At 44.8% G+C, this 124,628-nt stretch overlaps 3 protein-coding genes across 6 annotated transcripts in view; 2 read left to right on the top strand and 1 right to left on the bottom strand.

Annotated features, from left to right (window-relative positions):
- Nucleotides 1–3,199: 3,199 nt before the first annotated feature.
- On the top strand, nucleotides 3,200–6,256 carry LOC120929266. Its single transcript, XM_040340583.1, has 2 exons — nucleotides 3,200–6,000; nucleotides 6,217–6,256. The coding sequence occupies exon 1, from the start codon at nucleotides 3,455–3,457 to the stop codon at nucleotides 5,162–5,164; it is 1,710 nt and encodes a 569-aa protein (XP_040196517.1). The 5' UTR covers nucleotides 3,200–3,454; the 3' UTR covers nucleotides 5,165–6,000; nucleotides 6,217–6,256.
- An 8,034-nt stretch (nucleotides 6,257–14,290) lies between these two features.
- Nucleotides 14,291–84,337, bottom strand: LOC120929265 (protein NPAT). Of its 3 annotated transcripts, none has more exons than XM_040340581.1 (19): nucleotides 84,148–84,337; nucleotides 74,528–74,646; nucleotides 70,810–70,870; nucleotides 65,139–65,211; nucleotides 62,097–62,137; nucleotides 59,764–59,997; nucleotides 54,501–54,591; nucleotides 52,207–52,315; nucleotides 52,004–52,095; nucleotides 50,220–50,304; nucleotides 46,858–46,957; nucleotides 43,328–43,435; nucleotides 39,884–41,275; nucleotides 30,960–31,075; nucleotides 27,333–27,426; nucleotides 21,456–21,497; nucleotides 16,737–16,797; nucleotides 15,579–16,641; nucleotides 14,291–14,582 (listed from the first exon to the last, which is right to left on the bottom strand). In XM_040340581.1, the coding sequence occupies exons 1-19, from the start codon at nucleotides 84,182–84,184 to the stop codon at nucleotides 14,502–14,504; spliced, it is 3,999 nt and encodes a 1,332-aa protein (XP_040196515.1). In that variant the 5' UTR covers nucleotides 84,185–84,337; the 3' UTR covers nucleotides 14,291–14,501. The 3 variants fall into 3 exon arrangements, with proteins under 3 accessions (XP_040196515.1, XP_040196513.1, XP_040196516.1); XM_040340579.1 differs by having other exon boundaries at nucleotides 14,291–14,585; nucleotides 84,148–84,336; XM_040340582.1 differs by lacking the exon at nucleotides 21,456–21,497 and having other exon boundaries at nucleotides 14,291–14,585; nucleotides 84,148–84,336.
- A 5,393-nt stretch (nucleotides 84,338–89,730) lies between these two features.
- The window catches only part of ATM (ATM serine/threonine kinase), a 213,738-nt gene continuing 178,840 nt past the window's right edge, over nucleotides 89,731–124,628 (top strand). For both annotated transcript variants that reach the window (XM_040340578.1, XM_040340577.1), the window contains exons 1-7: nucleotides 89,731–89,833; nucleotides 98,953–99,118; nucleotides 102,444–102,556; nucleotides 105,063–105,208; nucleotides 108,433–108,597; nucleotides 109,437–109,602; nucleotides 111,144–111,382. In XM_040340578.1, the coding sequence (XP_040196512.1) occupies nucleotides 99,047–99,118; nucleotides 102,444–102,556; nucleotides 105,063–105,208; nucleotides 108,433–108,597; nucleotides 109,437–109,602; nucleotides 111,144–111,382 (901 nt within the window). In that variant the 5' untranslated portion in view covers nucleotides 89,731–89,833; nucleotides 98,953–99,046. The remainder of the gene's footprint in view (nucleotides 89,834–98,952; nucleotides 99,119–102,443; nucleotides 102,557–105,062; nucleotides 105,209–108,432; nucleotides 108,598–109,436; nucleotides 109,603–111,143; nucleotides 111,383–124,628) is intronic.

Here is a 124,628-nt window from a genome sequence, read left to right as displayed (position 1 = left end):
CAGGGAAGGAGTTAACACTAGGGGAGAGGAAGGGGTTAAATGTATTCCCTGGGAGTGACCGATCTGTGTCCCTATGTACAGGGGACACGGCATTGGTCTCCTCTCCCTGACAGCACGTAGAGCTCTGTGTTTACACACACAGAGCTCCACATCCTGCCTCTGTAATTGCCAATCGCGAGTACCTGGCTGACATCGCAGCCGCCAGGCATCACGTGACACGGCGGGCACAGTTTCTCCCTGCTGCGTGGCCTCGGCGGCGCGGGGGGAATGTAAACAGCAGGACGTCCACCCGGCAGTTGAGAGCCGCGCTGTGGACGTCTTTCGTCTAAAGCGCAGTTCTCAAGTGGTTAAATCTTTGCAAAAAAATATATAAAAAATGTGCATAAGAATTCACAGCCTTTGCCATGACACTCAAAATTGAGTTTAGGTGTATCTGTTTCCACTGATCAAGTTGTAGAAACACATCAAGGATGAAGTCCACCTGTGGTAAATTCAGTAGATTGGACATGGTGTGAATAACTTCTGGATGCACTGTATTGAGTTTTTCACTGTAAGGGCCCTTTTCACATGGGGCTATCCATGTGTGGGCTCTGCTTTGCTCAGTTGGGGATCGCTCTGCGTTAAGGTCTGCCTGTCAGTTTTTTAGGCAGACCTGAACGGTCCGCCCGTGTGAAAGGGCCCTTAGGCAGGCCATACATTGGTCGAATTTTGAAAATCTTATCAAGAATTTTTATTGAATTTTGCAACATTGGGGGGCCACAGCAACAGCCCAGTGTAAGGTCACCTTACGGATGTTCAGTAAAGGTGACCAAAAGCCTCATACACACGATCGGACATCAAAAAAACTTTTCTGTGTACTTTTGTTCGCAGGGCGTTGGCCGTGAACTTGGTATGCATACAAACGGCACAACTTTCCCTATCCGTCTTTCAGGACAGCCACAACTTGAGAGATAGGCTCCTCTTCCTTAGGAAACACTGCACAGCCTTTAAAATCTCTCCTCCCCCTGCTAGACCTCAGTTCTTAGTGTTTCCTCCGGTGGGGAGACACTGCTAAGGAACCAGGCAGTGCAGTCAGGGGACTGTGGCCATTATTTTTCCTATGTGGGAGGCAAGGGCTTCCTAAAGGAGATTGGGCGAAAAACTTACCGCCAAAAAACGCACCCCAACCAGGTCGAGCGCGACAGACGGTTTGTGGGGGGGTCCCTATCGTGTCCACAGGACCGCGGCGGGGGAACTCAGCTCCGGGCACCCTGATTACAGGCCGCACATTGTTTTTTTCAAAAAGTGCGGGCCGAGTGGCGGGCGACGTCACTTCCGGTGCGCCTCGGAAAGGATTCCCTGTGACCCGCGACTTCCGGTTCCGGGTCGCGGCGCTGATAAGAGACCCACGTGTCCTGCTGGAGGTGTCGGATACTCGTTGGGACGAGTTAGACACAGCGCAACCACCCCACTATGTCGGTGACCTCTCCGGAACGGGACCCGACTAGGGACGCTACCTCCAGCCAGTCCAAGGTAAGGGTTCCTGGGGAGGGTTTCCCAAAACCTTAGACTGTGTCTTTTTTCCTTCCTCTACTTTCCCTTGGTGGTTGGGGGAGAGGAGGGATAGGCAGCAAGGGCACCTAGCAGTAGTGTCTGTCTAGTGCTTCCCAGAGGGTTGTAACCATGTTGTTGTTTTTAAAAAAAAAAAAAAAAAACTTTTTTTGTATCTTTGCTTTTTTAAATGTGGGTCCTTATGTCTTCTATTTTTCAGAAGAGCCTAGAAAAAAGCCAAGAAAAAACAGGAAGGACACATAGTTCTAAGAAGAAATGTGCTTCCTGTAGGGACTCCCTTCCTGATTCTTGGGCAAAAGTTTTGTGCAGAGACTGCATAAACTCTCTAGTTAGGGAAAGGGATGCAGAACAGGAGGATAGTCTAGCTGCTTCAGTTAAGGAACTGGCCTCTACCTTTTCCTCTTTCAAAACCTTGTTTGAAAGGGTGCAACCCCCCCTGGTACCCACACAGGTTACAGCCCACCCTGATGTTCAGGGTCCTGCACCTGCCTCTCCTGATCCTTCAGCGGAAGCAGTTGATTTTGCAGGCCCTTCTCAGGGGCAGCACTCCTTAATGGAGAATGTTGCTTCCGACTCGCAGGCAGAGTCAGGTGAAGAAGACCAGGACAGTGAGTCCAAGAAGTCTTCCAGATACAAGCTATCTCTTGATGAGGTTGAGGAACTGCTAGGTGCCATTTACACGACCCTAGGCATTCACACGGATATTAAACCTCTTAGTCTCCATGACCAGATGTACAAAGGTCTAGGGGAACACAAGGGCAGGGTCTTCCCAGTGCACGAACTTCTGGTTGATACTGTTAAGAAGGAGTGGCAGGACCCTGAAAGAAAGCCTTTCTTTTCTCAATCCCTTAAGAGAAGGTTTCCCTTTGCGGAAGATTCCACGTCCGTTTGGAATAAGAACCCTAAATTAGATGCGGCCTTTTCACAAGTCTCTAAAAAGACTGATTTAGCATTTGAGGATATGGGCAACCTGACGGATGCTATGGATAAGAGAATGGACTCGTTGTTGAAAAAAGCATGGGAGTCCATAATTGGCAATTTAAAACCAGAATTAGCAGTTACAGTAGTGGCCCGTAATTTAGAACACTGGCTCTCAAAGATCCAAGAACATATTGAGGCAGATACGGACAAGGACACTATTTTGGCTTCCTTCCCCACAATTTTAAAAGGGGTAGCCTACATTGCGGATGCCTCAGCAGAATCCGTCCGCATGTCAGCCAGGTCAGCAGCCCTGGCTAATTCTGCCAGAAGAGCTCTCTGGCTCAAGACTTGGTCAGGAGACATTGCGTCCAAGTCTAAGTTATGTGGGATTCCCTTTACAGGAGATCTCCTATTTGGTCCTGACCTGGAGTCAGTCTTAGACCGCACGGCGGATAAGAAAAAATCTTTTCCGTTTAAACGTAAAACTCCACAAAAAGGGAGAGGGTTTCGTCCCCAGAGACAAACAGGGGTCCCGAAACCAGAGACTCAAAAAAGGATCTGGACACCTAGGGGTAGGGGAAGAGGAGCGATTTTTCGCCCACCTGACCAGCCCCCCAAAAAACAATGACTCCCAGATCAGAGTGGGGGAAGGTTGGGGGCCTTCCTCCCACAATGGGAGTCTTTTTCCCCAAACAGGTACGTATTGGCGATAGTGAGAAGGGGGTATTCCCTAGAGTTCTCATTCCTTCCGCCACAGAGGTACCTGGTCACTCAGCTTCCCAGAGCCAAGGAAAAAGCAGAAGCTCTAGTGGGGGCCTTGAGGGATCTGGAGGTCCAAAATGTTGTTTGCAGAGTCCCAAAAGGAGAGAAGAAAAGAGGGTTTTACTCCCACGTTTTCGTGGTAAAGAAACCCTCTGGCAAGTACAGGTTAATCCTAAACCTGAAACCGCTGAACAAGTCAGTAACATACAAAAGATTCCGTATGGAGTCAATTTTCACGGTAAGGGCCCTCCTACCACAGAATTGCTTTATGGTCTCCCTGGACCTCAGGGACGCGTACCTGCACGTACCCATTGCAGAGGGGTCTCAGGAGTTTCTACGGCTAGCGATAGACTTGGGAACTTCGGTGGTGCACCTACAGTTCCAGGCCTTGCCATTCGGTCTATCCTCCTCACCCCGCGTGTTCACAAAGGTCCTGGCGGAACCAATAGCTTTTCTGCGTCTTCAGGGAGTGGGTATAATAGCGTACCTGGACGACCTGCTTCTTTTTGCAGCCTCTCCGGAACAAGTCTCCAGGGACCTGGAACTAACCAAAAAGACCCTTATGGACCTAGGTTGGCTGTTAAACCTGGAAAAATCCAGTCTAATACCATCGCAGCGCATTCCTTATTTAGGGTACACCCTGGACTCCACCCTGCTAAGGGTCTTCCTTCCATTAGAGAAGGCTCTAAAGTTAGAAAAGTCGGTATCTGCCCTCCAGGGCAGCCATCAGGTTTCAATCAGATTCCTGATGTCAACACTAGGACTGTTAACTTCCACTCTACCGGCAGTCCAGTGGGCAGGGATTCACTTTCGGGCCCTGCAGGCCTTTGTACTCAGAATCTGGGACCACAGCTCAGAACACCTAGACGTCCTGGTACAGGTCCCGAGTCAGGTAAAGAGATCCCTCTGGTGGTGGAGAAAGATCACCAATCTGTCGCAGGGTCGTCTATGGCATATCCGGTCTCCACTGATTGTCACCACAGACGCCAGCGGCAGAGGTTGGGGGGCTCACCTGGGGGTACTTCCAGCACAGGGTGTTTGGGAAGTGGCAGAGCTGAAACATTCCTCCAACTGGAAGGAGCTGAGGGCGATCGGTTTAGCTCTCATCTTCTTTCAGGAGAGACTTCGAGGACACCACGTCCAGGTGAGGTCAGACAATGCGTCGGCCGTGGCCTATGTAAACAAACAGGGTGGCACCAGGTGTGTAGCCCTGTCGGCCATAACAACAAGAATCTTTCGCTGGGCCGAAACAAACACCCTGTCCTTATCAGCAGTTTTTCTAAGGGGGATAGAAAACAGTACAGCGGATTTCCTCAGTCGAAGTCAACTGAGGGAAGACGAGTGGTCCCTCAATCAGGAGGTCTTCCATCTTTTGGTCAAGAGATGGGGGTCTCCGGAGATAGATCTCTTCGCATCCAGGGAGAACGCAAAAACACATTGGTTTTTTCTCTCGGGGCAGGGGAGAGGGAGCAAGAGGGATAGATGCCCTATCCCAGAGCTGGCGATTCGGGATTTGTTACGCCTTCCCACCCCCAGCTCTTCTACCACTGGTCCTGAGAAAATTTCAGCTGGAGAACACCTCACTTATCCTTGTGGCACCCCACTGGCCCAAGAGGGCTTGGTTTTCGGTTCTCAAGCAACTGACCACAGAACCCCCTCTTTTTCTTCCTCTTCGAGAGGATCTCCTCTCGCAGGGTCCAGTTCTATGCCCACAGGTACACAGGTGGAACCTTGCGGCGTGGTTACTGAGGAGTCCTTGCTGAGGTCCAGAGGTTTTTCGGACAAACTGACTGCCACCCTTCTTAACAGTAGGAAGAAGGAGACACGTTCTATTTATAGAAAAGTTTGGCTTCGTTTTAATACTTGGTGCCAGGAATTTTCCTTTCCAACACAAAGCCACAAGTCCGTTTCTCCAGTGCGGAGCGGATAAAGGCTTGTCAGTGAGTACCCTTAAAGGCCAGGTCTCAGCCCTCAGTGTGTTTCTAGAGAGCCCTCTAGCATCCAATCCTTGGGTCATCAGGTTCTTTAGGGCTTTGTCCAGACAGAAACCTTCCCAGGGACCTCCCTTCCCCAAGTGGGATCTATCACTAGTTTTACAGGTGCTAACAGGGTTGCCCTTTGAACCCTTAGACAAGTGTTCGTTAAAGGATTTAACGTTTAAAACAGTCTTTTTAGTTGCAGTGACTACTGCCAGGAGGGTCAGTGAATTGGAAGCCCTGTCCATTCGTCCTCCTTTTTGTGTAATTTTTCCGGATCGAGTTGTTTTTAAAACCGATCCGGCCTTCCTTCCGAAAGTGGCTTCCAAGTTTCATAGAAGCCAGGAGGTTGTGTTACCTTCATTTTGTTCCAATCCCTCTGGTGAAAGGGAATTTAAGTTTAGTACACTAGATGTTAGGAGATGCATCCTACAGTACTTGGAGCTGACTCGGGCTTTTAGGAAGTCAGACTCTTTGTTCGTTTTGTTTTCTGGGACCAGAAAGGGACAGAAAGCGTCTCGGCGCACAATTGCTAGGTGGCTTAGACTAGTTATTGGGCAGGCTTACTCCTTGACTGGTAGGGAAGTCCCTACAGGAATAAAGGCACTCTACTCGAGCGGTGGCTACTTCTCAGGCTGAAAGGGCTGGAGCGACGCCAGATCAAATATGCAAAGCCGCAACTTGGTCCAGCTACGCCACTTTCATCAAGCATTATAGAGTAGACTTGGTGTCAGCAGGTGAACAAGCCTTTGGGAGAAAAGTCTTGCAAGCCGTGGTCCCACCCTAAATTGTAAGTACTCGATTATCCTCTCAAGTTGTGGCTGTCCTGAAAGACGGATAGGGAAAAATGGAGTTACACTTACCGGTAACGTCCTTTCCAGTAGTCTTTCAGGACAGCCCTAGTTACCCTCCCGAAAAGTAGGAAGAAGGGGTTTCTAATCCAGGAACATAGTATGATATTGATGTGTTAACTATGGATTACCAACATGTTCTTGTGTCTCCCCAGCGGACCGGAGTGCTCGTATAAAAACTGAGGTCTAGCAGGGGGAGGAGAGATTTTAAAGGCTGTGCAGTGTTTCCTAAGGAAGAGGAGGAGCCTATCTCTCAAGTTGTGGCTGTCCTGAAAGACTACTGGAAAGGACGTTACCGGTAAGTGTAACTCCATTTTTTCTGCAAACTTTCTCAATTTTTTTTTTCAGCTCTTTACCGCCACCCTTTGGTCAACTATTGTTGATCTTTTGCATTGGTTCTGAGCATGCATGTTGTACTTTGGTTCAATGGACTTCTGTACACATGATCTGACTTTGCACCATAGGACTTTTGCCGAAAAGTTTGTCTGTTTGCAGAGCGAACGTTTGTCCAATTGAAAATCGAAAGTTTAGCCGATAAGGTGTACACACACGGTCAGATTTTTTGAAAAACCTGGTAATTTTGAAGTTTGTCAAAGTCCTATCATGTGTATGGGCCTTTACACTTTAAGCAGGAAGGAAGTTTTTGCCCTCCACATCAACTTGTCCTTTTGTAAGACCAGGAAGGGTTCTTTACAAGATAAGGCTGCCAGCTCAGAAACTTATTGCACAGGTGATGACAACAAATATTGAGTGTGGACAGGGGATTGGTTTAAAGAAAGGAATACACAGGAGCCACATGGGCAATATCACGTATAACAAACTTGATATTAAAAAAAAAAAAAGGAAGAGAGCGGTCTCCTAACCACTTCAATACTGGGCACTTTCACCCCCTTCCTGCCCCAGTGCAATGTTCCGCTTTCAGTGCTGCCACCTATTGAATGGGTGAATTGTTGCATGACAGCGCAATTGTCAAACAACATTTTTAGAATCCTCCCCCCACAAATAGTTTTTGTGGCATCACTACTGGCGTTTTTTATTTTTTGCACTCCAAATAAAAAAAAAATTCTGAAAACTTTTTTTCTTTATACTTATTTACAAAGTTTTGTAACATTTTCTCCTTCACTGATGAGGCTGCACTGATAGGCAAAGTGCCATCTTATTGGGCACTGATTGCCTTACCTGGTGGTCTGTCAGTGCGAGTAGAGGAAAAGCCAATAAACGTCTCTTCCTGTGATCAGCTGTGTCTGAGCCTACATCAGAGACTCTACCAGGATTAGAGATGTGGTGTGTCAGATTGACACACCACAGCGCCGGGCACACGCTAGAGGCTTATCCTGCTGGATGTCATGACCATCCAGTCAGGATAATACAACCACTTTGTGCCCATCATTTTGCTATATGGTGGGTGGGAAATGGTTAAACAAAATCTTATTTCCTTGATAGTATGAAGGGCCAACTGCCAGTGCAGGCTCATTTGCAAAAAGACCAGAACTTACCCAACTAAAATTTTACTAGCACTAATGGCTCTTGCCTTGCAAAAAAAGCAGATTTAGCCTTTTAAAGGGTCACTAAAGGAAAAAAAATTTTTTGCTGAAATGACTGTTTACAGGGTATAGAGACATAAAAGTTAACTGATTCCTTTTAAAAATGATTAAAAATAGATTAAATTCAATCATATAATGTGCCTCTAGTTTCACTTTCGGTTTTAAACTGGCTTCATGTTTCTGTGAAGTAGAGAGACCAACAAAACAAACAAATCCAGGGCAGTGTTTTTGTTTTTCAAATGAATCTGATTGGTTCTGGGAAGTTTTAGACACACAGTAATGACAGCTTAGACCAGTGGTCATCAACCTTGTCCTGCAGGGCCCACTAACAGGCCAGGTTTGCAAGATAACTGAAATACATCACAGCTGATATCATTTGCTCCTCAGTTATTGCAATATTCTAGACTGCATCTCCCCAATACATAAAACCTGGCCTGTTAGTGGGCCCTGCAGGACAGGGTTGATGACCACTGGCTTAGACCACCGTGAGAAAGCTCCCAGTACTGTGGTTATAAGGAGCCAGACGAGCAGGAAGTGTGGAGATCACAGCAGAATTACAGCTACTTCAAAGCAAAAATGAACAATAAGGACATGAAACCAGTACTGCAGTAAGGTAAAGGAAGCTATTTAGCTAAAAAAAAAAAAAATCCTTTAGTGATCCTTTAAGTCCAATAGTAGACCTTTTGGGAAGTAGATTTCTTAGTATTTAACATTGCCCGTCTACCTGGGCCAGTTGGGAGCTATGACAATCACCCGTATGCCCTTCATCTTGATTGAAGCAGGTGAGAAAGGAGTTTCAGAAGAGGAAAAAAAAGGCATAAAACAGGATGAACTAAGCTCAGAGTCACCAGAACAACCACTGCTTTCACTACAGAATACCTGTACCTGGAGTCAAACCTGTCCAGTTTGTTGCTGAACCTGGAGGTCAGAATGGTTTGCATGCCCCTGCTGTGACAAATGCCCTGAAACATCTCTGGTTGAAGGCCCCCCTTTCCCTGACTCCAAAATGTTGCCATCTGAGGGAATTATGTCTGGGATATAAATAGTGGACAAGGTAGACCATAGGATTTTATATTGCCACCTACAGCAGTAGGACACAAGACATAAAAGAACAAAACACCACCTATGGGAAAGTCCCCTATGGTATAACATTTCCTATTCACATTTTGCAAAAGGTTCAGCTTTGCACAGCCTTAAGTTAGTCACCTGTTGGTAGATGCCCACAGCCTCCACATTACACACTGCTCAAAAAAATTAAAGGAACACTTTTGAATCAGAACTCCTGGGATATTGATCTGGTCAGTTAATTAGCAGAGGGGGAGGGGTGTATACAGAGGGGGTTGTTAATCAGTTTCAGCTGCTTTGCTGTAAATTGAAATTAGCAACAGGTGCACTAGATGGGCAACAATGAGACGACCTCCAAAACAGAAATGTTTTTTCAGGTAGAGGTGTCTGACATTTATTTTCCCTACTCATCTTTTCGGACTGTTTTTCATTTGGCTAGGGTCAGTGTCACTACTGGTAGCACAAGGCGATACTTGGACCCTATATAGTTTGCACAGGCAGTCCAACTCCTCCAGGATGGCACATCAATACGTGTCATTGCCAGAAGGTTTGCCGTGTCTCCCAGCACAGTCTCAAGAGCATGGAGGAGATTCCAGGAGACAGGCAGTTGCTCTAGGAGAGCTGGACAGAGCCATAGAAGGTCCTTAACCCATCAGCAGGACTGGTATCTGCTCCTTTGTGCAAGGAGGAACAGGATGAGCACTGCCAGAGCCCTACAAAATGACCTCCAGCAGGCCACTGTTGTGTGAATGTCTCTGACCAAACAATCAGAATTCATGGGGGTGGCCTGAGGGCCCGACGTCCTCTAGTGTGCTCTGTGCTAGCTGTGGAGCTCGATTGGCATTTTCCATTGAACACCAGAATTAGCAGGTCTGCCACTGGTGCCATATGCTTTTCACAGATGAGAGCAGGTTCACCCTGAGCATATGTGAAAGGGTCTGGAGAAGCGGCGGAGAACTTTATGCTGCCTGTAACATCGTTCAGCATGACCGGTTTGGTGGTGGGTCAGTGATGGTCTGGGGAGGCATATCCCCCTAGGGCTGCACGATTCTGGCAAAAATGAGAATCATGATTCTTTTGCTTAAAATGAAGATCACGATTCTTAAAAACGTCTTTCATGCTATTAAAGGGGGGCATGTGAGGAGTGGACTTAAAATACCGGCAACCACTATCCATTATAATATATTATGAATTTTACCACCACCTGTGTTCCTGGTTTCTTCCCCTGGATGACAGGAGCAGCTCTGCAGTGCATGCTGGGGCTTGTAGTCCCAGCCCAGATGCCCAGGATCCCATGGTGTTAATGGAGGTGCAGGGCATGTTGGGACTTCTATCACAGGCTGTAATGAACATGCAGCACATGCTGGGAATTACAGTACTATCACAGGCTGTAATGAACATGCAGCACATGCTGGGAATTACAGTTCTATCACAGGCTGTAATGTAGGTGCAGCATATGCTGGGACATATAGTGCCAGTCCAGCTACTCAGGACTCCGGGCTGTAATGGACATTCAAAGCAGTTCTATCACAGGCTATGGTGAAGCTACACGGCATGCTGGGACTTGTAGTTCCAGCCAAACCACTCAGGACTCCAGGCTGCAATAGAAATGAAAAGCATGCTGGGACTTTTAGTTCTATCACAGGCTGCAAGAGAGGAGCAAGGCATGCCAGAGCTTTTAATTCTATCACAGGCTGCAATGATTCTGCAGAGTACAATGGGACTTGTAGTTCTATTAGAGACTGCAAGAGAGTTGCAGAGCCAGCTGGGACTTGTAGTTCTATCACAGGCTGCAAGAGAGGTGCAGAGCATGCTGGGACTTGTAGTTCTAGCCGAGCCACCCAGTAACCTAGGCTACAAAGATAAAGTGCTTGTAGTTCTATCACAGGCTGCAATAGAAGAGCAAGGCACGCTGGAGCTTCTGGTCCCATCTCAGGCTGCTAGAGAGGTGCTTGCTAGGACCTGTAGTCCTCCAGTGTAAACACATGCAGGAGGTCTCCCTGTGCCATTGGCAGCACACAGGTGTGTATGTCCCCGTCACAGTCTCAGATGATACAAGCCACTCTCCAGCCCAGTGTCCGGGAGATAGGAGCCGATGTGGGGAGGCTCGACCTTGTTCCTCCTCTATGGACACCACACACATAGTGCACCCTCCCCACCCCCACTGATAAGAAGCGGGAACTCAGCTCAGTACCGACCTGTTGATTTCAGGGAGAATCCAAAAGCAGTGGGTGGGACATAGCCCGTGTCAGCGTGAAGAGAGCTGTAGTCCCGAGCGGAAGGGGAGCGCCTCAGCTTGAAACTACAACTCCCAAGGTGCACTGCGCTCCCCCAGCTCCTTATACAGCATTCTGATTTTACCTTCAGACACAGAAGAATCGCGGGTCATCCCGCGGGGAGAATCAAGATTGCGATTCTCTCCGCGATTAATCGTGCAGCTCTAATGGAGGGGCGCACAGACCTACAGGCTACACAATGGCACCGACTGCCATTAGGTATCGGGATGAAATCCTTGGACCCATCGTCAGACCCTACGCTGGTACAGTGGGTCCTGGGTTCCTCCTGGCGCACGACAATGCCCGGCCTCATGTGGCGAGAGCATGCAGCCAGTCCCTGGAGGATGGAAAAAATGTATACCATTGAATGGCCCCCACGCTCACCTGACCTAAATCCAAAAGAACACCTCTGGGACATTATGTTTCGGTCCATCCGGTGCTGCCAGGAGCTCACTGATGCTCTGGTCCAGATCTGGGAGGAAATATCCCAGGACACCATCTGTCGTCTCATTAGGAGAATGCCCTCATGTTGTCAGGCAAGCATACAAGCACTTGGGAGCCATTTTGAGTTGTTGCAATGAAATTTTAGCAAAATGGACTAGCTTGCTGCAATATTTTTTCACTTTGATTTTCGGGATGTCTTTGAATTCAGCCCTCTAGGTGGAAAATTTTAATTTCCATCAAATGATGTGCCATCCTTTCATTCCTAACACATTACCCAGTCCATATCAGTATAGATATCTAGCATGAGATTTTTGCCGGTTTGAGATATGATGTTTTCAAAGTGTTCCTTTAATTTTTTTTGAGCAATGTAGCTTCTGAATTGTCAATTGTTTCACGACTTGCTTATGCTATCCGCATTATATAGATACTACGTTTACAGTTAATACTAGTTAACTTTCAAGGAGTTACATATGTTTCTCAGCTAAAAGTGTAATTTTACCCCCCCCCCCCCCTCCCCATGGTACATTTATTTTTCCTGTTGGTTCCCTATTTTTCATTCAGAGGCCAGTGGGGTCTGGGTATGGCACTCCAAAATCAAGCAGAGGAAAAAACTGAAGCATGCTGGGAGTAGAAGGGGCCATACTAAACTGTTTGTTTTTCCCGTGTCCAAAAGCCTTCTGTGGTTAGCAGTATAACTCAACAGTTTTCTAAATTCCTGTGTCGCTTACTGATAGATACAGAAATTGGACTTATGGAAGAACTGCACTTTGATACTGGAATCATTACACAAAAAGACAGAGCAAGGCTATACAGTTTACACATATAAGAAGCAAGTATTGTCAGAAAAAAAAAAAAAAAAACTCAGATAAAAAACTAAAAGATTTTTCTTTTAATACAAAGTCATTAACAAAACAGAACTGCTGGGCCAAAGGTAGCCAGGAATTTGTTACAGAAATACTTATTAAATGTGGGTTGCTGAACTGGGGAGGATTAAGTAGTTAATGTGCATTAATCAGTGCATAACTTGTAACTCAGAGTCGTATGACTTCTAGAACGTAGAAACCCCCCTAACGATTATAGGGAGAACAATTAAGGAACACATGAAAAACATAAGCAGAATTAAAGTCATAGGGGTTCATTTACTTAAACTGTAGTGTGCGCAAAATCTGGTGCAGCTCTGCATAGAAACCAATCAGCTTATTAAAGCTTAATTGAACAAGATGACGTTAGAAGCTGATTGGCTACCATACACAACTGCACCAGATTCTGCGTACACCAGGCTTTAGTAAATCTCCCCGTGTATCAGCCCATTTTGCTGAAAAACTTTCCAGCAATCCAAACCATCTGATGTTTATGTGCATTGAACAGGTAATGAAGGAATGGAGAGTTTGTGACACTGTATAATCCCTTTCCATTATATATATAAATAAAATAAAAAAATTAAAAAGAGGGGGGGGTTGGGGAATACACAAAAATAAATACATACCACAAGGTCCTAATATAGAATTTGACCTGAACTGCTACCTGTGAGAAGGATGGGGTTTATGAATGTAAAAGAGGAGAGGCCTTCGCTTTATAGATCAGCTTTCTGAAAAGAGTGCAGGTTGGGTTTGAAAACACAGAAAATGTGGTGCTTTTGATTGAATGTGAATTGAGCGTGGTTGCCAGTGATGACGGGGTGTGCTTGCAGAACTGAGGGGGAAAGGAAACCTAGTAGAGATGATTGCTGATTTTTTTTTTTTTATGTAATATACCAAGTATCAATCAATTACCTTGTAGATATATTTTCTAATAAGTTTATTTTATAGACCAAACTACTACATGGAAGTACCATTTCAGTTATTCTTATTCCTTTGAACAGTTGGAGAATGAAGAGACAGCCCAGAAGTAGTAGTTTGGTCCTTACAGTAACAGACATAGCTAGGTAAACACGAGGAGGAAGTGTTTTGGAGAGATTTGTGTAGAGTTTGGGACATTAGAGTGTTTCTGAATCAGGAAGTAGTTGTTTCTGCAACATGCAATGTAAGGCTAAAGCTACTTTCACACTGAGGTACTTTTGCGCTAAAAATAGCACCTAAAAAAGTGCATCTCATGCCTCCCAAGTGCTTTCACACTGGGGCTGTGAGCTCGCAGGAGGAAAAAAAAATGCCTGCAAGCAGCATCATTGGGGCGGTGTGCCCTGCCCATTGAAATGAATGGGCAGCGATGCCGAAGCACCTGCAAAGTGTTTTGCCAATGCTGCAACACAGGCTCTTTTAACCCTTTCTTCGGCTGCTAGCGGGGCTATAACAGCGGTAAAGTGCCGTTAAAACTAGCAGCACTTTACCGCCAACGCCGGGCACTAGGCAGTGTAAAAGTATCCTACCTGTGGATGTTACATTGAAAGATGTCTTGAAGTTATGTGGGAGGAGGAGGAGGAGGAGGAGACACATTTTAAATACGATGGGTAGAGGGTATTATAAGGATTGCTATAGTTGTATAATTTCAGCTAAGAAGGCGCCACAAAGTGCTTTATCATATCCTTTTTCTGTGTTATATTTTCTGTGTATGTAAAGGCAAAACTTTATTTTTTGTTTTGGATAGAGCAGACAAAAGGTTAGATCCTCTGCCAAGTTATCGTAATCTGTGCCCTAGCCGGGGAAACTCACCCTCACTATTTGTAAAGTGAGAGTTAATGAAAAGTCTTCTAAGAGGGGAATTCCTTGTATTTTGGGGAAGATTCTATTTTTTTCTGCTTTCTTGTTGAATCTCCAGGCACGGAAATTATAGTAAATTTCCCCAGCACAACAGACAGAAGAAAAAAATCCCCAACAAGTTTTAATCCTATCCAAAACTGAAAAAATGTGGATATGGATATATATATTTACACACACACATACACAAACACACACACTCTCTAAGTACTTCTGCGTTTTTTTTCCAACTGCTTGTCACAAGTATACAATATATACAGCTCAAACAAACATGGCAGCAACAAAGCAAGTGCCTTCATATTACAAAACCTGTGACCCTCTAGAAGTCACAGTTTTATTTACATACATATCTACACATAATGTTTACAACGTCTGCTGCTATAAGGTACTTCGTGCAGGTTGATGTCAGAGTCCAAAATTACTCGTCATAATGAAGGGTCATTAAGAATTTTTCCACATCCATTCCAGTTGGGAAATTGTCTGCGCTCTTCTTCCGCTGCTTCTGTGCAAACAAGGAAAGGACAGTATTATTAACCATTCCTCCAGCAGTGCCATGCACTACCACCTTTATAAGGGCTGATGTATAAACCTGCTCCCACCCCCTTTCTACAACCTATTCTAATTATCCTCTAAAAAGAAGCTGCTAATACTTACCTATTGTAAGGGTACTTTGGTCCTGTCACATGATCGGCTTCCGGGGAGTGGCGAGGCAGCCAACAATGGATGCCCCTGAGTGACATCAATGCACAGTCATTGTCACCGTCACCAGTGATGCAACCTTGTTGGCTGCACTTAAGTTTTTAGTTATACAGTGGAGACACTTTGAAGTTAAAGACATGGCCACTATGCCCATTTAGGAGAAAGAAAGAAATGAGACTCATACCCACTCCCATCATCCTATTCCTCTGTCTTATACTTGTGTGAGCAAGATAATATCCAAGCTTTAACCAGACTACATTTCTTCCTCCACCTTGGCAACTGACCACTCAATACCAGACACTTTGTCATGAAATGGAATACCACTTTACTACTCATTCAGGGAAGAGCTGTGCAGGCACTAAATGGTTCCAACTATAAATTTTAACTCAATACAAAAAATCACACCCCAATCCTGCAAAGCCCTCAAACAGGATGACCACGTTCTAACCTTTACCCATGATCACACCAGAATCGCTTTCCCACACATACAAGTCTATGGGAATGCAAGAGCAGTGTGAAACAGGTCCATGCAGCTTATAAGAAAGTCAAATGGAGGTCAACTGCAGTCAAATGTCCCCTATTGGTGAACTGTGACTGAAGCACCTCAAAAGGCATTTCAAACACAGGCTAAATGTACCCGAAATGATGCTGCATTGTACCAACGTGCATTACCACAATACAGTGATGTGAATGGGTTCTCATACTTACAGGAGATTTCACAAAACAGTGAAAGCAGAGCCGATAATGTATAGCACTTTGCAAAGAAAATACAGTATGTAGCCAAATAATTACCCACCTTCATTTTTTTCTTTTTCTGAGAGCTTGAAGGGCTTAGAAGCTCTTTTCTATGTGATCGCCGTTCATGTTCATCAGAATCCTCAAGCCTTCTTTTCTTTGCAGTACTTTTGGATGGTTTTGATTGATGGGTGTTGTCCTTCAGTGGTGTGCTACTGCTAGTCTTTGCAATAGAGGCCCTAGACAGTATCATTAGCGTGTGGGCAGCCATATTGACACTGTTCTCACTACCAGCTTCACTGGCAGGACTGCATGTAGGCATGTCTGGCGTTGCAGGAGGCATCATGGGTTTGGGTGTCCCTCCATCCTCATTGTAACGCCGACATGTTGGAGTCCGTGTGTGGTCAGAATTATCTGTGACCTTGTCCTCATATCCTCTTCCTGGTGTTCGTGGTGGTACATCTTCAGCAGACAGTGAATTTGGACTATGAAACTGCATGTCCTGCAAGAGCTGACTAGCTTGTTTTGCTAGAGGGCTTGTAGAACAGACCCTTTCCGAGGACACTTTTTGTGGTGTCTTCCTCAGAATATTAGGTAATGAAGTATGTTTTCTTACAGGATCCTGAGGTGGTTTTAAATTTTTCTCTGTGCGTAAATTATCTTGACTTGACGTAGTTTTTTTGTCTATTTGGCCTGCTGGGTGAATTTGTGTTCCTACCTTCAACACATTCTCCTTGTTGACGCCATATGCACCACCTAAACTTGTGGCCCTTTTTTCCCCAGGTTGATCTTTTGCTTGTGCAATCGTCTGATCCACCCTGAAACTCTTCCCCAACGAAGGAGCTGATCTTTCATTTTTTTTTGTTTCTTTGGACACGCTAATTTTAGAAGATACAGCTTCTGTGGAGGCCAAATCATTTTGTATTGTGTCATTCTTGTCCTTTCGGCTTTTTTCATTTGACGAAGATGAAGAATTAGCAATAAACAGTGTTGAAGACCCGTCAAAGCAAAGCACTCTCCTATGGGCTTCCACTGACTTGGACACGGTATTTAACGCCTCTGGTACGGAGCTTTCCTTGGCTTTCTGCTGAATCTCGGAGGTGGAATTCTTTTCCTCATTTTCTCTGTAAAAAAATTAAAAAGAACATTATATTTTAAAGAAAGGCGGCTTTCTGCTAAGAATTAAGGGGAATCTACAAAGAATTTCAAGATCACTGACCTCTGCACCAAGCTGGAGGGTCGGCTTATGGAATCAGCTGCTGGGTTGGACGATGATTTACCTAAAATAGGGGAAACGTTACATAAATTAAATCTTTAAAACAGATTATTTTTTTTCAATGCTCAGCAGATAGAAAGAGGTTGACACAGAGGATGGATACAATTTTTCTTAGCAGTGTCTGTTAATCTACTTATGAACTATAAACCCAATTACCCAGAATTTAATAAGTTTATGTACGTTTATGTAATTTCAAAAGTTTTCAATCACTTAAAAAAAACAAAAAGTGTATTTTTTCTATGCAGAGCAATGCAAGAGGTTCACATTAACCACTTAACGCCCGCTGCACGACTATTTACGTCCGCAAAATGGCACGGACAGGCAGAAGGGCATATATATAAGTCCTTGCCTTCTAGCGGGTGGGGGGTCCGATAGGGAACCCCCCCGCTGCGTGCGGATTCCCGCGGGGAGCGATCCGGGACGACGGCGCGGCTATTCGATTATAGCCGCTCCGTCGCGATCGCTCCCCGGAGCTGAAGAACGGGGAGAGCCGTGTGTAAAAACGGCTTCCCCGTGCTTCACTGTGGCGGCGTATCGATCGCGTGATCCTTTTTATCCACTTAAGGACCGCCTCATGTAAATATACGTCAGCAGAATGGCACGGACAGGCACATGCACGTACCTATACGTCCTCTGCTTGACGTCGGTCGGGGGTCCGATCGGGACCCCCCCCGGTACATGCGGCGGTCCACAAGCCTCGGAGAGCGATCCGGGATGACGGCACGGCTTATAGCCGCCCCATCGCGATCGCTCCCCGGAGCTGAAGAACGGGGAGAGCCGTATGTTAACACGCCTTCCCCGTGCTTCACTATGGCGGCGCATCGATCGAGTGATCCCTTTTATTAGGGAGACTCGATCGATGACGTCAGACCTACAGCCACACCCCCCTACAGTTGTAAACACACACAAAGTGAACACTAAATGTTACAGCGCCCCCTGTGTTTAACTCCCAAACTGCAACTGTCATTTTCACAATAAAGAATGCAATTTAAATGCATTTTTTGCTGTGAAAATGACAATGGTCCCAAAAATGTGTCAAAATTGTCCGAAGTGTCCGCCATAATGTCGCAGTCATGGAAAAAAATCGCTGATCGCCGCCATTAGTAGTAAAAAAAATAAAAATGCAATAAAACTATCCCCTATTTTGTAAACGCTATACATTTTGCGCAAACCAACCGATAAACGATTGCGATTTTTTTTACCAAAAATAGGTAGAAGAATACGTATCGGCCTAAACTGAGGAAAAAAAAATGTATATATGTTTTTGGGGGATATTTATTATAGCAAAAAGTAAAAAATATTGCATTTTTTTCAAAATTGTCGCTCTATTTTTGTTTATAGCGCAAAAAATAAAAACCGCAGAGGTGATCAAATACCACCAAAGGAAAGCTCTATTTGTGGGGAAAAAAGGACGTCAATTTTGTTTGGGAGCCACGTCGCACAACCCTTGCAATTGTCTGTTAAAGCGACGCAGTGCCGAATTGTAAAAACGCCTTTGGGCATTTAGCAGCATATTGGTCCGGGGCTTAAGTGGTTAATGCTGCCCATCCCAGTAACACAAATCCCGTTTGTACTTGCCACAAAATCAGTTTATTGGGAGTTCATTAAAGAATAAATCCAGGTTGTTATACATAGTTACACTGGTCCAGCTTGGTATATGACATGCCTAGCAGATACTAGAGCTGCACAATTAATCGTTAAAAAATTGTGATCTCGATTCACCCCCCCCTGACGATCTCCAATGCAGTGTTTGCCGATTCTTTCATATAACAAGTGGAGAGACTTTATCTGCTCACTCAGCTGTCAAAAGAAAATATCTGGGCAGTCTGCCAAATTTAGATCAAAGGGATAAACTTCTGTGGGTGTAAAGAAAAAATCTGGGCAGTCTGCCATGTTTTTAACATGAAACATTGTAACCAACTTCCTTCTTGGATCAAACTTCTGTGTGTAAATGCAGGAAGTTTAACCACTTAAATACCAAATCTTTTTCTGACACTTGTTTAAGTTACAATCAATATTTTTTACTAGAAAATTACTAGAGAATAAAATGGCAATTGCTGCAATATTTTATGTCACACTGTATTTGCCCAGTGGTCTTTCAAATGCATTTTTTTGGGAAAAAATACACTTCGATGAATAAAAAAAAAAAAAAAAAAAAGACGAAACGGTAAAGTTACCCCAATTTTTTTTGTTTTAATGTGAAAGATGTTACACCGCGAGAATTGTGATCTATCTTCTAAGCAAAAAAATTGTGATTCTCAGTTTAGCCAGAATCGTGCAGCTCTAGCAGATACTGCTGGAAATCACTGAGGCAGACACTGTTTTCATCAGTGATTTCCACTTCCGAGTCATGTGACAAACAGTTGGCCCAATGTCTTGTGAACACAGGAGGTTCACCACTCAGCATGGATGCCATTCAGAGAATTCTTTGCATCTTCTGATTGGACAAGGTGGAGAATATGACATCTCTGCCCTGTCTCTCCACCTCGTCCAATCAGAGAAAGTTTTAGAGTACCCTGAGCCTAACTGCACCTCGTTCTACAACTGTACAAAAGGGCAAGTGCCGATGCAAGGGCCAGAGGCAACTTGACAGGCTGGCCCCACATCTTCAAATGGTGGTGTCAGTGTACGGTCCCCAAGGCTGCTGCTGAGGGGTACCGATCCGAAAGCATCATGCTGTAGATACTGCTGGATTCAGAAAGTAATTTCTCAGTGCAAAGATTAGCAATGAGTCTTAGTCTTCCAAGTAAAATTAGTTTAGTTAGAAACCAGAAACCTGCTCTCGGTAGACAGAAGTTATCCATCACCTAAGCACACTAGCAAAACAACTGATTGTGGGAGTATCGGAGATTTATGGGCTGCCCTAACAGCTTTGTCAGCGTCATTACCTGAAGGTGACAACATATAACCAATAGTCTTGATTAATGAAAGCCTGTGTTCTGTAACGGTACGATTAGGCAAGAACAGTTTCTGTAACTGCTTAAAGAATAACTACACTTTTGTTTAGAAAAAAAAAAAAAAAACATAAATCATAAGGATTTTAACAAACTTTGTTGCAGATTCCTACCTTTTTTTATTCGGAAGAAATCACTGTGGTTTTGTGTGTGCCAATGTGGGAAAGTGAATTTAATGAAAGTGGTTTCTTAAAGCGATATTAAAAAGTCTTGTATTTCATTTAACCACTTAAAGTGGATGTAAACCCAATTCATGAAATTTGAGCTGGGCACATATAAATCGGCAGTATTTTGTTATCTCTCTTCAAAGAGCCAAGTCCTGTATCTGTCTCCTGACCTGTTCCTCTGTTATCAGCCTGACAAATTCTCTCACACTAGATAAAAGCAGCCTGAAATTTCTGTCAGGGGAGGTTGCTAAAATAGATTAACAGGGAGCTGGCCCTATTACAAAACACCTCCGAGAGTCTCTTCCTATGATGAGAGGAGGTGTGTGCCTTTCCTCCAATCAGCAGTTTTAGCTGTATGCCCAGACAACACATGCAGTGTTAAACAGGAAGAGAAAATCTTCTAACAAGATCTGAACTTTCTAAGCAGTATATAAATGTGAAGACAGCAGATATACATGTAAAACGTATGTAGGGAGAGTTGTTTAATCTATGTGTATATCTGAGGCTGTTCACTTTACTGGGTGTACGGAGGGTTTACATCCACTTTAACCACTTGCCGACTGCTTCACGCATTTATATGTCAGCAGAATGGCTTGGCTAGGCAAAGCAACTTTCCTGTATGTTGCTTTGAAAAGCACGCCTTGCGAGCATGCGCACACGCCCGCCTAGAGCTCTGTGACCGTGCCGGCGGGACACGATGTCCGCCGGTGTCTAGCTATCATGTCACAGATGTGCAGAACGGGGGGATGCCTGTGTAAACAAGGCATCTCCCTGTTCTGCCTAGTGACCGCACACTGATCTTCTGCTCCTTGTCATCGGGAGCAGTGATCTGTGTCGTGTCACATGTAGCCCAGCCCCCACACAGTTAGAATCACTCAACCCCTTCCCCGCCCCCTACTGGTTAACCCCTTCACTGTCATTTACACAGAAATCTGTGCATTTCTATAGCACCGATTGCTATATAAGTGACAATGGTCCCAAAATAGCATCAAAAGTATCCGATATGTCTGCCATAATGTCACAGTCACGATAAAAATCAAATATCGCTGCCATTTCTAATATAAAAAAAAAATATTAAAAAAAGCCATAAAACGATCCCCTATTTTGTAGACGCTATAAATTTTACGCAAACTAATCAATATACGCTTATTGTGATTTTTTCAACCAAAAATATGAAGAAAAAAATATCGGCCTAAACTGAGGAAAAAATAGTTTTTGTATATATTTTTGGGGGATATTTGTTATAGCAAAAAGTATTGCTTTTTCCCCCCCAAAACGGTCGCTTTTGTTTATATTGCGAAAGATAATGTTACGCCGAGTAAATTGATACCGAACTTCAAAATTTCGCCCGTTCCTGGAATGGCGACAAACTTTTACCCTTAAAAATAGCCATAGGCGATGTTTACAAATTTCTAGAGGGGTAACCAGTTTTGAGTTACAGAGGGGGTCTAGGGCTAGAATTATTGCTTTTACGCCAACGATTGTGGTGATACCTCACATGTGTGGTTTAAACACAGTTTTCATATGCAAGCGCTACTCACGTATGCGTTCACTTCTGCGTGCGAGCTCGTCGGGACGGGACGCTTAAAAAAGAAAAAAAAGAAAAAGATATCTTATTTATATTACTTTATTTTTTATTTTGACAATGTCCTTTTTAAAAAAAAAAAATTTCAGTCACTTGTAAACATCCCTTGTAATAGAAAAACAAGCATAACAGGACTTCTTAACCACTTAAGGACCGCCTCCTGCACATATATACGTCGGCAGAATGGCACGGCTGGGCACAAGCACGTACAGGTACGTCCTCTTTAAGTGCCCAGCCGTGGGTCGCAGGCGCGCGCCCGCGGCGCGCACCCGCGAACCGGTCCGAAGCTCCGTGACCCGATCGCCGCTGGAGTCCCGCGATCAGTCCCCGGAGCTGAAGAACGGGGAGAGCCGTGTGTAAACACAGCTTCCCCGTTCTTCACTGTGGCGCTGTCATTGATAGTGTGTTCCCTTATATAGGGAACCACAATCAATGATGTCACACCTACAGACACCCCCCCCTACAGTTAGAAACACAGATGAGGTGATACATAACCCCTTCAGCGCCCCCTTGTGGTTAACTCCCAAACTGCAATTGTAATTTTCACAGTAAACAATGCATTTTAAATGCATTTTTTGCTGTGAAAATGACAATGGTGCCAAAAATGTGTCAAAATTGTCCGCCATAATGTCGCAGTCACGAAAAAAAATCGCTGATCGCCGCCATTAGTAGTAAAAAATTTTTTTAATAAAAATGCAATAAAACTATCCCCTATAAATTTTGCGCAAACCAACCAATAAACGCTTATTGCGATTTTTTTTTTACCAAAAATAGGTAGAATACGTATCGGCCTAAACTGAGGACATTTTTTTTTTATATATATATTTTTGGGGGATATTTATTATAGCAAAAAGTAAAAAATATTGCATTTTTTTCAAAATTGTCGCTCTATTTTTGTTTATAGCGCAAAAAATAAAAACCGCAGAGGTGATCAAATACCACCAAAAGAAAGCTCTATTTGTGGGAAAAAAAGGACGCCAATTTTGTTTGGGAGCTACTTTGCATGACCGCGCAATTGTCAGTTAAAGCGACGCAGTGCCGAATCGCAAAAACTGTCCGGGTCCTTTAGCTGCCTAAAGGTCCGGGTCTTAAGTGGTTAAATGTGAGATCTGGGGTAAAAAAAAAAAAAAAAAAAAAAAAAAGACCCCAGATTACAGGTTTACACTAAAATGCAATAATAATAATAAAAAAAATTCTCCTTATAGGTGGTTTAAAAGGTTTTTTTTTTTTTTAAACAAACATGTCATACTTACCTCCACTGTGCAGTTCGTTTTGCACAGAGTGGCCCCCGATCCTGCTCTTCTGGGGTCCCACGGCAGCTCTCTCAGCTCCTCCCCGCAATAGCCAACCCCCTCTGGGAAGCTCTCGCTCACGAGGGGGTTACCTTGCGGGCACGCTCCCGCGTCATACAGTCGGCGTCCATGGCTGCCGAGTGTATGACTCGTCCCCGCACCCCGGCGGCCACGTCATTCTATTTGATTGAGAGCAGCGGGAGCCAATGGCTGCACTGCTATCAATCTATCCAATCAACGCCAAGACTTTGTGGAGAAGAGGATACCGTGGACACGTAGAGAGCAGGTGAACGGGCTCAGGTAAGTAAAACCGTGACAGACAGGTGTTTTTTCACCTTAATGCATAGGATGCAGTAAGGTGAAAAAACACGAACCTTTACAACCCCTTTAAGAGCATTGGACGGAAGAGATGTTTGATGCCGCTTCCGCCAGTCAATGCTATGAAGCCGAGTGGGGGCCACCATCTTCTCACTCAGCAGCCAGCCAGAGAGGACGCAATTGTCTCCACCGCTACCAGCGACTCCGGTAAGTGGTGGAGACCACCGTAGCATGGTGGGAGGGGGGGTACCCTCTCCTGCCACCGATAAAAGTGATCTGACTTTTATCTGAAAGTGGACCACCGCTGAAGAGTATACAGGAGTTATGGCAGCTATCTGCTGCCCTAACAATGGTATTCCTCTTCAAATAGCCGACGTATATCCACGGTGGGCAGTCCGCAAGTAGTTAAAGCGGAGGTTCACCCATAGAGAACACATTTTCCCCTTAGATGAATGCTCGTTTTGTCTAGGGGAATCGGCTAGTTGTTTTAAAATATGATCCGTACCTACCGTTTACGAGATGCATCTTCTCCGTCGCTTCCGGGTATGGGCTGCGGGACTGGGTGTTCCTTCTTGATTGACAGTCTTCCGACGGTCGCATCCATCACGATTTTCCGAAAGAAGCCGAACGTCGGTGCGCAGGCGCAGTATAGAGCCGCACCGACGTTCGGCTTCTTTCGGCTACTAGTGACGCGATGGATGCGACCGTCGGAAGCCTCTCGGAAGACTGTCAATCAAGAAGGAACGCCCGCTCCCGAAGACCCATACCCGGAAGCGACGGAGAAGATGCATCTCGAAAACGGTAAGTAATGCTCATATTTTAAAACAACTAGCCGATTCCCCTAGACAAAACGAGCAGGAATCTAAGGGGAAAAGGGCAAAAAATAAATAAATGGGTGAACTCCCGCTTTAAAGCGGATGTCCGCTGAAAAAAAAATTATTAAAAGCCAGCAGCTACAAATACTGCAGCTGCTGACTTAATACTAGGACACTTACCTGTCCTGGAGTCCAGCTCAGTCCGCAGCAGAGGAAGAGCGATCGCTCGTCACTCTGCTGCCCCCCCCCCCCGCCTTCCTCGGTGAGGGGACCAGGAAGTGAAGCGCTCCGGCTTCACTGCCCGGTTCCCTACGGCGCAAATACGCGAGTCGTGCTACGCCTGCCGATTGGCTCCCGCTGTGTTCTGGAACCCGATCAACAGGGGGCTACTGCACACAGAAGATCTTTTTTACCTTCATGTATAGAATGCATGAGGGTAAATAATACTTGTGTCTTTACAACCACTTTAATTATCAACCAGCTGCTTCACCTGCAGGGCTCTAAAATGAGGAAAATTGCAGGGCCTGCATCCCTTTGGAGACATTTCCTATTGGAAATATCTCACCAAAAAATAAATTGTTGTTGCAATGGATGCCTGATCTCTGACTTGTATCTTAGTGCACACTTCTGGGAAAATCAGTAAGCCAATCACACAAGCAGAGAAATTATGTTTCTGGGGGGCGTTCGGTACACAATCTGTGTACAGAACACCTCCAGGTAGCCCATTGCATTTTACACAAAATTACAGAGCTGCAGATTGAAAAGGAAAGATTTTTTTTTAGTAGTATTCAATTACAATATGACTTGTGTCACAATTGTAGATGCTATACAGTATCTCACAAAAGTGAGTACACCCATCACAGTGCTGCCCCCCCCCCCAATCCTTTCAACCTCTGCAGCAATGCTGGCAGCACTCATATGTCTATATACCAAAGACAACCTCTGGATATGACGCTGAGCATGTGCACTCAACTTTTTTGGTCGACCATGGGGGGCCTGTTCTGAATGGAACCTGTCCTGTTAAACTACTGTATGGTCTTGGCCACGGTGCTGCAGCTCAGTTTCAGGGTCTTGGCAAACTTCTTACAGCCTAGGCCATCTTTATGTAGAGCAACAATTCTTTTTTCAGATCCTCAGAGTTCTTTGCCATGAGGTGCCATGTTGAACTTCCAGTGACCAGTATAATAACCCCCAAATTTAACACACCTGCTCCCCCTTCACACCTGAGACCTTATAACACTAATAAGTCACATGACTCAAAATGGCTAATTGTTCCCAATTTGGACATTTTCACTTAGGGGTGTACTCACTTTTGTTGCCTGTGGTTTAGGCATTAATGGCTGTGGGTTGTGTTATTTTGAGGGACAGCAAATTTACACTGTTATACAAGCTGTACACTCACTACTTTACAGTGTAGGAAAGTGTCATTTCTTCAGTGTTGTCACATGAAAAGATATACAAAAATGTGAGGGGTGTACACACTTTTGTGAGATACTATATCTTTTTTTATTATTTGCCATATATATAAGTCCTTAGTCTGTAAACGATAATGGTGGTCTCTGCGGCGGATTCGCCCATCTCCCGCACCTTCGGCAGCGGCGATCGGTCCTTTCTTGTGCTGGGCATGGATACGAGTAAGGGCAAGATGGCCCCCACCCGTATCCGTAACATATCAGTAAAAAAAAAAAAAAAAAAAAAAAAAATTATGTTTGGGGGTTCCAAGTAATTTTCTAGCAAAAACCGTAGCTATACGTCATCTCGCCGAGCAGCCAATAGGGGCGCGCGTGCCGCCCCTCCCTCCTGACGCACGTGCCCGGCGGTCGCGAACACCACCGGGCACCCGTGATCGCTCGTTACAGAGCGAGAACCAGGAGCTGTGTGTGTAAACACACAGCTCCCGGTCCTGTCAGGGGGAGAAATGCCTGACCGTCTGTTCATACAATGTATGAACAGCGAGCTTACATTTCCCCAAGTCAGTCTCAACCCCCCCTTCAGTTAGAACACACCTAGGGAACATACTTAACCCCTTCCTCGCCCCCTAGTGTTAACCCCTTCCCTGCCAGTGGCATTTTTATAGTAATCAATGCATTTTTATAGCACTGATCGCTATAAAAATGACAATGGTCCCAAAAATGTGTCAAAAGTGTCCGCCATAATGTCGCAGTACCGATAAAAATCGCTGATCGCCGCCATTACTAGTAAAAAAAAAATATTAATAAAAATGCAATAAAACTATCTCCTATTTTGTAAAGGCTAGAACTTTTGCGCAAACCAATCAAACACTTATTGCGATTTTTTTTTTACGAAAAATATGTAGAAGAATACTTATCGGTCTAAACTGAAGAAAAAAAATGTTATATATATTTTTGGGGGATATTTATTATAGCAAAAAGTTAAAAATATATATTTTTTTTTCAAAATTGTCGCTCTATTTTTGTTTATAGCGCAAAAACTAAAAACCGCAAATGTGATCAAATACCACAAAAAGAAAGCTCCATTTGTGGGAAAAAAAGGACGCCAATTTTGTTTGGGAGCCACGTCAAATGAACGCGCAATTGTCAGTTAAAGCAACGCAGTGCCGAATCGCAAAAAGTGGCCTGGTGTTTGACCAGCAATATGGTCCGGGGCTGAAGTGGTTAAAAAGTGTTAGCTGGAGTTAGGCTTTATTTTGTTAGTCACTTATATAGTCGATTTAAATCCATCTAAAGGCCCATACACACGATCAGACTTTTTGACAACGGTCTGACTGACGTGTTTTATCAGACAATCTGACCGTCTGTATGCTCCATCAGACAACTGTTTTCGTTCTTTCAACGAACAAATGTTCACTGTGCCGCTCAAACTTTCCGGTAACAAATGTTCGATGGAGGATAATCCGATCGTGTGTACACAAGTCCATCGGACTAAAGTCCATAGTACAAACACGCATGCTCAGAACCAATGCTAAAGATCAGACAACAATAGCAGAAGTTGCCCAAAGGTGGCGGTAAAGAGCTGAAAACCCACGTGATTTGGTGAACGTTGGCTGAAAATGTCCTGCCGTGTGTATGCAGAACAAGTTCACGGCCAAAGCCTCTTCGGACCAAAATCCATGGAAAAGTCAGATGCAAGTCCGATCGAGTGTATAAGGCTTTATAATACTCTTTTCACAATGTTGCTGTCCAAGGGTGGCTAGGCTGTTCCTCTTTAGATACAGTGGAGGAGTGAGAGTAGCCACAGGAACTGTTATGCTAGTACGATCTCCAGGTAAAAATACAGGGAAAAAGCCTAAACAAATAAAACAGCCAACACATCTAAGGATTGGTAAGATGCTATATATAACATTTCTGAGTTTAGATACATATGACGAATCAATACACTGTCATTTTCATAAACAAATATATTCTGGCAAATTGATCTTGTTTGTACCTGTGTTTGCTGACGGTTTGGGTAGAGACTTCTGAAACTTCGGAGGCAGAGGAAGTTTAGGAACCACAGGTTTAGAAACCGGAACATGCAAAATCTAGAAGGCCAAGAAATATAGATTTTTTACAGGTGCTATGACCGATATTTAGACATAGAAAAATAAAAAATAAAAAAACAGTACAAAGTTGCCAATTCTTGCGGCGTTAATTTAATAACCATTCCATAAAGAGAAACTTCTCGCCAACACTCTCCCACACGGCTGTAAATTTGCCAAAGGTATTCGGGAGCAGTCAACCACATTTTTCTAATTATAATCCAGTGTTTACTAAACTATTGCAAAAACAAATAAATGACAGTCTGTCAAAATCATTATCCTGTCTAAAAGCAGATGACACAAGAATCATGCCATTATCTTTATTAAAAAGGTTTTTCTCCTCAAATACATTCTATGCAATAAGGTGAAAAGCCTTTTGTGCTGCAGCACCCCCCAGACCCCACCCCCTTTTTCTTACCTGAACCCGATCGTTCCAGTGACAAGAACAAGCCCAGCAGCTCCAGCCGCTGTCTCGGGTCCTCACTGAAAAGATTTATAGCAGCAGGAGCCATTGGCTCCCGTTGCGGTCAATCAAAGCATGTGACACAGGAGCCGAGGGCAGGGCTGAGTCCTGCTGTTTGTGTCAATGGACAGAGCAGCAGGACTTGAGAGCGCACCCGCACTCTAGAAGAGGAGCCAGGAGCGCTGCCGGGGGTCCCCAGAAAAGGAGGAGAGGGGACGATCTGTGCAAAACCTAACATGTTTTTTTTTGTTTTGTTTTTTTTAAACAAAGCTTTACAATCACATTGAACAGAGCAGCCTCTAAAAGTCAGCTTCTGTCAAATAGTCTTGTTGAAAAACTAACATTCAATCAACCTTGAGGCGATTAAGTTCGCATTTGCTGCGCTATACAAGTTACTCACTCACTCACTCACTCACTCACTCAACGCTGATCAGTGTATTCTGGCTGGAAGGAGGGCGGGAGTGAGAGGCGTCTCCCTGACACAGTACAATAACACAATGGGAGAGATCCCTGCATCACACATTGTTGTGTCATTGCAGGGTTGTCAATTTTTTTTGGTTAAAAAAAAAAAAAAAAACACAACGTGTATACCCAGCTGAAGTATGCCTCTTCAATTTCACTTAAAATGGTTCTAAAAGTTTTTTTCCCCCCTTTTAAAACCATAAACACATCATACTTATCTGCTCTGTGCAGTGGTTTTGCACAGAGCCGACTCGATCTTCCTCTTCTTGGGTCCCCTGCTGGTGCTTCTGGACCCTCCCCCTTTCCAAGTGCCCCCACAGGCAGCTGCTGCTATGTCTCAGCCAATAAGGAGGGAGAAACCCAGGAGAGCAGCTGCTCTTGTGTGCAGTGCTGGATTGAGATCGGGCTCATGTAAAGTATTAGGGGGGCTGGGGGAAAAAGCTGCGCACTGAAGATTTTTTCACCTTCATGCATAGAATGCATGCAAGCCACTCTATTGGTCAGTGAGGTCATCTATTACAGGACCAATAGAAAGGTCAAGACAGAAAAAAGTAGGGCCATGCTCACATTTACCTTATAAAAAGAAATGTGCAATTGACTTCAGCCGCCCATATCATTGGATCTAATGTTCCGTTTGACGTAGTTTCCAGTGAAGGTTTACTCTGCCTAAATAGACACAGTCACCTTGCCCATTTACAGCAAAAGTACAGTTTGTACACAACAGCCCACCCAACTACATTTGTATTCTTCCCTCTCCATTGTTCACCCACAGCTCCTTCTACTGTGGCCACCACTGCTAAATAACCAATTCTTCGGGGTAAAGCCTAGTACGCACCATGAGGTTTTTTCTTGGTTCAACCCGCTAAGGAAAAAAAAAATAAACTGACAGCTCCAGTCAGTGGCGGTGTACTAACAATCCAACAGCGATCTCCCCGCTGAGCTATTATGTTCTCACAGGGGGACACCCCCTAATCCTGCCCCCGCCAGAACACTCAGGTCAGCACTCTCAACCATTGGCTGCTGGTTCTCCAGCAGGCATGTCCGATAGCTGCCATACACACAGGCCGAAAGTCAGACGGTTTTTATTGAACCGGCCGATGTCGCCTGCAATACGGCCTATGTGTATTTGGCTTTAGAGGGAGCCGTGACCTCCTCTCATATTGCAGTTCTTGGGCCCAACAGCCATCCGCATAGCTCTAGCATGGTCACTGCTACCTCTGAACTTTAACTCCATCCGACACGTGCTATTTTGATGGACACTTCAACAAAGGAAGGAGCAGCTGGGGAGATCTGAAGAGGCGGGTATAAATTAGTTAGGTAGTAGGCTTTACAAAGATACGGTCACTTTGCCTTGAATGTGTAACGTAGACTGTCTTAAATCACTTCCCGACCGCCGCATGTAAATGTACGTCCACAGAATGGCATGTACAGGCACATGGGCGTACATGTACGTCCTTGCCTTCTAGCGGGTGGGGGGTCCGATCGGGACCCCCTCTGCTACATGCGGCGGTCGGGTTCCCTCGGGGAGCGATCCGGGACGACGGCGCTGCTATTTGTTTATAGCCGTTCCGTCGCGATCGCTCCCCGGAGCTGAAGAACGGGGAGAGCCGTGTGTAAACACGGCTTCCCCGTGCTTCACTGTGGCGGCGTATCGATCGAGTGATCCCTTATATAAGGGAGACTCGATCGATGATGTCAGTCCTACAGCCACACCCCCCTACAGTTGTAAACACACACTAGGTGAACCCTAACTCCTACAGCGCCCCCTGTGGTTAACTCCCAAACTGCAACTGTCATTTTCACAATAAACAATGCAATTTAAATGCATTTTTTGCTGTGAAAATGACAATGGTCCCAAAAATGTGTCAAAATTGTCCGAAGTGTCCGCCATAATGTCGCAGTAACGAAAAAAAATCGCTGATCGCCGCCATTAGTAGTAAAAAAAAAAATAAAAAAAAAAAATGCAATAAAACTATCCCCTATTTTGTAAACGCTATAAATTTTGCGCAAACCAATCGATAAACGCTTATTGCGATTTTTTTTTACCAAAAATAGGTCGAAGAATATGTATTAGCCTAAACTGAGGGAATTTTTTTTTTTTAGATATGTTTTTGGGCGATATTTATTATAACAAAAAGTAAAAAAATATTGAATTTTTTTCAAAATTGTCGCTCTATTTTTGTTTATAGCGCAAAAAATAAAAACCGCAGAGGTGATCAAATACCACCAAAAGAAAGCTCTATTTGTGGGGAAAAAAGGATGCCAATTTTGTTTGGGAGCCACGTCGCACGACCGCGCAATTGTCTGTTAAAGCGACGCAGTGCCGAATTGCAAAACCTGGCCTGGGCATTTAGCTGCCTAAAGGTCCGGGGCTTAAGTGGTTAAACATTTCTCTCATGAGTTCAGTTTTAAATGCAAAATTTGGCGACAGGTTTACATCACATGAAATTCTAAACTGAAATTCGGTCTACAAACAGCGCACACACCAAAAAAAATACATAACTTAACCACATTACACTACAACATGTCCTTGCAGCCGACAAAGACCAACACACTAATGCGGCCTTTTACAATCAAGGGTTTAAAATGGCAGCTGTTAGGCTTATATTACCTGATGTGGCTGTGTGGTAAAATTGCTGCCACTCTGACCAACCAATGAGACCGGGAACATGCTCATAACCCCCTGTAACACTGGCTGAACAGGGGAAGCGAGGATGATTGTGGAGCCTAGGAAAAAAGGAAACATATGAACATCTATGTCAGAAACTGAAAAACAACATTAAGGACTTAACTCTTATGTTTCTTTAAATGTCATTTTACCTTTTTTTAAATCTATTCAAATCTATGCATTGACCTAATCAAATATAGAAGCAGCCAAGAGCAATTTCTTTTGAAGGTGCAGGCCTCAGAGCCATCCTACTGACCCCAGCAGACCTATTCAAAGAGCTTGATCTTGACTTCAAGCAGCCGAGCCCTTTCACTTAAAGAGCAACTGCAGACTGCTCACATAATTTGTAATAAAAACATCTTTGTCATTCTGAAGCTTCCCTCCAACCACTTTGCATATTATTTTATATATACTGTGATTCTGTACTTGCCAAATATGCTGCAGAAATCTCCCTCCACTAAGCCTGGCTGCAATCATTTTTAACTGTGGGCAAGCTGAAGCTGCTGCCTGTTAATTTCCTGGATTTACACAGAGGCACACCTCCAGCTCTGCAGCTCTCATTTGCCCTCTTATGACTCACCCCATGCCCCCCCCTAACTTGCAAACTCTCACACCAGTGAGAGAGCAGTGCATGATGTCATAAGCCTAGGCGTTTTACCAGACAAGAAACAGGAAGTGGGCTGTATAAGGTATTTACTGTCAGAATTTTTTTTTTACTATTCAAAGTTAAAACAAAAAGGGCAGAAGATTTAATAGATTGTCAATATGGACTCAGCCCAACTCCCCCTTATTCTGCGCATGTGCGTGGTTTCCTCTTGCAATCAAGCTTGTTCGATAACAATGATCAAGAAGCAGGCTAGTATATTGGTACTTGAGAAAGCAAATCCTGACAATCTGGTTGAGCCCACAAAGTATCCACCAGGAGTCTTACCAGGTCAGCTTACCACATCCGCATGCGCCAGTCTGGAGCAATACAGATAACAGGATTGTTCTTCAACTCAATCCTGTGAAGCAGAGGTAGTAGTAGTTTAAGGGAAGGACCGGCACAAATCAGGGTATACTGATCTCACTGGGCCACCATAGCAAACATCCGCAAAAGCCGGAATCTCCAAACCATGACCCTCCAGCTGTTGTGGAACTACACATCCCATGAGGCATTGTAAAACTCTGATATCCACAGACACGACTAGGGATGATGGGAATGGTAGCTACTGGACTGAAGGGCCATAGTTTGGAGGCCCCTGAGCCAGAGGATACCTGTACCTGGAGACAAATATGTCTAGTTTGTTGTTGAACCTGGAAGCCAAGGGGTCCATATCTGGTGTTCCCCACCTGGGACAGATACCCTGGAACACATCCTAGTGTAAAGTCAACTCTCCCGGCTCAATGCTTCTGGCTAAGGAAGTTTGCCTAGCAAGTGTCTATATTTAGGATGTACATTGGGACAAGGCGTGAGATGAGAGAAGAAGCGTGAAGTTCTGCCCAGGACAAGATCTGATCTCTCTCTGCAGTAAAACGTCAGTTCCCTACCTAGTTGATGTACTCCACCACTGTGACTTTGTCCGACTAAATATGGATGGCATGATTTGACCCAAGATGGGGTAGGATTAACGCTTTGGGTATGGTGGACAGTTTGGGATAAAACTGTTCTGCCAAAGGAAATGGGACAAAAACAACATGGACCTGAGAGGGCTCAGTGGTTATCTGACAATCTGTGTGTTGACACAAAAAGGTTGGGGGTGATAAACTTAGTAGAGGGCAGGGAGCAAAAAAAGGGATTTTTAATACAGCTTACCTGTAAAATCCTTTTCTTGGAGTACATCACGGGACACAGAGCGGCATATTCATTACTATATGGGTTATATGGAGTACCTTCAGGTGTTGACACTGGCAATCTCAAACAGGAAATGCCCCTCCCTATATAACCCCCTCCCATAGGAGGAGTACCTCAGTTTTGTAGCAAGCAGTATGCCTCCCAAAATGGTCCCCAAAAAGAGGGGTGGGAGCTCTGTGTCCCGTGATGTACTCCAAGAAAAGGATTTTACAGGTAAGCTGTATTAAAAATCCCTTTTTCTTTATCGTACATCACGGGACACAGAGCGGCATATTCATTACTATATGGGATGTCCCAAAGCAATGCTCACAATGAGGGGAGGGAGAACATCTCCAAGACAAAAGGATTTAATTTAGAGAAATACTCAAATCATAATAAATCCAACTTAGTTGAGAAAAATAATCTTAAATTTTAAATTTAACTCAAAAAAGAGGAGCCCCCGGAATCCGAGGGTCTCAAACTGCAGCCTGCAGCACTGCCTGCCCAAAGGCTGTATCAGACTTCCTTCTTACGTCCAACTGGTAGAATTTTGTAAACGTGTGGACAGAAGACCAGGTTGCCGCCTTGCAAACTTGAGCCATAGAGATCTGGTGGTGTGCTGCCCAGGAGGCGCCCATGGCCCTAGTAGAATGAGCCTTTAATGATACTGGAGGAGGCAACCCTTTCAAGCCGTAGGCCTGAGTGATTAATTGCTTAATCCACCTAGAAATGGTGGACTTTGCAGCTGCCTGCCCCTTCTTGGGCCCATCCGGTACAATGAACAACACATCCGTTTTCCGGATCTTCTCTGTAGCTTTAAGATAGGCCTTCATGGCCCTGACGATATCCAAGGTATGCAGCAACCCTTCCTTTCTGGAAGTAGGTTTAGGGAAGAAGGATGGTAATACCAAATCCTGGTTCAAATGAAAACTGGATACAACCTTCGGTAGGAAGGAAGGATGAGGGCGGAGAACGACCCTGTCCTTATGAAAAATAAGATATGGTTCCTTACAGGATAAGGCCGCCAGTTCCGATACTCTTCTTGCGGAAACTATGGCGACCAAAAATACTAACTTCCTTGTCAGTAAAACCAAAGGAATTTCAGCCAACAGCTCAAACGGTTGTTTCTGTAAACTTGACAGAACAAGGTTTAAATCCCACGGGCAAAGCGGGGATTTAACTGGAGGTTTAATACGTAAGACCCCTTGAAGGAAGGTCTTAACCAGCGAGTGGGTGGCCAGCGGCCGCTGAAACCACACTGACAGAGCAGAAATCTGTCCTTTGATTGTGCTTAATGCCAATCCTTTATCCACTCCTAGCTGGAGAAAACTTAATACTCTATCGATGGTAAATTTGCGAGAAAGCCATCGCTTGGACTCACACCAGCCTACATAGGCCTTCCAGACCCTGTAATAAATCACCCTAGAGACCGGTTTCCTGGCTCTGATTAGGGTAGAGATTACTTTCTGAGACAGACCTCTACCCCTGAGAATCAGGGATTCAGCTTCCAGGCCGTCAAATTTAGATGCCGTAAGGCAGGGTGGAGGATCGGACCTTGCGATAGCAGGTCTGGCCGTAGAGGAAGAGTCCAAGGGTCTCCCACTACCATCCTTAAGATTAGTGAGTACCATGCCCTTCTGGGCCATGCTGGAGCTACCAGGATGACTGGTATGTGCTCCACCCGGATCCTGCGCAGCAGGCGGGGTAGTAACTGGAGCGGGGGAAACGCATAAAGAAGTTTGAACTGATGCCAAGGGCAAACCAACGCATCGGTTCCGCAGGCCATCGGATCCCTTGAGCGGGACATGAACCTGTCTAGCTTCTTGTTGAGTCTCGATGCCATGATATCCACGTCCGGCACTCCCCATCTTTGGCAGAGTGCTTGAAAGATTTGTGGATGCAGAGACCATTCCCCCGGCAAAAGAGTCTGGCGGCTTAAGAAGTCCGCCTGAAAGTTGTCCACTCCTGGAATGAATATTGCCGATATGCAGGGCACATGAGCCTCTGCCCATAGGAGAATCAAGCTCACCTCTCTCTGAGCGGCTTGACTCCTGGTTCCCCCTTGGTGATTTATGTATGCCACGGCCGTGGCATTGTCTGATTGAATTCTCACCGGGAACCCCTGCAATTTTGACGTCCAAGCCCTGAGGGCTAGTCGAGCAGCTCTGAGCTCCAAGATGTTGATGGGCAACTGCTTCTCTGGCGTTGCCCAAGTACCTTGGCGAGTGCAACCATCCAAAATTGCTCCCCAGCCCGTCAGGCTGGCGTCTGTGGTCACTATCTTCCAAGCCACTGGGCTGAAAGACTTCCCCTTCAGTAGATTCTGAGGGTCTAACCACCAACACAGACTTTGTCGGACTCTTGATGAGATGAGCTGTTTGGAACGAAAAAGGAAGGGCCGCCCCTTCCTTAAGCCACTGACCCGCCCTTCCCCCCTCAGCTAAACGGCGCGAATTGCGCCTATAACACGTGAACGCGCGCGCACCGATAGGGGGGGGGGGGAGGGAGCCTCTCTGCTCCAGCTGGAACCACGAGGAGGTCAGCGTTTTGCCTGCTCGATTTAGGACCCAGCCGAACTTCTCGTGGTATTGGACCGTGAGGGCCACTGCTCGCTCCAAGCCGGGAGACGAGTGATCTATGACTAGGAGGTCGTCCAGGTATGCTAGGATCGTGACCCCTTGGATCCTTAGTTTGGCTAGGATTGGAGCTAGGACCTTCGTGAACACCCGGGGGGCCGTAGCCAACCCGAAGGGAAGCGCCACGAATTGGAAGTGACGCGAAGCCACCAGGAAGCGTAGATATTTTTGATGTGGCTGATAAATTGGAAGATGAAGGTAGGCATCCTTTATGTCTATGGACGCCATGAAGTCGTCCTTTTGGAGTGTGGTAGCTGCTGACCGCACGGATTCCATCCGAAATGAGCGGATCTTTAGGTATGTATTTACCATCTTTAGGTCCAAAATTGGCCTGACATCTCCATTGGACTTCGGGATGATGAATAGGTTGGAGTAGAAACCTAGCCCCTGTTCCAGGACTGGTACCTCTACTATTACTTCCTGGGAAAGTAGATGATTTAATGCCGACATTAATGCGGCTCCTTTCTCCGGATCGTTTGGAATCCTCGACTCCTGGAAATGAAGAGGAGGAAACCTTAGGAAATCTAATTTGTAGCCCGTGGCCACGGAAGACCGTACCCACTCGTCGGGAATGCTGGCTTCCCAAACCTCTGAAAAGAGTCGCAGCCTTCCCCCCACCTTCGTGGGTGGGGGCGCCCCTTCATAAGGTCGGCTTGGGGGCTGGGTTTGCTGGTTTGCGAACCCACTGCTTTCTGCCTCTAGCAGCCTGTCCTTGTGATTTGCTGTTGAAGCCGAAGTTTGCTTTCGCAGGAGGCCGTCGATACTGTTTGGCATTAGAGGGCCCCTGCCCAGGGGAGTACTGTCGTTTAAACGCAGGCCCCTGAAACTTCCTCTTAGTTGGCAAGAGAGTACTTTTGCCATTTGAAATGGTTTGAATGTATTTATCTAGGTCTTCTCCGAAGAGTCGTCCTCCATGGAAGGGGAACCCTACCAGGAGCTTCTTGCATGGGAGCTCGGCCTCCCAGCTTTTTAACCATAAGAGTCTTCTCATATGGATAAGGGATAACGATAAACGTGACGCTTGCTGGATAGAATCCTTAATTGCGTCTACTGTAAAACATATGGCCCTAGGGACATCCGAAAATTCTTCTGCCTGCTGGGCAGGAATAAGTTTAAGCATCTGCTTAACTTGATCCGATAATGCTTGAGCAACCCCAATCGCAGCCACAGCTGGCTGTACTACTGCCCCTGCAGTAGTGAAGGAGTTCTTAAGTAGTGCTTCCAAGCGTTTATCAACTGGATCCTTGAATACCTGTATGTTTTCTACAGGGCATGTTAATGATTTGTTAATACATGAGATGGCTGCGTCCACTGCAGGAGTAGCCCATTTCTTGGAAAATTTATCTTCCATAGGATATAGGGCAGAGAATCTTTTAGGTGGTAAGAAGATTTTATCTGGCTTGTTCCAATCTTGGAACAAAACTCCCTCTAGTAGAGGGTAGATCGGAAATACTGCATTGCTTTGAGGCGCCCTCAGTGAGCCCAAAGCTGAAACCGTAGATACCTGGAGATCTGGTACTGGCAAGTTGAATGCATTATGGACCAAGTCCGTTAAGGCTTGAATCCACCAGCTCTCCCCTTGGGAGACTGCTCCAGACTCCTCTGTATCCGGATCTTCGATCCCTGAACCTACTTGGTCCTTGTCTAAGAGGTCGTCCAATTCCCCTGAGGAAAGGACCTCCTCTTCTGAGGGTCCGCGCTCGGGCGACGGAGATCTAATCCGTTTACTGCCCCGCATAGCTGTGGCTATCATTTTTCCCATTCTTTTCTCCATCTCTCTTAAAGAGGTGAGTAATACCTCGTCCGTGACCATCTTAGGGTTGGACTGACCCGCGCCAGCTCCAGCCCCAGATCCCGATGGCCCCAAGGCTCCCTGTGGGGAAAGCAGCGGCCATGGTACAATACCGAGGTACACCTGCTACCTATTGGTATTTGGAACTATAAAAGTTAATTGCCCAAACACCTGTTTGGGGGATAAAAAATGCTTCCTCTCCCCTAGATGACTTTTCTTTTTTTTTTTTCGTTTTTGTTTCAAATCCAGGAAAGAAAAAACATTCTGTCCCCCTGAGTAGTATTGCAAAGAAAAACTATGAGATGGAAAAGAAACAGCCTATTTCTAGGCTTGAAAAACAGTCTTCTGAAGACTGCAATATCCTTTCTGGCCACTGTGTGTCCTCGGCGCCCCGTGCTGCCGCTCTGGTCTTTCCTCCCCAGTTCCAAAGTATTGAATGAGCTGTGGAACAAACAAGGAAGGGCCGCCCCTTCCTTAAGCCACTGACCCGCCCTTCCCCCCCCAGCAATCTCAAACAGGAAATGCCCCTCCCGACGGGGGGGGGGGGGGGTTTGGGAGGAAGGGACCTCTCTGCTCCAGCAAACTGCAGCCTGCAGCCTGGAACCACGAGGAGGTCAGCGTTTTGCCTGCTTTGCAGGCTCTGAGGAGGAAGACTGAATGGAGCATCGCCTGGAGGCTTGCAGGTAAGCACAGCTCTCTGACACACACATATACTTTTATATCACACAGGCCCCACTCAATGCTTTTCCAACACTACAAGGGAGGTCACATCTTATGGGGAATAATACATATAGAGCCATCCTATCTTTATGATATGTGACTAGTTTGCCAGATGCAGCGCATAACTTTAGGCATGTCCCCTGTGACCCCCCAGAAAAAACCTGCTAAGAACCAAGTTCCGCAAGTTTTCCCCTCACTTACCTGCTCCATGCCGCAGGACTTTGCCAAGCAAGAGGCCCAATCTTCCCCCATCTCCGTGGGGATGTCTAGACCTTCAGGCCCTGGGTTCCTATGAAGGATCCACTGTCCTGGGCCCATATAGCACTCTGGCAACAGAAACATTAGGCACCCAAAGGTTTCTAAGTTCTGGGCCCAGGGTCCAGCTCTCTAAAAAGAAAAGCATTATGGGCTATACCCCAAGGGTTTGGGGTCCGGTTACTGACCACTTTAGCGCTGAGGCTTTTTTGGACAGAACCGGTAGCTCACCTAATCCCAAGGATGCGGAGGCAAGCTAAACCATGACTAACACCTAAGACACTGGCGTAAAAACTGAGGTACTCCTCCTATGGGAGGGGGTTATATAGGGAGGGGCATTTCCTGTTTGAGATTGCCAGTGTCAACACCTGAAGGTACTCCATATAACCCATATAGTAATGAATATGCCGCTCTGTGTCCCGTGATGTACGATAAAGAAATCCAGTTTGTCCCTGGAATACAATCTTCCGAACCCAAGGGTAGGGAGATGCAGGCTGAGAAAGTCACTGCAAAAGGCTAAAAGCAATAGTAAACTTTTGCAGAGAGAGAAAAAAAAAAAAAAATTGCCCTGCTAGGTAATGGTATAATGTGCTAGGATGCATCGCATATGCGGCCTAACTGAAATGGGCCTTTTTCTGTGGGGGCCACATATATGCATACCTGTCTTTGTGCTGGGAGTGAGCCGCACAGCGTGCTCCCAGCACAGAACCCTGTACTAACTTGTCATGCGACCTTGAACTCTGAAGTCTTTGTGAACCAAGTCTTAGGCCCCTTTCACATGTGCGGACCGTATGTCCGCATTTTCATCCATCCTTTGAGGATGAAAACGGGACATACATTGGTCCCTATGTGATTGCGGGTGTCAGCGAATGACACCCGTAATCGTCCGCCTCCGCAAAGATCCGATTTTTCGGACGGAAGAAAATCCTATTTTTCTTCTGTCTGGCGGATTGGATGAACACGGACATACGGTCCGTGTTCATCCGATCCCCCCATAGGGGAGAGCGGAGGAAAGACAGGGCGGTCCATGCACAGTGTGCGGGGACCGCCCTGTCAGCCAGCGGCTCAGCTGGGATTTTACAGAGGATCCCGGCTGAGCAAAGCGGACACACGGAGGTGGATCATTACTGATCCGCCCGTGTGAAAGGGCCCTTAGTGTGTTTTAGGTAGGATAAAAAAACAAAAACAAAGCAAAGTGCGCACCATTGTTTCTGGGCCCTACTACGGGTACATACCACAAAAAACACACACACATAAGTGGTATTACTGCAATCATTAGGAGCAGGAGGATTTATTAGGGGTTTTTCATTGTTGGTAAATTATGGTAAAGGCAAGAAATATACAGCTAAATTAAAATTATATTTTTGGGCGCATCAAGTCCCACCCGTGTGTGTGATTGCAAGTGAAAGTAGTTGCAATGATATGTACAGTTTTACGAACTTATGTTAAAGTTGCAAAATTGTATTCAGAAATCAAGATTTGTTTTACCCTCAGTTACTAAGTGGTTAATCTCAAAAATGAAGGCCCCCAGAGCCGAACTTTAAATTCCCATCATACAAAAATGTTTTTATTTTATAATACTGCCCCTGGGTTTTGGAGTCCCACCACTTGTCCAGCTCTGCAAAAAGAATTGTGCAGTGAAGAAACTCACCTTGAGAAAGCTTTGGCGATATGGCTTGTCCAATGGTGTACATGCTGCCAGGTCGAGGAGGAGTTTGGAAAAGACCTGCTTGTGTCTGGCTGCTATTTGGAGCTGAACTATTTGAAACCCTTATGATGTTGGGCTGTTTGGATGGAACATTACTTGCAACACATGAACTTATAAAAAGACTATTGGAGGGTGCGAACGTTGAACTGGAGGTCGTCACCAGCTGTATGACACTCCCATCTGTGGTAGTAGAAGTCCCAGAGACGGCATAAACAGTACCATCTCCATTTGGAATATTAATGGTGTTAATTGAACCATCACTAGATGTAGCCAGCAGCGGACATTGTTCTCCCACAACAGAAGACTCCATTAAATCTCCAGAACCATTTTGTGACGGGCCAATCCTTCTAATTTCTTGACTTTTCACTAAAGGTGACAATATAATAGTTGGATAATTTTCTTCATGAATGCTTCTGACAGCATTATTTAATTCTGCCTCTTCTGGATAGTCCTCGGCAATTAGGTTAAGTGTAACAATAGTGGAGGGATCTACAGCTGCCTGGCTGCTACTAGGTACAGTAATTTCAGCAATGGAAGGTTCCATCTCAGGACCCAAGCTGTTCTGTTCATGGCATGGTGAAGGGGCAACATTCACAGAGGGCTTTTGCAATTCTGTGTCCTTTTCAATAGATTTTCCAGAGTCATTTTCTTTCTCTTGCTTATCTTTTGCATCAATAGCAAGTTTATTCAAAGGACTTATTTTGGAGGCCTCGACTGGTTGATGATCCCTCTCGTCCTGTGCACCAGAACAATTGAGCGCTGGAGCTGGAACTAACAAGGTGTTGCCCTGGGGAGCAATTGTAGATGGTTGTGAAGCTGCTATGCTCTTATTACCCTCTTGTTCTTCTTGTGACTTATCCAACAGCTTCTCATTGGTGGCCCCTTCTGATGGTTCCTCATTTTCTGAGTCCTTTGAACACATATTTGTCGGTTCAGATTTCTCTGGACTCATTGGGGCCTGTGGTAAGATGTCCTCTACAATGAAGCAGCAATCCTCCGTACCTTCATTTGTTAGAGAAATATTCTCCATTTCAACATCCTGGGGTTGTGTGTAGGAGGTCTCCAATTCAGTCTGATGCAAGTCCTCGCTGCTCTCAATTACTACCTCACTAACAGAACTCTCCATGCAGATGACCAACTCAGAAGACTGTGTGTGAACCTTGGGACTCCCTGAAGCGGTGGACTCATTCACACATGTTTGTTGCATAGTGCTGCTTCTATCTGCTTCGTCTTTTAAAGGTGTCCCTGCATCAGAATTGTTTAACAAGGAGTTATCCGTCTCGCTCTCCCTTAGGCAATCATCCATCTTATTTCCGGCTCGCTCTCTGGAATTTGCTGTAAAAGATTTCAGATAAGGAATGATACCTTCATGAAATATATGCAAGTATAAATATATGTATATTTTCTTGGGCCACACATAAAATACATTAATAATAGCTGATGAGCAAAACAGTCGGGTAAACCACAAGTTAACAATCACAGACACAGACAATGTACCTGAGTAATTAAGCTTCATTTATTTTGTAATGTTTTTTTTTTATTATAAAAGCAAGAGGTCAACATAAAACTAGTGCAATATTTGACACCGTTTTTGATAAACTAACACATCATTATCTTGTTTGATGGATGTAGTAGCAATTCTCAGTGAATTTTCAAGGTGCTCATCAGATATTTTGATTCTAATTTTGTCCTTTGCGTGCTTTCAAACTGAGCTCCACCCAAAAGGGGAAGCTTCGCTTGCCCCCCCCCCCCCCCATCCGCTGCCACATATGAGACCTTTTTGGGGGGTAGAGGGTACTCGTTATTGACAGGTACCTGCTCCCACTTGCAGCTGAGTTCCTGCAGCCTGCCCATTCACAGAGTGCAGCGAGCTTCATGCATGTGCGGTAGGGAACCGGCTGTGAAGCCACAAGGCTTCACTGCCATTGGCGGCACCCAAAAGATTGAAAAATCGGCTTGGGTGAGGAGCGCTGGCTTCCTGGAAAAGTACCGTATTTGCCGGCGTATAAGGCGACTGGGCGTATAAGACGACCCCCTAATTTTCAAGCTAAAATTTTGGTTTTGGGATATACTCGCCGTACAAGATGACCCCCTTCCCCCCCCCCCCTCACTGTGCCATTGCATGCCTCACTGTGCCATTGCATGCCTCACTTCGGCGATCTCCATACCTTATCCCTGGCAGAGTCAGTCTGACTGATTCTGCATCCGGCGTATAAGACGACCCCTGATTTTTGAGGCATATTTTTAAGTATAAAAGGTCGTCTTAAACGTCGGAAAATACGGTAAGTGTCCCAATATTAAAAAAGACTTATTTTTTTATGAAGGAGCCTGGAGCTCCTCTTTCATCTTTGAAAATAGTTGCTCACAAATATAGGTGCTGCCGAAAACTGATGACATAGATAAGGCCCAAACATAAAGAGTGTGCCATTTTGAAGTGTGAAATTTTAGGTATCCATTTACGCGGCGCAACATCATCTTACATATTATGCAAAAAAATTGGGATAACTTAAATTTTTTAAAAGCATGAAACGAAAGATTGCTGCGCAAATACCGTGCGAGATAAAAAGTTGCAACAGCCACCATTGTATTCTAGGGTCTCTGCTAAAAAACACACATACTTTTACCCTTAAAAATCTCCACAGGCAAAGTTTAGAAATTTCTACAGGTTACCAGTTTTGAGTTACAGAGGAGGTCTAGGGCTAGAATTATTGCTCTTGCTCCAACGATCGCATCGATACCTGACATGTCTGGTTTGAACACCGTTTTTATATGCGGCACTTCTGCACGTAAACTTGTCGGGACAGGGCGGCTTTAAAAAATACTAAATTTCTTATTTAACTTTTAATTATTTATTTTGACAGTTTTTTTTTTTTTTTTGGATCACTTTTATTCCTATTACAAGGAATGTAAACATCCCTTGTAATAGAAAAAAAAGCAAAAACAGGTCCTCTTGAATAGAAGATCTGGGGTCAAAAAGACCTCAGATCCCATATTTACACAAAGATGCAATAATAAAAAAAAAAAAAATTGCGGAAAAAAAAAAAGGGACATAGAAAAAAAAAATATAGCAAAACCCAGCATTTTATTTTCTAGCGCCTCTGCTAAAAAATATACATGTAGGAGAGAAATGTCGAAATTGGCCTGGGTGTGATGTAGTTGACACAAAGCTACAGTCAATCACAAAATTGTATTTTGGAACAAGACACAGACGAGAACCTGCAGAAGTACACAAATTATGGTACAAAGGTGAGCTATGTATCCATTCCAAAACTCTTCATAGAACAGAAGAGGATTTTTTTTTTTTTTACTTCATCAGGAAGAAAAAAAACAAACAAGGTTTCTCTTGAAATGACGATGTGGAAAAAAAAAAAAAAAAAAAGGACTCACCATCTTCCACAACATTCTGTTTTCTTTTCTCACTGCCACTTGTCTTAGTTTCTACATTTAGGGATGATGGAGGGTCACGAGGAGTACCTTTTGGTGCTTTGGATGAAACTGGAAAGAAATGAAGGATTAGCAGCAAAACCATTGCAAAGTATGCTTGTAAAAAGTAAACTTCTTAATTTTTCAGTCAGCCCGATAGTCGAATATATCACATATACAGGTGAAAGTCGAAAAATTTGAATATCGGGCAAAAGTTCATTTATTTCACTAATGCAACTTAAAAGGTGAAACTAATATACAAGATAGTTCAAGCTGCGATTTGTCATAATTGTGATGATTATGGCTTACAGCTCATGAAAACCCCAAATCCACAATCTCAGAAAATTAGAATATTGTGAAAAGGTGCAATATTCTAGGCTCAAAGTATCCCAGTCTAATCAGCGAATTAAGCCATAATACCTGCAAAGGGTTCCTGGGCCTTTAAATGGTCTCTCAGTCTGGTTCAGTAGGAATCACAATCATGGGAAAGACTGCTGACCTGACAGTTGTGCAGAAAACCATCATTGACACCCTTCATAAGGAGGGAAAGCCTCAAAAAGGTAATTGCAAAAGAAGTTAAATGTTCCCAAAGTGCTGTATCAAAGCTCATTAACAGAAAGTTATGTAAGGGAGCTGCGGTGGCTCAACACGATTGGCACTGCGCTGACAAGCCATTCACCTATGCAGCTAGGGGTTCGGATCCCGGTCTCGGCTACACGTGAATTGAGTTTGGTGGTCTCAGCCCGGCTCCCGGTGGGTGTGCTATGCGAGGTAAGCCTGCGCTTAGTACGCCCACCCCCCTCCCACAAAAAAAAACCACCACACTTACACGCACTCGAAATTGGGTTAACATGCACGCACTTTGACCATGTGGTCTCTAAAAAAGAGAGGCGAAGGACTAACGGGGCTGGTTGAGCGGGCTAGATCCTCTCACTCCCTTATAGGGAGTCCCTCTGCCCCGTTGGGCTTCAAAGCGGAGCAGGTAGGACGGGCTGTGTGGGAGAACCCCCTCACACACCCGCCATTGCCACCCGGGGCATGGAGAAAGGTGGCAGATTGCCTCTGGGGGAGGCCTGCCTACTCCCAACTCCTGCAGTCCGGCTCCTCTCTCGAGTACACGCACAAAAATACACTAAAAAAACAAAACAAAAAAAAAACAAAACAGAAAGTTATGTAGAAGGGAAAAGTGTGGAAGAAAAAGGTGCACAAGCAGCAGGGATGACCGCAGCCTGGAGAGGATTGTCAGGAAAAGGCCATTCAAAAGTGTTGGGGATTTCACAGGGAGTGGACTGAGGCTGGAGTCAGTGCATCAAGAGCCACCACACACAGACGGATCCTGGACATGGGCTTCCCAAATGTCATATTCCTCTTGTCAAGCCACTTCTGAACAACAAAAAAAATGTCAGAAGCGTCTTACCTGGGTCTCCTGGTAGACGCAGCCGTCTACCAGGAGATTTTGGAGCACTTCATGCTTCCTTACACAGACAAACTCTATGAGGAAACTGACTTCATTTTCCAGCAGGACTTGGCACCTGCCCACACTGCCAAAAGCACCAAAACCTGGTTCAATGACCGTGGGATTACTGTGCTCGATTGGCCAGCAAACTCGCCTGACATGAACCCCATATAGAATCTATGGGGCATTGCCAAGAGAAAGATGAGAGACATGAGACCGAACAATGCAGAAGAGCTGAAGGCCGCTATTGAAGCATCCTGGTCTTCCATAACACCTCAGCAGTGCCACAGGCTGATCGCTTCCATGCCATGCCGCATTGAGGCAGTAATTGTTGCAAAAGGGGCCCAAACCAAGTACTGAGTACATATGGATGCTTATGCTTTTCAGAGGTCTGTGTACAATCCTTGTTTTATTATTGCATGTAATATTCAAATTTTCTGAGATTGTGGATTTGGGGTTCTCATGAGCTGTAAGCCATAATCATCACAATTATGACAAATCACGGTTTGAACTATCTTGCGTTGCATGTAATGAGTATTTCCTATATTTAGTTTCACCTTTTAAGTTGCATTAGTGAAATAAAATTAACTTTTGCACAATATTCAAATTTTTCGCGTTTCACCTGTATATTACCCGTTTTTTGGGTATATACAAAAGAGGAGGGTGCTCCAAGTAAATAGATACAGTACTAAACATGTCAAGCTTTAGAATTGTGTGCACATATGAAATGACAATGAACTTCACTACCCACACTTTCCATAGTGGATACTTAAAACCCTCAGGTTTTCTCACCTTAATGCATTCTAACCTTTTGTGATGCAGCTGCCCCCCAGAGCTTCCCTTTTTACTTACCTGTACCCAATCGCTCCAACGACGGGGACGAGCACAGCAGCTCCCGCCGCCATCTCGGGTCCTCATTGGATAGATTGATAACAGCAGGAGCCATTGGCTCCCACTGCTGTCAATCAAATTCAGGGACACGGGAGCAAAGGGGCAGGGCCGAGTCCAGCTGTCTGTCAATGGATTTGAGAGCCCGCCTGAACAAGTCCCTCCAGACAGAGCGGCTCTCTGTGGGAGCACTAGAGAAGAGGAGAAGCCAGGAGCACCGCGGGGGGATCCCAGAAGAATATAAATACATATTTGTCTGCTAATCTATTCCATCTATACTCATGTTTTTTCTTCTAGAATACAAAAGGCAGTCACCCCAATGTATTTTTTCTTGTGGGGCGACCTGCGTCTGTTATCAAGTGACTCCATATACGTTTTCAGCATTGCTTTAGTTTTGTGCTTTATCCATCCTCCCTTAGTCAGATGTGACAAATTATGTATATATTCATACATATGCATATATATTATCTCTTTGCTTTTTAGCACACCTTGAGATATATTTTTTGGATGGTTTTCTGTTGCTATATTTAGAGGGTTTTCCCCTTCATTTGGGGATTTCCACTCTCCCCACGTCTCCTTCCCTTGTTGATGCCCCATGTGTGTCATTCCTCCTTTCTGGTAGATACTGTCCTCTCCTCTGCATCCAAAGTCATTCACCAAGCTTAATTTTTATATATGACCACACATACTGCGATAGGTGTATATAATATTCCTAGATACAATGTAACAAGCAATATGTTACATGTGTAAATTGGATCAAGGTGTAATGTGTGCATTTTCAACTTTGTAAATAGCTACCCAATCAGTCCAGAAGCAAGTTTATCTTGCGAAACGCGTTGACGTTTGCGTATGGAGCAACACACCAGCAGCATACTTATGTATCCGATTGAATGTTGCCCTTACTGGTGGATACCTATGCACTCTGCAATATACCGTGATTTTTCATACCATAGGATTGGGTATCTGTTGACTTTGTAGATGGAGGGTGCTCTTGTTTATCATGCCCCCTGTTTTATGACTGTTGTATTTTAATGTATATCCAATAAAATGTATTATTTTATATAAATACTGTCTCATGCTGTGCCTATAAAATATGCATCTAAATTCCGATGTTCAAGCTCCAGAATCAACATATCTGCCCAATACTTACCACAAGCAAACAGATCATAGAGCCCCTGGAAGTCTGGGTCAAGTTCAGTCTGAACCAAGATATCATTTATAGCCTCCTCACTCATGTGAATCTCTCCTCCCTGTTGGAAGATGACATAAGAAATTAAGAGATAACCTCTACCCTCATCAAAAAGGCACCTTATAACTTATCACATACAAAAGCAATGCCAATAATTCAAAGACTGGTTTAAATGTTCAGTTCAACTAAAGGAGATGCTTCATTTACAGTGGTGTCTGCTGGGACAACCTGATCTTCTGCAGCCTCTTTGCAGCCACTTTGTCTTTATACAGACTACAGTGATGATTGCTTGGACTTTAAAACAAAGTGTGTCTGAACAAGCACCTTCAGGGCAAGATCACTAGTCCAATGAAAGCTGCAGATCTAAAAATTTGCTTTTTAACATTTGGGTTTACATACAATTTGAGTCAAAATATGCCTTCTTATAGATTTTCCCCACCACAGTGTGCAGCGCTTTTCTGCCTTCTTAAAGTATCAAAACGTTCCCTGAACCAAAACCATTTCCACGGCTGCTGTTAAATTCTCCAGAAAATAGGTTTAAAAAAATTGTTAAAATTCCAACAGGGAGAATGGGGGAGCTTCCTATCACTGCCATTTTATTTCAAAAGTGGAAAGTGTACACCTTTGAAGGGAAACTCCACTTTCGTTGGAAAAAAACATAGCATAATAAATAATAATGCATATACAATTGCCACACAAATCATATTGTAATTGAAAATGATAAAAACAAAAACAAAAACACACCTTTTCAATCTGCAGTGCTGTAATTTTATAAAAAATACAATGCAATATGGCTACCTGGGAGGTATTGTGTACAGAACACCCCCCAGATATGTCATTTCCTGCTTGTGTGATTGGCTCACTGATTTTCCCAAAAGTCTGTACTAAGATACAAGTCATATTTTGGGCATCCCCTGCAATAAAAATCTTAATTTTGGTGAGCTACTCCTAAAGTGAAATCACGTCTAAAGGGATGCAGACCTTGCCACGTTCCTCAGAGCTTTGCAAGTGCAGCAGCTGATTGATAAATATGAAATCACTCCCATGGACACAGACAGACAAACCACTATTTCCTCAGAATAACAAAAAGTAGGAATCTACAGCAAAGTTAGTTAAAATTCCTGCAATGTACAGAGATAACCCAAAGGTTGACAATTTGCCTTAGACAAAAATGAAGTTGCCCCGTAGTAACACACTGCTGCTCCTTTTGGCAAGCAGGGGTTAAACAATATCAGCCGTAATAAATTATAGTTTGCATACAGTGTGGGATGTGTCCCCTTCTGCAAGATGACTACTCTGATTTGCGGTGTTCTGACGAAAAGTGCCCGTGCATGCGTTCTGCGCATGAGCGGGCACTTTTCAGAGGGCACATATCGATAGAACACTGGGATAAGCGTGGAGCGCAAGTTGCCGGCAGGGACATCACGCTGCCTCTGTTCGTAAGTACTAGTCATTCGCAAGTCGGATGTTTGTAACTCGGAGACTGCCTGTATAGAATAAATGATATATATATATATATATATATATATATATATATATATATATATATATATATATATTATATTATATTATCTCACAAAAGTACACCCCTCACATTTTTGTAAATATTTTATTATATCTTTTCATGTGACAACACTGAAGAAATTACACTTTGCTACAATGTAAAGTAGTGAGTGTGTGTACAGCTTGTTCAAACGGTGTAAAAAGTCCTCTTCCACTCATCCATGACGACATAACAGAGCTGGTGGATGATAGAGACTTTGCGCTCCTACACCTTCCGTTTTGAGGATGCCCCACAGATGCGCAATAGGGTTTAGGTCTGGAGACATGCTTGGCCAAGTCCATCGCCTTTACCGTCAGCTTCTTTAGCAAGGCAGTTGTCGTCTTGGAGATGCGTTTGGGGTTGTAATGTTGAAACACCGCCCTGCAGCCCAGTCTCCATAGGGAGGGCTCATGCTCTGCTTCAGTATGTCACAGTACGTGTTGGCATTCATGGTTCCCTCAATGAACTGTAGCTCCCCAGTGCTGGCAGCACTCATGCAGCCCCAGACAATGACACTCCCACCACCATGCTTGACTGTAGGCAAGACACACTTGTCTTTGTACTCCTCACATGGTTGCTGCCACACCCACTTGACACCATCTTAACCAAATAAGTTTATCTTGGTCTCATCAGACCACAGGACATGGTTCCAGTAATCCATGTACTTAGTCTGCTTGTCTTCAGCAAACTGCAGGCTTTCTTGAGAATCATCTTTAGAAGAGGCTTTCCTCTGGGACGACAGCAATGCAGATCAATTTGATACAGTGTGCGGCATATGGTCTGAGCACTGACAGTCTGATCCCTTCAACCTCTGCAGCAATGCTGGCAGCACTCATACGTCTATACGTCTAAATGATGCCTCGCTGTTGGGTGTCAGTTGGACGAAAAGTGCCTCACTACAGTAAGAGGAATAGTGCCCCAAGGGCTGGATAAAGGCAGGCAGGCAAAGGGCCACATCTGGCCCTAGGGCTGCAGTTGGAACCCACTGGCCTAGGCCATCTTTATGTTGAGCAAAAACTATTTTTTTCAGATCCTCAGAGAGTTCATTTCCATGAGGTGCCATGTTGAACTTCCAGTGACCAGTATGAGAGAGTGAGAGCAATAACACCAAATTTAACACACCTGCTCCCCATTCACACCTGAGACCTTTTAACACCAACGAGTCACATGACACCGGGGAGGGAAAAAGGTTAATTGGGCCCAATTTGGACATTTTCACTTAGGGGTATACTCACTTTTGTTGCCAGCAGTTTATTCATTAATGGCTGCGTTTTGAGTTATTTTGAGGGGACAGAAAATGTACACTGTTATACAAGCTGTACACTCACTACTTTACATTGTAGCAAAGTGTCATTTATTCAAAGTTTTCACATGAAAAGATTAAATACTTACAAAAATGTAAGGGTGTACTCACTTTTGTGAGATACTGTATTATATTTTGTCGTCACCAAATGCCTTTGCAAACTCAGACATTACTGTGTAAAAGTAGTGGTGACATAATCACTAGGCTGCACATCATTTGTGCAGAGAGCAGAGCTGTAGGAGGGGCCCAGCAGGCCCCATTCACTACAGGTTGCAAGCAGAAAACTACAGGAGGTGGCAATTACAAAACCAATCACCCTGCACAAGGAGACAGAGCAGCAGTGAGACTGGTCTTTATTAGAAAGCTTCTGCACAGAAGCAAAGTTTAATGCTGGGTTACTGCACAGATCTTCAAGAAACATATAAAAACACACCGATATTTGTCTCAGAGTCCAGCTATAATAAACACAATTATTACCTGGAGCCCGAGGATTTCATCAATAGAGGCATCTTGATCAACAGCGGTACCATCTACTTGTTTGGAGGTTTGAGCGGCACAATCACTTAAAAAAAAAAAAAAAAAAAAAAAGAAGTTTGTGTATTTATGAACAACATACTCAAGTAAAAAAAAAAAAAAAAACATACCAAACTCTACAAATCTTTGTTGCTTCCTTACAGATGCTCTGGGTAAAACTCAGTTTTCATGGCCCAAAGCAGCGACAACCTTAACAATACTGTTCGTCTGGAATCTGCCAAGGTTACCATCTTCACTTGTATTGCTCAAATGTCTTGTCTCATCTATACATATTACCAACAGGTACACAGCAACTATGTGCTAGTATTTTAGTATACTTTATAGAACAGACAATGCTTTCAGAACAATCAATCAAGTACGACCATTCACTGATACAGTCCTGATCAAAAGTTTAAGAGCACTTGAAAAATGGCAAAAAATCATATTTTACATTGTTGGATCTTAACAAGGTTCCGAGTAGAGCTTCAACATGCAAGAAGAAATGAGAGTGAGACAAAACATTTTTTGAGCATTCAATTTAATGAAAACGACGAATAAACTGAAACAGGCTGTTTTTCAGCTGAGCAAAAGTTTAGGACCACATGCCTTTAAAAGGCCAAATCTGTGCAAAGATGTGGATTCATTGTCATTTTCCGTCAGGTAATCACACGTTGTGATGGCAAAGGCAAAAAAACTCTCCCTTTTTGAACGTGGTCGGGTTGCTGAACTGCATAAGCAGGGTCTCATCAAGACACTGGACGATCCTCGACCCAAATTAAGGCCCTTACTGGTGCTGACTGCAGCCCCATAACCATCAGACGGCATCTGAGACTGAAGGGCTTCAAAAACAAAAAACGTCTTCAAAAACCTCATCTCCTTGAACACCACAGAACTTCTCGTTTGGACTTTACAAGAGAGCACCAAACATTGGAAATTCAAAGGTGGAAAAAAGTTTTATTCTCCGATGAGAAAAAATGTAACCTTGATGGTCCTGATGGGGTGCTTTTTCCTTCAGTGGAACAATGGAGCTTCAGGGAGTGCATGGGCGTCAAACGGGCACCGACTATGTCCAGATGTTGCAGAGAGCATTCCTCATGACTGAGGGCCCTCGTCTGTGTGGCAACGACTGGGTTTTTCAACAGGACAACACTACAGTACACAATGCCCGCAGGACAAGGGACTTCTTCCAGGAGAATAACATCACTCTTTTGGCCCATCCTGCATGTTCCCCTGATCTAAAGCCAATTGAGAACCTTTGGGGATGGATGGCAAGGGAAGTTTACAAAAATGGACAACAGTTCCAGACAGTAGATGGCCTTTGTGCGGCTGTCTTCACCACTTGGAGAAATGTTCCCACTCACCTCATGGAAACGCGAGGCATCAAGCATGCCAAAATGAATTTTTGAAGTGATCAACAATAATGGCGGAGCTACTCATTACTGAGTTCATGTTTGGAAGTTGGATTTCTGTTTTGGGGGGGGGGGTTCAGTTTTTTTTTGGAGGTGTGGTCCTAAACTTTTGCTCAGCTGAAAAACAGCCTGTTTTAGTTTATTCATTATTTTCAATTAATTGAATGCTCAAAAAATGTTTTGTCTCACTCTCATTTTTTCTTGTTGCATGTTGAAGCTCTACTTGGAACCTTGTTAAGATCCAACAATGTAAAATATGATTTTTTTGCCATTTTTCAAGTGGTCTTAACATTTTGATCAGGACTTTATCTGCAAGTACACATATTGAATCCAGCTTACCTTGCAAGGATCTTGTTAATGTTATCTGCCAACTTCTCTTGAAGACTTTTGTTACTCAAGATCTTATCCCGGGCATTTTCTATAACTAGTTGCTAAAGAAAATAAATGGGTTTTAGTTGTTCGTTGCAACTTTTCTCCTATCTCGTTATCATTAGTCCCATTATTAGTATACACACCCACCCCTTCAGTACCCATGTACTTACTGGAAAGTCGTCATCAATAAGCCCTTGAATGGAATCAATATCTAAAGAGGTTTCTTTTTCCGCTGCCAAGTTGCTTATGGGTGCCATTCTTCTCCTCCTCTGAGTGTCTCTGCAACAGTTCAATAAGTTAATTATTCAACATAGTTGAAATCATTTAGGGAGACGTCAGGTTTTTCTATTTGAAATATGGGATTACCCTCCCTCAATTAGGAGGTTATGTATGCTGAAGCGCATAGGAGAGTCAAGATACTTGGCTTAAATCTATTTCCTGGCACAGTTCTTTTGGCGTTTGTCAGATTACTAGATTTCTAAACGGAATAACGGTAAGGATAATATTGCATTAATCAAAACATTTGCAACTCTTATCTCCTGGTTTCATTATTTTGCAATAATCTGTCAGTAATAACCTCTTATTATCCATTTGCTTACAATGTTAATGTTTTTGCGTGGATCGTGGCATAGAATCTATGTGTCGCTACCATGCTCTGTGAATTGTATTTGTTTCTTGTCTCTGAAAAATCTTAATAAACATCGTTGATAGCGAACATAGTTGAAATTAAAGGGGTTGTAAAGGAATTTTTTTTCCCTAAATAGCTTCCTTTACCTTAGTGCAGTCCTCCTTCACTTACCTCATCCTTCTATTTTGCTTTTAAATGTCCTTATTTCTTGTGAGAAATCCTCACTTCCTGTTCTTCTGTCTGTAACTACACACAGTAATGCAAGGCTTTCTTCCTGGTGTGGAGAAAGCCTCTTGAGGGGGGAGGGGGTGAGCGGGAGTGCCAGGACGCCCACTAACACACAGCTCCATTCTCTATCTGCAAAGTAGAGAGTGTCCTAACTTGCCTGCTCGCCCCCTCCCCCCTCAAGAGGCTTTCTCCACACCAGGAAGAAAATTCTCGCATTACGGTGTGTAGTTACAGACAGACGAACAGGAAGTGAGGATTTCTCAGAAGAAATAAGGACATTTAAAAGCAAAATTGAAGGATGAGGTAAGTGAAGGAGGACTGCACTAAGGTAAAGGAAGCTATTCAGGGAAAAAATGTTTTTCCTTTACAACCCCTTTAACCACTTCCAGACCTGCGCACGACGATGTACGTCCTATTTTTAAAGACGGATATCTCGGTAACGGCAGCAGCTGCTGTCACAACTGAGGTATCCATCTTTAGTGTGCGCGGTCTGGAATCCGATAATGGCGGTCTCCGCGGCGGATTCACCGCGAGATCGCCGTTATCGGTGGCGGGAGAGGGGCCCCCCCCCCCTCCCGCGCCCTCCGCCACTTACCGGAGCCGTCGGTAGCGGCGGAGGCGATCGGATGCTGTCGGCTGGTGAGCGGGGACGAGACTGAAGGAAAAATCTCCTTCGCCCGTCCCCATAGCTCGGCTGGGCGGAAGTGACGTCAAAACGTCAGTCCCGCCCAACCTCTTAAAGAGACAAATTTTTTTTTTGGTCATTTGAAAAAATGACATTTTTAATTTTTTTTCTATTTTTTGCATTTAAGCCCAAATATGAGATCTGAGGTCTTTGTGACCCCAGATCTCATATTTAAGAGGACCTGTCATGCTTTTTTCTATTACAAGGGATGTTTACATTCCTTGTAATAGGAATAAAAGTGATAATTTTTTTTTTTTTAGTGTTAAAAATTCTAAAATAAATAAAAATAAATGCGAAAAGCAAAAAAAAAATTTTTTAAAGCGCCCCGTCCCGACGAGCTCGCGCGTAGAAGCGAACGCATACGCGAGTAGCGCCGACATATAAAAACGGTATTCAAACCACACAAGTGAGGTATCGCCGCGATCGTTAGAGCGAGAGCAATAATTTTAGCCTTAGGCCTACTCTGTAACTCAAAAAATGCAACCTGTAGAATTTTTTAAACGTCGCCTATCAAGATTTTTAAGGGTAAAAGTTTGACGCCATGCCACGAGCGGGCGCAATTTTTAAGCGTGACATGTTGGGCATCATTTTACTCGGCGTAACATTATCTTTCAAAATATATAAAACAATTGGGCCAAATTTATTGTTGTCTTATTTTTTAATTCAAAAAAGTGAATTTTTTCCAAAAAAAGTGCGCTTGTAAGACCGCTGCGCAAATACGGTGTGACAAAAAGTATTGGAATGACCACTATTTTATTCTCTAGGGTGTTAGGAAAAAAAATATATAATGTTTGGGGGTTTTAAGTAATTTTCTAGCAGAAAAAAATGTTTTAGTCTTGCAAACACCGAATCTGAAAAACACCTAAGGTCTGGAAGTGGTTAAATACAATATGATGCAGATATTATAAACAGAATAAACTCACGGTTTGCGTCTCATTGGAGATGAAGTAGCTGCAGTAGCTGTAGTTGCCAGCTTTTTTGGAGCTGAAGCTACAGTAACAGTCCGAGTAGTTTCTACAAGTAAACAAGAAAAATAGCAAATGTCAATAAAAAAATAAATAAAAAAAAATGATTATTATTACCAAACACCTAAATCAGAATGCCCTCCACTGTAACCAAACGAACACCATTTTTTATGGCCATGCTAAATAAGAGAGGACTTAATCTGGGGCCAGGTCCCGAATCTTGTTACACATCTTCAGTTCAGTTTCAGAAGAGGTCACAGGGAAGCATAAAGGAGATTTTCAATAGTCTTCATCATTAAAACAATTAAATAAAGTCATACTTAAGAGAAATACTGCCACTGTTGACATCTCTTTGAAATTGCCAGTGGCCTGCATTTAATAATTTGAATCACTGACCCACAACAAGAACGCCATTTATGAACACAAAAGTCAGCAGTTCTTATCTGCAAACTTCTGGTCAGCGATTCAAATTGTGGCCAAAGATTATGCAAGGCAGCCAAAGCAACTAGAATTGTGAGACTGAGGTCAGCAATAGCATTGTCCATGTTTCTCTTACGACGGGTATGACTGCTAGGAAAAAATAAATAAAAGTGTTACGGTTTATTTGCAAAATCCATTTCTTGAGCATCACTACAAGACAAAGGACCCTTCATATTCATGACTTGATTGCCGACACCCTCAGGCAAATGGACACTAGGCAAAAAGGAAGGATTTACAGGCCCAGGTCAGCTAATCATTTTTTGTAGCAAGCAATGAGGAACAGAGAGAAAGGGATGGCGGGAGGTAACTGTGATGTACTCCAAGAAATGAATTTTACCGGCAAACCATAAACTTTTTTTTTTTTTTTCAATCTTTTACCTAGTGGTCACATGTCCGCAAAGCTCCAGTCTGAGCTGGTGAAAGCCAACAAGAGTGCCAAATTCCTAGAATAGTGACTTATCCCCACAGGCGCCAATGCTAGTCAATAGAGTCTACGTTTTAGTAAACTAAAAATCCAAATTTGTGGTTCTAAAGTCTAAAAAAACAGTTTTTACCTTAATGCATTAAGGTTACCGTATTTATCGGCGTATACCGCGCACTTTTTTGCCCTGAAAATCAGGGCAAAATTGTGGGTGCGCAGTATACGCCGATACCCGCTTTCCCGCGCCGAGTTTGAATACTGCCGAGCCTGCCCGACAATACACGAATGTACTGCGCTCTGTATATGTCGGCGCAGTATTCAAACTCAGCGCGGGAAACGAGCGGGGAGGACGCCGCAGAAGGACGCCGGACCTGACGAAGAGGACACCCAAAGCCGCAGACGGACGCCGGACCCGACTAGCCCGCCGATGGACGCCACGCAAGACACCAAAACTGTAAGTACAAAAAACTTTTTTCCACAGGAATTCGGGGCAACTTTAGGGGTGCGCGCTATACGCGGGAGCGCGCTACACCCCAATAAATACGGTAATTAAATACATTTTAAATAAATGCTCCACTGCCTGTCCTAGACATTCCAACCCTAAACACTTGACTTACTCCTCTCACCGCTCCTCCACTTGCTGCTCACGGGAGACACAGACAGCAGTGGGAGACATAGGGTCCTGCTGCTGTCAAACTTCGCTGAGGAGGGAGCAAGGGTATGGCTTACCTGTGTTTTGTGTGTTTATGGACACAGATGCCTCCAAAACACACAGCTTGCTGTGAGGGGGCACTGGGAGAAGGGAGGAGGAGGAGGAGGAGGAGGAGGAGGAGGAGGAGCAGCAGAGAGCACCGGCAGGGGAGAGATTGCACAGATTATTCAAGTATAACCTCTTTTTTTTTTTTTTAAACAAAAAAATTGCATTTATTATCACTAATTTTAAATCACAAGACACAGACCCCTTCATATTCATGACCACTTGGGATGTCCCAAAGCACTACTAGGTGACCGGAACTGCAAGAACTCTCACCCAAAACAACTGCACACAGAGGGGTGAATATTTACTCACTGGGACTCAATAAAAACATGTGAAGTGACCAGATAGCACCTTACAAACCCGAGCAACAGTTTGATGCCTAATCACACCAAAAGCACTATGACTCCTGGTGGAATGAGCCTTTAGTGGGAAATTAAGAATCTTACTATTGAACACATGAGCCTGAGAAATAAGCTGATAAATCTACCTAGCAATAAATGAGAAGCAGCTTGATCCTTGGCAAGGAATCCTCAGGTAGAACAAACAGGGAATCAAATGGTTTAAAAAGCCCAATGCCGCGCACACACGACCGTTTTCATGATGAGAAAAATGCAATTTTTTAAATTGCATTTTTTCTCGACGAGAAGAATGGGCATTCAAAATTTAGAACCTGCTCTATTTTTCTCGACGTTTTTCACGCTGTGAAAAACGGTCCTGTGTAGGCTTTAACAAGGGGGACAAAAACGTGCATGCTCAGAAGCAAGTTATGAGATGGGAAATTAGCATAATCAGCCCAAACCATTCGAATGGAACTTCCCCTTTATAGTGTCGTCGTACGTCACCACGCTTTGCTCAAGCGTTTTTTTTTTATAACGATCGTGTGTATGCAAGGCAGGCTTGGGAGGAATCACGTCAAGAAAAACGTCTTTTTTTTCCCCCATGACATGAATAACGCGGCATTAGACTTCAGATAAATTTGAACATCAAAAACAAAAACCAGATTGAAGCATCTTCTCCTTAGAATGTTTACAATTAGGAAAAAATAATCACAACACTGATTTAGGTTGAATAAAGAATCACACTTCAATACCATCTTGCCCTGGTGCAGAACCAGGAATGGTCACTTGCAGAAAAGCGCTGCCAGTCCAAAACCCTGCAGGTCAAAGCAATGGCAACTAAAAAGAGACAATATTGCGCATAAAAAGCAACAAGGAAATCTGAGAGGCTCAAACGGAGAAGTCTGTAAAACAGACAAGACCAAATTTAGGTCCCACAGAGATGAAAGGGACCACAAAGAATGTACAATCCACATCAGACCTTTACCAAGGAATGAAACACAATATGTCTCTGAAACAGAATTGCTAAGATCTGCCCCTTGATGGTAAAATGTTACTGAACCCACAACAGGAAAATCAGTCTGTAAATGCAGTAAAGAAGGCTTGTTATACTCACGGTGGAACCTAAGGGGTAATCATCTGCATTGTGTAAAAAGGCTGCTTGATCTTGTATGCACAGATCTTCCTCTTATCCAACCGACTCCAAAACATGTCCAGATTTAAGACCGAGCCTTTGGAGTCAGGCTGCACATGCTCAGTTTGGTGTGTATTGCTAGAGTTTTTTTTTCTTGGGAGAGTGCATGTGATCAGCACAGAGCCAATCAGCATTGTCCAGACAGAGGATCAAAGGGTCCTGGATTCTGATAGGACAGCAGTATGAAAACTCTGCCTACAAGCTTTACCAGGAACTGATAGAAGCCACAAGATTGCTATATACTGCTAATGAGAATATAGTATTTAGCAGTTCATATTCACTTTAAAAAAAAATAGCATTTACATGTTCCGTGTACTGTGGGAGACCAGATATAGTGAATGCAACGTCCTGGGTTTAGTAACACTTTAAAGCCAGAAAAGCCATGTGCCTCACGACACACTGACAGGAATGAAACGCCTCACACCAGACACAATAAGCCTTCCATTTACCATGGTAATCTATTATGCTTCAACAAATTTGGAAGATCCACAGTTAGCTTCCAAGAGATTTACAATGTCCATATACCACATAGTCCTTGCCCAAGCAGGTATCAACAGAATCACTGGAATGCCCTAGACTTTTATCCAGTGAAACAGGCATGGAAGAAGCTTCAGTGATGGAAAGGCACAGATCAGGGAAAACTGATCCCAAGGAGTCTATCAGGGCATCCACCACAAATACCTGAAGAACCCTGGTCCGATACACAAACCTGTCCAGTTTGTTAATCCTTCTGGAAGCCAATAGATCAACATCTGGCATCTGCACCACAGATAAATCTCTGTGGCTGAGACTTTCGGCACCACAGCACCTCCGCCTATTGGAACGCACACTGGCTCCTGGAAGGAACAGAGCTGCGGTGCTCCCTCTGTTAATCGGCAGATAATTCCAGGTACATACCCTCTTTAGGGTACAGACGGTGGACTGGTGTGGATGCATGGAGCACTTTTGTTTAAAAGGCATCTTCACAAGAATATAAAGAGATGCACAGTCACATTGGGATTAGAAACTGTGCTGGACTTCAGGCGCTTAAATGTTTATATGCACTTTATCTGTATTTGTTGCACACATTTGCACTTTAACAGCTAGTAGGCAAGGGTAAGCGCAGCTCTTGTTTACAATAATTAAATCTCTGTGAGCACCTCTGAGTAAAAGGCTACGAAGGCCGAGAAGACAGCCTGCTAAATTTTAACATTAGGAATATGTAACATGGTGAGGTGCAGAACATGCAGTTTCTGCCCAAGACAAGATCAGTTCTGCTACTTCGTGATCAGCATGACTTTTTGTCCCCACTTGATAGTTGATGTATGTCACAGTAACGACATTGTGCTCAAAGAGCCCCAAAAGGATATCCAGTCGAATCACCTAATGTTCCAGGACATTCAATCTGCAACTTTTGGTTCAAGGAGCACAATCGTCACAGAAGCAGGAGGTTCTCCAGAAAACCTAGCCTGCTAAACAGGATGAAATCTGTTGTCAAGACCATACAATTCATTGTAAGATCTTCTGGCATCCGTGTGGCAACCCACCGCTCCAGAGTAAACCTGGTCTTAGGAGTCGGATACATTGGTCGGTTCAAGGACTCCTGACATCTGTCCCATACTGATAGGACATCGAGCTGAAGAGCTTTGAAGTACAACTGCGCATAGGATACCACATCGAAGGTGGCTACCATATTTACCAACACCCTCACAAATACCTGAATCAAGAGACATTCCAACAACCTCAAAGACTCCACCTGGGGACCTCCAGCAGTTTGACAGCCTCACCCCTGTTTCTGTGTGAAGGAGGGTGTCTCTTCCCTCCAATCAGCTCGCTGAGCTCTGCAGACTGTAACTATAGCTCTCCTCCCACTTTTTTCTGAACTCTCAGACAAGCTTATAAATTGAGCACTTTGAATGGATGTAAAGACTGCTGATACACAGATACTACTTATGTGGGGGAATTTGTGGGTATTGGATAATCTGGGTATATGTACGGTTTTACAACCACTTTAACACAGTTGTTCAACACAGATTAAATAAAAAAATACTCACTGGTGGTGGTGGTAGGGATACTGCTTGGCAAAGCAGATTGCCCAACGGTTGTCATACTGCTGCCTGACTGTGGGGTAACTGGGGTATTTATAGGGCACAGGATATATTGTGTAGCCAATACAGGTGTAGAGATCTGTTGTGCCAAAGGTTGCGACACTGATGAACCTGAAACAGCCAGAGGGGAGGTCAAAATATTCTGACGCATGCGTTGATTAATCCCTTCTCTCGTGCGGGCTGCGGACAAACAAAATATGAAAAGGATATAAAATGAAAAAAATTAGTTATTAGTTGATGGGAAACATTATACTATTCAAAGCACTGAAATTTCCATAATGAAGATGAGCTCTGTACCTTTCAAGGAGTCTGTATTTGCAAAGGATATTCTGGGAGCACCATTTTATTCCCCCTTTTTTTTTTTAAGAGAAGTATGGGTTTGTTTTTTCCACCATTATACTTAATTAGGTAAATGCAGTGTCTGTCCCCTGGCATGGACATCGCCGATGACACTGTTCTCATAGCTCCCCGAGCAGAGAGCTGCTGTCAATCAGCAGCTCTCTGCTCTACTCCTCCACACTCACTGGAGTGCTGAGCTGTGGAGGGGCGGGTAGTGGCCATCATAGGTTCTCAGTGGCTTGCTGAGAAAGGTGTCCGGGATCTCAGCAGAGGGCGGACTTCAGTCTACTCACTGCAGAAAACAGGTGACAGGAGTGCAAAACTAATTTCACTCCTGTGGCCCATAGGAGAAGCCCAACCAAAACGAGCTTAGGCTGGACTTCTCCTTTAAAGTCTAAAGCTACAATCCAGGCATTTTTTTTTTTTTTTTTTTTTACTGTAGCAGAAACTATTAGGGAGATTGTACCACAAGTGAGCAAATTTTTTTTCAAACTGAGGCACAGACAGTAATAACATTTATTTTTATTCTAAATTAGAGTGGGAAAAAAGGTAAACACTGCTGTAAAGGGCTTTTAATTCTCACTTCCAGTCTCTAGGACATGAGTGAGTGTGTGTGAGTTTTTATATTATAATATATATATATATATATATATATATATATATATATATATATATATATATATATATATATATATATATATATATATATATATATATATATATATATATATATATATATATATATATATATATATATATATATATATATATATATATAAAAATAAAATGTACTTGGCTTTTTTTTTTTTTTTTAACCCTGACAGATTTTACCCATTATGGTGAATAATCGAGCTTGCAAATAACAATTTATTGCCTTGAATTTCGTTGGCCTTGACATGCGTTTTGTTAACTGACTTCTGATTGATTGGCATACTACTGTGTATGCCGAATGGTGAAATCTACTGAGAATTCTACATTGTATACGTAGACTACCACCATATATATTACAGTCGAGGATACGTTCTGTGTGTTTTATACTGCTTTTGATAATATGGCTTCCTTATACGATTTTATTTGTTCCGTTTTGTTGTGTGGAGATTGAAAATGCCTTAATAAAAATATTGAAACAGAAAACAGCCATTTTGTTTCTCATTGCTTTAGAAGCTTCATATAGGTAGAATGTACCGTGGATTCTGCGCTTAATAGTTTGATAAGATTAGTTGTTTGTGTTTAGAACAAATGGCATCGGTTAGTAAGAAATGGAACAGGCTGTTGTAAACAGCTTCAAATGGCACCAACCTCTTAAGTTGCAGCTCAGTGACAATGAGCCACAACCTCAGAGTTACTTTAAAAACTATTTGTTTTACTATTACTTGATTACAATCTAATAATACCAGCCTCTCGCTCTGACCATAAGGGGTCGATTTACTAAAACTCAAGAGTGCAAAACCTGGTGCAGCTCTGCATGGTAGCCAATCAGCTTCTAACTTCAGTTTAGACGTTATTGACAAAAAATAAAAATCTGGAAGTGGATTGGTTTCTATGCAGAGCTGGCATAGACTTTTCACTTTCCAATTAGTAAATCAACCCCTTAGGCGCTACTTTGTAGTACATGGGTAGCATACAGTTTAAATTGAGCTGAATGTGTTCCAACGCTACCTGTGATTAGCCATGGGTGGGCAAAACATTATATTTCTGCCTTTCCCTATGGTTGATACCTATAAAGCATTCTTTTGTTGGGTCATTATGTGCTGTCCAGTTCAATTTTGAATTCCCACTAACAAAATGGTTGTCGACAATGGTTGTAGTCAGGTCTACAATTGTTTTGCAAAGTTATCAGAAGAAAAAATAAAAAAATTAAAACATGTGGTATAGCAGGAGGCAATTTTTTCCCACAGAAAGATTGCAGTCTATTTGCACAATTTAGGATGGTCACATACCTCTCTGATTAGTTCGAAATGCTGCAGACTCCTGCATGCACCTGACAAATAAAAAAAGAAAGAAAGAAAAGAAAACAATCAAAAGTCTGCATTACTCCACCAAAATGCCCTCCAGTTGTCACTACTTGTACTGCATCAGTCAGGTATGCCAATTAACGGTGCTTCATTTCCTATAGTTTTATGCAATCAATCTTCATCCTCCACATAAAGATAAGCACAGCAGCCCTTTCCAAGCTATCTCCCTTTCTTAGAATTTTGGATAAGTTGTAGGAGTGACTAAGGTGGTTAAATACTCAAGTAGGGCGAGTGTTCAAAGATAGTAAGAAAAAAAAAGAATCATTGGTGTATAATCATAATAGTATCATACGCTGATCTTCTAAATCAGGGGTCTCCAAACTTTTCAAACAAAGGGCCACTTTATTGTCCTTCAGACTTTAGGAGGGCCGGATTGTGGCCAGCGGGGACAGGAAATGTCACGGGCCCAGCACCAGTGAGAATAGTTATGGCCTCAGGTTTTGTGGTCAATCGGAGGAGTTGTTACCCCCCCACCATTAGTAAAAGGAATAGTATCCCATCATTGGTATCAGTGTAAGATTCAGTGTCCCATTGTTGGTGTCAGCAGGAGGACTAGTGCCTCATATCAGTGGGATGAATAGTGCCCCAAGGGCCGGATAAAGGCTATCAAAGGGCCACATCTGGCCCTCGGGCCGCAGTTTGGAGACCCCTGTTCTAAATAGATATAAAAAAATAAATACAATTTCAGTTCTGGAGCTTTTCTATAGTGAAGACTAAATTTGTATACAAGGGTAGATTTTTTGCTTAAATAATCTCATCAACACATTTGATAATGCCAGGAGAGGCTTGACAAAGTGCCATTTCAAAAGTACTTGACAATTTCATTTTCTTTTAATATTTAATTTTGCATCTAAGGAATGTTCTGGATGAAAACCATATTCTCTGTTACAAACTCGTCCAAGAAAAGATTTCCATCCTGTTTCTTTGAACTTACTCGTCACCATGGTGGAAAAAGATCATCGATTTGACTGCATTGATTAATAAATCAAACAAAATGCTCAGAAAACAAAAATTTTCACATGAATCTCTATTAGTATAGAGCCAGCTTTACCAACAGTCTCTTAGGCCCGGTTCACACTGGTGCGATGCGGGAACACTGCGAATACACTGTGGGTTCCCACATCGCACCTGACACGCATGGCAGTTTACACTGCCATATGCAAACTGCTGGGGAGTGTCATATGTTAATGACACCCCCATTTCAGATTGCGTATTGCACTGCGAACTGACAGTTCGGACATGAATTGGATCGCTTATGTGTGAACACACACGTGATCAGATTCTGGTCCGAACAGAAAAAACTGTCATGTTTACAAATAAATGTGTGAAAATTGTGACATGCATTTGTATTCAACCCCCCTTAGTCAATACTTTGTAGAACCACTTTTCACTGCAATTACAGCTGCAAGTCTTTCTGGATATGTCTCTTCCAGCTTTGCACATCTAGAGAGTGAAATTTTTGCCCATTCTTCTTTGCAAAATAGATCAAATTGGATGGAGAGCGTCTATGAACAGCAATTTTCAAGTCTTGCCACAGATTCTCAATTGGATTTAGGTCTGGACTTTGACTAGGCCATTCTAACACATGGATATGCTTTTTTTACAATTCCATTTGTAGCTCTGGCTGTATGTTTAGGGTCGTTGTCCTGCTTGAAGGTGAATCTCAGCCCCAGTCTCAAGTCTTCTGCAGACTAATGCAGTGTACACACGATCGGAAATTCCGACAACAAAACCGTGGATTTTTTTCCAATGGAACGTTGGCTCAAACTTGTGTTGCATACACACGGGCACACAAATATTGTCGGAAATTCCAACCGTCAAGAATGTGGTCACGTACAACACTACGACGAGCTGAGAAAAATTAAGTTCAATGATTCCGAGCATGCGTAGGATTTTTGTGCGTCGGAATTGCATACAGACGATCAGAATTTCCGATAAGAGCTTTTGTCGTCGGAAAAATTTGAGAACCAGCTCTCAAATTTTTGCGGTTGGAAGCTACGATAGAAAATGTCTGATGGGGCCTACACACGGTCAGAATTTCCGACCAAAAGCTCACATCGAACATTTGTCGGAAATTCTGTCCGTGTGTACGTGGCATAACAGGTTTTCTCCTAAGATTGCCCTGTATGTGGCTTCATCCATCTTCCCATCAACTCTGACCAGCTTCCCTGCTGAAGAAAAGCATCCCTACAATATGATGCCGCCACCACCATGTTTCACGGTGGGGATGGTGTGTTCAGGGTGATGTGCAGTCTTATTTTTTTTACCACACATAGGGTTTTGCTTTAAGGCCAAAACGTTACATTTTGGTCTCATCTGAGCACCTTCTTCCACATGTTTGTTGTGTCCCACACATGGCTTCTCGCAAACTATAATCAGGACTTCTTATGGCTTTCTTTCAACAATGGCTTTCTTCTTCTCACTCTTCCATAAAGGCCAGAATTGTGGAGTGCACAACCAATAGTTGCCCTGTGGGCAGATTCTCCCACCTGAGCTGTGGATCTCTGCATAAGATCTACAAAAATGTAGCTATAGGCTCTATTTCTTTTACAATTGCAACAACTATACAGATTATTATTTAGCCTCACTTTACACTGATGAGATGTGGAAAATGCAGCGAATCCTGTGCGTTTATTGCTATGCTATCTGCTGTGGGTGTTAACGACATGCTGAAACAGCTCACAAAATGCAGTGCGATTGCCAAAATCAGATCACATGGATGTTCACACCCATGTGATGCGATTCAGGTGCACCAAAAAGAAAGGCTCAAATTGCACTGCAAAGACATCCCATGTGATTTGCACAGGAATGCAGAGGGATTCCTGTGCAAATCACATGGGATGTCCTGCACCGCACAAGTGTGAACCCAGGCTGACACATCTCCGTTGTATGTAAAGGTCATAGAAAATTCAGGTGAATGCCACCAATATACTCAGCCCATAAAAAAAATATAATATACATTTATACCTGATTTGAGACAAAGTGTGGTCAAGTTTTTTCCACAGAGAGGACATCATGAATGGTATATCTGCTTCATTCTCTATTAAAAGATAAATCAGGAGTTATTATAAAATGTAAAAAATCATTTAGAGCCAGTTCAGTGTGCTTTTTTTCTGCACTAAAAATGCATGCACAGTGTTTTCCCATGTATTTCAATGGCTTTAGTTCACACCATGCAGTCAGTTTCCGGTGCAGAAAAAAAAAACGGAACTGCATCTGATGTGAACTGGCCTTTATTAAAAAACTACACCCACCACACAATGAAATAGCTAGTGCCCACTAAATGCTCCACAGATGGCATTATCAAAGGTTAAAGCATATCTCTAGCCACAACATTTTCCATTTGAGTATAGGAGGGAATGGATAAACCCCCTGTCAAGTATTTATTTTATTTTTTTATTTCAAACCTTGTCTTATTGAGATTTCCCTTCACTTCCTGTCCTGTAAAACAAAAGGGAGTGAAAAAGAATCTCTCCAAAGTGAGGGAATTCTCCTGTCAGACAGATGTCATTGGAAGACTTCCACCCCTCTATTCTTCTTCTAGTGAAAATTAAAATGTAGGATTTTCCATCACTTACAGTCCTGGTGATAATGGTCACGAGCAGGGGTCGACAAATCCCGGGCGCCAGGTCGCCATGGCAACTAGAAATAGGGTCCTGGCGACTTGGCTTGGAAGGGGGGGCAAAAAAAAAAATATTTTTTTTTTATTTTTTTTTGTGAGCTGGCACCATCTGGTGGTGAGCCGTTGGTATTACAAGTTATTACCACCAGATGTGTAAGCTGGCGCCATCTGGTGGTGGCCGTTGGTATTACAAGTTAAGCATTACAAGTTAAACAGCAATTCTAATGTAATTTTTCACTATTTTCACTGCCATCTTCTTCCCTCTAATTAGAACCCCCAAACATTATATATATTTTTTATCCTAACACCCTACAGAATAAAATGGCGTTGCAATACTTTGTCATGCCGTATTTGCGCAGCGGTCTTGCAAGCGCACTTTTTTGGGGAAAAAATTACACTTTTTTTAATTAAAAAATAAGACAACAGTAAAGTTATCCCCATTTTTTTTTTAATATTATGAAAGATGATGTTACGCCGAGTAAATTGATACCCAACATGTCACGCTTCAAAATTACGTCCACTCGTGAAATGGCGTAAAAATTTTACCCTTTAAAATCTCCATAGGCGACGTTTAAAAAACTCTACAGGTTGCATGTTTTGAGTTACAGAGGAGCTAGAATTATTGCTCTCACTCTACCAATCGCGGCGATACCTTACATGTGTGGTTTGAACACCGTTTACATATGCGGGCGCTGCTCACATATGTGTTCGCTTCTGCGCGCAAGCTCGTCGCGACGGGGTGCGTTTTCTGGCTCCCAACTTTTTTAGCTGGCTCCTAGATTCCAAGCAAATTTGTCAACCCCTGGTCACGAGAACATAAAGGGAGACTGAACTTTACTAGAAAAGATGCAGCAAGCAGTAAAAACTTGCTACACTTGATAACTGAGCCTACTGTTCAATAGTACGCTAAATGCAGTTTACAGTAAAGAATGAACGCTCCCAATTTCTTCTTTTACTAGCTTTTTAGGCCTAGGTTCACACATATGCGTTTCCTGCACCGCATTGCAATCACACTGTTTGCGATTCGCTGTAGCTGTCAATACAATGTTAACATCACCCTAAAAGGATCGCAAACGTAATGCGATTTTCCTGTGCCGGATCGCATTGGTACAAAATGACCATGCTATGTTACAGTGTGCCTGCCTATGGTGTGATGCGGTGCGATTTGAGCCCTTTTAAAATTAATGGGCTCAAGTCACACTGCACTGAGTCGCATGCAACTTGCATAGGAATACGGTGCAGTTCCTGTGCGATTCACTTGCAGATCATAGTGTGAATTCAAACTGTGCTTGGAACCAGAAAGTTGGCCAGGGGAACGCCAGTAGGAGCAGCAGACTAAATGTGTTTATCACAAGGATAAGAACCACCGTAGACAGCAGGGAAGTGTGGCAGGCTTTTTTTTTCAGTTGCACCAGTGCCCCCCCTTTATGTGCCTGGGTACATTTAGGGTGTTAATGCCCTTTACAAATCTCTCATCTTGAGCAAGGGCAGATGGTTCCTGTAGCATTCACTTCCTGGAATCCATCTGCCCTTAGCTTAAACATGCAGGCAGGAGGATGTGCTTAGCTGGAAAAAAAACCTTCTCCCCTCCTGAGATGTATGCCATCATATGCCTAGGCATGGAAACCAGAAAGTAATGAAGAAATGGAAAAAAAAAGTGTATACAAGCAAATGTGATGTGGTATACTTTTTTTAATCCATTTACTAATGCTAGCAGGATAAAGATTCAAAATAGTTAATGTTAATTGAGAGAATAAAGTTCCACTTTAAGAAAAGGCTGCCAACACACTACAACTGACCAAATCCACGCATCACCCTCTATTAGCAATGTAGCACACCACAAAGCAAGATACGCGTATTGTGGCGCATTCACAATGAATGGCTATGCACTATACATAGAGCAGGTGAAATCAAGTGAGAATGTGGACCTATAAAATTTCCGGAACAGCTTTTCTTCTACATAGGAATTAGATAATTATTGCAATCCTACCAATGTACAGGTTAACAAAGGCTGACGACAGCCAAGGAAATTTGAATAAGTATGACATAAATCAGGGTGGCTAAAAATTAATGCAAAAAATAAATAAAATAATAATAATGATTTTAAACTATTTTGGGGATTTTTATTAAATCTGTTTTAATAATATGCTTTTGGAGTAAAAATCCATTTAGAGTTAGTTTTCTCTTTAACCACTTAAGCCCCAGACCATTTTGCAGCTAAAGGACCAGGCCCCTTTTGCGATTCTGCACTTCGTCGCTTTAGCTGACAATTGCGCGGTCGTGCGACGTGGCTCCCAAACAAAATTGACGTCCTTTTTTCCCACAAATAGAGCTTTCTTTTGGTGGAATTTGATCACCTCTGCAGTTTTTATTTTTCGAGCCATCAACAAAAATATAGCGACAATTTTGTAAAAATTCAATGTTTTTTACTATTATAAATATCCCCCCCCCCCCCAAAAAAAATATATATATAAAATATTCCTCAGTTTAGGCCAATACGTATTCTTCTACATATTTGTGGTAAAAAAAAAAATCACAATAAGCGTTTATTGATCAGTTTGCGCAAAAGTTATAGGGCCAGATTCACAGAGGAGATACGACGGCGTATCTCCTGATACACCGTCGTATCTCCCAGAGTATCTATGCAGCTGATTCATAGAATCAGTTCCGCATAGATAGCCCTAAGATCCGACAGGTGTAATTGACTTAAACCCTCGGATCTTAGGATGCAATACTTCGGCCGCCGCTGGGGGGAGTTTGCGTCGTATTCCAGCGTCGGGTATGCAAATGAGGATTTACGGCGATCCACGTTTTTTCCCGTCGTTGCTAGTAATTTTTTCCCGGCGCAAATTTACACCTGCTTTAACATGGCTTAACTTTAGTCGAGCCATGTTAAATTATGGCTGTCGTTCCCGGGTCAAATTTCAATTTTTTTTTGTTTTGTCATAAGACGTCCGGGAATACGAATGGACGCTACACACGTCGCCGTTCTAAAAAATTACGTCACATCGAGCAAAGCACGGCGGGAATTACAAAACTGAGCATGCGCAGTACGTCCGGCGCGGGAGTGCGCCTAATTTAAATGGTACCCGCCCCATTTGAATTGGGCGGGTTTGCGCCGGACGTGTTTACGATACACCGCCGCAAGTTTACAGGTAAGTGCTTTGTGGATCGGGCACTTACACTGAAAACTTGCGGCGGTGTAACGTAAACGGGTTACGTTACACGGCCGCAATTCTACAAGAATCTGGCCCATAGTGTCTACAAAATAGGGGATAGTTTTATTGCATTTTTATTAATATTTTTTTTTTTTTTTTTTACTAGTAATGGCGGCGATCAGCGATTTTTATCATGACTGCGACATTATGGCGGACACATTTGACACTATTTTGGGACCATTGTCATTTTCACAGTAATCAGTGCTATAAAAATGCAACGATTACTGTGAAAATGACACTGGCAGTGAAGGGGTTAATCTGTAGGGGGCGCTAAATGGGTTGAGTGTGACCTAATGTGCGTTTCTTACTGTAGGGGGGCGTGGCTTGGCGTGTGAGGTCACTGATCATTGTTCCCTATGACAGGGAACAGACAATCAGTGACACCCTCACTAGGAAGAACGGGGAAAAGGTTTGTTTACACTTACCTCTCCCCGTTCTTCAGCTCTGTGACCTGATCGCGGGAACACCCGCGGCAATTGGGTCCGCGGGCACTGTCACGGAGCTCAGGACTGGATCGCAGGTCACAACATATATCGGCGTGAGGCGGTCCTTAAGCGCTTAAGATACATTATTTAGTCTATTCAACATGAAATAGAGTTTAGTTATGTAGCATGACGCTGTATATTCTGCAATATTAAAATTTTTGGTAAACTTATTCAATGACTCCAAGCTCTGCAAGCTGAGATGACATTGTGTGAATGCATCAATGCAGTGCATGTTATCATAACCATGAGATAAAACAAAATATTCCTTATCCCATTGTTTTGCAAATCTATGTACACTACAAACTGTATGATTAAATCAGTTCTGATATCGCTGTTTTATTAACCCGACAGCTTATTATTCTAAATAGCAAACCTTCATTTTGTTTGCAAATATTAAAGATTCTAACTACCAGCAAGAATAAGTCCTTGCATTTAAAAACACACAAATACCTGTTTTGACAAGGGAGGAGAAACAGATCGTCTGTTCCCATCAAGTAGAACATCGATCTGTCTCCTCCTCTAGTCAGTCACATCCCATCACAGTTAGAAACACACCTAGAGAACACACTTAACCCCTTGATCGCCCCTTGTGTTAACCCCTTCCCTGTATACAGTAATTAGTGGCTATTTTTAGCACCGATCGCTGTATAAATGTCAATGGTCCCACAAAAGTGTCGAAAGTGTCCGCCGCAATGTTGCAGTCCCGATAAAAAAAAACTTTTGCGCAAACCAATCAATATACGCTTATTGTGATTTTTTTTAACCAAACATATTTAGAAGAATACATTTTTTTTGGGGGGGGGGGGGGGGTGATATTATAGCAAAAAGTAAAAAATTGTGTTTTTTTTTTCAAAATTGTCGCTCTTCATTTGTTCATAGCGCAAAAAATAAAAACCAGCATAGGTGATCAAATACCACCAAAAAAAATCTCTATTAGTGGGAAATAAAGCACGTAAATTGTTTGGGTACAACATTGCACAACCGCGCAATTAACAGTTAAAGCGACGCAGTGCGTATGGCAAAAAATTGCCTGCCCCGGAAGGGGGTAAATTCCGGGGCTGAAGTGGTTAAAGTGAATCGGACTGTCGATGAGTCAACAGCAGGTCAGAGGAAAGCCGCTGAGGGACAGAGAAAATTTGCCTTACAGCTGGTTGAATGGTTCCCAGAGTTTAAACCCCTGAAAGCTTCATTGTTTTTTGCATGTTTGTTCTATTTGGCTTTGTAATTGCACCTTTATATCTATATAGCCATCTATCGAGATATCTCCCCACACACACACACACATTTTGATGGTTAAAACATTTACTACTCACCCTTAGCTTTCATTGTTATATATTCATTCAAGATTGTGGTGAGACTTTTTCCAAAGACGGACTAGAAAACAAGATAATGCACAAGAATTTGGTCAGAAAGAACTAGTGAAAAATACATTGGGGCTTTGGCACAGCATTCACTACGGTACTTTATACCCAGTTTTATCCATACACCTAACAAATCAGCTCTTCGTTGCACACATGTGTTTAACATGCAAGTTCACCTTTACAGAAAATCTGTAAGGTAAACTTACACTGGAACCCCCCCCCCATCACAGCCGGCCCCGCAGTGCCTGAAGCTGGCGATCACCCGCTCTGACACATCGTAAATCCGCTTTACCGGGCCAGAGATTTTAAATCCCCTCTGGTTGCTTTCCTCTTCCCCAGCGCTGACAGGACAGGCTACGCGGGTTCTGATTGGTCAGCGTCACTCATGTGACGGTGCTGACCAATTAGAATGCCTCCTATCCATACCTTTATGAGGTACGTTTAGGAAATTAAGACATGGTGGGGGGAATTCAGATCCCAGACCGATAAAGCAGCTTTACGATGTGTCAGTGCTGGAGATCGCCGGTGCATTGCCACGAAATGAGATTTGCCATCGGATGAGATGGTCCGCCTCCATCACATCCTATTGGCTCACTCCTGTCACGTGACATATTTAAACGTCAAGTATCGACGCGGACATCAGTCTCAGCTAGGCTATCACAGGGAGAGGATCTCCTCTCCCTGTGATAGCTGAAGCTGCACGGAGCTGGTGCACGGAGCTATTTGCGTAGTGCTGCGCCTGCGCACTACTACTTTACCTGCACCCGATGCTCTACTTTCTGTTCCCCGTTCCCTGAGCCTTAACGGGGGACGGGGAGTAGAGCTGCGGGGTGTAGTTAGCACTGGCGGGAGGCACGCTGACAGCGCTATCGGGCATTGGGATCCCGATATCGCTGTAGATCCCGAAGTGACATTGTAATGAAGGAGAACATTTATTAGCCTGACATTGTAATAAAGGAGAACATTTATTAGCCTAGTAAATGTATGAGCTTCTGTGGCCCGATTCCGCTCTCGGAATCGGGCCACAGAGGCCATGTGAGCTCCGTGCACCAGCTCCGTGCAGCTTCAGCTATCACAGGGAGAGGAGATTCTCTCCCTATGATAGCCTAGCTGAGACTGATGTTCACGTCGATGCTTGACGTTTAAATATGTCACGTGACAGGAGTGAGCCAATAGGATGTGATGGAGGCGGACCATCTCATCCGATGGCAAATCTCATTTCGTGGCAATGCACCGGCTTCAGGTACGATGGGGAGGGGGTCCAGTGTAAGTTCAGCTTACAGATTTTTTTTTCCTTTTAAGTTTTGCTGACATTTCACGTCATTTCAAATTGAATCAGATGAAGCTTTGATAACATACATCTAAAGACACTTTTTTTTTTTTTGCTCTGGATCCAGTATAGCATGGATAAAAACACTTAGGCCGTGATTCAGAGAGATCGGCGCATCTTTAGATAGGCATAGCGCATCTCATATGCGCTATGCCGTCGTAACATTGAGAGGCAAGTACTGTATTCACAAAGCACTTGCTCCCGTATGTGTGCCGGCGTAATGTAAATAGGCCGGCGTAAGCCTGCGTAATTCAAAGTAGGCAGGTAGTGGGCGTGTTGTATTATAATTAACCGTGACCCCATGTAAATGAATGGCCGATCGAACGGCGAATGCGTGCGCATGCTCAGAATCACGTCACAAATACTCCCTAAGATACGTCGGCTCAATGCTTTCGACGTCAACGTAACCTACGCTAAGCCCCATTCACGTATGACTTATGCAAACGACGTAAAATACGACGCTGTTCCCGCGCCCATACCTTAACATGACTTACCCCTGCTTTATGAGGGGTAAAGTTACGCCGGACGTACGCCTTACGTAAACGTTCGTGAATCGGCGTATCTAGCTAATTTACATATTCGACGAGTAAATCTACGGAAGAGCCCTTAGCGGCCATCGTAAATATGCACCCAAGATACGACGGCATAAGGAGACTTACGTCGGTCGTATCTTGTCAAAGTTCAGGCGGATCTGATTTCCTGAATAAGCGCATAGATACTACGGCTCACATTTGGACTTACGACAGCGTATCTGGAGATACGTCGTCATAAGTCCTTTCTGAATCCGGGCCTTAATGTTTTAGTCCCTTTGGGGAGGCTTCCTTTAAAGTGGTTGTAAACCCTTACAGAACACTTAGACTTACATGTAAGCCTATATTAAGGCTTACCTGTAGGTGCAACAAATATCTTCTTAACCTACACGGTTAAGGAGATATTTTCCAAAAAACAATGTCTACGGCGCAATGGCGCAGGCGTACTGAGTGTGCCGCTAGTGAAGGACTTTGATGCGGTCACTGCCGGCTCCCACGCGCATGCGCGATGTCATCGGTGCTCTGGCCAGTCACAGCGCTGGAGCAGCGATACCCGGAAGTCACTCCGGGTATAATGCGACGGAGGAGAAGAACGAGGGTCGCTGCGGGAGCTTCGATCTCAGGTAAGTAATTCATAATGAGCTAGTATGCCATCCATACTAGCTCATTATGCCTTTCTCTGGCAGGGTCTTTTTTTTTTGTGACGGTTTACTTCCTCTTTAACAATCTGTTCTGTATATACAACAGGAAGGGAGACAATATTTCTCCAAAGTGAGTGAAATCTCCTCTTGGACATTTGTCGCTGTAACAAGTCTCCCAAATAAAAGACTTCCCCTGTGTTTCTGTTCCAGTGGCAACTCAAAACATTTAAAACTTTCACCCATTCTTTCTGTTGAGACTATTGTCAACAGGACACATAGGGGATGATTTACTAAAGGCCAAAGTGCACAGCCCTATTTCAAAGTGCAGTTGCACTCCACAACAGTTGCTCCAGAGGTTAGTACATGAGAGGAAGCTCTGCTGACTGCCATCATCCAATCATGTGCATCCAGTAATGGATGTAGTTTATAGTTGCGCTGCCCTCTGTAGATCGATCAAGGTAGATCACTTTTCAAAGGACATTTACCAAGCAGCTGAGAGGCGATTTGTTGCCTCCTTGACACCGGTCTTAACCCAGAAAACTTCCTCACCACTCCACAGTTGCAGCATGGTCCCATTCACCCGAATGAGCTGCATTCAGGAGAGGTACTGCCTACGGCATGTGTATAAGCCCCTGCAGCCGCTGTAATCAGAGGGGGTGGTAAAACTGCAGCCCTAACTCCTGATTTTATGAGAGTAAACTAGACCATAAAGCAAAACAATGATATCATGGGATTGTATAATAAAGTAAAGATTTGCAATACAAAAGTAGTAAAAATATAATCTTACTGAATGACAAGGGAGCTGCACTTCTCTCTTTTTATTGAATAGGAGTGATTTTCTATTCACTAAAACCCTTGGTATGCTTATTATTTCTCATCATGCACTACAGGCTCCAGAGTGTCTAGAAATTGTAATTAAGTGTCATTGGTGTGCTCTATGGTGCAGCAGCTACATGACCGTCCACAGAGAAACAATAGTAAATCTGATATGAATAGATCAATTATATACCATATGCAATACAGACTCTAGTAGACACACGTAAAAATGTAATTACAAATGGGTCCACATTCTGTTCATTACAGTAAAACACAAAAACTTCTGATGAAATATACAATACATTTTAAAAAGTCTAGAAGACTGCCAAGCATTAAATTGAGCTAGCTTTTACCAGCAGACATCCTGGGATGGCCCCATCATCCGTGTGATGGTCTGCATATTCCTTGAGGTGGGGTGACTCTGCAATGTAGGCTCTGCAGGTGGATGACAGCTTTTCTTGCTGCAAGTAACCTAAAAATCAGATAAAAAATATATCTTTAGTGATTGCAGAGTAAAGCAGATTCTAACATAACAAAACCCATTAAAGATTAAAGTGGTTGTAAACCCAACCACACATCTTGCACCTACAGGTAAGCCTAGATTAAAAGGATCACTAAAGGAAAAAGTTGTTTTTTGCTGAAATGACTGTTTACAGGGTATAGAGACATAAAAGTTAACTGATTCCTTTTCAAAATGATTAAAAATAGATTCAATTCAATCATATAGTGTGCCTGTAGTTTCACTTTCGTTTTTAAACTGGTTTCATGTTTATGTGAAGTAAAGAGACACACAGAACAAAAACAAACAAATCCAGGGCAGTGTTTTGTTTTTAAAATGAATCTGATTGGTTCTGAGGAGTTTTAGACACACAGTGATGACAGCTTAGACCACCGTGAAAAGCTCCAAGTACTATGGTTATAAGGAGCCAGACAAGCAGGAAGTGTGGAGATCACAGCAGTTTTACAGCAACATCAAAGCAAACACGAGCAATGAGGACATGAAACCAGGACTGCAGTAAGGTAAAGGAAGCTATTTAGCTAAAAAAAAATTTTTTTCCTGTAGTGACCCTTTAAGGCTTATCTGTAGGTGCAATAAATATCTGCTAAACCTGCACGGTTTAGGAGATATTTACACTAATTACAGGCCCCAATGTCTACGGACTGAAAGTGAAGTTTTTCCTAATGGCATAACCAGGGTTAATGCCGTATTCACGCGCGGAAGTGCCGTTATAGACGCTCCGGCCAATCACAGCGGCAAAAACAGGAAGTATGTGCAAGGGCACATGGCAGCAGCGGCGAACAGGAAGGACTTTGGGGGCTTCAATCTCAGGGAAGTGCAACATAATGAGCTAGTATGGTATGCATTAGAGGACGACCGATATATCGGCAGGCCGATATTCGGCCATTTTGGAAAAATCGTCATCGCCTGATTTTTATCCAAATTAGGCCGATGGATCACCGTTGATCCGTGATCCGAAGGGGTCACCCCCTTCGGATTGGCACACTGTGTTCCACGGATTGCCATCTTGGTACACCCAGCGCGACGGCCCTCCTCTCTGTTTACACCCGAGTAGGGGGGGGGTGTCTGTACTGAGGAGGGGGGGGGTCTGCACCGAGGGGGGTGTCTATACTGGAGGGAGAGGGGGTCTGTACTGAGGGGGGGGGGTGACACCATTTTTTTGTGCCAGTGCCACCTGCCATCCAGTGCCATCTGCCAGTGTCACCTGTTAGTGCCACCTGCCAATCAGTGGCATCTGCCAGTGCCAACCAGTGCCATCTGCCAATCAGTGCTACCTGCCAGTGCCAATTAGTGCCACCTGCTAGTACCATTTTTCGGTGCCATCCAGTGCCAATAAGTGCCACCTGCCAATCAGTCCCATCTGCTAGTGCCATCTTCCAGTGCCATCCAGTGCAACCTGGAAATCAGTGCCACCTGCAAAAAAAATAAAAAATAAATCGGCCTAAAATATTGGCCGCAAAAATCGGCATAATCTATCGGCCACCCGATTCCTAAATATCGGCATCGGCCAGAGAAAAACCCATATCGGGTGACCTCTACTCGACCTTTACTTCCGCTTTAAAGGCCAAATTCACTTCCGTTCTCCATTTCAGGGACGAATCGAGGGCCAAATTTTTGCATGAATTTGGCCCTAAAACAGAGTCAAAGACGCACAAGACTCCTGTGCAAGCCGCTCCACAGCAGCAACGGAGATATGTGAACCGGCTTCATAGAGCCCATCACAATCTCATGTCATGCGAATTGGATGCGCAGTGAATCCAGCCTTAATCACTTCCTGCTGATCATCACATAATTGCGTCCTCTAACACCAAGCGACCGCATATATGCAATCCTAGGCATACACGTTACTGTGATGCGCTCCCAGCACAGTAACGAATGGGTACCGGAAAGCTCCAGATACACATTTTCAATCCAGAGCTTTTCTCCACGCTGCGACTGCTAAACACAGCGGTCACGTGATCAGATTGCCTGCTTACGCTTTTCCGACATTAAGGCCACATGCACACAGGACGTTAAAATAACATTATAAAAATGCCAGTAGCTTTGCAGCAAGTTTTTCAACATTTTTTGCAATAGCGTTTATAATTTTTTTTTTTAAATGGATAAAAAAATAAAAAATGTACAAAAATGCTGGCGAGCTGCGTTTTTCGACATTTATCAGCTTTTTTACCGCTGAAAAGCGTCTCTCAGAACCCACTAGTTTTTTTTTTACTGCTCAAAAACGCCACTGCCCAAAACTGCCGATAACAGCCTATGGGGGTTATTTACGAAATTGCACTTGAAGTGCAGTCGCTGTAAATCTGAGGGGTAGATCTGAAATGAGGGGAAGCTCTGCTGATTTTATTATTCAATCATGTGCAAGCTAAAATGCTGTTTTTTTATTTTCCTTGCATGTCCCCCTCGGATCTACAGCGACTGCACTTCCAAGTGCACTTACAGTGCAAAGTGGATTTGCCTTTCGTAAATAACCCATGTGTGCATGGAAACATAGGATAACATGATGGAGAGTTTAATGACTGAAGAAAAAAAAACGTCGACAGCTGCTGTAAAAATGTAAATAAACGACCAGTGTGCATGAGGCCTTAGATCCACATAAATCGCCAGAAGAGTTAATTAAAAAATAAATACATAGACATTTTTGCAGGTAAAAAAAATAAAATGTACTTTTATTTTATTTTTTTTAAAACAGAGCAAGGAAAGTATTGCACCCATGATCAGCAGATCGGGGATGCAATGTCAGGCTCCTGCACATAGTGCCTTTACCTCTGTATGGATTGTCATTTTAAGAGCTGTAGGCAGTGTGAATAAACTACGAGTGTGCTGACAAGTATGCTCGCACTTCATTTTACTAGAAGTCCGTCTGCCGCCATGGAATACGGGACTTGTATTTTCTCAGATTTCTATGAACTAGATACATGGCTGTGGAGCACTGTACAGCCAAGCCATTTTCCAAATGCGACAGTGGGTGTGGGAAAAAGACCCCTGCCTGCTGTCTCACTGTAAGGGGGGGGGAGGGGTTAGTGGTAGAAATGTGGGTGTATCATCTAAAAGGTGAACTTATCCTTTAAAGTGATTGTAAAGTGGGGTACACCAGGGCTTGACAAATTTGCTTGAAATCTAGGAGCCAGCTAAAAAAGTTATGAGCCAGGAACGCGTAGGGTCCTGACAAGCTTGCTCGCAGAAACAAACGCATACGTGAGTAGCGCCCGCATATGAAAGCGTTGTTCAAACCACACATGCAAGGTATCGCCGTGATTGGTAGAGCGAGAACAATAATTCTAGCCCTAGACCTCCTCTGTAACTCAAAACATGCAACCTGTAGACTGGCGTCTTATTTTTTAATTTAAAAAAAAGTGTATTTTTTCCAAAAAAAAAGTGCGCTTGTAAGACGGCTGCGCAATCACGGTGTGACAGAAAGTATTGCAACGGCCGCCATTTTATTCTGTAGGATGTTAGAATAAAAAAATATATATAATGTTTGGGGGTTCTAATTAGAGGGAAGGAGATGGCAGTGAAAACAGACAGGGAAAGCTCCATTAGCATTGCTGGTTGACTTGTCATACCAACGGCCACCACAAGATGGCACCAGATCACAGAAGGAAGCATAGGCCTGCAGAAGGCCGCAAAGCCACGGCTTCAATTACCGGCCGGCGCGGCCCGACGCAATTGTACGACGGGGGAGGTGGGGGCGCACGGAGACACAGGTTCCCCCAGCTGTGCCGCCCCAGGTCGCTAATTCTAGTCGCAATTGCGACCTGGCATCTGGGGTTTGTCGAACCCTGGGGTACACACTGTAAGAAAAATCGGGTGAGCCATTGTCCGATTTTCCTCTTCACAGAAAATCGGAACCGATGAATGAAAATTCTCGTAAAGACAAAAGGCTTTTTTTCTGCTTCCGATTATGCGCAGCCTCTCTTTTCTTATTTTTCTAGTACGAATCACCTCGAATGAGGCAACCATGTTTCCCCAAAAATGCATGCACAAATGTACCGAGGGAGTGTCCCGAGAGAATACAAAGTCCTTAACACAACACAGGGCATTTTTTTTTTTAGAGAGAGAGAACCATGATATGGATAAGACCCAGATATTCCAATCAATGAACCAGGATCAATGCAGAATGATTTTTGGAGGTTGAGAACTCAGCCAAATCTCTCCAGAGTGCGTACTGAGAGAGAAACTTTGCGTTCCAAAAGAAGAGCAGATAGCTCCTTCAGAAGAAAGTCATCCAGATAGCCCATGGGTTAACAGAAGGCCCAAAATCAAAGCCAAGACCTCGGTGAACACTCTGGGGATTGCTGACAGGCCAAATGGCAGGACCACAAAATGAAAGTGACATTCCTCCATTGCAAATCTCTGACAAGGAGGAAAGATCAGGACATGCAAGTAGGCATCCTTTATGTCCACCAATGCCTAAAAAGCCCCTGCTATAGAGAGGACACCACCGACCACACTGATACTATGCCCAGACATCTTTGCCCAGTGCGGGGTCCAGATACTATTCTTCTGAGCAGGGAATTGTAGGAATGGATCCAAAAACAGTAAAAGTAGTCTCCTGCTCCCCGTTGGAATGCATTTGCTTGTAGTCAGCTGCACATCATTCATATGGCTTCCTGACATGTGCTGATATCAGGGACCACAGATCACAGCCTCCTATACTTTGGTAGTGGAAAGCCACTGACCTAGACCCACAGCACGCTTCCCCATATGCCAACTGAAGGAGAAACGGCAGGCACAAGTGACCAGAGAGGGGGAATGTAAACAGGGACTTCCCACCTGTAGAGGTTGCCCAGCCCTCCATGCATAGGTCCAAAATAAAGGTAAAACATTACAAATTGTTATTGCTCCAAATAAGAATTCTATGGCCTCTAAGGATCACCACCATGCAGGTTACAATCTGACGTATATTTTCTACACAATCAACCTTTGATTTATAAAATTAGTGTTAAAGGAATACCTAACTATCCAATCCATCTGTATGCAATCAGGCAAATTCTTGCACTACATACTTGTTAGATCTAAAGGATGATTGTACAATCAGACTGTAACAAAGGGGGTGAGCTTAAGCTATGTTCACAATAGCCTGCACAGTAAAATGCAGCATTTTTCAGTGCATTCTAGGGCATTGTTAGCTAGGGCAGGGAGCAGTGTGATGCACATTTCAGCACACTGCATCATGCTTTTTTTACAACTTTACATGAAGTGTCACATAGAGACATTTAAGTGTCACTGCACAGCAGCATGGTGTTTTGAACTTCTTTACGGTGACATCCAGTGCGGAGTAGAAACACGCAGCATGATTGTCTGTACACCACACCTCAGCATTGTGGTGTAAACAAGGGACATAGAAAACAATTGCTTCTATGTGCTCCAGTGGTGATCTGATCTATCCAGGTCATTGCAGAGTGTGAACAAATCCTTAAAGCATTACTAAGTCCTCTATCCTTTACAGCCAAGGAAGCTGCCATCGTATCCTCTGTCTGATCTGCAGTTGCCATGGTGCATATGTAACTAGTTATGAGACTAACCATTAAAAGCAGAAGTAAATCCATCAATTTAGGGTGGAATTTTATGGGGGGGAAAAAAATGGGCAAACAGGTAGGATTTTTAATGCAGAAGAGACACGCTTTGTCTCTTCTGCATAAAAAGTTACTTACATGCTTGTCTGCCCCCTGTGCAGTGCAACTCATTGTACAAATTCAGCAATGTCGAATCTGAATGAACTCCCGCACATGCATGGGAGCAACGCCGTTTTACATGCCAATGACAGCGGCCAGCGATCGAGGTCCAGAAACCTGTCACCCAAAGATGTCAGCAGCTGGCAGGAAGCTCCAAAAGGTCTTATAGCTGGACTGAAAGGGAGTATAAAAATAAAGTAGTATAAAGTCCAGTTAGACCAATGTATAAGTCCAATGCTATAGCAGCGCTCATGTCAGTCCGTCAGACTCAGACAAGCATTAATATGGTTACACATATAAGAAGTAGTGTGATGACACTTGGTGAATACAGTTCTGAGGATAGACGGTAATCCTAGTAGTTGTCAAAAACGTGCACCATACACCCAGGTCCGCATCACGCGAGTCAAACTCCCCTAGGGGGTCACATTTACCAGAAAGGAGTATATCACAAGCCTTAAAGTAATCCTTTTATCACTTTAGAGAAAAGTCATCCACAGTATAGGCCAGGTTAGAGATGTAGATCGCTCCAATAATATAGGATCATAGAAAAAGAGAGATTCCACATAGCGTGATCCTGTTTAACAAATTTATTGTAGCCAACCCGACCCCATACAGATTATACGTACTAGCTGAGCATGTGACAAAAGCGTAATCACCAGTCTGCTGAATAGGAGAGCGCCAGTGCAGGAGCGTAGAGTTCTGCTTTAACCATTCCCCAAAATAATTACACTTTAGTCGTCCCGAAAATGAGAACTGTCTCAGCTGCTTGTGCTCTCAACTAAACGGTCAAGCCATTAAATGGTTGGCGTCACAACTGATCACATGAGCAGCACCATGACAGCTGGAGTTCAAACAAAGGGAAAGATGGCAGCTTCCTTGTCTGTAAGAGCCCATTCAAATGCTCAGACAAAAAAAAATGCTGTACTTAGATGTGGACAATGTTTCTAGTGTTGTACACATCTAAACAGAACATTATAGTAATCAATGAGCCCATACACACATCTGCTTCTACATACTAAAATGTGCGCTGCGTTTAGATGCGCACAAATGAAGTAGGACGCAGCTGCAGATTTTACATACATAGATTGGCAGATTTTATGAGTATTTTATGCAGGATCTTCAAGCTCTGCCAGCAAAGCCTTTCTTGAAATTCTTTATTTAGATCAGACAAGACATGTCCATCTACTTCCATCAACAATTCCATGAGGCAACACAATGAAAGGCATGAACATATAGCAAGACGCTCTTTCATTCAGAAACCACATGTATGCCCTGTGTATGAGCCCTCCATGTGAAAATGTGTGCGGAATTTAGCTGCACACAAAAAAGGACACAGCAATATCCAGAGCCACACCGACCTGCCTATTTTACACACAAAATTGTCTAAGTGCATCAAAGCATGAGTACTTTTTTATGCAGGATCTTCTGATAGCTCTGCCAGCAAGAACCTACATTCCCTGTAGAAAACCTGCATTGGCCTGTGTGCATGAGCCCCAAAGGGGAAAGGAGTTTTTTTTTAAAGCACAACTAAACCCATCGATTTAACGGTTTCAAAAAACATTTACATTCCTGGAATGCTAACTGTCACATTTGATTGTGTTCTTATCCCAACTGTCAAACCATCAAATGGCTGCTGTCAGAAGTGATCACATGTGCAGCATCATGGCAGTTGAAGGTGGCAGTTTCCTTGGCTGAAAAGTTAAGGAGCAATTTGATGGTATGAGAGTTTAGTTGAGAGCACAAGCAAATGTGACAGTTAGAAATTCTGGCGTAAATGTAAATTTTAAATTGATGGTTTAGTTCCGTTTTAATTGCGGGCAAAAAAATGACAGTTATTCCACAAAATGTCTGTGGCTGGGAAAAATAAAACTTTTTTTTTTTTTTACAGGGGAACTAAAGTCAATACTCACCTTTGCAATGGTCTTTTGTCAGCATCTGTGCGCCGGTTTTTGGCCACCTTCACCTACACAGGGGCAGGAGTTAGTTATCCCCGAAACACAGGGATCTGTCTGCTGTAAGTTAAGCCACACATGCGCAGCTCAGTTTCCATTCCTGAGATTGCTGCGAGCAGGCAGGTAGGTGTACTTTACTGCAGAAGACACATTACATGGCTCTTCTGCAATCAAACATCTACCTGCTTACAAAAGAACTCTAATGCCCCTTACACACGGGCATTCCGTTTGACATCTATCTGATGTCGAATGAAAAAAACAGACATCAATGCATTTCTATTGATCAGCCTTTTACATCTGCATTCATCCACTTTTTTTTTAAAGAATCAAAGCCCTATTTTTGTTGCGGAAAAAAAGCAGAACAGATGAAAAACTGATGTAAAACGGACAAACTACGTTTTTGCATTTTGTAATGAATGTAAAAAAAAACTGAATACATTTTTTCTTTGAAAAAAGTGACTGGACTGATAAAACGAACATAATGCCTGTGTGAAAGGACCCCAAGCCTGGGTTAACACATATGCAAACACAGACATTGCACGCGATTCGCACCCTCATTACTGTGCCGATCACGTGATGTCTGAGCAAGTCAGTTTGTATGACTGAACTCACATTGGATTCACACAGAAAAAAAAGAAGGTGCAGGAACCTTTCTTTTTCCCGCACTGGAATCAGATTGTATAGGTGTGCAGACCCATGTGATCTGATTCCTGTCCAAATTCACAATTCGCACTGCGATCTGTGAACAGATCTGGGGGTGTCATTAACTCTGTATTGACACCTGCAGTGGTTTGCAGAAGGCAGTGTGAGCTGCATGCGGGGGAGATGCGATAACTCACACTGGAATCGCGCTGGTTCCCACATCACATATGTGTGAACCCAGGCTCAACATGCACCCCCTCTATTTCCCTGTGACAGCTAGCGGGGGATCCTCTACCTGCATCCGCTGTCACAATTTGAAAACAGCATAACCGGCCAGGGCTGCGCCCACACAGCCTCATCCTTCATTGACAGTTTCCTGTGAATGAACTACAAGTACCGTCAGCACTGAGGCTGAGTTCTCAATGAACTGTGAGGGTGCTGGTGAGTACTCTCGTAGTTTATTGATCCTCCTAACCGTATCAGAGGTACAGAGGTATCCTAGGAGTCCAGCACTGCAGCCCAGATCTGCCGATTGCAGGTGCAATGCTCTGCAGGCTCCTTAGGATTAAGAAAATGCACATTTTTTTTATCTGCAATAAAAAAAAAAGTGTATTTAATTTGAACGTATCCTTTAATTCTGCTTTAAAATTGATCACCCTGTAACAGGGATGATGTGTACTTACCTTCCCCACATCCACTCTTTGCTCTGCAGTGGCTATAGACCCTTGGGCATTGGACACTTCTGCTAATGTCAGATCCTTGGTCCCAGATGCAGTGCCAATATCCAGTCCCTGCGTCATTGTCCCCTGAAGTGATATGGGGAAGGTCATATAAGGTGGCACAGTGGTGGATCAGGAACACAACACTCCCAGAAGTGTCAGATCCAGAAGACTGTTCTTCCACAGAGGGAAGGTGGCAGTCCAGGTAAGTGTCACTCCTCTCTGGGCATCTGTGAAACTTTATCCAGTGACACAGTCACCTTACTACCGTTGTATTTACATGGTAAATGGATGGGAAGAGCTGGAAGCAGCCCCTCATATTCCAATGACACTGATCTAGGTGACATTTCCAGGGACAAGCCCATAAGAGCTGAGCCTGTCCCTGGAAAAGCAGGGCCTGCTACGGCTACATGACCCAACTACAGTATGGCGACGGGGAGGACCCCCTTCAGGACACACACTCACCCAGCACTAGCCTGGCCACATCTGAAGGGAGCAGCATGGCTGTACCCGGACAGAGACTGTCATCCAGAAACCAGCCGAGGACCCCAACAATCGCTACACTCTCCGCTGCTCTCCCGCGCTGCACGGCGGTGCACACTCTAATCCTTCCCCCCTTCTACCACGGCTGCGCTCTTCAGTTCCGCACCCGACACACACACAGGTCACCCAGCTCCAGTGCTGCCTGGGAGTGCAACCAATGCCATCCCCACAGAGCTGTGTAACACTGTGTGATTGGTCAGAATTAAAAGGAGAAACTACATCAAAATATATCTAAAGCCAACATTCTTTTTTTGTAAATGTGTATAGCGTAGCAAGAAAATATTGCCCGTTAAATTCGCATGCCCGGTGACCTTTGTCACCTTTGTGAGGGACAATCCCAAATTAGCAATCAAGAAAATGCTGGGCAGCCGCTGTTTGATGCAACACCTTTATTATGCAGAATCAATAAAATCCAAACTGTCAATCCATAGATCACAGGGGTACAGGAACAAATAACTGACGCGTTTCACATCATTAAATGGTGCTTAAAGCGGAGTTCCACCCATTTAAAAGTCAGCAATTACAAAAAGTGTAGCTGCTGACTTTTAATAATCAGACACTCACCCGTCCCACAGCCCCGAAGCCTCGCTCCTTTCCGAGGGGCTGGCATTCTAACTGTGGGCGCTGTGATTGGCCGGCCAATCTTCTGGGACCTGTGACGTGTCCCAGAAGATTGCAGGGAGGGAGAGGTGAACTTCCTTCTGACACAGCAGAGCCAGGGGAGAAAGTGAGAGCTAAGTGCCCATAAAAACATTACTTGCCAAATGTGACATGTCAGTGGGTCACCTGCACTTAGGGCCAGTTTACACCAGACGCAGTTCCGTACAGTTTCGTGTACATTTTTTTCTGCACTAAAAATTCATGCACAGTGTTTTCCATGTGTTCCAATGGCTCTAGTTCACACCATGCAGTTAGTTTCCGTGCTAATCACGTCTGCAGAGCCAGCACATGTATGCGTTAGGCCCCGTAAACACGAGGAGACATGTCCGATGAAAACGGTCACGTCTCCTGGGAGCTTTTGGTCTAATGTGTGTACACACCATCAGACCAAAATCCCCGCGGACAGAGAACGCGGTGACGTAGAAGACACCGACGTTCTCAAACACGGAAGTGCAATGCTTCCACGCATGCGTCGAATCAATTCGACGCATGCGCGGGATTTCGGGACGCTGGTTACATGTCATAACCAGCGGACATGTCCGATTAGGTGTACTAACCATCGGACATGCCCGACGGACATGTTTCCAGCGGACAGGTTTCTTAGCTTGCTAAGAAACTTTTGTCCGCTGGAAACCTGTCCGCGGACCAGTTTCAGCAGGCATGTTCGACCGTGTGTACGCCGCCTTAGAGTGGGGTAGGTTGTTATGGGATCTCATGCCTGGAGCTGTGTGAATTCCTTTGCCTCAGACTAGACAATGAATCCCAAATGTTGAGCTGCCACCAGAAGAGGAATCGAGGAGAAACTTTTCAATGGGGACACTAGTTCTGGTGTCAAGTGTATGATGGGGGTCCTGAGGGAACATGCCCCACATAACTCAGTAGTATTTCCCTGACGTGGATTGTTCCCAGTGCTTCCTGGTTTGAGACAGCATGTACATGTACTACCTTTTAGAATGCACTGTAATCAGATTGCATGGTGCAAAAGTACCATGCAATCCATTGCAAGCAGGTGAAGGTAAACACACTGCGTCTACAATCTGCGTTTAGGGTGTCATTAAAGTGATTGTAAAGCTACGTTTTTTTATTTATTTTTTAAATAACAAACATGTCATACTTACCTCCACTGTGCAGCTTGTTTTGCACAGAGTGGCCCGATCCTCGACTTCTGGGGTCCCCCGGCGGCTCTTGCGGCTCCTCCCCACATCAGATAACCCCCTGGGAGAAGCGCTCTCCCTGGGGGTTACCTTGCGCACGTGCTCCCGAGTCCAGCATTTGCATCCATAGATACGAATGCCAGACTCGGCCCCACCCCCCTGTCGCCTGCGTCACCGGATTTGATTGACAGCAGCGGGAGCCAATGGTTGGGCCGAGGGAAATTCGGGGGTTAGGTAAGTAAAACGGGGGGCTGGGGGGCCGGTGACTGCCAGAAGTTTTTTCACCTTAATGTATAGGATACATTAAAGCGGAATTCCACCCAAAAGTGGAACTTTTGCTTAATCCACTCCTCGCCCCCTTACATGCCACATTTGGCATGTAATTTTTTGAGGGGGGGGGGAGTGGGGGCTTCAGGAGGAGTGGGACATCCTGTCCCACTTCCTCCTTCCGCCGAGGGGCCGCTAAGGCGATACGTCATATCGCCTTTTGGCGGCCCCTCCCTGTAGACGATCGCCTGGGACACGTGACAGGTCCCAGGCGATCGCCTTTCCAATCAGACAGCGCAGTGCCGCTCCCGCATGCGCAGTGAGTGCCCGGCCGTGATGCCGATAGCTGTCATGGCTGGGTGCCCACAGTAGCAATGAGGACGCCGGCCGGAGAGGGGGGGAGAGGAGCAGAGCTCTGGCCGGCACGTCGCTGGAACGTGGAGCAGGTGAGTGTATGTTTATTAAAAGCCAGCAGCTACATTTTTTTTTAGCTGCTGACTTTTAATAGAGGGTTTACAAATTCTTTAACTTTCTATTGACACCCACTGCAGATCACAAATGGAGTGCATTTTGCATGAGGTCACACAGGAACTCGCAGCGCTTTCTGGTGCAATTTATGTGCGGCCAAGGTGTGAACTGGCTCTAAAGCAGAACTAAACCCTCTTCCCCTTAACACCCAAGGAAGCTGCCATCTTGGCCTCTGTTAATCTGCAGTTGCCATAGTGCTGCACATGTGATCAGTTATGACACCAGCAATATGATGGTTTGGCTGACAGTACAAGACAACATGACAGTTATCAACACCATGCCTTGAATGTAATTGTTTTGGGAAAACTATTAAATCATTGGGTTACGTTCTAATTTAAAGAAGTAGCAAAGAGGGATGGAGATATTTGCTTACAAAAAAGGGACAATTGGGATTCTGTAGTAAACCCATCTGTCATCAGAATAGGCCACAATGGGCACTGGGCTCTGAGCACTTTGGTGCATGTGGAAGGTACAGGTGCACCTTGCAGCCCCCCTGCTGGCAGTCTCCAAAACTTCAAAAGAGGCTGAAATCTGCTGTGGCTGAAGGGTTCACTGAGTGGTACTACTGTTTAGGGCAGTATGCACCCAGGAAGAATGGCCAAAAAGCAGACTAGTACGCCTGGCGCTTGGTGTTAAAAAAAAAGTGCCTGATATGTGAAAGCCTGAGTGCTTTCAGAGCCCTTTCACACTGCCAGCGCCCAAAAAACGCTGGTAAAGCTCCGCTAAGACCTAAAGCGCTGCTTGCAGGACATTTTTTGACCCCCTGCCAGCGCAGCCCCTCAGTGTGAAAGCACTCGGGCTTTCACATTGGGATTGCAGATTCAGCTTCTTTCAGGCGTTTTACAGGCACTTTTTTTAACACTAAAACGCCTGAAAAATGCCCCAGTGTGAAAGGGGTCTTAAAGTTAGAATAGCTGTACATTGCAACCAAGTTTTTTTGTAGTTTCTGTTATAAAATTTTGCTAATAAGTCATTTTTATCCTCCACTGATGTACTCTGATTAGGCTCCACTGTTGGGCACAGATGAGGCTGCACTGATGTCCTCTGATGAGGCTGCGCTAATGAGGCAGCACTGATGGGCACTCATAAGTTGCACAGATGGGCACAGGTGAAAAGGCACTGATGAGGCTTCACTGATGGGCAATGATAGGTGGCACTGATAAGCTGTACTGATGGGGCTGCACTGATAATCAGGGCACTGATTATCAGTGAGTATAATGAATTTACCGTGCCCCTCACTAATCAGCCCTCATTTCCTCATATGCTGCCTCTGTGGGAGGAAAGGAGAGCCGATAATCAGCAAGTCTGTTTACATTGTGACAGCTGTGATTTGGACACAGGCAGAACATGCTGCTCTTTAGCAGATGTGTGGGGGTGTCATTCATTTTTAACGGCACTCCCACGCATTGGAAACTGCAGCGCGTTTTCGAGTTGCAGCACCATGCGGCTCTCTGCGTGTGCATTTAAAAAAAAAGGGTCTACAATTATTTCCTCCACGTTTCCCGCAGGTACAGCGGCCATTTGGGCTTCTGTGCCCGCGCAAACGCAGCACCAAGGACCCACACAAGCGTAGTCCTACGTTTTGTTCCTGGAAATGGAGGACCCTAGAAATGAAAACACACTTCTAAAATCCATAGGTGACATATTCACCTATAGATATACACTATTAGGTAGATTCACAGATAGCGCCGCAACTTTAAGGCTGCGTAGCGTATCGTATTTACGCTACGCCGCCTTAAGTCAGAGAGGCAAGTACTGTATTCTCAAAGTACTTGCCTCCTAATTTACGGCGGCGTAGCGTAAATGCGGCGGGTGCAAGCGCGCCTAATTCAAAATAGGCTGAGGGGGCGTGTTTTATGTTAATATGCTTTGACCTGACGTGATTGACGTTTTTTTGGAACGGCGCATGCGCCGTCCGCCTACATTTCCCAGTGTGCATTGCGGCTAAGTACGCCGCACGGGCCTATTGATTTCGACGTGGACGTAAATTACGTAAATCCCTATTCACGGACGACTTACGCAAACAACGTAAAATTTTTGAATTTCGACGTGGGAACGACGGCCATACAATACAATACAACATTACTATTCCAGCTATTTGATGGAATAACTTTAGGCCTGATAATGCGTTACGTAAACGGCGTATCTGTACTGCGGCGGCCGAGCGCACGTTCGTGAATAGGCATAAGTAGTGATTTACATATTCTATGCCGACCGCAATGGAAGCGCCACCTAGCGGTCAGTCTAAAAATTACACTTTAGGATACGAGGGTGTAAGACACTTACGCCGCTCGTATCTGAGCCTAATTTAAGCGTATCTGGTTACCAGAATACGCTTAAATTAGCGCTGACACAAATTCTGACTTAGGCTGGCGTATCTACTGATACGCCAGCCTAAGGGCTCTTTCACACGGAGCGGACCGTTTCTGGGTCCGCTCCGTGTGTCTCCGGCTCAGCGGGGATCCCCGCTCAGCTGTCGGCGGATAGGGCGGTCCCCGCACACAGTGCAGGGACCGCCCTGTCTCAGCTCCGCTCTGCCCTATGGGGAACCGGATGCAGACGGACCGTCTGTCCGTCTGCATCAGTTCCGTTCCGCCGGACGGAAGAAAAATAGGGTTTTCTTCCGTCCGAAAACCGGATCCCGACGGACACGGACGCGGACAGGCGGAGCGGACGTCTGAAAGGGGCCTTAGTCTCTCTGAATCTAGCTATATGTATACAGAGACATGCATGTGCACATTTTTCTTATTTTTATGAAAATATCTCTTATTTGACCTCAGGTAAACGTTTCTTAGTTTTTGTAAAGTTTTAGTCTCAGCAGAGCACAGACATTGCCACCACAGGGCAGAGCACAGAGCTGAGGAGTGTTTATGTTTACAACCAGGAAGGCGGGATTTTGGCACTGTGAGTCTATGCGGAACTGAAAGGGAAAGTGCGGCGGAAGGAATAGAGTGTGACACCGCAGACAGCGTGGAGCAGACAGGGAGACCAGCAAGGAGGTGAGTAGAGTAATGTTTATACTGGAGGCGGTAATGACATAACGGAGGGAGCACCGGGGAGAACTAGAGTCGGTAATGACATAACGGAGGGGCTGTGATGGGCGATGAGCGCTGTTAGTGTATTGGATGTATATCAGATGAGTGCAATAAGAAATACTGGGGGCAGTAATGACATAACTGGAGAGATCTGCCTGCAGAAATAAAGAGAACTCAGATTTGATGACTTACAGCTCAGTGACTGACAGTTGTCAGGCCCAATATGCAGTTTAGTACGTCCCCTGTCAGGGCTGTATACTGGATTGTATGTAGAGCATATCTGTATCAGTCTTCATACACTATTGAATGTTTTCTTCTCGCATGCATTATTGTGCTATTAAACCCAAAAGCAAACATGTATTATATTGTAGCTTATGATGGCTGCATTTGATTTAATTTTTTAGACTTTCTTTCTTTTATTTGCACCTGGGGATCCAGGCAGTACATATGTTGTTTTTCAAAAGAACAAGCTGTCCTGCTAATGTAGCAGTTAGAGGGTTGAGACAAACCATTTACCGCTGACGGGTGCTTGCAATGATCAGCTTTTACTTATTTATGTAACATATTTATACCAAAAGGAAATAAACTTGCTGCAACAGCTTAAAGCGGATGTGCCATTAAAAAAAAATATTAAAAGCCAGCAGCTACAAATACTGCAGCTGCTGACTTTTAATATAAGGACACTTGCCTGTCCTGGAGTCCAGCGCTGTCCGCAGCAGAGGATGAGCGATCGCTCGTCTCTCTGCTGCTCCCCCCGCCATCCTCAGTGAGGGAACCAGGAAGTGAAGCGCTCCGGCTTCACTACCCGGTTCCCTACGGCGCATGCGCGAGTCGCGCTGCGCCCGCCGATTGGCTCACACGCTGTGTGCTGGGAGCCGAGTGTTCCCAGCACACAACGGGGGACAGACGGGAAGTCGGGAAAAACCCGTCTTTTGCCCGAACGTGTGGCCGGAAGTGGGTGCAGATACCTGTCTTTAGACAGGTATCTGCACCCCCCTCCCCCCTGAAAGGTGTCAAATGTGACACCGGAGGGGGGGAGGGTTCCGATCAGCGCGAGTTCCACTTTAGGGTGGAGCTCCGCTTTAAAAAGTGTGAGCTGGAGTTTGGCTTCAGTTTGTTGGTGTGTGAAAAATCTGTTAGTCCACCTAACACTCCCCTCAATTTGGAGGTTAACTACTGCAATACTTTCACCCCCTTCCTGCCCAGGCCATTTTTCAACTTTTAAGCGCTGTCACACTTTGAATGACAGATGTGCGGTCCTGCAACACGGTACCCAAATTCATTTTTAATCAATTTCTTCACACAAATAGAGCTTTATTTTGGTGATATTTAATCACTAATTTTTTTTACAAAACAAAAAGAAAGAAAAAAGTCCGAACTTTTTGAAACGTTCCTATCGGTAAATTTTGTAAATAAGTAATTTTTCTCTTTCACTGATGAGGCTGCACTGATTGAGTGGCACTGCTGAAGAGGCACTATAATTGCCACACTGATGGGAGGCATTGATAGGCAGCACTGAGGAGCAGGCACTGAAAGGTGGCACTGACTGGCATCACTTGTGGGCACAACTGGTGGCCCTAGTGGGCACTGCTGGGGCTTTCCTGTAATCGGGGCACTGATCAGTGCCCTGATTACCTGCCCTGGTCTCTCCTGCGAGGAGATACCGCCGATCGCCACACACTCTGCCAAACAGCTAGGTAGCTGCATTTTGTTTTATAGAACAGACACTGGAGCATTTTACATTAATAAATAGAAAGGATGGTGTAAAAAAAACAACAGTCATTTCAGCAGGAGGGGAAGGGGCGGGCACGGACACAGAGCTTATAGGAGAGGATAGGAGACACAGTGGATGATGGAGGCACGTAAACTGACCTCGGTGTCGGGGCTCAGCGGCCATGATCTACCATGGTCAGTTTACAGGGGGGAGGGCATAGCCAGGCAGGATCAGCCTGGTATTAGAGGTGATACAGGGGGCCAAATAACACAGCACTGTGCTGTGTAACATGCTTCAAAGGAACAGAAAATAATCCTTTTTTTTTTTTGGGTAACAAACACTTTAAATTGTGTAGATAGAGGGTTCTTTATTGTTAGACCGGTACGGATGTGGAACTCCCTTACACAATCAGTGGTGTCAGCAGGGTGTGTGGATAATTTCAGAAATCTTTGCATAGGCATATGGAAATTATTATTAACAAAAACGCACACACCCCCACACAGGTTGAAATTGATGGATTGGTGTCTTTATCCGACCTTACCAACTATGTAACATTTTTTACTCAGGAACTTTCATCAATGTCTGGTGCAAGTACATCAGTGCTGTGTGTAAGGAGCCCTTAAACGTTTTGATTGTCTTGCCTGCAGTTAGATGTTTGCGTTAATTGTCATCGCTATATAGAAAAAATATATAGAGTACATTTTATTGCTGCAGTTATTAAAGCGGAACTTCAGTAATTTTTTTTCAACTTTCTATCTATTAAAGTGGAATTGTAGTCATTTTTCATCTTTCCATCTATTAAATCTTCTGCCCTTTGTTGTTTTTAACTTTGGATAGTAAAACATTTTTTTTCTGCCAGTAAATACCTTATACAGCCCACTTCCTTTTTCTTGTCTGGAAAAAAGCCTAGGCTTATGACATCATGCACAGCTCTCCCTCTCACCCTCCTGAGAGTTTGCCAGGAAGGGAGGGGGGATAAGTCATAAGAGTGCTAATGAGAGCTGCGGAGCTGTGTGTCTTTGTAAATCCAGGAAGTGAACAGGCAGCAGCGTCAGCTGCCCACAGTTAAAATGATTGCAGCCAGACTCAGTGGAGGGAGATTTCTGCAGCATATTTGGCAAGTACAGAATCACAAATTATATTATATTATATAATATATAAAATAATAGAGGTGCACTGAAATTTCGTCCGCCAAAAATGATTGAATGAAAAAAACAGCCGATATAGAAAGGGGGCATGGTGTCATTTTGGCGTGCTTAGTCCTCCACTCCTTATACTTCATATTCCCATCGCACACATTCCTGGATAAGCTCTTGGGTTTGGGTGCTCGTAGCAACAACCAGCTGGATACTGGTGCACGTTACAGTAGAAATATTTGCCAGCACACCATGGACCGACGTAAATAGCGTCCAAACGGATGATTTATTGCATGATCACAACACAAAGAGAGTGCAACGTTTCGGAGCCACGCAGGGCCCCTTCGTCGGGGATCTCAATGTTTCACAGAGATGAATTTCCCTGTTGCAGTGACAGTGTCCCGCCTCCTGTGATAGACTGCACACTTATCCAATAGTTGGACATTGAATCAGTGTGATGTGATCACAGGAGGTGGGACATTGTTACTGCAGCCTGGGCAATTTAAATCTAGCTCTGTGGCTCACGGAGATCACCACTGAAGCAGGCCCTGGCCGGCTGCATATGACGGGCACTGGTGAGGCTGCTGGGCACTGGCAGGCTGCATATATGATGGGCACTGGCAGGCTGCATATATGACTGGCACTGGCGAGGCTGAATATGACGGGCACTGGTGAGGCTGCATGTGACGGAAACTGGTGACGCTGCTGGGCACTGGTGAGGCTGCTGGGCACTGGCAGGCTGCAAATGACGGGCACTGGTGGGGCTGCTGGGCACTAGAAGGCTGCAAATGATGGGCACTGGTGGGGCTGCTGGGCACTAGAAGGCTGCAAATGACAGGCACTGGTGGGGCTGCTGGGCACTGGCAGGCTGCATATGACGGGCACTGGTGGGGCTGCTGGGCACTGGCAGGCTGCATATGACGGGCACTAGTGGGGCTGCTGGGCACTGGCAGGCTGCATATGATGGGCACTGGTGGGGCTGCTGGGCACTGGTAGGCTGCATATGAGAGGCACTGGTAGGCTGCATATGACGGGCACTGGAGAGTCCTGCCTCCTGTGATAGACTGCACACTTATCCAATAGTTGGACATTGAATCAGTGTGATGTGATCACAGGAGGTGGGACATTGTTACTGCAGCCTGGGCAATTTAAATCTAGCTCTGTGGCTCACGGAGATCACCACTGAAGCAGGCCCTGGCCGGCTGCATATGACGGGCACTGGTGAGGCTGCTGGGCACTGGCAGGCTGCATATATGATGGGCACTGGCAGGCTGCATATATGACTGGCACTGGCGAGGCTGAATATGACGGGCACTGGTGAGGCTGCATGTGACGGAAACTGGTGACGCTGCTGGGCACTGGTGAGGCTGCTGGGCACTGGCAGGCTGCAAATGACGGGCACTGGTGGGGCTGCTGGGCACTAGAAGGCTGCAAATGATGGGCACTGGTGGGGCTGCTGGGCACTAGAAGGCTGCAAATGACAGGCACTGGTGGGGCTGCTGGGCACTGGCAGGCTGCATATGACGGGCACTGGTGGGGCTGCTGGGCACTGGCAGGCTGCATATGACGGGCACTAGTGGGGCTGCTGGGCACTGGCAGGCTGCATATGATGGGCACTGGAGAGGCTGCATATGACGGGCACTGGAGAGGCTGCATATGACGGGCACTGGTAGGCTGCATATGACAGGCACTGGAGAGGCTGCATTGATCTCCTGTATCATGTCTGCTAGAGGTGCACCGAATGAAAATGACACTAATACTATTAGCAGTGTGTTTTAAGTTTAAGCAAGAGATTGCAGACATGATACAGCAGATGGTTAGAGACCGAGGAGCTGATACAAGAGATGGTCGGAGGGCCCGGGCCCATCATATGCAGCCTGCCAGGGCCCATCATATGACGCTTGCCAGGGCCCACATCAGCGCCGATCTCCGTGAGCCGCAGAGCTGGATTTAAATTGCCCGGGCCACAGTAACAATGTCCCACCTCCTGTAATCACGTCACGCAATGTCCCACCATTGGATAAGTGTGCAGTCTATCACAGGAGGCGGGACACTGTTACTGCAACAGGGAAATTCAGCTCCGTGAAACCTGGAGATCGCGGCGAGCAAGGGAGGACTTTCGGTATCGGCTGTTTTTTCCATTCTATAATTTTCGGCGGCTGAAATTTCAGTGCACCTCTATTATTTTCTATATTATATAATTTGTGATTCTGTACTTGCCAAATATGCTGCAGAAATCTCCCTCCGCTGAGTCTGGCTGCAATCTATGCCCAGCTTTACTGTAATATTTTCTTGCATTCTGTGATTGGTTGGTTTGTTATTTCGAGCTGTGTGATAATGCAGTATGAACTGGAGTAAGCAGAAGAACAAGAGCCACATTTATCAACGTTGCCATAAAGTGTTTCTATTGTGGGAGTGTGAACTGTATTTGGGACCCATCCAGGAGTATGGAATCTCTCCGGCTTGCTCTGTTACCCAGAATGCACTCTGACTCATGCTTGTGTCATTATTTTTGGTTACAGGCAAAATGAAATCCCTTTTATATGGACCCTCTATTGCAGAAGTAGGCAAACGTCCAGTAGATCCTCCAGTTGTGGAACAACAAGTCCAATCATGCCTCTGGAATAGGTTAAAGAAAACCTGTTGTTTTGCCCTAAATGTGTCAAGCATAGGTTTGCTTTAAAGGCTATGTTCACCTTTAAAACAAATATTAAATCGCATGATTTTGCAGGTAAAACATGTGCATTTATTATTTATTTGCTTGTTATATATATATATTTTTTAAAGGAGCCTGCAGAGCATTGCGCTTGCCTTTAGCAGATCGCAGGTGCAATGTCAGGCTCTAGTTTTGTGCCCGTATTCCCATTGGGCTTTCTGTTACAAAGTTAGAGGAAGAATGAATGAACTACAAGCGTGCTGAATAATGCACTTGCAGCCAATTCAAACTACAAGCATGTCTGCAGAACTCTGTGCATGAATGACACAGAGCACTGCATAGCCGTGCTGTTTTCAAAATGTGACAGCAGGTGCGGGGAGAGGATTCCCCTGCCCGCTGTCGCAGTAACATGTTACCAATTAAAACGTTGCCTCTGCTGCTCATTCCAGATGTGCATGCAATTAAAATTTTGGAGGTGTCATTCTCGATTTACTGATTTAGGCATGAAGTGTCAGGACTCCTAATCAGAAAACGTGTTTATAGCTCCAACCTGTTGCTTTTTTCCGACCAAATCCCACTTCCTGGACTATTCTACCTCCTAAAGAGTGGATTCAAACCAATTGTTTTGTGTTTAGCCACATTAAACACATTTGTATTGACGCGTGTTTTTTTAAAGTGTTGTGTTGCTGTGCATTTCCCTATTTTTCACAACAGGAGGTAATTGTTTTTTATCTTAATGCATGGTTTGACAAATTTGCTTGGAATCTAGGAGCCAGCTAAAAAATTAGGAGCCAGAAAACGCACCCCGTCCCGACGAGCTTGTGCGCAGAAGCGAACATACGTGAGCAGCGCCCGCATGTGTAAACGGTGTTCAAACCACACATGTGAGGTATCGCCGCGATTTGGTAGAGCGAGAGCAATAATTCTAGCCCTAGACCTCCTCTAACTCAAAACATGCAACCTGTAGATTTTTTTTTAAACGTCGCCTATGAAGATTTTAAAGGGTAAAAGTTTGTCGGCATTCCACGAGCGGACGCAATTTTGAAGCGTGACATGTTTGGTATGAATTTACTCGGCGTAACATTATCTTTCATAATATAAAAAAAAATGGGATGACTTTACTGTTGTCTTATTTTTTAATTAAAAAAAGTGTAATTTTTTCCCAAAAAAGTGCGCTTGTAAGACCGCTGCGCAAATACGGCGTGACAGAAAGTATTGCATCGATCACCATTTTATTCTCTAGGGTGTTAGGATAAAACATATATATAATGTTTGGGGGTTCTAATTAGAGGGAAGAAGATGGCAGTGAAAATAGTGAAAAATGACATTAGAATTGCTGTTTAACTTGTAATGCTTAACTTGTAATACCAACGGCCACCACCAGATGGCGCCAGCTCACACATCTGGTGGTAATAACTTGTAATACCAATGGCTCACCACCAGATGGCGCCAAGCCAAGTTGCCAGGACGCTATTTCTAGTCGCCATGGCGACCTGGCGACCGGGATTTGTCGAGCCCTGTCTTAATGCATTCCTGTAATGCGCTGTAACAGGTTTAAATGTTGCACGTTCTATTCTCAGGCATCACACACCATTGCAGCTCATTAGTGTAAACCGGGTCGCGTTGGAAAACAAGGGATTGCTATTTCATTTGACCTGTGTTGAGCAATGCAACCCAAAGCACACAGTGTGAAAAGACCCTAAAGCCCAACACCAACAAAACCTTTCTAAGTATTTATTTATTTTTCTGTGTGAAGAGAGCATTTGGAGTGATTTTTTTACCCCTCTCTGTAATCACAAGGATGTGAAGTGTATCTGTAATCTGCTAGTACATCTAAAATCCCCTTTATCCTCCAGATTAGCAGTGCTGCTGTGCCCCTTGTTCTCCTTCATCCAGAGTGGGGTCACTCTAATGCAGGAAGTGTGTTACTGGCCAGATCACAAGGAGAAAAAGCCCAAAAAAACAAAAACAAATGCAGCCACCACAACTAATGATTGGCAAGTTGCAATACATTTTTGATTTTGCATTAAAGCCTTAAAGCGGGGGTTCACCCTTAGAGGGCATTTTTTAGCCTTAGATTCCTGCTCGTTATTACTAGGGGAATCGGCTATTTATTTAAAAATATGTGCAGTACTTACCCGTTTACGAGACGCATCCTCTCCGTCGCTTCCGGGTATGGGCTTCGGGAATGGGCGTTCCTTCTTGATTGACAGGTTTCCGAGAGGCTTCCGACGGTCGCATCCATCGCGTCACGATTTTCCGAAAGAAGCCGAACGTCGGTGCGCAGGCGCAGTATAGAGCCGCACCGACGTTCGGCTTCTTTCGGCTACGAGTGACGCGATGGATGCGACCGTCGGAAGCCTCTCGGAAGACTGTCAATCAAGAAGGAACGCCCGCTCCCGAAGACCCATACCCGGAAGCGACGGAAGAAGATGCAGCTCGAAAACGGGTAAGTACGGATCATATTTTAATACAAATAGCCGATTCCCCTAGACCGAACGAGCAGGAATCTAGGGGAAGAAAAAAAAATTTTTTAGGAATGGGTGAACTCCCGCTTTAAAGGGTCACTAAAGGAAAACATTTTTTTTAGCTGAAATGACTGTTTACAGGGTATAGAGACATAATAGTTAACTGATTCCTTTTAAAAATAGATAAAAAAACAATCATATAATGTACCTGCAGTTTAGTTTCGTTTTTGCTGTTGTTTCCTGGTTCTCTGATGTACAGAGCCAGAGAGCCAATAGAGGCCAGTGATGGCTTGTAAAACGAAACTGGATTGGTGATGAGGGGTTTTAGACACACCTCCTTGATTAGTCACCACAGTGAGAAATCTCCCAGTACTGTGGTTATCAGGAAAAAGACAACCAGGAAGTGTCCAGAACAGAGAGGAATTACAGGAACATCAAAGCAAACACGAACAATGAGGACATGAAACCAGGACTGCAGTAAGGTAAAGGAAGCTATTTAGCTAAAAAAAAAAAAAAATTCCTTTAGTGACCCTTTAAGGTCCCCCCCCCCCCCCATATCTGTTTACAAACTGATTTTTTAGAGATATTGTAAAACAGGTAACATTACAATATATATTTTATTTTATTTTATGACTCCCCCCATGCTTCTTTGCTGCATGAGCCCACCTCACCCCGCCCCACCTTATAATTACCGGATAATTATAACCTTATAATTACTGGAGTTTGATCCAGCGATGTGCTACTGTAAATCACATCCAGTAAGCCAATGAGAGCTGGGCCGGGGCTGAGCTGCGCTCTGTGTGTGAATGGACACACAGAGCAGCGGCTCAGAAACAAGCCTGGGTGCCCCAGTAGCAAGCGGCTTTCTATGGGGTCACTCTGCAGGGGGGAGGAGCCAGGAACATCAGCTGGGGGACCCAACAAGAGGAGAAGCGGTGCTGCTCTGTGCAAAATCATTAAGAGAGCAAGCAAGTATGTCATGCTTGTTTTTTATAAAAAAGACCAAAACACAAAACTGCTCTAATTTCATTTTAAAGCAGTATTATAATACTTACAAGTGTTTGTTATTGATTTTTGTGTTCTTATTTGTTATGTATCTTTTTCCCTAGGTATGAATGACCGATGAGAAATTATTGCCGTCATTGGTAATCTCAGGCGTGTGGATCCTGCAGTCTGCCTCCAGATATCCCTCATCACAGCACAATGAGTCTTGCTCTACATGAGCTCCTGCTCTGTTGCCGACAATTGGAGACAGACAAGGCCACAGAAAGACGAGTATGTATATATTAGACTTTATATAGAAACACTGTCACTTATTCCAGACATTTGTGCTCAAAACATTTTCTCTTATTGTTACCTATCGTCACCTTTTACCATTTCTCTAGCACAGGCATGTCCAAAGTCCGGCCCGTGGGCCAAATGCGGCCCCCCTGTTGATTTAATATGGCCCCCCTGGGGATTTGGATATATATCTTTTGTGGCCCCCAGGGCCACAAAAGATATATACCGTATTTATCGGTGCTGCCCTGCAGGGGACAGGGAGGGGGCAGAACGAGCGCCTCCAGATTACATTAAGAGAATCTCCTGTTTACTCAGCAGCGTCGGTATTGGAAGTCCCGTCTCCTGGGATGCCATTGGACGACTGTTCTGTCTATAATAGGAGGCAGGAGTTTGTATTAAAGAGGCCACAGAGTAAACAAGAGATTCTCCTGTTTGTAATCTGTCGGCCTCGTCCCGCCCCCTCCCTCCCTCTGCCCTCCGAGGCTGCAGATCGGCATTGATCAGGCTGCACTAATGACCATGGCACATGTGAGGCTGCATTCATGGCACATGTGAGGCTGCATTCATGGCACATGTGAGGCTGCATTCATGGCACATGTGAGGCTGCATTTATGGCACATGTGAGGCTGCATTGGTTACAATGGTATATCCAAATAACACGCCCAAGCTCATCTTTAGTCCTGAGCAGCACTCTGGGATTCGTTGGGGCCTCAAAAAAAATGTATACAGTATATCCAAATAACACGCCCAAGCTCATCTATGCACCACACACAGCCACAAAGGTCAGATAATTCTTGCTGGGCAGTGTATTAGTTGCTCAGACGAACACACTTAGACCGAATTGTAATGGTTCAAAGAATGTCAGGCAAAATAGTCGGCCCTCACGCATGTTCACTTCATCAAATCTGGCCCTCTTTGAAAAAAGGTTGGACACTCCTGCTCTAGCACAAACGATTGGATGTGGAGCCTGATTCATCAAGCTGTGATAACACAGGACAGTTATTTTTTAGGTCTGTGGGCTCAAATCACAAAGTGTTAAATTTCGAATAGGTATGTTTGATAAATGATTGCATGGATCCAAAGTAGCACTCCTGCACTCCGCCATGCCACCATAAATCGGAAATAGAACTGCAATGATTACTATGCGTTTTTACTAGTGCGGTAAATACCACTTAAACTGACAGTGCATTGACATTTTGAATATTGCGTGAGATAATTGGAAATAATATGTCATGTGATCCAATTATTTCATGCAATATTCTTCAGTGAATTGAGCCCTGAGTTGCTGTTTGTTAATTTCCCTGTATTTTCCTTTCCAAATGACAGTGGTCATTGGGACATGGAAGTCAGGTGATATCTACTGACCGAAATAGGAAACAAAACCTGGCAGAGGTTCGAACCCTTAAGGATTCTTTTTAACTACTTGGGACCCGCGCTATAGTCAATTGACGGCTACAGCGCGGATCCCAAAATCCAAGTGGACATCAATTGACGTCCGCCCCTTTGGGCGGTCCCCGCGCGCGCTCCAGAGCATGCAGCGGGGAAAATCTATGTTGGCCGTGTCCCTTGGACACAGCCAATTACAGATCGCCGCGAACGGCCAATCAGAGTGGCCGTTTGCGATGCGATCTGTGCGGCCAATGAGAGATGATCTCATATGTAAACATATGAGATCATCTCTCATTGCCGTTTTACACAGAGACAGCGGTGCTGTCTCTGGAGAGGAGACCGATCTGTGTCTCTTGTACATAGAGACACAGATCGGTCTCCCCCCCCCCCCCCCAGTCACCCCCCCTCCACCTACAGTTAGAACACTTTATAGGAAACATATTTAACCCCTTCCTCACCCCCTAGTGTTAACCCCTTCAATGCCAGTCACATTTATACTGTAATTAGTGCATATTTATAGCACTGATCGCAGTATAAATGTGAATGGCGCCAAAAATGTGTCCGATGTGTCCGCCATAACGTCGCAGTCCCAATAAAAATCGCAGATCGCCGCCATTTCTAGTAAAAAAAAAATAATAAAAAATAATAATTCTGTCCCCTATTTTGTAAGCGCTATAACTTTTGCGCAAACCAGTCGCTTATTGCGATTTTTTTTTTTTTAAATTGGGATATTTATTATAGCAAGAAGTAAAAAGTATTGTATTTTTTTCAAAATTGTCGCACTTTTTTGTTTATAGCGCAAAAAATAAAAACCGCACAGGAGATCAAATACCACCAAAAGAAAGCTCTACTTGTGGGGAAAAAAGGACGTCAATTTTGTTTGGGAGCCACGTCGCACGACCGCGCAATTGTTAGTTAAAGCGACGCAGTGCCGAAAGCTGAAATTTCACCTGGGCAGGAGGGGGGTATATGTGCCCAGTAAGCAAGTGGTTAAAGCTACAGAAAAAATGCCCACAATGTATTATAGTGGCCTCTCAACCAAGTATGGAGTGGAGCACTGTAGCTTGTTTGTTCATTCTGTTTTTTGTACTTTTTCTTTAAATTGGGTTTAAGTTTGTCTTTTATATTCAAAAGTCAATATAAAGAAATTGAAAATAAAAACGTGGCCGTTCAATCAATATCGTCCCATTTATCTTGCTTTTATCGACCAGTTTAGCATACCTTAAAGGGGTTGTAAAGGGATTTTTTTTTCTTCCCTAAATGGCTTCCTTTACCTTAGTGCAGTCCTCCTTCACTTACCTCATCCTTCAATTTTGCTTTTAAATGTCCTTATTTCTTCTGAGAAAGCCTCACTTCCTGTTCCTCTGACTGTAACTACACACAGTAATGCAAGGCTTTCTCCCTGATGTGGAGAAGGCCTCTTGAGGGGGGAGGGGGCGAGCAGGAGTGTCAGGACGCTCTCTACTTTGCAGATAGAGAGCTGTGTATTAGTGGGCGTCCTGACTCTCCTGCTCGCCCCCTCCAAGAGGCTTTCTCCACAACAGGGAGAAAGTCTCACATTACTGTGTGTAGTTACAGACAGAAGAACAGGAAGTGAGGATTTCTCAGAAGAAATAAGGACATTTTAAAAGCAAAATGGAAGGATGAGGTAAGTGAAGGAGGACTGCACTAAGGTAAAGGAAGCTATTTAGGGATTTTTTTTTTTTTTTTAACTTTACAACCCCTTTAAGTGCTGTTACAACATGATAACTTGTGCTCATAATAATCTATTATTCTCAGAGACAGTATTGCATGTATTAGTAACTTAGCTCTGTCATAAATGAACTCTTGGCGTACTTGTGTGATTCTTTAATACACATATCCATTTCATGTGGGTGTTTTGTTATCTTAACTGTTCTGTTTAATCAAGTAAGACCTCTCTTCTTTCCAGAAAGAAATTGATAAGTTCAAACGTTTGCTCCGGGATAAGGAAACAATCCAGCAGTTGGATCGTAACTCTGATCATCGGCAGACCAAGCAGCTTAATTGGGATACTGTATTCAGGTTAGTGGTCTTGTTTTTCATGCTGCCTATAGGTGGACATATATCGCCCTTGTATTGCAGCATCGTTCTTGAACAAATGCTGAGACAAAAATATCGCTGGCTGTTGTGGCCCCAGGCAAAGTGCATTTGGCATCACTCCGCCTATGACAGGAGCCAGTGCTATACAGTAAGCATCAGCTTATGTGGCTCTGCTGCGCAGCCGCTTGCTTACGCTACCACTGGCTTCATTCACAAAAATGATGTTCTGGGATGGCAGATCGCCAAACCATGATCTTGGCTTGCCAACCCACAATCCCAGAGCAGGAGGTCGCGGGCCACATCAGAGGGCTCCGCGGGCCACATGTGGCCCCCAGGCCACTGGTTGGGCACCCCTGTAGTAAGAGATGAGCAATTCTTTTAGGTAATTAACTTGTGTTCGTAAAATTTTAGCTTGAACTGTGTAAATTATATGTTTTGTTTAAAAAACAAAACAAAAAAACTGACGAGTAAAACATGTAAAAAAAGAAAAAACCCTAAAGCTTCACCTGAGGGTTGGAAAAAATTCCAATTACAGAGGAACTTCAGTTCCCCTGCTGTTCTCTTGCTTTCTTGTTATCCAGGGTTGTCCTTGATTCACCTGCTTAGTGGGTCATCTGCTGCAATACGCTGATCAGGTCCAGTGCCGCCATCTTGGTCCTCCACAATCATTGGATGCTAGCTACCTCCTCTGAGTTAAAGCTGCTGGCCTCCCCATGATATGCCAGCTCTCCCCATGGTTGCTGTGTGCCCATGCTGTTGCAGCATTCTGGGATATGTGACATGGTATCCCAGGAGGCTCAGGGAGCAGCACATGTCCTTTTCAACCAGGCAATGATAAAAAAAAAAAATTGACAGTATATATTGCAGAGTGATGAGGGAGTTGATGAAGGTCTGTTTTAACTACTTGCTTACTGGGCACATATACCCCCCTCCTGCCCAGGTGAAATTTCAGCTTTCAGCACTGCGTCGCTTTAACTAACAATTGCGCGGTCGTGCGATGTGGCTCCCAAACAAAATTGACGTCCTTTGTTCCCCACAAGTAGAGCTTTCTTTTGGTGGTATTTGATCGCCTGTGCGGTTTTTATTTTTTGCGCTATAAACAAAAAAGTGCGACAATTTTGAAAAAAATACAATATTTTTTACTTCTTGCTATAATAAATATCCCAATTTTAAAAAAAAACAAAACATTTTTTTTCTCAGTTTAGGCCGATGCGTATTCTTCTGCATATTTTTGGTAAAAAAAAAAAAAAAAATCGCATTAAGCGACTGGTTTGCGCAAAAGTTATAGCGCTTACAAAATAGGGGACAGAATTTTTTTTTTTTATTTTTTTTTTTTACTAGAAATGGCGGCGATCTGTGATTTTTATTGGGACTGCGACGTTATGGCGGACACATTTTTGGCGCCATTCACATTTATACTGCGATCAGTGCTATAAATATGCACTAATTACAGTATAAATGTGACTGGCATTGAAGGGGTTAACACTAGGGGGTGAGGAAGGGGTTAAATATGTTTCCTATAAAGTGTTCTAACTGTAGGTGGAGTGAGTGGAGGGGGTGACCGATCTGTGTCCCTATGTACAAGAGACACAGATCGGTCTCCTCTCCAGAGACAGCACCGCTGTCTCTGTGTAAAACGGCAATGAGAGATGATCTCATATGTTTACATATGAGATCATCTCTCATTGGCCGCACAGATCGCATCGCAAACGGCCACTCTGATTGGCCGTTCGCGGCGATCTGTAATTGGCTGTGTTCAAGGGACACGGCCAACACAGATTTTCCCCGCTGCGCGCTCTGGAGCGCGCACGGGGACAGCCCAAAGGGGCGGACGTCAATTGACGTCCACTTGGATTTTGGGATCCGCGCTGTAGCCGTCAATTGACTATAGCGCGGGTCCCAAGTAGTCAAAGAGGACCTTTATTGTAGAAGCTGTAAGCAACTTACCATGCCTTGTTCCATCTTCTGTGTGGAGGCAGCCATCATGGTAGAGGCATGGCTTCTGCATGTCATGGCTGCCCTGGTGACTGGGGACCTGATGACAGGTAGGGTAATATTCTGAAAGTATCAGGAGTGGTGAAATAAGCACAGAACCCCAAATGAATGCAGTAGAAGCAGAGAGATTCTTGCACTGCAGGTCCCCTGGTACAGTTTTCTCTTCAGCAGGGACTCCTGTGAACGGCACAATAGTGATCTCGCCAAATCTTACTACAGTTCTTGTCAGGCACAGAAATTGTACAACCACAAATAATTGTCCTTGTGTTATGTCAATATCAATAATGTGACTGGTTCAGGGAGAAGGTGCTTGCCCCCTCTTCATCCCTGTGTTACAGAATCCCCAGTGTGTCAGATTGTTAGAAACCACCAAGGTCTCGGCCATTAATAATACTAAGGATAAAGTGTGTTTTCATTTGTGTTGTTGTTGAGTTTTTCAATTCTTTTATACACTGCCTTTGTTGTAGTTATATGCAATGCTTGTGTCCTTCAGGTTCTTACAAAAGTATATCTACAAAGAGATTGAAGGCCTTAAGTCTGCTAAAGCAAATGTCTCCCAATCAACACATGCCGCTCGACAGAAGAAAATGCAGGATATTAGCAGCCTTGTTAAATATTTCATTCGCTGCGCAAATAAAAGTGAGTGCAAATGGTGAAATTGTTGGATATGTTGGTATTGGTGCCGTGGTTCCATTGGTGCTTACAGAGATATCAAAGTGACATAAAGTTAATCAAAAAGATATATAGCGCAGTGATATCAAGTAATAACATGAACCTGATAAGTATGTTTAAAGTGGTTGTGAATAGAGATGGGCTCGGGCGTGTTGAAAATCCCATGTGCCCGATCCCGCCAGGAAGCCGACACTGCATAGGCTAATCACAGAAAGTGAGACATTTCCCAGTCGGCAGCTGCACAGATCGGGAAATGTCGTCTTGCTGCGATTAGCCGTGTACAGTATCTGCTTCCTGGAGGGATCAAGCATATGGGATTTCAAACACACCCGAGTCCATCTCCAGTTGTGAACTTCAGAAATTAAATATGAACAAAGCATATTCCTCTATGGTTTGTACTTGTCTCAATTATAAGCACGGAGTGCCATCTCTGTCTTCTGCTTTGTTCCTCTGCTATTAGCATCAATCACTTTTGACACTTTTTCTTGACACCTTTTCTTGACACCAAGAGAAAAAAGGTGACGGAGAGGGACCTCCAGCAGATTGACCACCTCAGCTCTGTTCCTGTGTGCTGTGTAAATGGGGGGGGGGGGTTGCCCCTTCCCTTCCTTCCAATTATCTGTCAGAGCTCTGCACAGTGTAACTTCAGCTCTCCGCCCCTTTTTTCTGATCTCAGACACGTTGTATAAATTCTGGACTTCACTGGGTATACCGTTCAGTCCATATATGTTTGGACACAGACACAATTTTTTTTTTTTTTTCAGGTATTTACCAAAACATATTCAAGCTATATTTATATAATGAATGCGCACACTCTTAGGTTTAAATTGAGGGTATGTACATCCAAATCGGAGGAAGGGTTTAGGAATTACAGCTCTTAAGAATAGCCCCCCCTTTTTTTTAAGGGACTAAAAGTATTTGGACAAATAAATCAAAAGCAGTTTCATGGCGAGGTCCTTTATTATTTCTTCATCAATTAAGCAGGTAAAAGGTCTGGAGTTGATTCTAAGTGTTGTATTTGCATTTGAAATATATTGCTGTGAACCTACATCATGATTTCAAAGGAGCTGTCCATGCAAGTGAAACCGGCCATTGTAAGGCTTCAAAAAGGAAGCACATTCATCAGAGAGAGAGGGAGAGAGCAGCAACATTAGGAGTGGCCAAATCAACAGGTTTCTACATTCTGAGGAAAGAATTCACTGGTGTGCTCTGCAACATATAAAGGCCTGGGAGTCCATGGAAGACAGCAGTGGTGGATAATCGCAGGATCCTCTCTATGGTAAAGGAAAATCCACAACAACATCCAGACAAGTGAAAGACAGGAGGTGGGTGTATCATTGTTAAAGTCTACAATCAAGAGAAGACTCCACGAGAGCAAATACAGAGGATTCCCCACAAGGTGCAAACCATTCATAAGCTTGAAAAAAAAAGCCAGATTAGACTTTGCAAAAAAAATCTAAAAAAGCCAGACCAGTTCTGGGAAAAGCATTCTTTGGACGAATGAAACTAAGATTAATCTGTACCAGAATGACGGGAAGAAATACGCGTGGAGAAGGCTTGGAACAGCTCATGACAGCGCATTACTAGTAAAAAAAGAATATTAATAAAAATACCCCCTATTTTGTAAACGCTATAACTTTTGCGCAAACAAATCAAACGCTTATTGCGATTTTTTTTTTTCCCTCAGTTTAGGCCGATACGTATTCTTCTACCTATTTTTGTATAAAAAAAAATCGCAATAAGCGTTTATCGATTGGTTTGCGCAAAATTTATAGCGTTTACAAAATAGGGGATAGTTTTATTGCATTTTTATTAATAATTTTTTTTTTTTACTACTAATGGCAGCGATTTATTTTCTTCGTGACTGCGACATTATGGCGGACACATCGGACAATTTTGACACATTTTTGGGACCATTGTCATTTTCACAGCGAAAAGTGCTATAAAAATGCACCGATTACTGTGAAAATGACAATTGCAGTTTAGGAGTTAACCACTAGGGGGCGCTGTAGGGGTTAAATGGGACCTCATATGTGTTTCTAACTGTAGGGGGGCGGGGCTGGATGTGTGATGTCAGTGATCGTCTTTCCCTATATCGGGGAACAGACGATCACTTCCACAATGAAGAACTGGGAAGGTGTGTTTACACACACCTCTCGCCGTTCTTCAGCTCCTGTGACTGATCGCCGGACACCGGCAGCGATCGGGTCCCACGGGCGTCGTCAGAGTTTTGGACCAGGCCGCGACCGCGCCGCCGCCGGCACGCTTGTGACCCCACGGCTGGGCACTTAAAGAGGACATAGAGGTACGTGCTTGTGCCCAGCCGTGACATTCAGAGGCGATTAAGTTCGCATGTGTTGCGCTATATAAGTTTTCATTCATTCATTCATTCATTCTGCCGATGTATATCGGCGTGAAGGGGTCCTTAAGTGGTTAAAGCATGATGCATGTCATTGTGCTGTGTCATTCGTCCCTCTCTAAGTTCTAAAAAAAAACTTAGTTAATCCTGCTTGTTCCTGTGTCCCCCCCTTAGTGTGCTGACCACGTTAATCATGGCTGCTGATCCATGATTACCGTGGCCAGGTTACGTGCCTCCGTCAGCATGCTGCTCTCCACTTTCCCCCTCCCTCCCTGCCTGTCAGCTCGGATGTCTGTAACATTACTACTGACAAATCCTATATTCTCCTCCCTTTCAGGATAATATTTTGTGCAATAACCTGTTTTTTTTTTTTTTTCATTATTGTGCAAAATACCTTATTTACAGCGCCGTTGGATGCTTACGTGACCCCCCCCCCCTCATCTCCCCACTGATGTCAGCGGGGAATCTCGACCTCTCCCAATGTAGTGTTCGGAACTCGGAAGGAGAGAGCTGGCAGGTCATGTGAGCGACCAGTGGCGCTGCAAATAAGGTATTTTGCGCAATAATAAAACACATTTACTGCATATTATATCATCCTGTAAGAGAGGGAATTACAGAATTTGTCAGTAGTGACTTTGCAACCACTTTAAAAAGGAAAACTGCACTTGTTAAATATTATTTTAAAGTTATTCTATGTGAACGAGGTAACATAAGTAGGTGTTATCTCAATTGGGCTGAAAAAGAGGAATTGCACTTTAAACTGCTGAATATAACAATAATTGTAGAAAATGCCTTCTGCTCTTGATCCCTTCTTTTGTTCTGCTTTCTGCAGGAGCCCCACGGTTAAAATGTACAGAACTTCTTCTCCATGTGAGCGACACAATAAAGGACCCCACAACATGTGCTGCTTATGGTGCTGACTACAGCAGTATCCTCTTAAAAGATATCCTAACTGTGCGCAAGTACTGGTGTGAGATTACTGCAAAGCAATGGGAAGGTAAGTAAGTGGTGGTCGTATTGTTTACTGAAAAGTGCATCTGCCTGCATAAAAGCTTAGAAGTCTATTCACAGCTATAGCCTTCCTGTAATACAGTATGTTAGATGTTTTATTCATTATGTCACAGAATTCACTTAACATGATGCCGTTAAAGTGGAAGTCCATGCTAAAACTAAATTCCCTGCATCTATAGCCACCAACATTATAACACTAACCTATCTAGCCCTTGTAAGATTGGGGTGATCAGACTCCAGCGGTAGGTGCGTTTTTAGTGAATACGCCAGTCCAGAACTGAATTTTTAAGGGCCTGGTAGCCCACTTTTATTTAAAAGCACAAAAGTTCACAAATACATCAGTAGCCCTCGCAGGGGTGAGTGAGTGATTAACTTGTATAGCGCAACAAATGCGAACTTAATCGCCTCAAGGCGCTTGACATCCAGTCGTACCGGTCCTTCAGAAGAGGTGGGTCTTTAGTTTTTTCCTTAAGGCCTGATGGTTTTCCTCCAAGTGGATGGTAGTGGGTAGAGCATTCCAGAAGAGCTTTCAGACTGACTCTAGTTCTGGCAATAGATGAGAAGTTTCCCGTACTGCTGTGGTACACAGCTCTGCATGATGCTACTACAGTGTTACAGCACACACAGCGGCCGGATTAGTTAGTAATGGAAATAGTTTGGTCCAGCTTGAACCCAATGAACTATTTAAAGTCAACGTAACCTGAAATGTAACTTTTATTTTCTATGCACCTTCTCTGATGCATTCTCATTAGGGTTTATCCTTATTTTTTAGACTTGTTTGATCTCAAATCTTCTTCTTCTTTTTTTTTTTTTTTTTTTTTTCAGAGTTATTACACATTTATTGCAACCTGTACTTGAAACCAAACAGTGCGATAAACAGATTGCCGGTGGCTCGCATTATTCACACCCTCACCAGGGGATGCTGTCTGCAGTTTGAAGGCCTCCATTCCAAGTTATTCTCTTTCTTTTCCAATGTGATGACCAGAGCTAGGTAACTATCATATCCTGTTTAAAGAAGGCCAAAAACATAAGGTGAACATTTTTCAGCCAGTTAGGAGATTGACTTATGACCAAGCTTACTGTTGTCCATGGGGGAATCCTTAATATATCTGGTATACGTGCATTGAAGCCTGGAAAGCATTGCAACTATGATCAAGGGTACATTCTCCTGCAGACTTGACCTTCAGTTCACCTCGATGGGGACCTTTTAGTTATTTGGGCTGGAGGAAGTATTAATAGAATATGGACCGCACAGTGGCTAAGTGTTTAGCACTTTTGCCTGGTAGTACTAGGGTCGTCATTTCGAATCCCGACCACGGCACTACATGCCTCAAGTTTGCATGTTCTCCCTGTACCTGCGTGGGTTTCCTCCGGTTTTCTCCCCACACTCGGACACGCTGGTAGGTTAATTGGATCCTCTCTAAATTGGCCCTCGTATGCGTAAATAATATATGTGAGATTGTAAGCTCCTTGAGGGCAGGGACTGTTGTCCAATATAAAAAGCAGGTAAAATAAGTATTCAACACGTCACCATTTTTCTAGGGAAATATATTTCTAAAGGTGCTTTTGACATGAAATCTTAATCACATGTCGGTAACATCCCGTGTGATCCATACATACAAAGAAACTAAAACCAAATAAGTTCATAAATTAAGTTATTTCTAATAAAATGGAATGACACAGGGAAAAGGTATTGAACACGCTAACTGAAATGTATTTATCGGCGTATAACACGCACAATTTTGAGAGGGGAGTTTAAGGAAAAAATGTTTTTACAGTACACAGCCCCCCTCCCATCCAGTACACATCCCCCTATCCAGTAAACCTCCATCATCCATTATACAGCCCCCGTCCATTATACATCCCCCCCCTTCGAGTACACAGCCCCCCATCCATTATACAGCCCCCTTCCCCTGTATACAGCCCCCATCCATTATACATCCCCCCATCCAGTACACAGCCCCCCAGTCTCCTGGGACAGTGCTGCCAGCATTCTCTACAGTTAAGTAAAAAAAAATCACTGCCCCTTCCACACTGCTCCTCCTGTGTCACTCCTATTGAAAAACAAAGCTTCCATATACCTCAATAGCTCAGGTCTTTTTTTATTTACTTTTTTTCCCCTGAAACTTCCTAAAGTGAAGGTGCGTGTTATACGCCGATAAATACGGTATATCCAAATAACATGCCCAAGCTCATCTCTTCACCACACACAGCCACAAAGGCAAGAGAATTCTTGTTGGGCAGTGTATTGGTGCTCGAATGAACACACTTAAACCCAATTTTAATGGTTCAAAGAATGTCAGCAAAATGGTCGGCCCTTACGCATGTTCACTTCATCAAATCTGGCCCTCTTTGAAAAAAGTTTGGACACCCCTGCCCTATACCCACTGTGTGTGTGGTCCCAGTACTGCACTTGTATTGTATGAATGTAGTCTCTTCAATTCTGTCAGGTACAGAAACTATAAGATTTGCATTATTTGTACTCTGTGAAGGTCTACTAACTGATAAGGAAAATGTGCTATTTTATTTCAGAGAGGAGAGGAACCTTCCAGGGTTGGATCAGATTCTCGCTGCTCTTAATGTCTTCCTTTCCACCACATGTGTAAACTGCCGCATGCGGGTGTGTAAGTTGGGAGAAGAGATCTTCCCTACTGTAGTGAAGTTGTGGAGCCCGCACGGACCGAAAGATACTCTGAAAGATGAGATTGTGGAGTTTTTCCGACTAATGCTTCACATTCATCATCCAAAAGGAGCCAAGACTACAGAAGAAGGTGCTGAAATAACTTCTATACAAAATACATTCTCCTAAATGCACATATTGCATGTTACATTTATAAAGCTGGTAAAAGTAAATCAAAAGTTTTCTTTTATGAAAGTTCTTATAACTTTTATTCAATGGCGAAGTTTGAGGTTTTACAAAAAAAAAAACTTCTATATACCTCCATGCTGCAGCATCTGTCTGATGCTGACATTTTCTCCCACCAGCTCTATCTAAGCCCAAGAACAGTGTGATCGCATGATTGCTTATTACCAGGGCTTTTTTTCAGGGGGAACTTGGGGGAACTCATTTCCACCACCTTTGGCTCAGACCCTTTGGTGCCTGCTCACCACAATCACTTGTAAACACAGAAGTCTGGTTTCTGTGTTTACAAGTGACAGCTCTTCACTCTGTGTGTAACCCCCCTGAACTCTGCACTCTGTATGTAATGCAATCCTGGTATTTAATGCCCCTTTAAGACCCTTCTACTGTTTGTGAAATCTGAACGGGGTCGTGGTTGAGTTTCTGCACCTATTTTCTGAGAAAAAAAGCTCTGCTTATTACTAATTTTTTAGTCATTTACTGCTCTTTGCAGGGTGAGGGCAGCACCTTACCTCCAGCTCTCAGTGGCGCGCTGAGAGGCTGAGCCAGCTGCCAATCGGGCATCTGAGTTGATCCTGACAACATGGTCGGGATCCTTCCACAGCCAGTAGTTTTATGATGTCGGCTGACAGCAGGCTTTAGCCCATTGTCAGCTGATTCTTGGTCTCGGGAGAGCTAAAGTAAGCTCACTCCTGTGACCCAGAAGAGAAGTATGGCCAAAAAAGGTTTGGCAAAACTTATTTCTCTTTCGTTCATAGACGGACACAGCCTTCATTGACCTTAGGGTTATGCTTCTTCCTACCAGGAGATTTAGGCAGAATTCTACAGCACTTAAGGTGTTAAAAACTTTCCTTCATGCCGCTCCTCCCAGGGGGCGTGGCTCCCCCAGGCATAACCCACACCCTGCTTTAGCAGCCTCAGTTTGTTTTCTGCCTAACGACAGGAGGTCAAGGCTCTCTCTGGAGTTCCTGGACTCTGGAGTTTTTTTCTGGCGATTTTTTTTTTTTCTCGCTTTTTTATTATTTTGTTCCTGCATTTTGAATCCTGCGATTCTTCTATCAACAGCCGACTGGGTGACAGGCTGGGTCCTCGACCCTTGTAGTCCCCCCATGTTCGCCTTCGAGCGTGTGCCGGCCCTCAGCTCAGCTTTGGGACATCCACGACAGGTCCCATTGCTCCAGGGGCGGCCGGGGAACTTCGGTTCTAGGGCACACATATGACCGGTCTCTATGGCTTTGTCACAGTGTGTCTGGCCGACAGCCATGCCGTTTACGGACGTTGGTTCTGTCTGGGATACCTCCAGCCGGGTAGTCGCAGGACGGGTAAGTAGTGGCCCCTTACTCAGGTAAGTGGTCTGGCTGGTGTTTTCCCTGGGGAGGTCGACTGAGGGTCCGCCCTGCTTTCCTCTGTCCCCTTCCTCTCCCTCCTTCCCCTGACTGGGTAGTGGCTGTGAAGGGGGGCCTCCTGGGTTTTCTTTATTACCACCGGGGCCCGTGTGTTGTTGGGATTCTTCCCTGAGATGACTCCGCACAGCCTCTGGTCTCTTCTACCAGTTTTAGTGCTGTGAAACGCTGTGAATATTCCTTGAGGTGACAAAAAACATCACAGCCAGCACATCAGAGCGCACCTCAGGTTTTCAGCTCCCTCTGCAGCTGGGTGGGGTGTTGAATACCAAGGGCCCCCATGCTCTGCAATAGCGGCAAGGAGGTGACCAGTGGGGTTTTTTTTTTTTTTGTCCTGCCTTGCAGGGTGGGTGACTCGGCGCTGACACTATGGAACTCAAGCTATGCCTGAGTTAACCCTTAATGCCCCTTCCCCTGCCACATCTGTTATGTTGGCTGTCCTGGGTTTCTTGCCAGGTTTGAAGCAGCTGGTGCCCGGATGGGGGGTAAAAAAGCGCCCCCTCCCTGAAGCCTGCTTCTGGGGATGACACAGAATCGCTGTTTTTTTTCTGGTTCTGTTATGTCAGAGGCTGCGGGTTTTAACCCTTATGGATAGTGAGGATGACTCTGCTGCAGTCAGTTGCTGGCAAGAATTTGTTGGAGCTCTTGTTTCTGCGGTGCGTGAGACTCTAAAAATTGAGGATGTGGCGGAGACACCTCCGTGTCAGTACCAGCAGACTACCACGCACCGCTGAAGGGTTTCCTTGTGTTCCTTATTTGGACTATATGTTATACAAGGAATGGGATGCACCGCAAAAAGTTTGTCAAAAAACTTTGCAACCTGTTACCCCCTTGAGGGGGGCTTTAAAAAAAACAAAAAAAAAAAACAAAGTAGGTCTCTCCTCCGCCAGTGGATCCCCCCTGTGTCCAGACTGCGCATGGCCACCACGTTGCCTGTGGAAGGGGCTCCTGCATTTCAGGATCCCGCTGATAGGAGAGTGGAGGCCATGGCCCGCTCCCTATTCACGGTGGTGGGTTCGGCGGTGAGGCCGGCTCTGGCCGGGGCCCTGGTCAGGCCCCAACTTAAAGGGCGAAGCTCCTGCTGCAGGAGCTGGAAGAAGGACCTCTAAGGTGGCCTTGGTGATGGCCGTTAAGGGTGAACGGTCCTTTTGGGTCTTCCCTGACTGGCATCATTGAGGATGCCACGGGTGGTAAGCGCATGCTGTTCCCACAGTCTGGGAAGGGCTAGGGACCTCGCCCTGAACAAGGACCCTCCTTGCCTACCTCCGAGCGTTTTTTCGCTCGCCCTGTGCGGTGGGGGTAGGTCTACATGGTGCTTGAATCCCCGCTGCGGGGTAGCAGCGCACCTGATACCGCATGCCTAACAAGTCTGCGGACATACCTGCTTCCGCCTGAAGGTCTGCTCCCGCCCGTGTCTGGGGTGGGAGACTGGCTTTGCATTGCGAAGTGTTTTCCTTGGGGTACAAGATTGAGTTTCTCTCTTGTCTGCCAAACAGGTTTTTTCCCTCCGGCTTCTGGCCTCCTCCGGTTCGCCGGTTGACTCCGTCAGGGGCTGTCCAGGATCTTCTGGTCAGGGGAGTGATTGTGCCAATTCTCTCGTTGGAACGGTCTCTGGGTTTTACTCCATTCTGTTTGTGTCCCCACGGAGCAGTAGTGCAGTAGTTGCAGACCCAGAAGCGGTCATCTCTGCGATTCTGCAGGAAGGTTCTGGGTCAGTTGGTAGCCTCTTTCGAGGCGGTTCCGTATGCCCAATTCCACGCCAGGGTACTACGGAGGGAACTGCTGTCACGATGGGACTAGCTTAGCTGGGACTAGCTTCCGTCATCTCTGGATTACCAGATTCAGTTGAGTCATCTGATCATGTCTCCCCTGGTGTGGTGGCTGGCGTTTCCGGTGCTTCGGGCCGGAAAGTCATTTTTCTGCAGGCCACTGGACAGTGGTCACGACGGATGCCAGCCTCTCCGGTTGGGGAGGGGCGCTTGGGGCACCCAGTCAGCCCAGGGGCACTGGACTCAGGTGGAGTCCTGCCTACTGATCAACGTTCTGGAGCTCCGAGCAATCAAGCTTTGCCTTGCCAGGTGGTCCCTGGATCTACAGGGCCGACCGGTCAGGATCCTGTCCGATAACACCACGTCCGTGGCGTAGGTTGATCATCAGGGAGGCACACGGAGTTCTGTTGCAGCGACGGGGGTCGCGCGCATCCTTTCGGTGGGCCGAAGGGTCCGTTCCGGCTCTATCGGCTGGGTACATTCCGGGAATACGGAATTGGCTAGCCGACTACCTAAGTCGCACTGCACTGGGCCAAGGAGAGTGGTCTCTCCACCCGCAGGTGTTTCGGGGTCTGTGCCGAAAGTGGGGCACTCCGGACGTGGACCTTCTAGCGTCCCGTCTCTATCGGTAGGTGCCACGGTTCGTGGCCAGGTTTAAGGACCCGTGGGCGGACGCGTCAGGCGCGTTGGTGGCTCCTTGGGGTCGCTGTCGCCTACTTTACACCTTCCCTCCTCGGAAGCTTCTTCCTCGCCTGCTGCGCAGAGTAGAAGCTGTAGGGATTCTATCGGTCCTGATTGCCCCAGATTGGCCGCGTCGCTTCTGGTACGCGGACCAGGTGCGTCTGCTGGCAGACGCCCCCTAGCGTCTTCCCCTGGGAATTGATTTTCTGTTACAGGGTCCGATCTTCCACCCTGTTTCACAGCCACCGGCCTTAGCGGCGTGGCTGTTGAGAGCCAGGGGCTTAAGGACCAAGGCCTATTGGGCTTGGTGGTCTCTACCGTGCTGCCTGCACGGAAGGCTACCTCACGTAGGTTTTTTCCTCATACATGGAAGGCCTACTTCTCTGTGTGTGGGGAGATGAACTGGCACTCTCGTACATGCGTTGTGTACAGGATTCTGCTGTCTTTGCAGCAGGGAGTGGTTCAGGCTCTCGCCTTACGTACGGTTAGGAGCCAGATTTCTGCTCTGGTTGTTTTTACTTGCAGCGACCCTTGGCATCGCACTCCTGGGTGCGTGCGTTGGGTCAGGGGGTCTGGCAGGTGGCCCCTCCGGTGCGCCCTCCATTACCCCCATGGGAATTGAATTTAGTCCTTTCAGTGCTTCGGGATGCTCCCTTTAAGGACATTCGGGAGGTTTTTTGTTTGTTGTCACAAAAGGTGATTTTATTTCTGGTAGCAATTACCTCGATCAGACGAGTGTCTGTCTGTCTGTTCTGGCGGCCTTGTCTTGCAAGGCTCCCTGCTTGGTCATCCGTAAGGATGAGGTGGTGCTGCGGCCGCAGCCGTTTTTTCTCCCTAAGGTCGTTTCGGCTTTTCACTTGGATGTGGACATTGTTCTTCCATCCTTATGTCCTCAGCCGAAGAACCCGAAGGAGGCCACTTTACATTCTTTGGATGTGGTTCGGGCCCTTCGAGTTTACTTGTCGGCGACAGCTCCGTTCCGGAAGTCGGACTCGCTGTTCGTGTCTGTGTCGGGTCCCAGTAAGAGCCTGGCAGTCTCGTCGGCCACCATTTCCAGGTGGATCCGACAGGTTGTGCTTCAGGCCTATGCCCTGAAGGGCGGGCGCCCCCCTTTCGGGTCATGGCACATTCGACCAGGGCGATCGGGGCCTCTTGGGCTTTCCGACACCAAGCCTCTGTGTTACAGGTGTGTAAGGCTGCGACCTGGTCGTCGGTCCACGCTTTTTCAAAGTTTTATATGGTGGATGTGAGTGCATCTTCTGATGCCTCCTTCGGCCGCAGGGTGTTACAGGCGGCAGTTTACGGTTGGAGTTCCTCCGTTGAGTAACTCCAGTTTTTGTTTGGGGTGTAACCTATTTTTGCTGTTATTTTTCCCACCCCTCGAATTTTTTGACACTGCTTGGGGACGTCCCTAAGGTCAATGAAGGCTGTGTCCGTCTATGAACGAAAGAGAAAAAAGGATTTTTGTACTCACCGTAAAATCCATTTCTCTGAGTTCATAGACGGACACAGCACCCACCCCTCCTTTGTTTGTACTGCTTGTTACGAACTGAGGCTGCTAGAGCAGGGTGTGGGTTATGCCTGGGGGAGCCACGCCCCCTGGGAGGAGCGGCATGAAGGAAAGTTTTTAACACCTTAAGTGCTGTAGAATTCTGCCTAAATCTCCTGGTAGGAAGAAGCATAACCCTAAGGTCAATGAAGGCTGTGTCCGTCTATGAACTCAGAGAAATGGATTTTACGGTGAGTACAAAAATCCTTTTTTTCTCAGTCAATATTCTGTATGACATCTTGTCATCGCTCTGTAAACTTTCTTTAGTTTATAGTAAAAATGGTTTATAATGTATAATGATGGGGCCATACAGCACTGCTAAACACATCCGATTTCTATATTTTTGCACGGTTTTAGGAGGACTGATGCAAAGTTTGCTGACTCCTCCCCTTCGCAGCTTGACCCGAGTAAGAGAGGGGATTTATTTATTTATTTGACCTTCAGCAGGAATATTTTATCAGAAATGTCACCCCGTAAAGTTGTTTTATTTGTACATAGATTTTATATTGGTATTTAACATTTTCTCTTTATTTGTTTTATAGCCTGGTAAATAGGGAATTGAGTATAATTATTCTGATATTTATTTCTTTCTCATACACTCAAGGACAAATTGCTGATAACCGCCATTACAATTAAAAAAAAAAAAATGCCATAAATATATCCCCTATTTTGTAAACGCTATAACTTTTGCACAAGCCAATCGGTATACGTTTATTGGGATTTTTTTTTACCAAAAATATGTAGAAGAATACATATTGGCCTAAATTGATGAAGAACTTTTTTTATTATTTTTTTCAAATACCACCAAAAGAAAGCTCTGTTTGTAGGGGGAAAAAAAGGGGGACATAGATTGTATTTGGGTACAGCGTCGCACGACCACGCCGTTTTATTGTCAGTTAAAGTAACGCAGTGCCATATTACAAAAAATGGCCTGGTCATTAAGGGGGTAAAGCCTTCTGGGCCTGAAGTGGTTAAAGTGATTGTAAACCTCAGACATGAAATATAAACAAAGCATATCCCTCTATAATGTGCACTTGACTCAATTAGGAGCACCAAGTGTAATTTCTGTCTGCTGTTTCATTCCTCTGCTATCAGCATGAATCACTCCTGACAAGTTTTCCTGACACCAAGAGAAATATGGTGACAGGGGAGGGATCGGATTGACAGCCTCACCTCTGTTTCTGTGTGGAAGGTGGGGAGGGTGTTGTTTTTCCTTCCAATCAACTCCCAGAGCTCTCCTCACTGGGCTCTACAGAGTGTAATTTCAGCTCTCCATCCCCTTTTTTTCTGAACTCTCAGATAAGCTTCATAATTATGCACTTTGAAAGGATGTAGAAAAGAGAAGACTGCAGATAGACAAATACACCTTGTGTAGGAGTATTTATTTAATCCCTGTGTATCACCTGAGGCCAGTTACTTCACTGGTATATGTAATGCTGCATACACACGAGTTTTCGGGTTGTAAAAAATGACATTTTTTTTAATGTCTTTAAAAACAGTCGTGTGTGGGCTCCAGAGCATTTTCTTTATCGTTACATCACGGGACACAGAGCGGCATTCATTACTATATGGGTTATATGGAGTACCTTCAGGTGTAGACACTGGCAATCTTCAAACAGGAAATGCCCCTCCCTATATAACCCCCTCCCATAGGAGGAGTACCTCAGTTTTTACGCCAGTGTCTTAGGTGTTAGTCATGGTTTAGCTTGCCTCCGCATCCTTGGGATTAGGTGAGCTACCGGTTCTGTCCAAAAAAGCCTGCGCGCTAAAGTGGTCAGTAACCGGACCCCAAACCCTTGGGGTATAGCCCATAATGCTTTCTTTTTAAAGAGAGCTGGACCCTGGGCCCAGAACTTAGAAACCTTTGGGGCGCCTAATGTTTTCTGTTTGCCAGGGTGCTGTATGGGCCCAGGACAGTGGATCCTTCATGGAAGAAGAAGGTTCCCAGGGCCTGAAGGTCTAGACATCCCCACGGAGATGGGGGAAGATTGGACCTCTTGCTTGGCAAAGTCCTGCGGCATGGAGCAGGTAAGTAAGGGGAAAAACCTGCGGGGCTTGGCTCTTAGCAAGTTTTTCTGGGAGGTCACAGGGGACATGCCTAAGGTTATGCATTGCATCTGGCAAACCAGTCACATATCATGAAGATAGGATGGCTCTATATGTTATATTTCCCCATAAAAGGTGACCTCCCTGGTAGTGTTGGAAAAGCTGTGAGTGGGGCCTTTTATGTACAAGTGTATGTGTGTGTCAGAGAGCTATGCTTACCTGCAAGCCTCCAGGCGATGCTCTATCCAGTCCTCTCCCTCATGCCTGCAAGGCAGGCAAAACGCTGACCTCCTCGTGTGTTCACAGGCCTGCGGCTGCAGGAACAGAGAGGCCCTTCCTCCCAACCCCCCCCCCCGTCGCGGGCGCGCGCGCGGTGCGCGTGCACGTGTTATAGACGCATTTGGCGCCGTTTTAGCTGGGGGGGGAAGGGCGGGTCAGTGGTTTAAAGGAAGGGGCGGCCCTTCCTTAGATGCCACAGCTCATTCATTTCTCTGGCTTAAGGGAGGAAGGACTGGAGGGAAGCACGGGGCGCTGAGGACACACAGTGGCCAGAAAGAATACTACAGTCTTCAGAAGATTGTGGTTTAGCCTAGGAATAGGCTGGTTTTCTTTTCCATCTCATAGTCTTTTCTTTGGCAATACTACTCAGGGGGATAGAATGTTTTTTCTTGCCTAGATTGAAAAAAAAAAAAAAAAAAAGAGAAGAAAAGTTTTTCTTTGAAAAAAAAAAAAAAAAAAAAAAAAAAAAAGTGTCATCTAGGGTAGAGGAAACATTTTTTTTCCCCCAAACAGGTGTTTGGGCATTTAACTATTATAAGTCCCAGGTACCAATAAGTAGCAGGTGTACCTCGGTATTGTACCATGGCATCAAGATCAGAGGGTACAAAAGGTGGGGATTCCCCCGCAGAGTCTGAGGTCTCGGATAGAGCTATGCCGCTGCTTTCCCCACAGGGAGCCGTTGGGCCATCGGGGTCTGGGGCTAGAGCTGACGCGAGTCAACCCAACCCTAAGGTGGTCACGGAGGAGGTGTTACTCGCCTCTTTAAATGAGATGCGGAGAAGCATGGGAGAAATGATAGCCGCAGCCATGCGGGGTAGTAAGCGGAATAGATCTCCGTCACCCGTGCGCGGACCCTCGGAAGAGGAGGTCCTTTCCTCTGGGGAATTGGACGACCTATTGGACAGAGACCAAGTAGGTTCAGGGATCGAAGATCCGGATACAGAGGAGTCTGGGGCAGTCTCCCTGAGGGAGAGCTGGTGGATTCAGGGCTTGACGGACTTGGTCCATAAGGCATTCAACCTGCCTGTACCAGATCTCCAGGTATCGACGGTTTCAGCTTTGGGCTCACTGAGGGCGCCTCAAAGCAGGGCTGTGTTTCCGATCCATCCTCTCTTAGAGGGAGTCTTGTTCCAAGAGTGGAACAAACCAGACAAGGTTTTCTTTCCACCTAAGAAATTTTCTGTCTTATATCCTATGGAAGAAAAGTTTTCCAAGAGATGGGCTTCTCCTGCAGTAGACGCAGCCATCTCATGTGTTAACAAATCGTTAACATGTCCTGTAGAAAACGTACAGGTTTTCAAAGATCCAGTTGATAGACGCTTGGAAGCCCTACTTAAGAACTCCTTCACTTCTGCAGGGGCAGTAGTACAGCCAGCCGTGGCTGCGATTGGAGTCGCTCAAGCTTTATCGGATCAATTTAAACAAATGCTTGAATTTATTCCTGCCGAGCAGGCAGAAGAATTTTCGGATGTCCCTAAAGCCATATGTTTTACGGTAGACGCAATCAAGGATTCTATCCAACAAGCGTCACGTTTATCATTATCCCTTATCCATATGAGAAGACTCTTATGGTTAAAAAGCTGGGAGGCTGAGCCCCCATGCAAGAAGCTCCTGGCAGGGTTTCCCTTCCATGGAGGACGGCTCTTCGGAGAGGACTTAGATAAATACATTCAGACCATTTCAAGCGGCAAGAGTACTCTCTTGCCAACTAAGAAGAGGGTTCAGGGGCCTGCGTTTAAACGACAGTCCTCCCCTGGGCAGGGGCCCTCTAATGCCAAGCAGTATCGACGGCCTCCTGCAAGAACAAACTTCGGCTTCAACAGCAGATCAAGAGGACAGGCTGTTAGGGGCAAGAGGCAGTGGTTTCGCAAGCCGGCAAAACCAGCCCCCAAGTCTACCTCATGAAGGGGCGCCCCCACCCACGAAGGTGGGGGGAAGGCTGCGACTCTTTTCGGAGATTTGGGAAGCCAGCATTCCCGACGAGTGGGTACGGTCTTCCGTGGCCACAGGCTACAAGCTAGAATTCCTAAGGTTTCCTCCTCCTCATTTCCAGGAGTCGAGGATTCCAAACGATCTGGAGAAAGGAGCCGCATTAAAGTCGGCTCTAGATCATCTACTTTCCCAGGAAGTGATAGTAGAGGTACCAGTCCTGGAACAGGGGCTGGGTTTCTACTCCAACCTATTCATCATCCCAAAGCCCAATGGAGATGTCAGGCCAATTTTGGACCTAAAGATGGTAAATGCATACTTAAAAGTCCGCTCATTTCGGATGGAATCCGTGCGGTCAGCAGCTGCCACACTCCAAAAGGACGACTTCATGGCGTCCATAGACATAAAGGATGCCTACCTTCATGTTCCAATTTATCAGCCACATCAAAGATATCTACGCTTTATGGTGGCTTCGCGTCATTTCCAATTCGTGACGCTTCCCTTCGGGTTGGCTACGGCCCCCCGGGTGTTCACGAAGGTTCTAGCTCCAATCCTAGCCAAGCTAAGGATCCAAGGGGTCACGATCCTAGCATACCTGGACGACCTCCTAGTCATAGACCACTCGTCTCCCGGCTTGGAACGAGCAGTGGCCCTCACGGTCCAATACCTCGAGAGGTTCGGCTGGGTCCTAAATCGAGAGAAGTCAGCATTCCAGCCCACAAGGCAGTTGGAATATCTCGGCATGAGATTAGACACAGAACAACAAGGGGTGTTCCTACCTCTGAGGAAGGTCAAAGCCATCAAGGAATTAATCCTACTGGTTCTAAGCAAGAAAGAACCGACTATTCGCCTATGTATGAGATTACTAGGCAAGATGGTGGCTACTTTCGAGGCGGTGCCATACGCCCAGAGCCACACTCGCATCCTGCAGGCAGCCATCCTGTCAGCATGGAGCAGAAGGCCACAGGCCTTGGATATCCCGTTGCCTCTCTCATCAAGAGTCCGACAAAGTCTGTGTTGGTGGTTAGACCCTCAGAATCTACTGAAGGGGAGGTCTTTCAGCCCAGTGGCTTGGAAGATAGTGACCACAGACGCCAGCCTGACGGGCTGGGGAGCGATTGTGGATGGTTCCACTCGCCAAGGTATTTGGACAAAGCTAGAGAAGCTTTTACCCATCAACATCTTGGAGCTCAGAGCTGTTCGACTAGCCCTCAGGGCTTGGACGTCGAAATTGCAGGGGCTCCCGGTGAGAATTCAATCAGACAATGCCACGGCAGTGGCATACATAAATCACCAAGGGGGGACCAGGAGTCAGGCCACTCAGAGAGAAGTGAGCTTGATTCTCCTATGGGCAGAGGCTCATGTGCCCTGCATATCGGCAATATTCATTCCCGGAGTGGACAACTTTCAGGCGGACTTCTTAAGCCGCCAGACTCTATGGCCGGGGGAATGGTCTCTGCATCCACAAGTCTTTCAAGCACTCTGCCAAAGATGGGGAGTGCCGGACGTGGATATCATGGCATCGAGACTCAACAAGAAGCTAGACAGGTTCATGTCCCGCTCAAGGGATCCGATGGCCTGCGGAACCGATGCTCTGGTTTGCCCTTGGCATCAGTTCAAGCTTCTTTATGCGTTTCCCCCGCTCCAGTTACTACCCCGCCTGCTGCGCAGGATCCGGGTGGAGCACATACCAGTTATCCTGGTAGCTCCAGCATGGCCCAGAAGGGCTTGGTACTCACTAATCCTAAGGATGGTAGTGGGAAACCCTTGGACTCTGCCTCTAAGGCCAGACCTGCTATCGCAAGGTCCGATCCTCCACCCTGCCTTACGGCATCTAAATTTGACGGCCTGGAAGCTGAATCCTTGATTCTCAGGGGTAGAGGTCTGTCTCAGAAAGTAATCTCTACCCTAATCAGAGCCAGGAAACCGGTCTCTAGGGTGATTTATCACAGGGTCTGGAAGGCCTATATAGGCTGGTGCGAGTCCAAGCTATGGCTTCCTCGCAAGTTCACCATAGATAGAGTTTTAAGTTTTCTCCAGCTAGGAGTGGATAAAGGATTGGCATTAAGCACAATCAAAGGACAGATTTCTGCCCTGTCAGTGTGGTTTCAGCGGCCACTGGCCACCCACTCGCTGGTTAAGACCTTCCTTCAAGGGGTCTTACGTATTAAACCTCCAGTTAAATCCCCGCTTTGCCCGTGGGATTTAAATCTTGTTCTGTCGAGTTTACAGAAACAACCGTTTGAGCCGTTGGCTGAAGTTCCTTTGGTTCTACTGACAAGGAAGTTGGTGTTTTTGGTTGCCATAGTTTCCGCAAGAAGAGTTTCGGAACTGGCAGCCTTATCCTGTAAGGAACCATATCTTATATTTCATAAGGACAAGGTCGTTCTCCGCCCTCATCCTTCCTTCTTACCGAAGGTCATATCCAGTTTTCATTTGAACCAGGATTTGGTATTACCATCCTTCTTCCCTAAACCTACTTCCAGAAAGGAATGGTTGCTGCATACCTTGGATATTGTCAGGGCCATGAAGGCCTATCTTAAAGCTACAGAGAAGATCCGGAAAACAGATGTGCTGTTATTCTGCCGGATGGGCCCAAGAAGGGGCAGGCAGCTGCAAAGTCCACCATTTCTAGGTGGATTAAGCAATTGATCACTCAGGCCTACGGCTTGAAAGGGTTGCCTCCTCCAGTATCATTAAAGGCTCATTCTACTAGAGCCATGGGCGCCTCCTGGGCAGCACACCACCAGATCTCTATGGCTCAAGTTTGCAAGGCGGCAACCTGGTCTTCTGTCCACACATTTACAAAATTCTACAAGTTGGACGTAAGAAGGAATACTGATACTGCCTTCGGGCAGGCAGTGCTGCAGGCTGCAGTTTGAGACCCTCGGATTCCGGGGGCTCCTCTTTTTTTGAGTTAAATTTAAAATTTAAGATTATTTTTCTCTAAGTTGGATTTATTATGATTTGAGTATATCTCTAAATTAAATCCTTTTGTCTTGGAGATGTTCTCCCTCCCCTCATTGTAAGCATTGCTTTGGGACATCCCATATAGTAATGAATGCCGCTCTGTGTCCCGTGATGTAACGATAAAGAAAAAGAGATTTTTAATACAGCTTACCTGTAAAATCTTTTTCTTGGAGTACATCACGGGACACAGAGCTCCCACCCCTCTTTTGAGGACCATTTTGGGAGGCATACTGCTTGCTACAAAACTGAGGTACTCCTCCTATGGGAGGGGGTTATATAGGGAGGGGCATTTCCTGTTTGAAGATTGCCAGTGTCTACACCTGAAGGTACTCCATATAACCCATATAGTAATGAATGCCGCTCTGTGTCCCGTGATGTACTCCAAGAAAAAGATTTTACAGGTAAGCTGTATTAAAAATCTCTTTTTTCACAATGTAAAAAATGGCCATTCGAAATTTCGAACATGCTCTTATTTTTCACGTCGTTTTTAACATTGTAAACAATGGTCATGTGTGGGCTTTAATGACGTGA

The sequence above is a fragment of the Rana temporaria genome, chromosome 2, assembly GCF_905171775.1.
Source record: "Rana temporaria chromosome 2, aRanTem1.1, whole genome shotgun sequence".
NCBI classification, from domain to species: domain Eukaryota; kingdom Metazoa; phylum Chordata; class Amphibia; order Anura; family Ranidae; genus Rana; species Rana temporaria.
Note: the sequence above shows the minus strand (reverse complement) of the source record. Positions and strands in the feature narration are given on the sequence as shown.

Excerpts from the sequence above, each read along its gene's own strand:
- LOC120929266 (XM_040340583.1), top strand. The coding sequence starts at position 3,455 with ATGGAGTCAATTTTCACGGTAAGGGCCCTCCTACCACAGAATTGCTTT.
- LOC120929265 (XM_040340579.1), bottom strand. The coding sequence starts at position 84,184 with ATGCTGCTCCCTTCAGATGTGGCCAGGCTAGTGCTGG. Across the intron at positions 46,958-50,219 it reads ATGAAATCCTCGGGCTCCAG|GGAGGAGAGATTCACATGAG; the intron begins GTAATAATTGTG and ends ATCTTCCAACAG. Across the intron at positions 31,076-39,883 it reads ATCGCCAAAGCTTTCTCAAG|GCTCCACAATCATCCTCGCT; the intron begins GTGAGTTTCTTC and ends CTTTTTTCCTAG.